Below are 137,955 nucleotides of genomic sequence, written 5' to 3' on the forward strand. Positions count from 1 at the left end.
GGAGAGTAACCCCAGACCCCCTACAACAAGCATGACTCACCGGGGGCTCTTTGGGAGCTCCTCAGCCCAAGAAGAGACAAGCCTTGTTCTCCATGAGCTTCCATTGCGATGGGGGAGGGGGGCCCTCAGGATCCCTGGGGGGAGATGTTGGGGGGGATGCTTCCCAGGCTCAGCCCACAAGGGGAGGGACGCGAGGTGGAACGAGCTCTCAGCAGTTCAGAGCCAGGGCCACAAGGGGGGCAGGAAAGCTGTGACCACAGGACAGCCCACCCCCACGCCCACCCAAACCCTCTTGTATGCAGCCACTTCCCACCAGGCTACCAGGCCTGCCTGTGTCTCCTTCTAAAATAGACCTGCATTTCAGAATGGAAAGCCCCTGTAAGCCTTGGGACTGGTTTGCCTTTTAAGGCTGGGCCCACTCACTTCCTCCCGCCGCCCTCTCCCCCCTTCCTCTTTTCCCCTTCCCCCTGCATCCCTATGTGCAAGGCTCTTCAGTCTGTCGGCCCCCGCCCTGGGAGGAGCACCCTGGTCAGAGCCGGGGTGGGGGTCTCATTATGGAGAGATGAGTGCCTGGGGAAGGAAAATAGGCCTACTACACGCCGGGCACTGGGCTAAGCGGGTTACAAATACCATCTCAATGACCCTCATGACAACCCTAGGAGGCAAATAGGGTGAAGGGACTTGCTGGGCTCGCCCAGCTAGGAAGTGTGAGGCTGGATTTGAACTCAAGTCTTCCTGGCTCCAGGCCCAGCTGCTTCAGCTGTTTGTACTCTCTCCCCTTAAATAAGGCATCTCTCCCTGGGAGGGCCAGAGGTATCCGTGGCAGGGTGCCAGCGATTGACTAGAAGCAGATAAGGCTGAGGCTCAGAGCCAGGCCCGGCCCCTAGCCCGCTGCTCCTCCCCACCCCCCATCCACGCCCCCCAGGGCAGGGCTGGAGGGAGGGAGTCAGAAGCCATCTCTTCCTTCCTCCTCCTGGTGCAAGATAAAGGTGACCCAGCCTGCCCTGTCCCTCCCCTGGACTGCCAGCAAGCCCCTTGGCCCCTCCCCTGGGCTTCCATCCCACAAGGGCTGCATCGGATAAAGGCACCAGACTGGTGGGTAAGTCTTGGATCCTTTGATAGCCATTCACTATGTTGGGTAATGGGATCCGTCTTCTTTATCTTGTCATTGGGGAAACTGAGGCCAGGATGTTATAAAAGTCAGGGGGAGCCCTTGGGTTGGAGTTCTACTTGTCTGGGCTATCTGGAGGGCACTCTGGACCAGCTGCCCGGTAGGTTCCCCACCCCCAAGTCCGGCCCTTCCCTGGCCAGGCCCCAGAGTCAGGGTGCACCTGGAGGCTCAGGCCCCCACCCCCAGCTCCTGGGAGGACTGCTCAGAGGCAGAGAGTTGGCCCATTCCAGGCAACAAGGGGCTTCCTGGGCAGCCCCAGGGAGCGTGTGCATTTCCCCTGCCTGTGGATTTCTGCTCTGTCCCTCTGGGCCTGGACTTGCTCCCTCCAATCTCAGGGGTGAGCAGAGCTGTCTCAGCCCACATCTCCCTGGCCCAACAGCTCGGGGTGGGGGGGCCTGGGCCAGCTGCCCATCACAGGCCCTCACAGTGACTGCCTGCCACTGGTCCCCAGAGCCTGCCCTGTTTGCAGACCTCTCATCCCAGGAGAAATGGTGCCCATGAGGCTGGGCAGCCAGGGGGCCTAGTAGATGGAGAGATGGACTCGGAGTCAAGAAGACCGGTGTTCAGATCTTCCTATTGGGACTCTGCCTCAGTTTCTTCAACTGCAAAATGGGGATTTAGCACAGCATACAGGAGATGCTTCATAAATGCTTTTTCCCCTCCTGCCAGGGTCCCCACTCTGGCCAGCCCAGATGGGGTCCCTCTTCTGGGCCCCAGGAGCCAGCAGGCAACAGCTGCCCTCCGTGCTGATAGCCTCTCTTCCTGCAGGAAGGCTCGGCCTAGGCAGACGCTGCACCATTTGGTGTTTGATTGGCAGCCCCTGGGGAGGGGATCAGAGCTTGGTGACTAATTGATCTGGGAGAAAGGGAGAAGAAATGTAATCAATCCATCCATCCATCAGTCAATCAGCAAACATTCCTTAGGGCAATAAGACAGCCCTGCCCTCCAGGAGCCACTCTAATGGGGAGGCAAATGCGTCGAAAACTAGGGGTTAAATAGGACATAATTAACCTAGAGGAGCCAAAGGATTAAGAGGGGGTAGAGAAGACTTATAGGATTTCTGCTGCCCTTTTTTTTTTTTTTTGGTGGGGCAGTGGGCATTAAGTGACTTGCCCAGGGTCACACAGCTAGTAAGTGTCAAATGTTTGAGGCCGGATTTGAACTCAGGTCCTCCTGAATCCAGAGCCAGTGTTTTATCCACTGCACCCCCTAGCCGCCCCTCTTCTGCTGCCATTTCCTGGGAGGGAGCAGAAGAGGGGGGGCCTTCCAGGCATGGGGAATGGCCTAAGAAGGTGCCTAGAACCCAGAGATGGAGTGTTGGGGAGGGCACTTGGGGGCCAGAAGCCCCATGCAGCCCTGGTCCAGTGAGGGGGAACCATGAGGGTGGGCCAGGCCACAGAGGGCCTGGAATGCCAGATAGAATTTGGATTTGATTCGCTGTGTCACCTTAGACAAGAAGTCATCTATCTCTGGACCCCAGAGGGATCCCTGAGGCTTCTGAGCCTTTGGGGAAGATGGGCCAGAGAGGAACTGACTGGGTCAGAATGAGGCAGGGCACGTGGCCCCCGGTGTGGGCGCTGGGACCAGCTGGGCCTCCCAAGAGCCTTTTTCACTCAGAAAAGGAAATGTTGCATTTTCACTTGAAACCACTGGTGGGGGAAGGAGGCTTGCCTGCAAAGCCTCAGAATTTCCCCTGGGCCCGAAATGTCAATTTGTCTGACTCCAGCTGGGTCCCAGGACACAGTTGCCTGGGCCCTCAAAGCTGTAGGCAGGCCCAGCAAGCAGCCCCCAGGGCCCTGACCTTGACTTCCCGAGGCTCGCTGGGCCTGTCCTGGTGCCCCAGCTCCCCCATCCTGCCTGAGAGCTGACTCAGTCTCTGCCTCTGCCCCAAACACCAGTTAGTCAATCAACAAACACTGACGATGCACTCTCCTAGGGCTGGACATAGAGGCAGAAATCAAACAGTCCTGACCTCCAGGAGGTCACACTCTAGGAGAAACCACATGTTTGTGTATATGTATGTATATATGTATACATGTATACGTAACCGGCACAAAACAGATAGCAGGGAGCCCTGATGAGGTGGGCAGCAAGGGGCGGGGCAGGGACCAGGAAAGGCTCCCGAACACCTGGCCCTTGAAGCTGAGGAGGTGAGGAGGGAGGCCTGGGCACCCCAGGGGCAGGGGCCCTGATGGGGGAGAGGCTGCACAGGGGCCTGGCTCTGCCATCGTGGACCTGTGTCATCTCCTCCAGGTTACCTGAGCCCTTAGAGCATAAACTCTTGGAATGTGAGGATTGGGTCCTCAAGCTGGCTCTCTGTGGGTGTTGGCATTAGCCATCCATCAGTTATCTATCAGTGATAGATTAACCTCCCTTCCCCTTGGCTGTCTCCTCTGTGAAAGAAGGAGGTTGGGCCAGGAGGCCCCTCCCAGCTCTGGGGGACCAGGCTCTGAAGAGCAAACAGTGGATGGGGTCTCTGGGTCAGGGCTGTTTTCCCCAGTTGTTGTTGTCGTCGTGTCTGACTCTTTGTGACCCGGTGGACCTCTCTCTGTGGGGCTTTCTTGGCCCACTGCACCACCCACTGTACCACCCAGCTGTCTCCTTTTTCCTTGATCTTAACTCAATCACCTGGCATTCATTATGTGCTTACCAGGTGCCAAGCACTATGAGAAGCTCAGGGGATGTGACACACAGAAAGGCACAAAACAGTCCCTGTTCTCAGGGAGCTCAGACTAATAGGGAACCAACATGCAAACCATGTGCCTACAGGAGACACAGCATAAGTATTAAGGGAATTCAGAACCATCTTTTTGTAAAAGACAGGACTTGAACTGAGACCAGAAGGAAGCCACTAAGGGGAAGGGAACAAGCATTTACAGAGCCCCTGCTGTATACCAGGAGCAGTGTTGAGCCCTTTGCAAATATGGTCTCTTGGATCTGTATAACAAGCTTGCGAAGTAGGTGCTGTTATGAGCTCCATTTTACAGTTGAGGAAACTGAGGCAGACACGGCTGATAAATGTCTGAAGCTGACTTTGAACTCAGATCTTCTTGACTCTGGACCCAGTGCTCTACCCACTATGGCACCAAGCTGCCTCAGGAAGCAGAGCATTCAAGCTCTGGGTGACAAACAGCCGGAGAAAATGCCTGGAGCAGGGGGAGGAGCCTTAGATGGGAGGTCATAGAGCGCCAAGACTAGAGAGGGCGGAAGGGGTCCGGGAGGCCATAGGGAGCCACTGGAGTTTACTGAGTTGGGGAGTGCCGTGGGGACCCCTGCGCTTTAGGCTGAGTGGAGAATGGGCTGGAGTGGGCAGAGCCTGGAGGCAGGCAGATCCCCTCCCCCCAACAGCTCTTGCCACAGTCCCGGTGTGAGGTAACCAGGGTGGGGCAGTGCCAGAGGAGGAAGCAACAGGTCATGGCACCATATTGGATTGAGGGGTGAGAGTGAGGAGTCCAGGGTGACTCCCAAGTTGGGAGGGTAGGTGAGGGTTGGGGGAAGTCGATAAGATGTCTGTGTCGAGCAGGATCTGTCTGGGCAGAAACTTGAATTGTGTGTCCCCAGAGCTGCCCCTTTTCCTTCTGTGGCCCTTCCTGCCTCTTACTTGGTCGTGAACCTTCCCCTCTCCATAAATTCTTCCGCGAGCCTCTGGTTTGTCCGTGCTGTCCCTATGAGTGTCCGTGTGGTGGGAGATGTCGAGACCCCGTTTCTGCCAGGCTGCTCTCCCCACAGCTGGTCTTATCCAAGCCGGGTGCCGTGTTCGTGTACTTCTTCTTACCCAGGCCCGCGCGGTCTGGATGATGACAGCTTTGTCATTGAGTTTAAGATCCAGTGCTGGCCAACCCCTTCCTCCCCACTGCGTTGCCCACAATTCCCTAGGAGCTCCTGACCTTTTACTCCACTAGATGCAGACTTTTATCCCTTTTTTGGCTCTCGAGGGCAAGCTGGTTGGTAGCCCAGGATAAGTCAGTTGCTTTGGACGCTTTGGCTCTGCCCTCCTGCCCCCTGACCCTGGGGCTGTCCTCTCAAGGTAGCTTCTCCCTGGCCTCCCGCCCAATGCTCTTGCGTAAGCTTTGGGTGATGAGACTGAGGGGGAGCGGAGGGGGGCAGTTCCCGTTTTTGGTCAAGTCTTCTCGCCCAAGCCGGAGTGCAGGCTCCCTGTCAACATCACCCCCAGGTCGGGGCCCAGCGGAGTTCTGTAAAATGACAGTGATGTGGAAAGCAGGAAGGAGAAGTGGGCCCAGCCCCGAGTGCAGGCCAAGCTCTCGACCTTCCCAAGAGGTCATGGGAAGAGGGAGGGCCCAGGCCTATAGGCAAGGTCACTCCCTTTCTCCCAGGACCTGGAAGGGAGCCAGGCATCTGCCCTTAGTGGTGGGCACAGGGGAGAGGGGTGCTGGGAAGGAGGGCGTCTGAGGAGGAAATTCCCCAGGTCAAAAAAAAGCCAAGCGCTTCCAGCAGGCCTGCGCCTTGGGTGTGCCTGCCCGGCCCCCACCTCGCCTGCTTGGACGTGCAGGAGCTGAGGCCATGCACGGAGCTCGGAACTGGCTCTTGGCCCGGTGGCCGGGCCCTTCCCAGGGCCTGGGTCTAGGGGATCCCAAGGGCTTCAGACAAGTCAGGCCTGGCCGGCTGAGTGTGCGTGCCAGTCCTGCTTGCCTTTTGTGGAGAGCCTCAGCCCCTTGGTACTTACGGAGTTAAAGGTTTTATGCAGCTAAAAAGAAGGAGTCCAGGGAAGAAAGAGATGCAGGCCTGGCATGCCCGAGGCACTCCTGTCTGCTGGGCAGCCTGGCTTTCTCCAGGTTCAGTGCCACAGACATTGACTCGGCTCCCACTGGGTGCTGGGTGCTGCGCCCAAGGGCATGGGAAGATGCTAAGGGGGTCAGGCACTCACTACCTGAAGAAACCCTGGGAAACCATGTAGACTCATTCATATGGGGAACTCTCCTCTGGCAGAACACCTGTGGGGGCTGCACCTGGGCAAGGGCCCACCTGGGCTTCCTAGGGAAGTTGGGCAAGAGAATGTAGCAAAGCAGTGTGGTAGAAAGCCTGTGTGAAAGCTACCAGGACAGAGAAGGTCTGGGTGAAACAAAGAATGGCCCAGCAGTCAGAAATGGGTACTCACTGCTAGCAGGCCATCTCCAGAGCTTCTCCCCACACCTAATTTATCGCCATGGTGACAAGGGGGCGCATTGCCTGTGATGAGCAAACGTGAAGGCCAAGGGACACCCCCCAAAAGGAAGTTGTTACCCCTCTGAGACTTTCCCAATCCTGTCACTCCTCCCCCTACATTACTTTGTCTTGTTTGAGGAACGGTTCTAGGGCTAGACTGGACACTCCTGGAGGGTCGTGGTTACTGGTTGACTGGAAGGAGATCTGCACACTTTCACACACAGTCCAGTGGAAGCCATAGACAGAGGAATAGAGGAAAGATGGGGTGACCGCCTGAGAATGGGAAGTTCCCTTTGGCATGGGGAGGGGAAGCCTAGGTGCTTGTCACGTTCCTGAGAGGCCAGGGGGATTTTTTTTTTCAATGATGGTCCTGAGGGCAGCTAGGTGGCACAGTGGATAAAGCACCAGCCTTGGAGTCAGGAGGACCTGAGTTCAAATCCAGCCTCAGACACTTAACACTTATTAGCTGTGTGACCCTGGGCAAGTCACTTAACCCCAATTGCCTCACAAAAACCCCCCCAAAAAAAACAAACAATGATGGTCCTGACCTTGGGGGTTGTCTCTGTCTCCTTGCTCCAGTCAGGGAGAAGCTGCTCCTGACTGACTTTCCGGCTAAAGATTTTTCTCTTTCCTACAGCATGTCTGTCCTGAGGTCTAGTCGGTCGGTCCTGTCAGCCTGGCACCTTTGGTTTTGCTTCTCACAGGAGAATCTGCTGCTGATTTCTCCTAAGCCCCGTGATGCCACCCGGTATCACGGGGAAGGAGAGGTGGGCGGCTTGTTGTGTGATGGTCGCAGGAAGCTCAGAGGGCTGTGAGTGACCCCATCTGACAGGCGGGCACCAGAGAGGCCTCATTCCCCTTTGCTCTGGTCGTGAGCACGACACACAAAGGTGCTGTTTGATGGCCAGGGTGTTTCTGAGCTGGTTCTGCAGCAGCTACTGGTCTGTGCTGAGTGTTTGGTCAGCAGGGGGCCCTTCTGGCCTTGGGCTGGGCTCAAGGACCACCTCCACATGAAGGGCCCCCTGAGCTTCACACACACCCCCCATCCCCAGCTGTTCCTGCCCTCCCTGCCCCATCCCCAGCTGTTCCTGCCCTCCCTGTCTCACCCCCAGCCATTCAAACTCTCTCTCAGGCCCCAAAATCCCATGGATTCATTCCAGCATGCTCGGCTGAGCCCCACTTGTGTACAGGTTGTCTCTGCCTTGCCTGGAATGTAAGCTGCTTGAAGCTGGGAGCTTGATCTTTGCACCCCAGAGTCTTGTTCAAGGCCTAGCGCATAGTAGGTGATTGTTGGCTGGCTGACCAAACAAAATGGAGTTGAGCAGAGACATACAGAGTCTCACAGGGGGTTCAAAAGCTCTTTCCCAAGGCCACGCCCCGGGGGGGGGGGGGGCGGCGGCCTGGCCAGCCTCAGTTCACCTGGTGGCAGCTTCTCTGGGAGGATTCCCATAAAGCCAGGGCTCTGAAGGTGTGATGGACCCCTGAAGGGTAGGGGCCAGGACAGCCTCTCACTAATGGACAGCCTTGGCTGGGTCACCACGCCCAGCGAGCCTGCAGCCCTCCTTGGGGACCAGCCTGGGGGAGCAGCCAGGTCTTAGCTAGAGTCTGGGGGGCCCCAGGAGAGGCCCCCATCAGACACTCTGGGGGGGGGCAGACCCACTTTCCTTGAGTTCCCTTGTTCAGCAGGAGCCCCAGGCAGGCACTGGAGGAGGTGCCCTCCTTGTCCAGGGGCCAGGCATGGGGGGAGAGCCCTGTCTGTGTGCGGCATTCCCCTGCTGGGCCCCTGCATCGCAGAGGGTTGCCTTGTTTAACCAGGCTGAGTCCCCTAAAAGGGTTAGCAGGCCCAGCTAGGCGGGCGCTGGGCTGGACCTGAAGTTACAAAATCAATTATTTGTTTTGGGCTTTGAGTCTCTGGCCTTGGACTGGTGGGCTAAGCCCCAGGCATACAGGGAGCGAGAAGGTCAGGGGGGGACCCTGACAGGCCAGCTGTCCAAGGAGCTTGGCCTTGCCCTTTGGGCCTGGGAGGGCAGAATCAGAGCAGCTGGAGGGGCTCCCTGAGGTTTGAGAACGAGAAAACCTTGGCTGCTCCCTGCACGATCTCAAGGGCTCCACCTTGGGAGGGCTGCTACCAGCCCTTAAGCAGAGGCTGGGCCACACCTTGGCAGGGCATCCCAGGGAGCCAAGTTCCAGCGTGGTGGTGGTCATTAGGCCCCTGAGGGGCTGGGACCTGGTCAGCTTTTGGCAACTCTGCCAAGTGTTCTTCTGTCTTAGGAGAAATGCCCCTGGCAGAATTTGGAGAAGGGGCCAGGGACAGAGGCAGCCCTGTGTGAGTGCGCCTGCATACGTATGTCTATGGGAGGGAGGCCGAGGGCTGGGTGCCAAGCTGGACCCTTGGCAGGACTTTGATGCTGGGAAAGAGGCACGTCCTGGCTCCCCAGGACCCCCTGCTCCCCTGGATGTTGGGCTGGGCACAGGACTAGAATGCGGGTGCCAGGCTTTGGGCGCTGGTCAGGGCACTGGGTGAGCCTCCTCAGCCCCAGGCACAGCCACCGTCCATCCGGCCCTGCTTCAGAGCCTCTGCTCCAGTTTGCGGGAGAGGGTTTCCATCCATGCTCCCCACCCCCATCCCTCCAGATCAGACCTGGGGGAGCACAGCCTCTATTCTGAGCCAGGCTGGGCCCCAGACAGCCCACACATCTACCTCCAGACTCGTGCCCCACCCCCAGCAAGACCTTCAAGAACACAGCAGGGTCCCCCTTCCTGCCCCCTGACAAGTAAGGGACAAAAGGGGACTCAGTGCCCAGTATCAACAACTTTCCACAATTCGTTCTTCAGACAGACTGGCTGCATGGGTGGGAGACAGAGCTGGCCAAATGCAGAATGGACTGCCTTGGAAGATAGTGAGCTCCCCATCAATGAGGTATTCAAGCAGTTATTCTACCTGTAGTAGAGGAGCTCGGTGCCCCAGAGGTCTAGTCCAGCTCAGTCTTGGCAGTCCTCAGTGGGGGCAGGAACGAGGGGCTCCTGGGGCCTGCGACATGCCTGTCCTCCCCCTGCCTCTCCCAACGCTGGGGGGAGGGGTGCAGCTTCCTCTTCCCTCCCCCGCCCACACTACTTTCTGGGCTCCACTTCCTCTGTGTTTGGGTGATACCAAGCCAGCCCTCTGCAGAGGGCCGAAGCACAGTCCTGCCTCTGGCTAGAGTCTGTCTAAAGCAGGCCCCCTCCAAGCCGGGAGCTTGGCTGGCTGCGAGCTGGGAAGAGAGGAGCCACTCAGGTAAGACTGGGGGGGCCAGGGGTGATGGGGGGAGCCCCAGTCCCCAGAGGGGCTGCCCCAGGGAGGGGGGGCCGGTGGATGGGTGCCCTGCCACAGGCAACATGGTAGAGGTGCCAGCCAGTGCCCACCTTGGCCTGCCCCAAAAGAGGCGAATCCTCCCCGGGGGAGGCAGGGGGATGGCTGCTCCCAGGGCCTGTGAAGAATCCTGCTCTGGGTGGTCAGCGGGCCCTCCAGCCTCACCCTGGGACGCCAAAATGTGAGATTCAGCCTCTGCCCAGGCAGTCATCCTGCTGGCTTCTCCCCGGCTGCTTCCCCTCGAATTGGGCTGGGGGGTGGGGGGCAATAGGAGATGGCACCAGCAGCCTTGAGGCCAGAGGGAGGGGGTGGTACCCAGGACCTTCAGCCTATCACTTGTGGAAGTATCTTGGGTCTGCCTCAGAGACCTGCCAGGAGAGGCTGAATCTCAAAAGAGCCCTCACCTTATCATAGGTGTGATCAAGGCCAACGCCTTGTTTTTACATGTAGGGAAACTGAGGCCACCCAGAGTGGAAGCCCAGGTGGCAGGGAGGGGCGTCGACCAAAGTCACCCCCAAGATGTGAGCAGTGGGGAGGGGGATGCACAGCCAGAGGTGCCCAGTGGCCCTGGCCTGGGCCTTGGAACAGGCCCCCCTCCATGGCTTCCCTAATGGATGAGACTGACTCGGGGAAGCGTGGGCCTCTGCATGTGCTCCCTTGGGGAGATCCACACTGGTCAGCGCCTGCTGTGGCCATGGGGCCCTGCACTAGGCCCCACCCTGTGGTGGGCAGTTCCTGCCACAACAAGACTGCCTCTCCTTGGCTGCCAACTCCTGGTCTCCCCAGCCTCTGCTCTAGGCTCCCAGGTCCCCAGTGTCTCAGTCGCCAACAAGTTGCGCCCTGGCGCGGGTGGCCCAGGAAGGCCTCATCTTACAGAGGAGGAAGCAGGCATCTGGCTGAGAACCAGCATCCACACATCCCCAGGTCCTCTCCAGACAGCCCATGCTGCCTCCAGGGCTGGGCAGTCCAGAGCTCCTGCCTTCAAGTGATTTCTCAAGCCTCAGTCACTTCCTCTTGGGACCAGCAGAGAGGGCAGCAGAAAACAACTAGGGGCCAGGCCTGAGACCCAGCCTGGGGGGGCAGAGTTGGCCCCATGTGTCTGGAGCTGGGGGTGAAACTTGTTTCATGCTCTGAATCCCTCTGGAGAAAGGCAGAAGTCTGACACTGGTGCTTGGCACACAGTAGGCCCACTTTAGTTCTTTAAGGGCAGAAGGCCCCTGGGTGTTCCTGGGGCTGAGCCCCATGGAGGACGAGGAGAGTTGGGAATTCTCAAGGCCTTATTCACCAGCAGCCCCCCCACCCCTACCCCCTCCAAAGTTTGCTGACACCCTGGGAGGTACCCACTGCAGGGGTCCTGAACTCCCAGACAGCGCTTTCAGTCCAACCTTCACTGGCTCCCACGGCCAACAGGCTCAAGCCCAACATCTGATGCTGGCCATCATAGCTTATCCTCCCTTTCACTCCAAACCCTGGGACTTAGCCAGACGGGTCCAGGCAATGCCAAACACGGTTACCAGGGATGCCACCTACATTCCTGCCTCGGAGCCTTTGCTTAAGTCATTGCCCCTCTCCAAACACAGCCCCTCTTCCTCCTCTCCCTTCCAGGCCAAGGTCAGGGCCCCGTTCTCTGGAAAGGCTTCCGGGAGAGCCTGCAGAGGTGGCAGGGCAGCCTGTGGGGAGGATGCCCGAGGAGCCCAGAGCTGAGAAGACTCTGGCTGTGGGCCAGGACGTGGGGAAGCCTGAGGACAGAACCAGGAAGCACTCGACAGCAGGAAAGAGAGGGGGCTGCCCGGGAAGGGGGGGAGCCGCTTGTCGCTCGAGGTCTCCAAGCAGAGGGCCTCTGGAGCTGTCTCACCCCCTCCACGGCCCTTAGCACCAGGTGTTCAGCCTCCTTTGAAGCCTCCTTTCTCGGGAATCACAGAGGCTCAAGCAGCCCCACCTGGGAAGCTGGGGAGGAGGCAGGAAGACCCCGAGGCCCAGCACTCGAATCAGGGGACTGGTCCAAGCTCACACAGCAGTGTGACAGCACTGGCCCTGAGAACCTTCCCAGGCCCTTCATAAAGGGCATGCCCCTCCCCCTCACTCAACTCTCTCCAGCCCCAGGTGCAGCCACTGGTGGCTGCAGTGACCCTCAGGTGCTCCCTCAGAGGAGCTTGAGCCTCAGGAGTGTCGGCCACCTCAGGTCCACCGACCATGGAGACCTGTCTGTCTGTCTGACAAAGGAGGAGGGTGCTCTGGAGGCCAGAGGCCCAACATCCTCCGGGTTCTCCAGCCCTGCATGGCAGAAGGGTGGGCACAAGACTCCTGGCCCTCCTGAGGCCTACAGGCTGAACACCTGGTGCTAAGGGCCATGGAGGGGGTGAGACAGCTCCAGAGGCCCTCTGCTTGGAGACCTCGAGCGACAAGCGGCTCCCCCCCTTCCCGGGCAGCCCCCTCTCTTTCCTGCTGTCGAGTGCTTCCTGGTTCTGTCCTCAGGCTTCCCCACGTCCTGGCCCACAGCCAGAGTCTTCTCAGCTCTGGGCTCCTCGGGCATCCTCCCCACAGGCTGCCCTGCCACCTCTGCAGGCTCTCCCGGAAGCCTTTCCAGAGAACGGGGCCCTGACCTTGGCCTGGAAGGGAGAGGAGGAAGAGGGGCTGTGTTTGGAGAGGGGCAATGACTTAAGCAAAGGCTCCGAGGCAGGAATGTAGGTGGCATCCCTGGTAACCGTGTTTGGCATTGCCTGGACCCGTCTGGCTAAGTCCCAGGGTTTGGAGTGAAAGGGAGGATAAGCTATGATGGCCAGCATCAGATGTTGGGCTTGAGCCTGTTGGCCGTGGGAGCCAGTGAAGGTTGGACTGAAAGCGCTGTCTGGGAGTTCAGGACCCCTGCAGTGGGTACCTCCCAGGGTGTCAGCAAACTTTGGAGGGGGTAGGGGTGGGGGGGCTGCTGGTGAATAAGGCCTTGAGAATTCCCAACTCTCCTCGTCCTCCATGGGGCTCAGCCCCAGGAACACCCAGGGGCCTTCTGCCCTTAAAGAACTAAAGTGGGCCTACTGTGTGCCAAGCACCAGTGTCAGACTTCTGCCTTTCTCCAGAGGGATTCAGGGGCTGGCCACGGGCCTGGGGCTCCATGCAGGAGGAAAGGGAGGAGGAGGAGGAAGGGGAGGGGGAGCACCCCTGGATCAGTGCTCAGGAAAGACTTGCATAGGGATGGAAGGGATGGGACAAGATGTGGACAGTGTGTAGCCATTGATGGTGTGGAGGGGGAGCAGAGCCCCTGTTGGAGGCCATGTCACAGACCCCAAGGGCTCAGCTGCAAACCCCCTCATAATACAGAAGAGGAAGCAGACCCAGAGAGAAGGAAGTGACTTGCCCAAGTCACAGGGTTAGTCTGTAGCAGAGGTGAGATTTGAACACAGACCCTATAGCACCGAGTCCCACCCTCTTCCTGTTTTCTGCCATGCTGCTGCTCAGGCCCTGACCTCTCTCACACTTATTCAGAGATTGCTTATCTGACCACAATAGTTCCCCAGAGCACAGCCTCGACCCACCCAGGAAGTGAGCAAGAAGCAGGCCCAGCCACTGCCTCCCCCTCCCCCCCCATTAATTAATTAGCTCCTGCCTTCAGTCGGTGCCTTGCAAACTGGCTCCTGGACTTAGGGCCTATTGACTCTTCATTTAAACGCTAACAAGTGAGATGGCTGGCTTCCCTACTCATGTTCCCATGGCAACAGTGAATTAGAAGGGGGTGAGGTGGACTGGATCCTGGAGGCCCAGAGACATCAACGACAGACAAAAGCAAAGGACCAAACAGATCCGTCTGTCTGTCTGTCTGTCTGTCTATCATCTCTCCCTCTCCCTCTCCCTACCCCCCAGCAAAAGTGGGCAGGGGAACTTGAAGAGGACTTGGCCTGAGGCCCCAACCCAGGTCCAGCTGGGCATCTGCGAGGCCAGGGGGTGCCACGTCCAGCATCCCTTGCTGACCACAGCTCAGCGAGTTAAAAGAAAAGCCTGGGCCCCTGTGGGTGTTGGTGCCTTGGGTTCTACTCCTTCCCACCTGGGTGACCTTGGACAAGTCACTTTTCTTCCTGGGCCTCAGTTCCCTTATCTGTAAAATGAGGGTTAGGTTCCATGTCCCCTGAGGTCCCTCCTAGTGCCAGGCCTTCTATGACTTAACTTCTTGCAAGTTCCTTCACTGATATCAATTGCCACTCACCCTATGACTGGGAATAAGTCACCGAATCCCAAACCCAATGTGGCCTTCCATGGGGCAAGGCCATGGTGGTTCGCTGGCTGTGGAGTCAGGAAGGCCTGAATTCAAATCCAGGTTCAGGCACTTCATAGGTGTGTGACCCAGGGCAAGCCACTTCTCTGCTCTCTGCCTCAGTTTCCTCAGAGTAAATGAGGGATAACAACGCCCCTCTCACGAGGTGGATGTGGAGAGAACAGCACGGTGCCTGCCACCTGTTCCCTCTCTCCCCAAGCCCAGAGTCCCTGAGGCTGCTCAGACAGCAGGGGTCTGCCCCTGACCCCACACTGGCCTCTCAGCCAGGTGCTCCTGCCCCCGAGACTCCCGTCTTTAGGCAGCACTAGGGCAGGCTGGATGGTGCTAACCCCCTTTGGTCTCCCCTGGCGAGAAGGATGGCTCAGCACAGAGATAAGGCAGGCAGGTCTGTTCCTTGTGACTTGGTGTCCAGCCACAGGCCTGGGAAAACGGGAAAACAAGCAGCTGTCTGCTCAGCCAATGCCTCTGTTAGCCAGCATGAAACCCAGGGCATCAGGGAGGAGAAGCCGCCCCAGAAACCCCACTCCTGCCCAAGCAAGGCTGGACAAGGCCAGTGTGGGGCTAGGAGGGGGGCGCTGGCCAGGTCATTCAGGAGCGTTGGCACTGTCCGTCCTCAGGGCACTGGCCAGGTCATTCAGGAGCGTTGGCCCTGCGTGTTGGCCAGGTCATTTGGGAGTGTTGGCACTGTTTGGCCTCAGGGCACTGGCCAGGTCACTCAGGAGCATTGGCACCATTCATCCTCAAGGCACTGGCCAGGTCACTCAGGAGCGTTGGCCCCGTCCATCTGCGTAGCCCTGCGTGTTGGCCAGGTCACTCGGGAGCATTGGCACCGTCCGGCCTCAGGGCACTGGCCAGGTCATTCAGGAGTGTTGGCCCCGTCCGTCCGCGTAGCCCTGCGTGTTGGCCAGGTCACTCAGGAGCGTTGGCACTGTCCGTCCTCAGGGCACTGGCCAGGTCACTTGGGAGCATTGGCCCCGTCCGTCCACGTAGCCCTGTGTGTTGACCAAAGGTGTCCAGAGTCCCTGGGAGTTTGCTCTGTTCCTGCATTGGCTCAAGGGAGGCGGTGGCCCATCCTCTCCTGTGCGTGCACCATCATCCTTCACATATCCTCGCGTTTCTCATCCTATTTGGAGGATCCCAGTTGTCTTCCTCCAGGCTTATTCCTGGCCAAGGTAAGATGGCTTCCAAGGTCACAGCTGCTCTGGGTCTTGAGGAGTCTCAGAGTCCATTGGGGGCCCCCCTGTTCCCCAGATGAAGGTCTCCTTTGTCGTCCCCTCCCCACTGCACAGACACAAACCCGGGCACTTGAGTGTCTTGTCTGTCTCTGCCCCCTCACCATTCTGACCACACAGGCAGAGATGGTCTCTGCTGGGCAGACGTGGTCATCCTTGAGTCTGCAGCTGAGGTTTGGCATTCGTGGGACTAGAAGTGAATCCACCTCCCATTTGTGGTAAGGTGTCCTGGTGAGAGATCCTGGTAAGAGATGCCACTGCCCCAACCAGATCCAATTTACGGATGGGAAAACTGAGGTGGGAAGAGGCTGGCTGTCTCTGCCCTGGGTCACGCAGTGAGTGAGAACGAGTGTGGCTCATACCCTCCATGTCGGAAGCACAAACAGGCTAGAAGCCAGTGTATTCATTGCTATCAGTCTGTATCCAAGCCTTTCTTCTAGGAGGGAGATTCCAAGTGATGTGTTTAGTCCCCAGGGTGCGAGCAGGATGGGAGTCTGTGTGCCGGGGCCTCTGCCCTCCTGCTCCCCTCCCTGGCTGGCCCCCACGTCTGGGCACGGTGGGGTGTTGACCAGCTGCGGGCAGGATAGCCGTCCTCGGCTGTTCAGCACTGCCACACACAGGATGAGTGGACTTGCTCTGCCTGGCCTCAGAGGCAGGAGGAGGGTGAGAAGCGGGCAGGAAAGCAGACTCAGCCCAACCCAAGGCCATGAGCCATCAAAGAGTGGGAGGCTCCCCTTGGCAGGAGGGCATGGTTGGTCAGGTCCTCAATGCTGGGCACATGGGGGGAGTGTGTGTGGGCAGGGATGAGCCCTCTCTGGTTCAGTGTTTGTGATCGGGTAGAAAGGCCGGGGGCCGGGGGCCTCACTTGGAGGGCCCTTGGTAAAGAAAGGCCCTGAAAGCTTGCTCGAAGGCAGAGGGAGAGTGTCCGCTCCCTGGCCTGGTGTCTGTGCCTCAGGCTGCTCAGACTAGCAGCCGCTTCTGGCCACTTCTCCAGCACTGGCCCTGCTCATCTTTGATCTCTCTAGCAGCTGGCTGGGTGTGAGAAGGATCCTCAGGATGTCCCATATTAGTGGTGAGGAGCCTCCTTTCATGGGGCTGCCTTCTTCTCTTGAGGCCTGGGGGCCAGTGACCTTTGAAAAGAGAGAATCTGGGATAAAATTGTAATGGCTTCATCAAGATGAAGTGCAGGCTTCACATGGTTGGCCAATTGTGGCAGGCAGCACAGTGTGCTGGGAAGGGCCCTGAATGTATGGATGGGAGCGAGCTGGATTCAAATCCTGCCTCTGACAGAAACTAGCTGTGCCTCAGGACATTTGTCCTGTCAAATGTCAGTGATCCCTGTAGTATCCGCCCCACAGGGATTTGGTCAGGCTGCAGTGAGATTGGCCCTCAGAGGCCATCAAGTTGACCCATTTTGTAGACGAGGAAACTAAGGCACAGTTGTCCTGGTAGTAAAGGTGTGAGAAGGGTCTTCCTGACGCCAAGTTTAGTGGTCTGTGCATGGTGCCATGCTGCCTACCATCTTTGCTGGGACATCGGCCCACGTGGTCGTGTGTGCGCGCATGTGTGTGTGTGTGTGTGTGTGTGTGTGTGTGTGTGTGTGTGTGTGTGTGTGTGTGTGCGTGCATCACAAGAGATCTGTGTTTGCCTGTGTGGTCACCTGCCCCCAGCTTGGTGCTGAGCTGGGGCATCTCCCCAAGAATCCGGGGTTGGCATTCTTGAGCCCAGAACAGCCATGCCTGCCTGCCAGGCTGGGCTGTGCCCCCTGGACACAGATGGCATTAGGTTACCTGTTGGGCTAAGAGGGGACCAAGAGGGACAAGTCCACTTCCTCAGTCTCCTCATCTGGGACCAAGCAAGCAGGAAGCCTTCATTAAGTGCCTGGTGTGTGCTCAGCACAGGGACAGGGACGTGTCAGTGACGCAAGGGAGGGGCCTCTGAGCTGTAGGGAGCATCCCTGTGGGTGTGGGGAAAACCACCTCTACATCAACACATTAGAAGCCTATGGGAACAATGTTTTCATCTGGTGTGGGCGCTGTGAGGGCGTCGTGTGGCTGTTGTGTAGGTGCTGTGAGGGCGTCGTGTGGCTGTTGTGTAGGTGCTGTGAGGGCGTCGTGTGGCTGTTGTGTAGGTGCTGTGAGGGCGTCATGTGGCTATTGTCGGCCTTCCACTTTGAGCTAGATGGTCTCCTAAGTGGCAGAGGGACCTGGCCTGTATGGTAGGGGCCCCAGGGCCCAGAGGGGAAGCCCTTGTAAGAGCCCTGAGGGTCGGAGGTTATGGGCAGGAACGGAGTCAGCTTTGTTCCACTCTGTGACTCCTAGGCCTAAGCCCAGACAGCCCAGCCCAGGTACAAGTTCTGGCCAAAAGGGAGAGCAGAACAGCCGTGTGAATGGCTCTCACATCAGATAACACAGCCTCTAAGGCCTGGGGCCCCAGCCTAGTGCCAGGAAGTAGCTGCTTGCAGCCACAAGGTAGACTGTGGGGAGAGCTGAGGAACAGAACCAGGGAAGCCAGAGTGAGTAGCTTCCTGGTGCCAGTCCCACCTAAGCAGCAGTGTCCGAGGCCCATCTTCCTATGGAGCTTAGGGGCCAGGATCAGGACCTCCTGAAGTCTTAGAACAGCTTCTGTGGACGGTGAGACGAGGGCCCAGGAAGGAAGGACTAGCAGAATGGCCTGGGGCTGGTGAAGGCCCAATGAACCGTATTCAAGCCCCCTTCCCAGCCACCTTGGGCTCCTCTCCCAGCCGCCCACAGCCAGTTAGTTGTCATTGCTCTCTCCTTCTCTGACCTCCCTGGGAAGAGGGCAGGGGCTCTCTCACTAACACCCACATTTAGAGCCACCCCTGCCCTTTGCTGGCTGGGTGGCCCTGGGTGAGTCTCTTCCCTCTCTTAACCTTGGGTTTCTCCTTTGTGTTCCTGTCTCCTGAGGTTGTAGGAGAATGCAGGGGGGTGAGTCAAGTGTTGAGATGGAAGCTCTCTCCCCCTCCCCTCTTCCTCCCTCCCTTTCTCCCCTACAGCTGGGTAGGGGGGCAGTGCCAGCCAGCCTGGGACCTGTGCCTTCCTGTCCCTTCACTGGCTCCCCCTGGATCATGTTCACCTTGGTCTGTGCCTGCACCCCTAGGAGGCCATCTTCCCTTGGGTGGCTTCTCTGTCCTGCATCTCAGTGGCAGGTCAAGCGTGTCAGGCTTGACTGCCTTCTGTCTCCTCCACAGTCCCAAGAGGCAACAGCTCTGGTCAGCCCAGGGAGTGAGCACTAGCCAAAAGAGTGGCTGCAGTCAGTCTTCTCCACCCGCTCCTCCCTCTACCTCCCTGGACCTCATGTCCAGCTTGAGGACAGGCCTCCATGCCAAGGGTGGCCCAGGAGAGAAGAATTTGGGAGCAAAGCCAAGAATCATCTCCAACAAAATGGCAAATTCAAGGAACTCAAGTGCCCCCCTCAGCCCCCTCTCTCCTCTTTAGTGACTCTGCCCTTGGATCCCCCCCCCACTCTCTTTTTCCTGTGTTCTCTCAGGTGGACGTCAGGCAGTCCAGTAATGGGCACTGAGGTGAGGGCAAGTGACAAGCTCAGGGATGGGAACACCCTTTCCAGGACTACTGAGATTTGTTTTTGTTTTTGTTTTTATGGTGGGGCAATAAGGGTTAAGAGACTTGCCCAGGGTCACACAGCCAGTAAGTGTCAAATGTCTGAGGTCAGATTTGAACTCGGGTCCTCCTGAATCCAGGGCCTGTGCTTTATCCATTGCGCCACCTAGCTGCCCCCAACTACTGGGATTTTGAAGAGGAATCTTGAAGATGGAGAACTCTGGTGGAAAGATGAGTGGTGAGGTCTAATTAAGGGCCCACTTTGGGTTAAAGAAAACTGGGCCTTCCTGGCTCCTGCCCCAGCCTAACCCTTTGTTAGCCCCCAAGAGTGTTCCCCTGGGGCAGCCCTCACCATACTGGTACCAAGCAGGCAGCTGCCTTAAACCACAGCGGCTTCTGGGTGGTATTGGGGGCAACCTTGTGGGCAGTGCTTCTGTGCAGCCTTCCTAACCCCAGGTCATGGCAGACTTGATGCGGCCTGGAGCATCTGTTCTGAGCCCTTCCCTCCGTCCTGTCCCAGCAGGTCCCCACCCACTGGGAAGCCTCTTGGCTTCTTTGGGTATCATTTGGAAACTTGGGGGAGACCACTTGATGCCGCAAGTTCTCAAGAAACCTGAGTTTGGTCTCTCTCCTATCAGTGGGACATCCCTTACTGTTCCCAAGGAGTTCTCTGTCTCTCAGCTGCCACCCCTTCTCCCTACACGTACATCACTTGGGTTGGGCTGTGTCACCAGCTCTGATAATTCAAAGCTACATATAAAGTATGTGATGGGAAGTTACTCTCTTGGCCCAGCCAGCGTGGCATTCTGTAATAACACCTGTCTTTCAGACTGAGGAAAAGAATATTCAGTGCCAGGGAAATGTTTATACCTGAGGTTATTGTAAGGGGAGAGCACTGTCATGATTTTCATGTACAAAGAGTAGACATAAGTGTTTTATTATTTTCCAGTTACCTGTAAGGATAGTTTTCAACATTTGTTTTCACAGGATTTTTAGTTCCAAATTTTTCTCCCACCCTCCCTTCCCTCCCTCCTCCCCAAGACGGAAAGCAGTCTGACATAGGTTGTATATGTACAATCACATTAAACGTATTTCTGCATTAGTCGTCTTGTGAAAGAAGAATCAGAGCACAAGGGAAAACCTCAAAAAAGAAGGGGAAAAAACCCAGTCCAAAAGCAGAAACAGTCTGGTTCAGTCTGCATTCGTAATTCACAGTTCTTTTTTCTGGATGTTGAGAACATTTTCTATCATGAGATCTTTGAGACTGTTTTGGATCTCAGGGCCAGGCTTCCTAACATTGCCTCATTTTCACCTCTTGCAGGGAGGCCTGGTGTGGGCAGTGATGCTTTTTCCCTGATCATTCTGCCATCTTGACAATCAGTGCCTTCGGGGCTTCTCGTCCATCCAGTTTGGCCTTCCCATGTGGACCACATGTCCCCCTGGCCAGATCTCTTCCCTACTTCCCTTTTCTAGTGGCATTTCTGGTTCCTCACACCCCAAACCTGGGGTGCTGTGTGTCCCCAAGGCCTGGGTCTTCTGTCTTTGTAGAGATGCCAGCAGATCTGTTTCCTGTCCACTTTGCAGGATCTTGATTTCATCTCTCAGTGCCCTTGGGCTGAATCACATGCCCCTCATTGTGGTGTTTCTGTGAGGAAGTACGAGTTGTCCCCTTCTCTTCTGGGGGGCCTGGGCACGCCGTTTCCCTACCAGCGGCTCCCCCACCTTCGCCGCTTAGCCAGTCTTGCCAAAAGCTGCACGGGGCCGGGATTCCCACTCTGAGCCACTCTGAGCCGCTCTTCTCCTCCTGTTCCAGGCGATGCCTCGTTGTAGCTTCCTGGTCCTATACCTGGTGGGGTCGCTGGTTCCACCATCAGGTAAGTTCCTACCAGATGTTCTTTGGTCTTGTGGTTTCCACTGGGAAGAAGCTCAGTGCCCCAGCGGGGGTAGAATGACCGTCACAGAACCAGGCCAGGGTAGCCCAGCAGAGGAGAGCTTAGAAATCGGTGGGTTTACCCCGTCATGGTACAGGCTGGGAAGGTGAGGCCCAGCGGGGTGCCACTGAGCCCAACACCCATCCATTTGATTTCATTGTTTTTAATGGGTAAACGTCTCTTTTCCTCCCCCCTCTCCCCACTGAAAAGAGAAACAAAACCCTTGTAACAACAAACACACGGGGCTCCACAAAGCAAACTCCCAGACTGACCATGTCGCAGAAACTGGCACCTAGTAGCAGGCCCCTGCTCCTCCCAGGGAGAAACTCCTTCTCTGGGGCCAAGGTGAAGACCCAGGCCCAGACTCAGACCCAGGCTCTTGGGCTCTGGGCTTCGGGGGTTGGGTTGGGACAGTACCAGCAATGGGCCCGTGAGCTGCTGGCAAATTGTTCCCCGGCTCATTTGGCCCTTGAGCCGATGCTGGCCCAGCCCCTCCTGGGGTCGGGGGGTGGGGACAGGAGAGGCTGAGGGCAGAGGGACAAGTCGAGCCTTCAGCCTTGTTCTCCTCTCTTCCAGTCTTTACCCAGGAATGTCCCAAATACAAAGTCAACACCTGCCAAGAATGCATTAAGTCCGGGCCAGGCTGTGCCTGGTGTAAGAAGCTGGTAAGATGTGTCTTCCGGCAGCACTGAACGGGACAAGAAGGGCAAGGGGAGGGAGAGTTCTCCTCCCCGCTGCCAGGGGTTGGGAAGAGCTGCAGAGGCCTCTTGAAGGCTGCGTCCTCGTCCTAAGGGCCAGAGACTCTCGCTGGGGACAGTGAGAGAGATTCCAAATCAGCGACTTAGTGCTAGGGGGTGAGGCTGAAAAAGCTGCCCTCTGCAGGGGAGCCATTTCCCAAGGAGGCTGGGCTGGGATTCCTTGAGACCACCTGGCAGAACCCCAGCTAGGGGTGGCGTTGGCCAGCAAAGGAAACTGAAGTGAAAGGGAAGGCTCGGTTTCCAAGTTGGAGATAAATGTAAAAGAAAATCACCCCAATGTTCAGGCCAGTGGGCACTCTCCTTTCGGCTATTCATGAAGAGCTGGTAAGGAACCAGAAGAGAGCCTGGACCCAGATCCAGCGGGCCAGCCTTGGGCACAGAGGGGCCAGCCTTGGGCACAGGGCAAGCTTCAGATACCTTAGTCTGACCCCCTGCTTCAGGCTTTGGGCCGACTGTGGGCCCTTCTCTCACCCCAGACCCAGGCTCCTAGGCTCCAGGTTTTGTTTGGTGGGTTTGGGCACAGTTAACAGCAAAAGCCCCCACTGCCTGGTGCCAGTCATTGGTGATGCATGGATGATACTGGGCTACCAGAGGGGAGGAAGAACTCTGTCCCGCTGGTAGCCTAGTATCATCCATGCATCTCCCCCTTCTCATCTCTCTGATCTGTCCCTTGGTTTCTTTTCCCAGAATTTTGCTGAAAGAGGAGAGCCCGATTCCATTCGTTGTGACACCAGACAGCAGCTCCTACAACGTGGCTGCCAGGAGAGTGACATCGTGAATCCCCACAGCGTGGTCAGCCCCAAACCTGATCTGCCTGGCAGCAAGACATCCCAGCTGACACCCCAGAACATACAGCTCCGACTGCGGCCAGGTGAGGCCTGGGCTGCTCGGGAACCAGCTGGGGCTCTGGGGGGCTTTCAGCAGATGCCCCCAGGGCCATGGTTCAGGGCTTAGGCACCTCCCTGAGCAGGCTGGGCCTTCGGGTGGGGTGTCCAGGTTTCAGGGAAGGAGAGCAGAGATGGAGCTATAGACAGGGACCGTGTCCTAGCCAAACACTGAATCTCCCCCAGCTCCGGCGCTCAGTAGGTGCTGAAGAAAGGTCCGGGGATCAGGGAGTAGTCAGGGCTTCAGAAGCCACCCAGGCCAGCCCTTCATTTTACAAACCTGGAAAGTGTCCCAGAGAAGGGAAAGGACAGGCCCAAGGTCACCCAGCAGTAACATCAGAGGCATTTTTGACCTCCAAATCCAAGGTGCTCAGGGAGGGAGGGAGGGAGTCAGCTCAGTGCTTGGCACATAGTGCTTGGCGTGTAATAGGGCTTGGTGCATGGTAAGTGCTTAATAAAGAGTCCTTGCCAGACAGACTCTTGGAACCCAGTGGACAGCACTGGGCCATTAGGACTGGACTTCTTCTATTTTTTAATTTATTTTTTTTGCGGGGCAATGGGGGTTGTGACTTGCCCAGGGTCACACAGCTAGTAAGTGTCAAGTGTCTGAGGCTGGATTTGAACTCAGAACTCCTGAATCCAGGGCTGGTGCTCTATCCACTGTGCCACCTAGCTGCCCCCAGGACTGGACTTCTAATAGAAGGTGGTTCACTCTTCTATGGCTGCCGTCTAGACCATGGCTTGGAAGGCAGGGTCCTCTGTTGGAATGTGGGGTCCCACACTCCTGTCCCTGCGCGATGCAGGCCCAGCTGCTGGCAACCCAATGCAGGCCCAGAAAACGGGGGGGTGCCAGTGTGTGATAAGCTGGTCCAAGGAAGCTGAGGGCAGGCCCTGAGGGAGGACCCTTTCCCAGGTGCCCTCAGCAAAGCCTCCGAGCTGATTGTTAGAGGAGAGCCCACAGTGTTGGGAGCTGTGGGGAGAAGCAGCTGCCAGGCCTCAGAACAGTTAATGGGGCGGCCTTGGCTCGGGGATGACCGTCCTCCGAGGAGGCCTGGCACGATCAATCCCCTGCTCACCTTCCCTGGTAGGTCAGACTGCAGCGTTCAACCTCACCTTCAGGCGGGCCAAGGGCTACCCCATCGACTTGTACTACCTCATGGATCTTTCCTATTCCATGAATGACGACCTGACCAACGTGAAGAAGCTGGGAGACGACCTGCTGAGGGCGCTCAATGAGATCACCGAGTCTGGCCGCATAGGTGCCCGTCTGCCCGGGGGGGGGGGGGGGGCCCGTCCTGAGGGGCTGCACCCGCACCTCCCCCTTCTGCTGCCCACCGTGGCCCCAGGGTGCCAGGACTCTAAGGGCTCAAGGATAGTAGAGGAGACCAGGTCCGTCCCCCTCCTTTTATAGATGAGGGACCATGACTTGCCCAAGGTCATGTAGCTAATGAGTCTCTGAGGTGGGCCATCCACTGCTCTACCCCACCTCTGGAGGTGCTGGCTGGCTCCGATTCTCCTCCTCTCAGTGGTTTTGTGCCGCCCCTCTGGGCATCTCCCAGTTAGTTTTCCAGGCTCAGGCCGGGCCCCACGGGACCACAGACAAGACCGAGCTCCTGGCCAGACTCCGGGCCACTGAGGACAGGGAGGACTGAGGGCCTTTGTTTTTCTGCTCTTCCTGTCCCTGGTCAGCCCCCTGTAAATGGCACCCTGAACAGGAGCCTCCAGATCCCTGGACAAGAAAGACTGGCGAAGTCACAGTGTTGGGGGGGCTCTTTGGGAAGGGGTGGAGAGCTTTTGGTGGGGCCTCCTCATCCGTGCGTGCAGAGCTCGCTGACTCCACAGACTCCTCAGTGAGGACCCCCCTTCACGGGTGCTGGCAGCGGCTCATCCACACTTGTTGATCCCATCCCTCACATGTCTGTGCTCCTTTCCACCCGGGTCCCCACCCCATGGGCCTGAGAGCCTTTCTCTAGAGCCAGGTCCATGAACCTGGACTTTGGTTGGTTTTAAAAGTCAGCTCTCAGTTCAGCTGTTGGCAGTGCCATGCGTCCTCTTTTCTGCCTTCCAGCCCAACCCCCAGGGGCCCCAGCACCCCTGAAAGGCCTAGTCCCTGCTCCTGGTCTGGAGCTTGCCTCCAGTGTCCCACCTCTGCCCGCACCTGCAGCCTTAGAATCGAGAGCTCCCTTGGAGGCTCAGTCCTGCACCTCCTCCTGCATGAAGCCTTTCCTGATGCCCCTCAGATTATTCTGTGTGCATGTTGTGTTTGTCTGGGCAGTTGGGGGCTTCTTGAGGGCAGGGACTGTCTTGTTGGTTGTCTTTGAGCTTCGGGGCCTCAGGGCCTGGCCTATCCTGCTCTAGTGTGGCCTTGGCTCAGGGTGTCCCTCCTGGGCCCCCCCCCCTCCGTGATTGGGTTGGGGGCTGGGCAGCCTCACTCCCTGCTTCCCCTCCCCTCTGCCTCCCCTGCAGGATTTGGCTCCTTTGTGGACAAGACGGTGCTGCCCTTTGTCAATACCCACCCTGAGAAGCTGAAGCACCCCTGCCCTACCAAGGACACCCAGTGCCAGCCCCCCTTTGCCTTCAAGCACGTACTAAAGCTCACCGATAACTCCAACAAGTTTCAGAGTGAGGTCGGGAAGCAGCTCATCTCTGGGAACCTGGACGCCCCCGAGGGGGGTCTGGACGCCATGATGCAGGTGGCTGTTTGCCAGGTAGGCCTGGCCAGGTCCTAGCTCGCCTAGACCGGCCCTCCCTGTGTGCCGGGGCTCCCATTGGCAGGTGCTGAGCATTTGCCCGGGGAACGCTGCTGCCCCTCTCGGGCTGCCCACCCAGGAGGAGGGGCAGGCGAAAGGTTGGGGAGAATGAGTGGGGAGAGGATGGAGGAGGCCCGTGAAGACCAGGACCTCCTAAAGGCCCAAGGCTCCCCTATCCCCTCACATGCCCGGGCACAGGCACTGGCTTTTGTACAAGGGAAAGAACGCCAGGCTGTACTGGGCCTTGGGCAGTGGTGGAGGTCTGGGGCCCAAGCTGGGGCTCAGTGCCCGGCTAGGAGCCCCCCACCCCCACCAGGGCCCGAGTGAGGTATGGGGGAGCAGGGCAGTGAGACCAGCCAGTTCCCAGCCCCATCATGAGGAGGGTTGGCCCCCCAGGAGGGACGCCCTGGCTCAGCCTCTCCCGAAGGAGGCCCAGGTCGCACATCCAGGGTCACACAAGCTTCCAGCCCAAGTCCTTTGCCCTCTTTCCTGTCTGCTCTGGGGGATGGTGCCCCCAGGACCCCACAGGCTCCCTCATCTCCAACACTCTGTGCCCACAGGCCACACCCGGCCCCAAGTTAAGAAGGAACGTGCTCTCTGCCGTGCCCGCCATCAGCCCACAAATGGGCACCGATGAATCCATCAGCGGGCCGCCCTCCCTCCCACCAGGCAGCCACCCTTCCCACATGCCCGTCCACCCCCAGGCCTAACGGCCCAGCTTTACTTCTGGCTTGCTGCCCCTCCCCCTCTTCTCACTGCCAACCTACCTGTTCCTGTGAGCGTGAGCACCCATCCATGCGGGCCTCTGCTCTGCGCTTGCTGGGGGGCCTCTGGGCAAGGCTGCGGCGACCCAGTGCTTGAGCCCCACATCAAATCCCCTTCCCACCCGCAGTTTCCATCAGTCAGTAAGCATTTCGAAGCACCTACTATGTGCCAGGCAATGAACTAAACACCACGGATACAAAAAGAGGCAAAAGACAGTCTCTGGCCCTGAGGGGCCCTCACTCTAAGGACAGGAGCAATAGCGGCCTTAGCCCCAAGGGAGCAGAAAAGCCCCTCCACACTGCTCGTCCCCCTCCCACCAGGGAGCGCCTGCTCCCGGAGGCTGGCTCCGGGGGAGCCTCCATCAGCCCAGGAGTCCTGGCCTTGTGTTCTCAGGATGCAATTGGTTGGCGCAACGTGACTCGGTTGCTGGTGTATGCCACGGACGACGGCTTCCACTTCGCGGGAGATGGGAAGCTGGGTGCCATCCTCACGCCCAACGATGGGCGCTGCCACCTGCAGAACAACCTCTATGAGGACAGCAACAAGTTCGTAAGTAGCACCGCCTCCTGCCCCTCCCCCAAGACTGGGAGCCGACCTTAGAGCAGAGGCAAGGACGAGTCTAGAACAGATCCGGGTTCTGGAGCTCTGGCTGACCTAGAGCCTGCTAATGAAAGTCTGGGCACATGACACTGAGTTCAAGTCTTGCCTATGATTCTCCTGGGCAGCTCGGGTCACTTTCAGTGTCCCCAGCAGCTCCCAAAGGTGGCAACGTGCCCTAGCGCAGGGTAGTGCCTCACCGGGAGGGCAACTAGGGAGGGAGGGCAAGAGAGCCTGGAATGGGAGGATTCCAGGGGAGAGGCCAGTGAGATGTCTGCGCAGATGTGGCCACCAAGCATTTGTTTCTGCAGCAAGGCTGTGGTCACAGTCGCCATAGTCCAGCGTTCCCCAGGAGAAAGCTGATGCCCACTGTGCCCATGAGGCTCTGAGCAGGTGGCCCCAGGGCTGGGGCTGCCTCCATCAAGCTCCTTACTTACTGCCTGCCCTCTCCCCTCTCCCTCCCCTCTTCCCCTCCCCCCTCCCTCCTCTCCCTCCTGTTCCCCCTCCCCCTCTCTCTAGGACTACCCCTCCGTGGGCCAGCTGGCACAGAAACTGGCCGAGAACAACATCCAGCCCATCTTTGCCGTGACCAAAAAGATGGTATCCACGTATGAAGTAAGTGCTGGGGTCGGCAAGGGGCTGGTACCATGAGGTGGAGGGGCTGACTCTGGACTCTGCCCTAGCCCCCCCAGGGACAGCCCTTGTCTCTGGGGCTGGACCTCGAGGCAGGAAGGCCCAACCCCGAATCCTGACCGTGGGTGTGTCATTTGGCCCCTGTTTGCCTCGGTTTCTCCATCTTTACAATGGGATGTTGTGAGGACCCCATGCTTTATGAGGCTGAAATCACAAGGGCCCCGTTCCGTTAGCACCCCTTCCGGCAGGCCTTCCCCACACCCCTGGGTCCTGTGGCACCTTTGGTGCTCTCTCCCGCCTACCTTTGCTCTTTCAACCCAACAAGGACTGGAAGCAGCCCAGGGTCCCAGCTGGGTCTGAGCCGAGTGGCTTGTGTCTGAGAGAGGATGTGGCGGGGTGCGGGGAGGGGGTGCGAGAGGAGGGGCTGCCGGGGGAGGCGCTGCCAGCCACTGACCCTACAGTTTGGTTTCCTGTTTCTCTGGCACTCTGGCTGCTCTCTACCACCCCCACCCCCCCACCCCCGGAGCCCCGAAATAGCAGAGGGTCAGAGTGCCTTTGCACGGTAGCCAACAGGGTTCAGAGTGCTGGGGTCCTCAGGGACCAGAGAGTCGGTGGGTCATGGACTGAATCTCACAGATGAGGAAACTGAGGCAGGATTTGAATTCGGGTCTTCTTGCCGTCAAGCCCAGGGCATCATCCAGGGCCTCTCAGCCCATCCCCATACTGTACAGATGAGGAAACCTTGCTAGAGATGACTGACCCAGCCAAGACGGGCTCTCGGTATCCAGGAGTGAGGCTGCCCCTCAGGCTGGGGATGTCCAAGTGTCCAGTTGGCCTGGACGGTGGCCCCCATGATGCCAGCTGGGGCAGGGGAGGGGCCCTTAGGGTGGCCCTTCCAGGAGACGAGTTCAAAAACAGACAGGCCCTGGGCGGGGCAGTGGCATTATGGGGTGGGGCGCTATGGGAAGAAGGAGACTGAGCCCCAGTGCCGGGGGACAGACTTGCCCAAGGGCACAGGGGTGGGCAGGGTACAGGAAGCCAGTAGGGAGCAGCTGGCCCCAGCAGCCAGAGAGCCCTGGAGCCAGGTCCCCCAGTCAGTATCTCTGAAGCGCCTGCTGCCTGCTGGGAGGCCGCAGTCGGGCTGCAGGATCCCTGCCTGGCCTTAGGGAAGTTGCCCAACCAGACGCCCAGGGGATGCCCCCCGGCCAGCCCCTCTCACCCCCAGAAGTCTCTGCAGCTGCCAAGGCCCAGGGCGGGGGGGGGGAGGCAGAGGCCTGGTGCTCCCCAACCCCATCGGGCGACACCCTTGTTTCCTTGCTTGGCAGAAGCTCACCGAGATCATCCCAAAGTCGGCTGTTGGCGAGCTGTCTGATGACTCGAGTAATGTGGTCCAGCTTATTAAGAATGCCTACAATGTGAGTCTGCCTGAATGGGTACGCGGGCAAGTGTGCAAGCCGGCAGACGGAGCCCCAGGGGATGGGCACGCTGGCCCCACAGAGCTGGACCGTTTGCTACCAGGGGACCCTGCTGTGAGCCCCCCGACCGAGCCTGAGCCCAGGGGATCCTGGGCTGGTGCCCGGTGGGACCACCATGGGGAGGCCCCATCCCACAGTGCCCAGGGCATGTCCAAGGAGGTTGTTGCTGCCGTCTCTGCTGACGGTGCCTTCTCTGCCCCCAGAAACTGTCCTCGAGGGTCTTCGTGGATCACAGTATCATCCCAGACACTCTGAAGGTCACGTACGACTCCTACTGCAGCAATGGCCAGTCGAGTGTGGACCAGTCCCGAGGAGACTGTGATGGGGTCCAGATCAATGTGCCGGTAAGAGCCCCCCACTTGTGACCCTCCTGCGCTTCTAGAGCATCCGGCTCCAGGACAGACTCAGGGGAAAGGCCCCACCATCCTTGGGCCTGATTGAGGAGGAAGAGGAGACACAGCAAGAGACTGAGGCCCAGAGACACAGCCAGGGCAGAACAGGGGAGCAAGGGGTCCCCTGGCTCCTGGTGGCTCAGCCAGTCTGGTCCTCCAGGAAACAACTTGTGTCCTGTTGACACATCTCCCAGACTCCCAAGACCTCGGCAATAACGATGACTTAGTGATCTCCAACATTTGTGGGGCGCTGTTGTGTAGTTTAGGAGACTGAGGCAGAGATAGGCCAAGGCCTCACCAACGTTAGGTCTGCCTTGCCCCGACCCAGCTCTGGGCCCTCCTGATACTCCCAGGACCCACAGCTGCCTGGTCACCAGCCACGGCTTGAAGGCCTCTGAGGAGGGGACCTCCCTCCACACTGTGGACACCTCAAAACCTAGGGCACTTGTCCTGATCTCAGCCCAGATCAGAATCTACCTTCCCCTGGTGCCTCCTTGCTGGTCCTGCCTTCTGGGCCCAAGCAGGACAAACCCAACCCCCATCCATCTTTTAAAATTTTTGTTCTGAGCTTCAGTCCCCCAAAGAGCTAACCCCCAAGAAGGGGCAGCTAAGCAGCACAGTGGATAGAGCACTGGCCCTGGAGTCAGGAGGACCTGAGTTCAAATCTCACCTCAGACACTTACTAGCTGTGTGACCCTGGGCAAGTCACTTCACCCCAGTTGCCTTAATCATCTGGGGCCATCTCCCATCGTCCTGCTTGCCACTGAACCCATCTGGCTTCCAAGGAGAGAGTAAGGCTGGTGACTTTGCACCAGCCCTCCCTCACTACTGTGAGATTTAAAATTGGATATTAGATCATAAATCTCCCCTACTTAACCTTTCCCTTAATTTATCTCCCAAACTAGTAAATGGAAGCAGGTTTTAATTTTCTAGATAGACCTTTTTATTTATATTTATGATAGTCACAAGGTGATGTTGGTTAGAAGGATAGAAAAGTAGAAACACAATACAAATCGTCTTAAGTCTAAGCTTAGTCTATATTCATTATAAAAACTCACCAATCCGACAAGGCCACCTTTGGAGAGAGAGTCTGTGCCGCGCCGTCAGGAGTCCCGCCAAGCAGGCAAAAAGAAAGCTACTCCTACTCCCTCCCAAGCTGTTTTTGGAAGCTTATTTATAGATCTGGAACAGAGGCGGTCCTTACACACTGCTTCAAGGTGATTGGTTGGCATCATCCAAATCCATTGTCTTTGAAGGTGTTCTCAAGTTGAGTTCACAGTCTAGTTTCTGAGAATTACACCTTCTTAAGGGATAACCAGGTATGATCACAATCCAATTAACTTGAAGTAGGCTTAATCAGCAGTCAATCACTCTCACTTGATTTAATCAGTCTTGATTAATCTCCAGGTGGGTCTTTGAGTATCTGCTAAATCCCATTATTTTATCACACTTCAATCCAGTTCCCTGCAAGTCATGACATCAACCCCCAAGTTGACTTTCTGGGAGAAGCCCTCCATCCTTCCTCTCTCTGGGCGCTGAACCCCCAAGGTTCTGGCCCATCATGTTGGGAAGGGGACTCCTCTGCCCTCTGCTGGCTTCCCACAGTCATCTTGCTGAGTTCTGAGCAGTTCTGGGATGTAAGAAGTCACTTCTTGTGGTTTGGGGTCTGGTCCCAACTTCGGATGTTTGCTGGTGTGGGTAAGGGGCAGGGGGTGGTCCCCCTCCAGGCAGGTGTGGGACATCCTTCCCCCCCTGCAGGTCGGTACCCCCAGTTCTCCCCCTCAGGTCTGACTACTCTAGCCCAACTGAACATCAGAAGCAGCCTCTAGGGGTTGTTGCCTGCGGTTAGAGAGGGAGGAGTGCCCTTCCCTCTGCCACCTGCCACTGGGCAGTTTACTTACTAGGGTTGGGTTTTTCTTTCCCCCAGGAGGACGGGCAAGGTAGAAGAAAGAGAAACTCGATGCTTGCTCATTTCTTTTTAATTTACAAAAATGAACAAGCAAAAAATGAATAATTATAAAAAAATAAAAGAATTAAGAAAATAAAAGAAAACAGAAATGAACAAGCAAACTTGATGCTGGGGAGGGGGGGCTCTGCTCCTCAGGTTGGCAGACGGTGTATCCCTCAGCCTCCCAGGGGGTGCTCTGGTGGCTGCAGGGACCCCCAGGGTGGCTCAGACCTCAGAGCAGGATGGAAGCAGGGGCCCAGCCTGTGTAGCTGGGAACCCCAGGGAGTTGAGCCCTCACAGCGCCTTCCCCCCCCCCCCCGCCCCGTGTACCTCTGGGCTCCCCAGGCCTGACCCTCTGCTGTCTCTGGGCTCGGGGCTACCTTCTCTCAGATCACCTTCCGCGTGAAAGTGACCGCCAGTGAGTGCATCAAGGAGCAATCCTTCACGATCCGGCCCCTGGGCTTCACAGACATGGTCACCGTGCAGGTGCTGCCCCTCTGTGAGTGCGACTGTGAAGGCAAGAAACTCAATAGGCAGCATTGCGACGACAAGGGCTATGTGGAGTGCGGTATCTGCAGGTGAGGGCTGGCCACCAGCACACGGGCTCTGCAAATCCCCTTCCCGTCATACACACATGCACACGACACATGTGTAATGGTACCCACATGCACACATCCACACATCCACAACACGCACTGTCCATACATGTACATACCTCTCCACATACAGTCCCACAAACACACCTATGTATACTGTGCCATGCATACACATGTGTACATGTGCATGCACATGTACATGCACACAGAACATGCCTGTAGTGCACCCACACGCTTGCTTGTGTTCATGCACACATATACGTGTACATACACACACCCTCCCATGACAGAAAGGGTGTCCTGAGGCTGGAATTCACACCTTCTTGTATCCTGTTGATAACAGACAACAGGGGAAGACTATCTGTTCTGCAAGAGGCTTCTAGGGCCAATCCAGCCTCCCAGAGTCTGCTGTTCTGTAGCTTCTGTGGGCATCATTGCAGTGACAGGAACCTCATTACCATCCAACCAGCCCATTCAATCATCATGCAGCTTGGAATGTTCTTGCATGGGGGCCCATGTGCACCCAGCATCACCCATATTTAAGTTTGGGAGTCAGAAGGCTCCCATCCCAGGCCTGGTCATTACCGGCTGTGGGGCCTCAGGCCTCAGCTCCCTCCCTGATAAGACGAGGAGGGAAACTGATGGCCCCCAGGCCCATCCCACCTCTGAGTCTCAGTGACTCTGCTGGGCTCCAGGCACAGAAAAGCTTAACCATGGTGTGGTCACTGACCTGAGCTCCCAGTCTGACCTCAGGTGGTCAGCAGCTAAGTCCTGATGCTGGGCAGAGTGTGACAGAGGAGACAGGCAGGCAGAGGGACAGACAGACAAGCAGACACAGATACAGACGAGCTGACAGGCAGAAGACAGAGACAGGCAGGCAGAGGGACAGACAGACAAGCAGACACAGATACAGACGAGCTGACAGGCAGAAGACAGGGACAGGCAAACAGAGGGAAAGACAGACAAGCAGACAGAGACAAACGGATCCAGACAAGCTGTCAGGCAGACGCAGAGACGGGCAGACAGACGCAGAGGCGGGCAGACAGACGCAGAGGCAGGTAGACGCAGAGACGGGCAGAGGCAGGCAGACACAGAGACAGGCAGACGCACGAAGAGACGGGCAGAGACAGGCAGACACACGAAGAGACAGGCAGAGACAGGCAGACGCACGAAGAGACAGGCAGAGACAGGCAGACGCACGAAGAGACAGGCAGAGACAGGCAGAGACAGGCAGACAGACACAGAGACAGGCAGACGCACGAAGAGACAGGCAGAGACAGGCAGACAGACGCAGAGGCGGGCAGGGAGACCTGCAGACAGAGGGGAGATGAGGGAAAGGGCAGACAGTACTAGAGAGAAGATGTAAAAGCCTCCTGGCCACAGGGGAGGAGCACGTGGTGGCCTCTTCTTGGGGAGGACTCCCTAACATCTCAATTCTGGCCTGAACAAAGGGAAATGGCCAGGGTGGTCACAGTGTGGCAGTGACAAGATTGCTGCTGGTGGATGCCCAGCCCCCTGGCCAACCTTGGCCTCTCACTGCAGACAGCCTGAGAGAGAAGGCCCATTGCCAGGCCATGCTGGGGGCGGGGGGGCAGCCTGAGGACAGCTGCTGAGCAGGAGAGTCCTCATAGGGGGAATGGGAATATGAGGTAAAAGGCACGAGGCCGGAGAAGGTGTGGGGAACAGCAAGAAGGGGAGGTCAGACAAAGGGCTCAGGAACACACGGGAGGGGCTTAGGCCGTGTGTGTGGCTGCAGGGCTCCTGGGAAGGGCCCTTCCTTGTGGGCTCACCTTGTCACAGACTGACAGGTCAGGGAGCATCCAGCTGGGGCTGGAGGATGGGGACTGAGCTGCCGGCCCTCGCCCTGGCCCTGGCTCCCTCGGTGACCCAGCATGAGACCCTGCCAGGGAAGGGGCCAGACATGGTGACCCTTGGCCCTTACCCAGCCAACCTTAAGCTGTGCCTCTCCCCTCCCCTAGATGTGACCCAGGGCACATTGGCAAGACTTGTGAGTGCCAGACGCAGGGCAAGAGCAGCCAGGAGCTGGAGGTGAGCTGCCGGAAGGACAACAGCTCAGTCCTGTGCTCCGGGCTGGGCGACTGCGTCTGTGGCTTATGCACCTGCCACATCAGCGACATCCCCAAGAAGCAGATCTATGGGAAGTTCTGCGAGTGTGACAATGTCAACTGTGAGCGCTACGAAGGCCAAGTCTGTGGGGGTGAAGGTGAGGTCCCAGGTGCCTGCCGGTACATGTTTGGTAGACTTGATGCTGCTGTCTTTGGGGATGGAAAAGGGAACCAAGTTCTAACAAAGTTCGAAGAGTGCTCTCCATGTGTTCATGGCAGGTTCTGAGCTGTCCCCGACACATGTAACTTGACCTTATGTGCCAAGAAGCAAAAAAATTCCCAGGAGTTAAGATATATTCACTTGTTAGAGGCAGCTAGGTGGTGCAGTTGGTAGAGCGCTGGGCCTAGACTAAAGTAGTTCTGAATTCAAATCCATCCTCAGACAGGTACTAGCTGTATGATCCCAGTCATTCAACCTGTTTTTCTCAGTTTCCTTATCTGTAAAATGCTAATAACAGCACCCAGGTGGGTGTAAGGATCCAATGAGATAAGGATTGTAAAGAGCTTAGCCCGTGCCTAGCACTTAGAAGGTGCTTTGTAAAAATGCTGGCTCCTTCCCTCCCTCCCTCCTTCCTGCTAAAAGAGGCACTAAAAGGGGGCTGTAGAGTAAGGAGCCACCTACCTTGCCACACCCTGCTTTCAGCTCGGGCAAAACTGAGAGCTGATGAATTGTGAGAAGGTCTTTTGCACACAGTAAGTGCTACATAAATGCTTATTTCTGCCTCTCCCCTTGACCGGCAGGAGAGGGGGCTATTCCTGAGCCCCTGGCCAGGGACACTAACCAGGTGGGTTGTGGGTCTTGGCTCTCAGAACGAGGCTTCTGCGACTGTGGCAAATGCAAGTGTTCGGGAGAGTTTGAAGGGACCGCGTGCCAGTGCAGGAAATCCACCCAGGGCTGCCTGAACATGCGCAACTCCGAGTGCAGCGGCCGGGGCAGGTGTGAGTGCAACGTGTGCAAGTGTGACCCAGGCTACCAGCGGCCATTGTGCGAGGAGTGCCCAGGCTGCCCATCCCCCTGCAGCCGCTACATGTGAGTGAGTGCATGAGTACCTGTGTGCATGAATGTGTGCCTCACCTGCCACACTCTCCTGCCAGCCGTGGAGCCCCATGTGGTGGGCCAGATGCTGAGACCGGGTGGGTGAGGGCTGGTGAGGGCTGGCGGTGCAGCGCATGAGGTTCAGATGACTTCTGGGTCACTTCCAGGTGAGTGACTGGTCCTCAGCCTAAGGATTGGCCTTGGCTGGACTCTTCTCACTGTCTCCTGGCCAAGGAAGCTCCCTCCAGGTATGGGCAGGCTCTCCTGGAATGCTCGAGGTGGCTTGTCCACAGTCGCTCCCAGCCTAGGCTCATGACCTCCCCAGACTCCTGAGGCCCCAGGGCCAAAGAAGAGGCATTCCTCCCTAGGCCTGTCTCTGGCTCTGGGTGAAGGGGATCCAGCTGGCGGGACATCCCCGGCCACATCCTGGCCAGACCAGGTCGCGGCCTCCAACGCCTGTGCGCTTCTCTCTAGCTCCTGTGCTGAGTGCATAAATTTCCAGACGGGCCCCTTTGCCAAGAACTGCAGTGCTGCGTGTCCTGGCGTGAGTCAGTCTCTGAATCCCATCCGAGGGAGGCAATGTAAGGAACGGGACTCGGACGGCTGCTGGGTGACCTACACCATGAACCAGCTGGACGGGCATGAGAAATACCAGATCTATGTGGAGGAGGAAAGAGGCAAGGGCTGGGGCTGCCCGCGGTGCCCGTCCCCACCCCCGTCCCCACCCGCTCTGGGGCCCTGAAGAAGCCCCCATCTCAGGGACCGGAGGCTCTGGGTTCCAAGGCTGGAAGGGCATCTTTCCAAAGCCCAGAGCTTAGGGATGCTTTTATCCTGAGAAAGTGCTGGCCCCAGAGCTCAGAGGGACAGAGCCAGGGATCCCCAAGAGAGGTCCCCCAGGGAGAAGGTGGGCGCCCAAAAGGGAGAGCCCTGGCATGGGAGGTGGCAGAGGAGGGGATGCTGGCCTGGGGCCTCACCCCCGGCACTTCTGATCCACAGAATGCGTGGCCGGACCCAACCTCCCAGCCATCGTGGGGGGCACTGTGGCTGGCATTGTGCTCATCGGTGTGCTGCTGCTGGCCATCTGGAAGGTTCTGACACACTTCAGCGACCTCCGGGAATACAGGCGCTTTGAGAAGGAGAAGCTCAAGTCGCAGTGGAACAATGTGAGTGGTCTATGGCCATGGTCCACCTTGGCTTGATGCTGCACAGTCCCAGTGGGCGGGCGGGGGGCAGGTAGCTCAGCCAGACTCTTTGCAGGAGCCTCGAAGGCTGGATTTCCACAGGCAGCTCTTTAAGCACCTACTATGTGCCAGAGGGGCTGACGGGCTGCTGGGTGCCCCCCCCCCCAATCACAGGAACAGAATCCCGGGTCAGAGAAGTGCACGGGGCTCCATGTTGGCCAGGCTGAGTCTGAGGTTCCCAGAAGGAGCCTTTTCCACCAAGGGTTTAAGAAGTGAGGGCAGGAGAGGGTGACTGGATGGGGGGCATCGATGAGTTTGGGTTTTGTTCCTAAGCTAAAATCTGCCTTCTTGCTCTCCCTCACTGGGAAGGAAAGAAAATCAAAACTTTGTAACAGTCTCAGTTCAGCCAAACATGCCCCCTGGCAGACATGCCCACAAAGGGTCTGTGTCTCCTTGTGTCCAGGAGGTGGGCAGCACACCCCATCCCAGGAGCTGAGGAGAGTCCAGGCAGAGCCAATATATCATAGCAGGGCCTGGAGATGGGTGATGAGCCAGTAAAGGAACCAAGAAGTGGACAGAGGCAGCCATCACTGGGGGAGGGTTGTGGGCTGGAGACAGGGAGTAGTCATCGGTGCCAGATGCAGCAGGGGGTAGAGGACAAGAAGCGGGCATTGAGATGGGCAGACCCTCAGTCACCCTCATTCCAGGGCCGGAAGCCAGAGCGTAGGAAGGGGATAAGAAGTGAGTGGGACGTGAGGAGCTCTTGGAAGCCGGAGCTGACCACAGGCCTTTGCCTGTCAAGGCAGGCGAGAGAGAGGTTGGGGTTCAGGTTAATGGTCGGGCATCCCACCAAGGCTTTCTCAGGGCTAGGCAAAACCTGGGCATGTTGGTGGGCAGCAGGAGAGATCAAAGGTGCCCTCCCTGAGCCCTGCCCCTCCAGCCCCAAACATCTCTTCTGGTAGCCATGGAACAACCAATTCTGTTTTCTGAGCAGTTTGCCCTGTACTGACCAACCCCACGTTCGTGCTCTCTTCCCAGGATAATCCCCTTTTCAAGAGCGCAACAACAACTGTTATGAACCCCAAGTTTGCAGAGAACTAGGTGGCTGCCATCACTGCAAAGAGACCCGATCACCTTCTGAAACGCCCAAGTCCATCAAGGACAGTCAACGATGTCCCTGCTGTGCAAGGAGCCTGGACTAGACCCGGAAGCCCCTCTCACAGCAGCCACTGATGCCACTTGAACTACAGCCCAATCATTCTGACCCTCGGGAGATTGGGGCCTGCCTTGAGAACCTGCCCAGTGTCTCTAGTAGGTCCTGCTCTTGTCAGAATTCTTCCCACCTTCCCTAGGACTTCAGCACTGAACTAGACAATTCAGAAGCCAGAGAAAAACACACCAAGTGTTCTGGTCAGGCCTTGCCCATGACTCCTGTGTCCCCACTTTACCAACCAGGGGAGCCTGTAGAGACAGCACACGTGTCTGATGAATGTTCACACTCCTCCTTTCAGCACCTGTGGGGCCTCTCTGCCCAACCTTCTGGTTCTATGCTGAACCTCAGCAAAACGGAGGCAGGAGAAGGGGGCATCCACCTAGATATTCTGCTCGGTGCCTAATGACCTCGACTTTATAGGATGTTGGTGCTGAAAATGGGTGGACAGGTGGGTAGAAGGACAGATGGACGAGTGTGGAGGACGGATGGATAGCAGGCCCTGTACTCTGAAATCTATAGGAGCTGAAACAGGCCTGTTGATGATGTCCCAGTATTACAGAGCTCTGTGGAGGTGGGGTACACTCTTCCACAGTCTCATCGCTGCATTGTCAGACCCCTGTGATGTATCTCCATTTGGCATCTGGCATCTGTGAGGAGCTAGAAATTACCCAAATCTTCTTAGGCTCCAAGTGGTCTGGTAGCAAATGCTTACTGGCAGGGTCTCCCCTCTCCCCACAAAGCATGGACCAGAGCAAATACAAGTATACCCTGGATAGAATTGTGCTTCTGGTTTTTTAAACTTTTATTAAAATGTCAGTAGATTGATTGGTCTCTAATTTCTTCTTTTTAATTTTTTTTCATTTATTTAGAATTTTATTTTTCCCCATTTACATGTAAAAACAATCTTTAACTTCCCCCTCCCCCCCCTCCTTAAGAACACAAGCAATTCAACACAAGTTAGACATGTAATCATGCACAACATTTCCATATTAGTCGGGTTATGAAAGAAAACAGACCAAAAAAACTAAAAAAAAATCATGCTTCAATCTGTAGTCAGACACCATCAGTTCTTTCTCTGGAGATGGATGGCATTTTTCATCATAAATCATATCTTTTGATCATTTATCAGTTGGGGAATGGCTCTTATTTTAATAAATTTTACTCAGTTCTGTATTTCCCTCCATCCTATTCCCTCCCCATGTCATTTACTCTATTTGCTATCTCCTTTCACCCCGTGTCTCAAGTGTTTTGCTTCTGACTGCTCCCTCCCCCAACCTGCCCTCCCTGCTTTAACCTCGGGCCTCCCCCCCCCCCTTCCCCATCTACTTTCCTACAGGGTAAGATAGATTACTACACCCAATTGAGCCAATTCTGATGAGAGTTTGATTCGCTCACTCCCCCCATCTTCCCCTCCACTGTATAAGCTTTTTCATGCTTCTTTTATGAAATACTTTACCCCATTCCACCTCTCCCTTTCCCTTTCTCTCAATGCATTCCTTTCACCCCTTAATTTTATTTTTTAAAGATATCCCTTCATATTCAACTCACACCAGCTGCCCTAATAATGAGAAAGTTCTTGTGAGTTATAAGCATCATCTTTCCATGTAGGAATGTAAATGATTTAACCTTTTAATATGCTTTATTATTTCTTTTTCCTGTTTACCTTTCTATGCTTCTGTAGTTTTGTATGTGAAAGTCATTTGTTAAAAAAAACACATAATAAACATTTTTATTTATAGTTTTGGGTTCCAATTTTTATCTCTCCTTCCCTCCCTCCCCTCCTCCCTCCCTGAGGCAGCAAGCAATCAGATATGGGTTATACATGTATGTGTAAAACATTACCATATTTGTCATTTTGTGTAAGAAAACTTGAATAAAAGAAAAAACATGAAAGAAAGTGAAAAATAGCATGCTTTAGTCTGTGTTCCATCAATCTCACTTCTTTCTTTGGAGGTGGATAGTATGCTTCATCAATAGTCCTTTGGGATTGTCTTGGATTGTTGTATTATTGAGAATAGTTAAGTCATTCACAGTTCTTCATCCAATAATATTGCTGTCTCTATGCACAGTATTCTCTTGGTTCTGCTCATTTCACTGTACATCAATTCATACATGTCTTTCCAGGCCTTTCTGAAGTCATCCTGCTTGTCATTTCTTATAGCACAATAATATTCCATCACCATCATATACCAGTTTGTTTAGCCATTCCCCAATTAATGGGCATTCCTTTGATTTTCCACTTCTTAGCCACCACAGAAAGAGCTGCTATATTTTTGTACAAATAGGTCTTTTTCTCTTTTGGGGGATGTGAAAGTCAAATTTTCTATTCAGCTCAGGTCTTCATCAGGAATGAGTGAAAGTCCTCTCTTTTGTTGGATTCCCATTTTTTCTCCCTTGAAGGATTATACATGCTCAGTTTTGCTGTGTAGTTGATTCTTGGTTATGTAATCCCAGTTCCTTTGCCCTCAAGAATATCATATTCCAAGCCCTCCAATCCTTTAATGTAGAAACTGCTAAATCTTGTGTTATCCTGACTGTGGCTCCACAATACTTGAATTGTTTCTTTCTGGCTGCTTGCAATATTTTCTCCCTGCCCTGGGAACTCTGGAATTTGGCTATGATATTCCTGGCAATTTTCCTTTTGGGATCTCTTTCAGGAGGTGATTGTTGGATTCTTTCAATGTTTATTTTACCTTCTGGTTCTAGAATATCAGGGCAATTTTCCCTGACAATTACTTGGAAGATGACTAGGCTCTTTTTTTGATCATGGCTTTCAGGTAGTCCAATAATGTTCAAATTATTTCTCCTGGATCTGTTTTCTAAGTTAGTTGATTTTTTTTCCAATGCGATCTTACATTTTCATTCTTTTGGTTTTGCTTTATTGTTTCTTGATTTCTCATAAAGTCATTAGCTTCCATTTGCTCAATCCTAATTTTTTTTTTTAAAGTTTGTTTTAGGTATATATTTTTTTTTTTAGTGAGGCAATTGGGGTTAAGTGACTTGCCCAGGGTCACACAGCTAGTAAGTGTTAAGTGTCTGAGGCCGAATTTGAACTCAGGTACTCCTGACTCCAGGGCCGGTGCTTTATCCACTGCGCCACCTAGCCGCCCCTCAATCCTAATTTTTAAGGAGTCATTTTCTCCAGAGAGCTTTTGTATTTCCTTTTCCATTTGGCCAATTTGGCTTTTCAAGGCATTCTTTTCATCATTGGCTTTTTGTACCTCTATTACCATTTGGCTTAGCCTTTTTTTTAAGGTGTTATTTTCTTCAGTGTTTTTTTTAATATCTCCTTTACCAAGCTGTTGACTTTTATTTCATGGTTTTCTTGCATCACTCTCATTTCCTTTTCTATTTTTTCTTCTACCTTTCCTACTTTGTTTTCAAAATCCTTTTTGAGTGCTTCTATGGCCTCAGACCAATTCATATTTTTCTTGGAAGCTTTGGATGTACCAGCTTTGATTTTATCTTTTTCTGAGGGTGTATTTTGATTTTCCTTGTCACCATAGAAACTTTCTATGGTCAGCATTTTTTTTTGTTTGCTCATTTTCCCAGCCTTTTTCTTGACTTAATTCTTTGTTAAAGTGGGGCACTTTTTCCAGGGTGGTAGGCACACTGTCTGAAGCTTCAGGGGGTTTGTGCAACTGTTTTCAGATACTTCTAGGCATTTGTAAGTCCATAGCTCTTTCAAGGTGCTATGATTTAAGGAGAGTTATGTTTACTACTCTGCTGGCCTGTGCGCTCATCTGCAAGCAACTGTGCTTTTCTGCCCTGGAACTATGAACAGAATCCTACTCCACTATAGCTGCAAACTCTTGTGGGCTTGTGCTCCTCCCTGACCTGGGACCACCATCCAAGACTGTGACCTGGATCTGAGTAAGGGCAAAACAAGAGTCCAGCCTCAGTGCTGGCAAAGAGATCCCTGTAATCTCCTTCTGGCCAATTGTTCGAGCCCCTTACTGTCTGTGGACTGAGTTGCAGATACAGTTGCTCCCACTGCTGACTTCTCTAATTTCTTCTCACAGACAAAATCATATACCGTTGAGAGCAAAGTTGAAAGAAATACAAACTTCACCCCCACACACTATTATTAAAGTTAAAGCCCACCTAAAGTTTCCTGGAGAAGACACTTTTCTCTTTCTGGTGCTTGCAGGAGCCCCTGGTCTTAGGCCACCCACAGGTTCTTGGAAGCTGATCCCATCATCCTTTGCCCTTGAGAGTGGGGCTCAGTTTGCCAAAGGCATCAGCTGCCTGCCCACTCCCCGTTTGTAAGAGGAGAGTGGGTCTCTTCCCCAGGGCCTCCCTCTGGCTGGGATATCTAGCCAGCACTAGAACTGTATAAGAAACTTGGTAGGATGGGGCTGGTCCTGATCCATGAGTCAACCAAGAGCCTCTCAAGTCCATCAAAGGTGCCACACTGGAGTCAGGGTCAGAACAGATGGACATTCGAGTTACTCCTTGGCTCCCTGGGGGTCTGGCTCGGCATGAACCATCCATCACGTGATGCTGGGTTGTCTCCCCCCCCCCCCCCCCCCCCCCCGCCCAGGGCTCAGGGGCCAGCTGCTCCCACTGATCTGTTCCCCCTCTGACCCTGCTCAGGACAAGTTCGAGGCTCGGGAAAAAACCGGGGCCTTCTGCAAGCCCGGCAGCCCTCTCTAGCGAGGGCCTGGGCGCAGAGGGGGGCTTTCCCCTCCAGCCCGGGGTCCCGGAAGGGGGCTGGGGCCACGCCTCGGTCCTGAAGACCCTCTTCCCGAAATCGGCGACATTCCTCTCCAGGCAGCTCCGCTCCCTTGTGCTTCCTGCCCAGTCCACGGCCCCTCGTGAAGCTGGTCCCCGCCTCAGTCTCCCCCTCCAAAAAATGAGGTCCCTCCCTTGGCCCTCCTCCCTCCCTCTCCAGGAGGCTTGGCGCCTGCGCGGTGACACCCGGGCTGGCCCCGCCCCCAGCCCCGCCCCACGCCTGCCCAGTCGCGAGCTGGGACGGAAAGCTGAGGCCGCGTCTTTGTCCGGTCTGGGAGCGGCGCGAGCGCCTGCTTATGGAGCCCCGGGGCCCGGCGCGCGCCGCGCGGCTCGGGCCGCTGCTGCTGCTACTGCTGCCGCTGCTGTCGCCTCTGTCCGGGCCGGCCGTGTCCGCCCAGAGCGAGGCCGCCGGTGAGACGGCGCTCGGAGCGGGGGGGGGGGCGGCGGGGAGGGCGGGGGCGGGGCGGGAGGCGAGCCCAGTGCGCCTGCGCGGGGGAGGGCGCCGAGGGAGCGGGCCGCAGGCAGGCCCGCCGCGCCTGCGCAGAGTGGCGAGGGGGCGGGCCCCGAAGCCAAGCTTCCCTACCCTCCTCTGCCGGGTTTTACGTCACCCCCTCCTTCCCCGAAGTGGCCCCGACTTTGGGGGGGTGTCGGAGTGGGGGTTATACACGGAGACTGGGGATGCGAGCGAGGACCCGAGGGAGGAGTGGGCGGGCACGCGGGTGCTTCTGGGGGTTCTCGGCCCCTCCTGCCGGGAGCTTTTGGGGGCTCTTGTTCTCCCCCCCACACCTGACAGGCACTTCTCAGGGTCCACCCCCACACACACTTGGCAGGCACTTCTGGGGGGTCCTTGGCCCCCTCCCAAGTGCTTCTGGGCGGCCTTGGCCCCTCCCGCTGGGAGCTTTTGGGGGCTCTTGTTCTCTCCACCTGACAAGCACTTCCGGGGGTCCTTGGCCCCCCACCTGACATGCTTGGGGGGGCTCCTCATCCTCCCTCCCTGGGCCTTTGGTTGTCTTTGGGTGTTGCTCCTTTCGTGCCTGGGGCTGGAGCCAAAGAGGCGGCTCATGCCAGTTCTGAGTTATTCTTAGGCCCTTCCAAATCCATGAGCCAGCATTTATTGGCGCTGACAAAAGCGAGCCAGTCCCTGCCCTCAGAGAGCTTGCTTCCCTCTATGACCCAAACCCCGCCTGCAAACACCAGTGGACTGAAGACGCCCTGATTGGTGGGGGGTGTCTCAGGCCTCTGATGCCCCAGGGGTCCCAGGTCACCTCACCGCCCTGATTTAAAGAGGAGGGAATCTCCCGGAGCTCCCAAGTCTCTGAAGGGGATATAGGAGCCCAGCTCTTCCTTCTCCACATCTAGAGCTTTCCGCTCTAGCACCCTGCCTCATTCTGTGGGCCCCACAGATTGCAAACGCTTGGAGGCTTTGGGGCTGCAGGCTGTTGGGTTGGCCAAAGGCTTTGTGATCTTAGGCTCGGGCTCCAGGAGCCCCAGGAGGGTCAGGACCTGGGGTGGCTGTCCTGCTGTCCTGCTGTCCTCTGCCCTGATCTGAGAGAAAGCTTGTGGAAGAGACTCCGCCTGGGAGGACAGGGAAGAGGCCCAGGGGCCGCCTAGATTACATGCTGAGGGGAAGGTCCTTTACATTCCCAACCACCCAGAAGTGGGGGTGAGGAACCAGTCAGATCTGGGCTGACAAGGGAGCAGGTTCCTCCTGACCAAGGCCCTGGCATGGAGGCAGAAGGGTTTAGATGGGGCCGCCGGGACCTTGGTTTTGCTTGACTTGACACATTTGTTACAAGAGTTTTGCTTTTCTCTTTCTCCCATTGGTGGGGGCACTGGGATAGATTTTTGTTCACAGAGGAAAATAAGCCACTGAGATGCTTGTGGAGCCGGGGCGGGGAGGTCTTCCCCCAGACTGTGGGTGGGAGGGAGCCCTGGACAAAGTTCTTCCCCTCTCTGGGCCTTAGTTTCCCGATCTGTAAAAGTCTAGGGTTCTGGGTGTGACTAGTTGAGTGAGTCTCTTCTTGTGCGTACAGGTCATTGGTGGGAGGAAATCTAGTGTTGATTGAAATGCAGGTCATGTTGTTCCTTGGGTTCCTGAGGGTTGTTGATGGATGGTTGTTTTTTTCCTCCAGCTTGCTCCCAGAGCAACAATCGATCCTGTACTGAGTGCTTGAAGAATGTCTCGGTAAGTTGTGAGGGTGTGTCTTTAGGGCCCCTCTGACTGAGGGTGGCTTTGGGGGCCCTTGGCCCACCATCCTCTGAGCCTCCCAGGGCTCAAGCTACTGACTTCTCCCTCACCCTGCAAATTCTTTCCTGGGTAGGTAGACTCTCACCCTGCTCCAGCCTCCATCATCCTCAGAGCCAACCTCCCATCTCCTTCCCCCAACACACACACACACACACACACACACACACACACACACACACACACACACACACACACACACACAGGCCCGCACGTGCACACGCTGGCTCTCCTGGCTAGACTGCGAGCACCTCTTTGGCACAAGGAAGGCCTTTGAAAAGCACTTGTTGGTTGGTGGCTGGACGGTCAGTCACTGTTGCCTTTTTTCTTAGCAAAGGTGTGTTTTCTGTGGGATCAGGCTCTCGGGAGCACTCCAAGGAACTCCTGGCTTTTGAAGCTCTAGGTCTTTTCAAGCAGGGACCTAAAGGACGAGAGAAAGGACCTTGCCCGTGCTCCCCTGGGCAGCAAATAAGACCATTACAGGAGACACAGTTTAGGGTAAATTATAATCCATTGTATCCATATCAGTCATAGCGTCACCAACTGTGTATTTTGTGGTGACCAAATTGTGTTATATAAATGATGAATTGGGGGCCAGACTGGGTTTTCTAAAATACTACTCCGCTCTCGCACCCATTTTGGACAGTGAACATTTATTGTTATCCCATGTTATTAAAGTATTGACTTCGTGTCTCCCTAACCCCCCCCCCCCCCCCCCCCCCCAGTCCCAGGTTTACAGGCCTAAACAATCACATAGCCAGCGTGTTGAGCCAATGAGGCCAGGAGAGGGCACATGGAGAGTAAAAGAGTCCAGGGTTAGGGTTAGAAGAAGAGAGCAAGGCCCTAGTGGTCCAGGCTTTTTTCTTTTTTCCATAGAGGTGGCTCCTTACACACTCACCAAAGCTAATTGGCTAGCATCATCCAATTCCATTGGTTGGCATGACTTGAGGGTGGTTCACATTAAAATGACTTGGGGTCTGATGGGACCCTGAGGGGCAAAGGTTCATTCAGAGAGGTGTGGTTTAATCCCCTCAATTCAATGAACTAGACAAAGAGTCTATTCTCCACCTCTATTGGACCCTTAGGCTGGTCCCAAAAAGAGATTAGCTGAAGTTCCTCCACTGAACCTTCCCCAGTTAGGGTGAAGAGAAAGGGACCCCTGGAAAATCCCTTGTTAATAATGACTCTCTCAGTTGACCAAGTGGCTCCTTAACCTCTTGGTAGTCCAGAGAGATCACGTGCATGGATGCTCTCGTAGGACCAGAAGTGTCCATTAAGCAGTGATCACACTGACTTGGTTAGGAACCAGGGAAAATAGCTCTATGGAAGAAGGTAGACCCCACCCAGGCTGAGCTGAACACTGTAGCTTCCTCCTGGGTGTGGTCTGGCCCCGGAAAGCCGGTCCAGATCTCTGTGTAACAAAGGTAAAGACTAAAAACTACAGCATTCCTTTAAAAGGGGCTGTGGGGGGTGGGTCTTGAATCTGCCCCACGGTTTTGGGAATTAATGAGGTTTTTTCACACCCAGCTGGGCAGGGCCAAAGGCAGGTCCCCAACACCCAGGCCAGCTCTGTCCCCTGTACCAGCTGGCTTCTTCTTTTGGCAGATTTCCATCTGGGTGATGAGACCAAGCACAGGCAATCCCTAATAGATAACACGTCTGGGAGGTATGAGCAAGGGAAGGACAGCTCAATCTCATTCTTCTGGGTGGGGTGGGGCAGTGCTCCCCAGGCACTCCCAGACATCAGGGCCATCTAGCTCCCAGGGCCAGTCCTGCCAGTCTGGTTCTGCTGAACCCAGACCAGATGTCTGGGCCCAACTGTGCCCCCAGGACACTCCAGACCTCCCCAGTCAGACCAAAACCTCTGAGATTTAAGAAGGGGCGATTGTTTCCAGGCCAAGAGGGGATGATTGTAAAAGTAAGCCCATTGATGCCATCTTGCCGTGTGCCCCAAACAGACATCTCCCAAGTCCCATGATCCAGCTCGGTCTGAGCAGTTCACCCCTAAAACTGTTGCCCTCAGGCCTCTGTTGCTACACAGCTGATTCGGTCTGCCCCTAATTAATTGTTCTGCTTGGACCCTGATTTCCTGATTGAGGGGGGTGCTTCCTTCCCTTCTTTAGATGAATGGGTTTCAGCCACCCTCTGCCTGGGGTTAGTCAGCAGCAGAGAGAGGCCAGTCAACCCCCTCTTGTGGTCCTGGGGCCAGGCCTGATGTTCACCCTCTGCTCTGTGGCATTGCTGACCACTCTTCCTCCTCTCCCCCAAGAGGCATCCTTCAAATCTTGGGTCCTCCTGCTTGACCAGAAGGAGCCTTTAGGATGGTGTCCAGTCCCTGGTTCTCTGATCCCTAGTGCAGTGCTTGTCTTCTTATTGATTCTCTCTCCCTCTCACCACAGTGGCTGAGAAAGCCCAGAGCCCCTCTCCCCTTCTTGTCCTCTCTTGACCTCCCCCCAATAAGATGAGAGGCTGCAGTGCTAAGAGTTAGTCAGATGAGAGCTTGATTCCAGGAGAAGGAACAAGGATGGAGAGGACCGCCTGAGCAGGGGCGGCCCCCTCCTGGGGGGCCCCTTGTTGATGACATCAGGGCGGGGATTCCTTTGGTGGGTCTCTGTGCTGGTCCTCCCAGCCTCAGTTTACGTCTTCTCCAGTCGAACCAATTGGCATTTATTAAGTATTAAGGGCTCCCCTTTCCTCTGTAATGGGGGGGTGATGAGAAAGAGCCTCCTACAGAAGTGGGCAGCCCAAGTTATGAGGAAGGGGAGGGCATTTGGGGCCTGGGCTGCCAGGTCATCCAAGGGACCCCGGGTGAAGATGAGGCCTAAGACTAATTTGGATCCAAGACAGCTGGGAGGGGTGGGTGAGGTGATGGGGTGGGGAAAGGCTCCATGGGATCCTGGGGGTCACTGGCTGAACCACGACCAGAAAGCCTTGTGGGGGCTGGCCATAAGGTGAGATGGAGGGTGGTCCTGGGACACGGAAAGGGGACAGGCCTGGTTGGTGGGTGCTTGGGGCTATCCCTCACAGGCCATGGGGAGTGACACTGAGTCTCTGCCCTCCTTGTCTCTGTCCTAGTGCTTCTGGTGCTATACCAATAACGCCTGCCTGGACTATCCCGTCAGGAAGATCCTGCCGCCCAGCTCGCTGTGCCCGCTGAGTTCTGCCCGTTGGGGCGTGTGCTGGGGTAAGTCTTCCCCTTGCTGCTGCACTTGGATGGCCATGCTTTCACGGTGGTGGCCCCCTTTCATGGACGAGGAAACTGAGGCTGAGAGGGGGAGCCACTTGATTTGGGGGAGCCAGAGCTTGGTTCCAAAGTACCTTTGTGGGGCAGAGTCATGGCTCACACGTTGAGGAAGCTGAGGTCAGGAAACATTTATGAGGTACCTACTGTGTGCGAGGCCCTGCCCTCAGGGATCTTACAGCCTAATAGGAGAGAGACCGTGTGCAAAACAAGCTCTAGACAGGATAAAGAGAAAACAGTGAACAAGGAGAAGGACCTGGAATTTAGAGGGGTTAGGGAAGGCTTCCTGGAAGAAGTGGCCTTTTGATTGGGACTTAAAGGAAGCCAGGAAGTTCAGTGGTTAGAGCGGAGGGAGGGCATCCGAGGCCTGGGGGAGGATCTTGTTCATGTGTGTGAGAAGCCTGGGTGGGGGCAGCTTAGGAAGGGCTTTGGAGGCCTCTCAGCTTTCTTGAGGAGGGAGTGACGGGGTTGGACTGAAGGGGGAGAGACTTGGGTCAGGCAGACCCCACCCCTGCACCCCCAGCAGCCACTGCTGTAGTCCTGGTGAGAGGGGGTGGAGCCTGCACCCAGGGCCCAGAGAAGGGGAGAATGTGAGGACATTGGCAGGCCTTATTGCATCTGGGGGTGAGAGGTCGTGGCAAGTCCAGTAAGACTCCCAGGTTAGGAGCCTGAGGGGTGGACACGAGGCTATTGTTGGGCTCCATTTTGGACACACTGACTAACGTCTACTGGACATGCGGTTCAGGATGTCTGAAAGGCAGGTGGAGAGGAAACTGGAGCTGGGCTGAGCATTGGGGGCAGGAAAGGGAGAGCTGAGAATTGTCTGCATAGACGGTCCTTCAATCCACGGGGGCTGATGAGGTCATGGGGTGAAGCAGGACAGAGCCTGGGGGACCCCTGTGGTCAGAGGGTGTGGCCTAGAAGAGGATCCAGCAAAGAGCGGACAGACAGGGAGGCAGAGAAAGAGTCCCACAACCCCAGAGGGGCGAGAATATCCAGGAGAGGAGAGCGACTCCCAGTATCCGAGGCTGCAGAGAGGTCAAGGAGAACGAGGACCGAGGAAAGGCCACTGGACTTGGCCACCAAGCGATCCCCAGTCACTGCAGAGGGCGGTCTGCAGGGAATGACGGGCCCGGAGCCAGACCGTAAGGGGTTAAGGAGAGAGCACTGGTGTAGACGGGCTTTTTGAGGAGCTTCACACAGGACAGCAGAGATTGTGGGGCCAAAGTTAGCAGGGACGGGAGGGTCAAGTGAGGGATTTTCCAGGCCGGAGGAGACAGGGGCCTGTTTGTAGGCAGGAGGGAGGGAGCCCAAGGACAGGGAGACATTGGGGGGATGACCGGGGCAATCTGTTGGCAGAGACGGGATGGAATAGGATCACCTGGTCAGGTGGAGGCCCCTTCATCACGGGAGATGAGGCTGAAGGAGGAGGAGAAGAGGGAGCTTGCCATGAGTGGGGCGGTTTGTGGAGGGGGGAGGGGGCCCCCTTGTGGTCTTGTAACAGTTGGAGCCTCAGACGTGAATGTCCGGTGACCCAGGGAGAGATGTCCTTCTGGCTCCTCTTCCCTGACTCCCGGAATGGAAGCTCTCGGGTCTCACCCGGGCTTCTTTCCCGCCCTGGTGCCAGTCCAACATTGCTGGGCACACAGTCTGGGGGTGGGGTTCAGGAGCCTGAGGCTTATCTCATCTGGGGGCCCAGGCAGCAGATGCCTTTGTCAAGCCCTTCCCCTGCCAGGTAGATCATCTGTGCCCTCGGGACCTTGAAGCCTCCCGACACACGATGTGTATGTAGCCCTCCACACACCAGGGGGCAGGTCCCCATCTTACACAGGAGGCACCCAGAGAGGATGAGGAGGCAGTTGGGGTCAGGGTGGGGGTGAGGCATTTGCACAGGCCTACTGCCTCCCCCCACATGAGGCCCTGGACCCTGCTGACAGGAAGCTGTCAGGAAGACTCAAGAAAGCAGAGGGGAGGGGGCCGGGCTGTGGTACCCAGCCGACCATGACTCTGGGCAGATGAGAGGCCTGGCACGTGCTGTCCGTGCCACAAAGTAGCAGATCTACTGTTTCCTTTCCTGAAAGGGAGCATGGGAGAAAGGGGAGAGGAAGGGGGCTGCCTTTGGTCCACAGGGAAAAGCTGCTGGGGTGTGGGTGGTCACTGAGTCAGGGGGAGGCTGGTGAGTCATTGGCCTCAGGATAACGTGATTTTGGGGTTGTGGCAGGAAGGGCAAGTTTGGATGGAGGAAGGGAAGGAAAATACAGAGTAACCTTGGTAGAAAACCCCCAGCCATGGAGTAAGGGATGGGTCCCCCTGGAGATGACCCGTCGCCTTGTGCGCGTTCTCTTTACTCTCCTTTGGAAGAAGGGGGGGGGTGCTCTGAGGGAAAGAGGCCAGGCGTGGCTACCCCCACAGCCCAGGCCTTGTGTAGGGTGATGGGCCTGCTGTGCCTAGACCTGGGGCTGTGAGGAGTTTCTTCCTTGATTCCCTGGTCAGAGCCCAAGGAAGGGGCTTGGGATGATGCTGACTCTGGCCTGCGGGGATGCCTGGGTGGTGAAAAGATGGAAGCCAAGGGCCAGTCCTGGAGAAGGAATCCAGAAGTGGGGCCCAGGCCCAGAGGAGCACAGACCAGAGGCCAGAATGGCATGGGCTGAAGGCCGGCAGCAGGCACTGGGCACCATGTCCTCTGTCTCTCTGAGGAAAGAGCAGTGTCAGAGCAGATGGACCAAGGGCCAAGCATCTCTTAGCTTCCTTCTGGTTTCCCTGCCAAGAGCAATCCTTCATGGTTATTGACCCAGCTGAAGTGAGCAGCTCTTCATGAGGGGAGGAGCCTTTATGAAGGGCCTACTATGCGCTGGGCCTTGGGGATAGCTTCTGCCCTCCCCTGACTGAATGTTTATGGCACAAAACGAAGCTGCCCCGACTTACAGCTATGCGTTACTGCCCCCAGCTCTTCCTAAACCGTCATGACTTGCCCGCTTCGTTCTGTCAGTGCCCACACAAATCAGTGTGGTTATCCTCAGGTGGAACTCGGTGTGGGGGGCCTGCTCAGGCTCGTCCCATGGTACTTAAAAGTTTGATTTTGGAACTAATGGAGTCACTTAGATTTGGACAGTGAGCCACAAGGGATGGACTTCACCACACCATGAGGAGTGAGCTCTCTAGAGCTGATTCAGCAAGCAAAGGTCACTGCCTCAGTTGTCCATTACGGTCTATGGCCAGGCCTCAGGGTCACCCGTAGCTTCTCATGACATGCACAGCCTAAGCTAACTTAGTCTCAAGGACAGTTTCTAAATCTTTTTTTTTTTTTTTTGGTGGGGCAATAAGGGTTAAGTGACTTGCCCAGGGTCACACGGCTAGTAAGTGTCAAGTGTCTGAGGCTGGATTTGAACTCAGGCCCTCCTAAATCCAGGGCCAGTGCTTTATCTACTATGCCACCTAGCTGCCCCAGTTTTCAAATCTTTTAAGGACAAACTAGCCCACCTTGCAAGGAGCATCCCCTGGGGGCAGGCCTGTCCATTGTAGTGCCTCAGCCTGGTCAGCCTCATCTTTGTCTGGGGAAGGAGTGGGGCTGCCTGACCTCTCCTGCCCCGAGGCTGGGTGGGACAGGGCAGAACCAAGTAGGGAGAGGAGCAGGTGGCGGGCCATAGTCTGTGCCCAGGCCAAGGCCGTCTCTTCTCCAATTCAACCGGCCTGTTGTATAATTCTGCCTCTGAAGTTGCCAGCAAGCAGGCCTCACCACGGCTTCTCCCGGGGTCCATCTGCTCTGGTTCTTGACTGAGCAGCCTGCCTTCCCTTGCTGTGGCAACGCTCAGGATCTCTGCAGTGATCATCGTAGAGCAGTAGCGGCAGGGATTGGCAGAAGGAAAAGCAGCTAAGATGGCGTTGGCCGGGCAGTGCTTGGGAGAGGCTTCTAGGTGGTGCAGTGGGTAAAGCACTGGGCATGGAGTCTGAAAGACGTCACAAGCTGCTTAACCATCAGCAAGTCACTTAACCAACTCTGTCTGCTTCGGGTCCCTGAAACTTAAAACCGGGGCGATAATAGCAGCCACCTCCCCAGGTGGTTGTGAGGATCCAGTGCCTGGCACTTCTCGGTAGGCACTTGATAAATGCCTGTTGTTCCTTTCCTTTATGAGATGGTCAAGGGAGGGCGTGAAGCCTGGCTGGAGTCCAGCTCCAAGATGGCCAGCACTGCGCTGCCCCCTTTCTGAGATGGAGCCCTCCTGGGAATTACCCCAAGCTCCAAAGGGAAGAAGGACATGGATTGATGAGCAGCCCTCCCCTCCTGGAGACTGGGCCGGATGGGTTCTTGTGGTGGGGAGGTTATGTTCCCTTGTTCAGCAGGCTGGCTAGACTTCTTATTCTTCAGAAAGGGAGCCAGAAAACATCTACTTTTTAAAAATTCTTGGGGGCAGCTAGGTGGTGCAGTGGATAAAGCACTGGCCCTGGAATAAGGAGGACCTGAGTTCAAATCCAGCCTCAGACACTTGACACTAGCTGTGTGACTCTGGGCAAGTCACTTAACCCCCATTGCCCCGCAAAAAAAAAAATCTTTAAACCCAACCATCCTCTTCCCCTTTTCCATGACAATCTGGGTCACTGCTGTTAGTCTCTCAGTCTCCTACCAGCTCCATCCCTGTCCTTCTGCTAACCCATCCAGTGCCACCTCTGAACCACTCGCCCAGAATCCCCCTCCTACCCTCGGGGGTGCATCACCTGCCTTTCTCTCGCTGTGAGATTCCCGTCATGTCTAGTACAGTGCTGTCTTCACAGGGAAGTCTCAGTCTGTGCTTGTTGAGTGAAGGACGGGTGGGTGGGTGGGTGGGCAGAAGGAATCAGGGCGTCAGTGGGTGAATACCCTCCTCGCTTCAGTGCCGTTTGAAATTGGATCTTGATTCCCAGCCCTGAGACTTGCCTGTCTTTACCACCTAACACTGTGGGCTGGCAAGTATTTCATGAGCAAAACAGATTAAACTATTGACTCTCCCAGTGGTTCCTCCAATGGCGCCTTCCCAGAAGGCATCCTTGCCCTGAGTGGCAGCAAAAGGCTCAACGTGGAGGCACCTGGGGTCAAACTGAGTGACCCATGAATATTCCAGGGAGTGTGCTGATCCTTTGGGGGGGGGGGGGAGAGCAGGTGTCACAGATGGTGCCCGTAGGTGGTGAAGTAGATTAGAGAACAGAATATTCATTTAGCCTATTAGGTCGTGCCTGACATGTTTGGCTCTTCTTTGCCCAGTCAGAGAGCTCCAACTCAGGCCCAGACCCCTTGGGGCCTGTGGCCAGCTCCACGGCCTTGTCCTGTTTCCTCATTTGTAAAGTAAGGGCCAGGGGTTGGAGTCGCTGGCCCCTTAGGTTCCTTCAGGCGCCAAATCTTACCAGTTTCTTTAGTGAACCCGGTTTTCTCTTGTATTTCAGAGCCGACAGGCTTGTGGAACACATTCTTTCCACGCGTGTTTTAGTCTTCAGAGTTTTGTGAAACTTCACGCAAGCTGCTGAGCTATTTAGCTGTGGAACTTAAAAAGGATAATTCAGCCTCTTTTCAGGTGGTGGTGGTGTGGTTAGAGAAGTTTGATAAGTGGGTACAGAGCAGTCTTTCCAGGAGATGAGGCCTGTGCCGAACACAAAGGTTATGGCTCTTAATGGGGATGATGCTTGTGGGTGGAGGGTGCAGGCATCTCACTCACGCGAGCGTGTGCGCACACACGCATGTGCATATTCATGTGTGAGCCTGAATTGGGCAGGCAGGGAAGAAGGATTCTCAGCAGTGCTCACACCCACCTGGAGCAGAAACCCCACACATTTGGGTGCATCTGTGATGAGGAAGGGTCTGCACTTGGCCACCTGGGGTGCCCTCGCCCTCCACATCTTGAGTTCTGCTGCTCTGAAGGGAGAGAAGAGAATGAGTCCTGGCAGCTGCTTCCTCTCTTGTCCTGATCACTGCCTTTTGCTCAGATCTGGCCACCGCATGAGCCCACTGGGGAGCCCTTGATTGATTTCCCCTTCAGGGACTCGGCTCCTATCTCTGCTGTGCCTCCCTTCCCCCTCTGTCCATGGGAGCCACAGGAGCAACCTGTGGTCAAGGCCATGAACCAAAGGCTTGGGGGCAAATAGGATCCCAGTGACAAATCTGGGTCTCTCAGGAGACATGGCTTCTTGATCTGATGAGAGCCCTGAAGGAGGTCTGTCTGGAGCTATGTCAGTGTTATCTAAGCTTCTGACCTGGAGGTAGCCAGGGATGCTCCGAAGGGATGCATGGAGTCCAGAGGCAGGCAACGACCTTTGACCAGCAGCCCATTTCACTGGTGTTCTCCACCCAAGCTCTCATTCTTTTTCTTTTTTAATCATAAAAGTATTTTATTATTTTCTATGATCTTTTGGGGATACAGATCTTGGCATTTTTTTAAAGGAAGGATAGTTGTTGTCACCTGTTGGAGCCAGATTTATATAGGGAGAGTTAATTGAGTGGCTCACTGTAATATTGTGTCCCGGAAATAATGAGGAACCTCTAGGTTCAAAGCTCCCTCCCCTCTGAACTGCCCTTTTAGATATTTCTCCCAGGCCAATAAGAAAGGAGCCTGGGGGCAGCTAGATGGCGCAGTGGTTAAAGCACCGGCCCTGAATTCAGGAGTACCTGAGTTCAAATCCGGCCTCAGACACTTGACACTTACTAGCTGTGTGACCCTGGGCAAGTCACTTAACCCCCATTGCCTGCAAAAAACAAAACAAAACAAAACAAAAACAAAACCAAAAAAAAAAAAAGAAAGGAGCCTAACAGCCTCTTTTCCACAAACGAATCAGGTTTTATTAATGGGAATAAAATAAACAGCAAAGGTGAAATTAATAAAATCAAAGACAAGGGAATAGGGAAAAAGAAATTTGGATAATCCCCCTAACTCTAACCTATAATCTATACAATCCCCAAACTCACTTCCAGCTCAGCTAATTCAAAAGAGCAGGGCTCGGGGCAGCTAGGTGGCCCAGTTGATAGAGCACCGACCCTAGATTCAGGAGGACCTGAGTTCAAATCCAGCCTCACACACTTAACACTTACTAGCTGGGCAAGTCACTTAACCCCAATTGCCTCATCAAAAAAAAAAAAAGCAGGGCTCGTATGTTAACTCACCACCTGGGGTCTGTAGCTTCAGTGGGAAAACAGCTTTGCAGTCAGGGCCCACAGGACAAACTATCAGGAAAAACCTCGTCAGCTCCTGCCAGCTCACCCGACTGGGAAGAAAGTGACTTCAGAAAGAGCCTGAACCCCCCTCAGTGAGCATTTACTTTCCCTCTCCCAAAAGGGGAGGTCCTTCAGACTGCCTGTGGAGAGTGGTTCCTCTGTTGACATCAGCAGCAAACGTCACTCAGGCCAGGCCAGGTGTGGCCTATCCCAGTCAGTCTGCCAAATTCCATTATTTTACCACACACTTAACCAGCATGGGGTTCCTAAGAGGCTGCTTCCTACAGCGCTTGAGTTCTCCTGGGGGATCCATTTGGGGAACACCACAATCTCAGCTTTCCTTAAGGCCCCAGACCTTTACTGTTCCCACCTTCTAGCCCTGCCCCCTCATGGATGGACCTGGGCCTCTTCCATTAATTAACATCCAAAGGATGCAGGATCTGGGGCCATACTTTAGACATGTACAAAGGTCTAGACTTTCAAAGCAAATCGTTTAGAAACCAGCAAGCTGCCAAAGGCATTTAAAAAATGATTGCTGAAAAGTCTCACTTCTCCGGACTGCTTATTATTGGGTGACAGAAGAGATCCAGGAGATCAGCTTTTCAGGGGTAGGTAGATTCCAGTGATGTAAGTAAAATGTTAAAATAATTTTATTATAAAATGAGTAGCCATCAACAATAAGAAACGGAACATAAACATAATAAGCTCTGTGCCATGGCATGTTAGCAGCTTGGGGGCGCCCCAGTGCACAGAGCCCTAGCCTGAAGGCAGGAAGACCTGAGTTCAAATGCAGCCACTTTCTAGCTGTGACCCTGGGTAAGTCACTTAATTTGTCTGCCTCCATTTCCTCATCTGTCTATAAGGGCTAAAATTCTAGCTATACTGTCTAAAATATGTAATGAGTGGTCACCAATAAATTATAAGCTTTAGCAAGAGTTAGGCTTTTAAGCATTTTTTTTTTTTTTTGCGGGGCAGTGGGGGTTAAGTGACTTGCCCAGGGTCACACAGCTAGTAAGTATCAAGTGTCTGAGGCTGGATCTGAACTCAGGTACTCCTGAATCCAGGGCCAGTGCTTTATCCACTGCGCCACTGAGCCGCCCCCCTTTTAAGCATTTATTAAGGAGAATAAGAATTTGGTAAAGAGAGTGAGAAAGGCCTAGATTCATCTATCTATTAAAGGGAGAGAACATTCCTAGCTTCGCTCTCTGTCAGAGTCCCCAGGAAAGAGAGTGAGCCAGCACGCCAGCCTCCCCCTTCACTTCCTGACGCCAAAGAAAAGATGCATGGTCCTGCCCTCGGAGGCCCTCTCCTCATGTTGGAACTTTCCTACAGTAAGTCTCCAGCAGGTGGTGTCATTCCAATTGTTACATGTGAAATGGGGATAATAACAGCACCTCCCTCCCAGACCTTTTATGAGGTTCAAATGAGGTATCTTTGCAAAGGGCTTAGCACAGAGCTGTCATCATTCATACTCTCCTTTTCACTCCCCCCTCACAGTGTAGACTAGCAGTGGCCGTGGTCCCAGCAGGACTCACCTCTTCACCCTCTCAGTCTCTGTGGGTCTACAGATACTGTCGCTCCCATTTTGCAAATAGAAAACTTGGGTTCAGGGGACTTGGGGCTTGCCTGTGGTCACACAGCAGACCCCAGATTTGAGCCCTGGTGCTTTGTCTCCAAACTGCCTCTTTTAGAGTATCACTTGGCACCACCCAGGAACTGGCCTTGGCATGAAGGGGGCATCCTTGTGGGTAAATGGGAAGATGATGGCGGCTTTGGACAAGGAGATGCTACCCTATCCCTATGATGCAGTGACCCTGGTGGACGGACTCAGAAAGGGACTTTGCTGATATGATTTATTTAAAGGAAAACATTGAAGGGGGCAGTTCTGTGGCGCAGTGGATAAAGCACTGGCCCTGGATTCAGGAGGACCCGAGTTCAAATCCAGCCTCAGACACTTACTAGCTGTGTGACCCTGGGCAAGCCACTTAACCCTCATTGCCTCTGAAAAAAAATAAGGAAAACATTGTTTCCTTCTTGGGCCCTCCAGGGAAGAATTTTCCTTCTCTAGTTTATGGAGTTGTCAGAAATGGGGTGGCCTGAGCTGACCAGCAAGGGATCTTCCTCTTCCAACTGCTAGATCCCCAGAGTTGGGTCAGATTCTGTGTCCCTTGAGCCCCTCCCTGGGATCCCCAGGAGCTCTCTCTCTGGACTCAGCCTTGCACATGCTCTGAAATCAGCCAAGAGGAATGGGTGGGAGCAGGTAGGGAGGGCTTTAAGTGGCCCAGAGCTTTAGCTTTCATCCTGGAGACCAGAGGGCCCTTTCCCCCCACCCTGGGGGGTGGCTTGGGCAGAGCCTTGGGAGAGGGGAACTGAGGGACTCTTTAGGCAGCAGAGCTCAGTAGGGGGGCAGCCACATGTGGAGAGGACCTTGTGGGGATCATTTGGGGAATCAGGGCTGTGACCTTCAACCCAAAGACACATCGAAAGAACGGTGGGTTTCCAGAGGAAGTAATGGTACATTTGGGATGCCCATGTGACCTCCCGGTGGAAATGACTTCCAAGAGAGAAGGCGGCTGGCCGTCGTCTGTGTGGGGAGGATGCTTCAGCCCCTGGAAGCTTAGGAGGTCGCCAGGCAGCACTGCAGAGCATGGGCCCAGGTCCGAGTTCTTGGGCATGCCCACAGGCCAGGGTTGTGATATCCCCATGTTAGGCAAAGGAGACTCAGAAGGACTAGCGGGGGTGGGGGGCGGGGGTCTTGGGTGGATGCTGGGAAAAGCCTATTGCTACCTTTGGGGAGAGCTGTGTTGGCCCGGGGCTGAGAAGTGACGGCTCACTCCCGAGTCTGAATGTGTTCAGGGGTGAGATGACACGCCTTTGTTGGCAGCGGCTGGAGCCCTGGGGTCTGCTCCTGCGTGCGGGCTGCTTGGGCCCATGGAGAGGAGGCGCCCCGGGCAGTGTGAGATTTAAAATTGGATATTAGATCATAAATCTCCCCTACTTAACCCTTCCCTTAACTCATCTCCCAGACTAGTAAATGGAAGAAGCTTCTGGTTTTCTAGATAGAGCCTTTATTGTATATAAGGTGTTGTTGATTAGAAGGATAGGAAAACAGAAATACAGTACAAATCGTCTTAAATCTAGGCTTAGTCTATATTCCTTATAAAAACTCACCAAACCGATTTAGGCCACCTTTGGAGTGAGTCAGACCGTCTGTGCCGCGCCGCCCTTCCCGCCAAGCCGGCAAAAAAGGCTACTCCCCTTCTCTCCACCCCAGAAGTCAAAAAACCCGGCAGGCAGTCTGACATGCGCCCCTACTTAACCCTTCCCTTAACTCATCTCCCAGACTAGTAAATGGAAGAAGCTTCTGGTTTTCTAGATAGAGCCTTTATTGTATATAAGGTGTTGTTGATTAGAAGGATAGGAAAACAGAAATACAGTACAAATCGTCTTAAATCTAGGCTTAGTCTATATTCCTTATAAAAACTCACCAAACCGATTTAGGCCACCTTTGGAGTGAGTCAGACCGTCTGTGCCGCGCCGCCCTTCCCGCCAAGCCGGCAAAAAAGGCTACTCCCCTTCTCTCCACCCCAGAAGTCAAAAAACCCGGCAGGCAGTCTGACATGCGCAGCAGGTGGACTGTACCCGGCAGGCAGTCTGACATGCGCAGCAGGCGGACTGTTCATCTCCTCCCCAAAAGGGTGGTCCTTGAAAAACTGGCGTCTTTCAGTTATCCTAGCCGACTGTTAAAAACTTTCATATTTTACCACAGCAGGGAGGGCCTGGCTCCCCTGGGCCACTTTCACTTTGCCTGTTCTTGTGTCCACAGTTAACTTCCAAGCCCTGATCATCGCCATGTCAGTCGTGGGGGGAGCCCTCCTCCTGGCCATCACGGTCTGCTGCTGCTGCTGCTGTAGGAAAAGGAAGAACCAAAGGCAAGTGGGGGGGGATGCCTGGGGCAGGGGACTCTGGGCTGCGTGCCCCAGGGCCTGGCGGACCAGTGATTGCTCTCTTGGTTTTGGCAGGTCAGACAAAGAGGAAGAGCGTGCTGTTAGAGAGAGAGAAGAGAGGAAAGTCCGGCAGGAGGAAAGGTGAGGGGGCTGACTGAGGCCCAGGGTCCCCCTGGGCTGGGTGCCAGCGGCTCACATTCTGACCTTGGCCTCTGTGCCAGAATGCATACTGGGTCCTTGTCATTCGGTTTTCTTTAGTCTACAGTATTCGGAAGGGCCTGTGGCGAGATTCCCACTGGAGTCCAAGCTGAAAGGTGGCACTGGTCAGCTGTCAGGTCTCCTGGACCGTGGCCTGAGGGGCATGGGGCTAGGCTGGGGGACCGGAGAGGCTTGCCAGAGGGAGTGTCGTAGGAAATGAGCCTCTAAGGAAGGCCTGTGCCCAAGGCCGGGCAGTGCTGTCGCATCTGGGGAAAGAGAAGTCAGGAGGGCCCAGAAAGGGAGGTGTTGGCGTTAGCCACCTAGATGAAGGGCAGGGGCACCAAGGCTGGGAGACAGTCTCCAGACCAGAAGAGGCACCCTCAGTACTGGGTTTGCCCGGCCCCATCCCCTCATTGGTTTGACAAGAGAATCCAGAGAAGGGACTATTCTCTCTTCCTCCCTCAACTGCAGGCCTGGCCCTCTGCTCCCCCGTCACTGTCCCCTTCAGGCCGAGCCAGGCTTAGGCCTCCTCTGAGGCTCATCTGGGGCCCCCATTCCTCATCCTCTCCCAGAGCAACACAGCTGGTGTCCACTTCTGGCCACTAGTAGCCCGCTGGACCCATCCCGCCCCCCAGTCCCTCTATCGAGGGTCCTACCAGCGTTCCCCAGGGAGTCCTCCCTTCTCTCCCTCACCAGCCAACCTCAGCCTCCAGCGCCTCTTCTGCATGTCCCTTTCCTAAGCCTCCTAAAGGATTGCAGGACTTCCGGCCTGGCTGGTCTCTGCCCTCACCCAGCCGCCAGAGTCGCCTTCTTCCGGCACAGCTCTGACTGTGCCAGGGGCTGATACCGGGCCCCTCTGCCATGTAGCTTCTCCAGTGACAGCTCCTCCTCGCCTGGTGCACGACCAGCATTTGTTGAATGGATGGACTTGCTCCTTGGTGGCCAAGACTGGAGCCTGAGCCCCATGAGCCTAGAGCCCAGAGCCCAGAGCCCGTCCGGGCAGCTCCCTCCGCAAGGAGGGTGCAGTGACTGTACCCTCAGAAGCCAAAGACTTAGGGCTCTGGGTGAAATGAAGACCTGTTGGTAAGGGGTGCGAGGTGGCAGGCAGGCAGGTGTCCACTAAGGCCTTGGGATCAGAGCCTTCTGGCCACTCGGGCCTAGTTAGGGAGACCGAAGGCCTGCCAGTGAGAAGGGGACAGTCACGCCCTCTCCTGTCCCCCAGCTTGGGCAGGTTTGTGCTTCATGGGGTTTCTTTTCTTTTGCAGGAGAGCCGAGATGAAGTCCAGACATGAAGAAATAAGGAAAAAATACGGTGAGGCCCCCTCGAAGTGTCTCCGTTGTGCACTGAGTCACACACATGTCCTTTGAAGCCACGCCATCAGTGTCTTATGCCTGAATATGGTGAACTTTCTGTGGAGTGCTCCTGGGGCCAGGGGACGTCTCCCCAACCGGGCCCCATCTGGGCTGGGAGACATCTCCCCAGTTGGGCCTTGTCTGGGCATCTCTAGCCTCTGACTTAGGCAGGATCAGGCCCCTGGTTCCCATTCCCCAATCCATCTATCCTTGGGCAGCTCTCAGACATCCCCCATCAGCTTCTTGGTGGCATCCCTTTATGCCTTTCTCTGTGGAGCTTTGTGACAGCACCAGGTCCTTGTCCCTCTTGCCCTTGCTAGCCCTAACCCTGCTCCTTCTCTTCTCTTCTCTTCTCTTCTCTTCTCTTCTCTTCTCTTCTCTTCTCTTCTCTTCTCTTCTCTTCTCTTCTCTTCTCTTCTCTTCTCTTCTCTTCTCTTCTCTTCTCTTCTCTTCTCTTCTCTTCTCTTCTCTTCTCTTCTCTTCTCTTCCCCTCCCTCCCTTCCCTCTGTTTTATAAAGGTCCCACTTAGAGGTCACAGTAGTTGGCTCAAGCCTCAGAAGGGTCATCCCACTGACCTCTCCCCTCCCCCCTTCTCTTAAGATCCAAGTGACTCAATTTTTCCAGACTTTCCTCTCATTGACGCCATCTTGTGTACGTTTGGGAGCCTTCACCCCTTCCTGATCTTGCTCATTCTCTTTCCACCATTTTCTCCCAAGGGCCACGTTTCCTGGTGTGTGTGCATGCTGAATGCATGGTGGTGGTATCTTCCTAACCTTGCTCCTGGTCGAGTATAGACCTGTGCGTGCTGATTCAGCTGGACCAAAGGTTCTGATGGAGTTGGCGACGTGCTGGTGCTTGAGCGTGTCTTATTTCATGGCATCATGTGGCTCTGTTGCTAAATTTAAGCAGGGGTCAAGAAACACAGCAGAAAAAGCCCCGTTGTCCAACCAGCAGAGATAGCTCATGGTCTGCCCGAAGTGGGCCAGACAGCTGTCGAGGCCAGGGCCCCGGACTTGTTTGGCCTCCCCCAGTGCCCAGAACCACATGTGGCCCCTTTGGGCCATGGAATCAGTGTCCATTAAGTCCTGGTTGTTCACGCTGCTCGTTGATAGGAAGCAGAGCCATGCTCCCACCTTCCCTAAGGAGGGATGCTGGGCACCCTGGGCAGGGCAGGGCAGGGGAGACACAGGAGGGACTTGGACAAAAGTGATCCAGTTAATGATGAGAGAAATGCCCCCCGGAGGGCGAGAGGTGGCCTTGGTGACTTGGGAAATGGCTCCCCTGTGAACTTGTGTTTTCCCTTCTATGTGCATCAGATTCTGAGCCCAGGAGCCAGATTTCAGGGACTTCCTAAATCTGGGGAGGGGCTTGTTCACTCCAGGGCCATGTTTGTCCGCTTGCTCGGGCCCGTTGGATCTGCGGAAGGTCCTACATCTAGGCACAGAGTTAGGCCAAACTCACACTTTGCCTTAACTTTCCAAAAAAGACGTGTTGTACAAATGGGACCAACCAGGGTTTCTTGGGATCATTTGGCTCGTGGCCTTGAGGAGATCCTGTGTCTCCAGGAGTTCCTTCCCTTGCACTTTTCCCACTTGACGAATGGATTGTAATTGTCATCTGTTTTGTTTTCAGGGCTGTTTAAAGAACAGAACCCTTACGCCCGATTTGAGAACAACTAGCCTCGCCAGGGAGCTCCCTGCTGGCCTCCTCCGAGGGGACGTAGGATAGCACCTGACCAGAAGCCACGTGCACATCTTCCATTAATCTGATGCTTTCAGTAAAGAGCCTTATGTGCAAATGAGACCCTCTTTAATCCCTGATGAATTTTTCTGGCCCCTCTCCTTGGACAGATGAATGCTTCTCCATCCCTAGCAGTGTTCCAGAGGGCAGAGGTTGGAAGCCGTCCTTCCCCTTTGTCCTTTCTGATCAGCCAAAGCCACAGGAAGGCAGAGGTGGTCACCTTGCCCGCTGCTGCAGCGGTCTTCTCTGCCCAGGAGACACTGCTGCTCTTGGCTGGCCTTTCTTGCCCCCTCCCAAGTCATCTTCTGCTCGACATCCTGAGCATTGCTTTTTATTTCAAACAGAGGCCTTGGTTTTGGTTGAAATGTAGTCACCCTTTCCATTTAATTCTCCATGATCAGACACCCATTGAAACATGCACCATTCTTGAGGGCACTCTGGGAAGTTGTAGTTCACCCCCAAAAGAAGCCACCATCTGAGGGCTTGAGTTCTTCACTCTTTGGAAGTACAATGGAAAAGTGGCATTGGAAAAGGCAACCAGAATTACAGAAGTTTTTTAGGTTTTTTTGTTTTTTTATAGGATCCTTCTGTTTTTAATAAATGCAGTTAAATTTCTTTGGCTCTGGGAGCAGGACCTGAGAACAGCATCCTGCTTCCTTCGCAGCCCAGGTGACAAAGGGCAGTGCCTCTGTCTGGGCTTACAAAGTGCTGCCTTCAAAACTCTCTCCAGAGGCCTGAGCTCTGCTGCTGGGGTGTGGGCCCAGGCCACCATTTCCTGCCTGGGGAGCAGAGCTGACCAGGGCCTCAGAGAGGAGAGCAGACCTTTTTCAGCAGGTGAGCAGGGGTTCCCAAGGCCACCAGGCCATCCCACTACGAGGGCTGGCTTCCAGACCTCTGACTGTGGCGTGTGGGCGGCCGGCGGTCTGAGAAGGAGTATGCCGGCCTTGCTCCTGACTATGCTGTTCTCTTCTGGCAGCCTTGAATCGGCTTCATCAAGGCTTGATTGGGCCCGGGAAGGTCGGCAGTGAGAATTCCACGGGTGCATTCCCATTCTGCTGGGGAGTAGGCCGAGAAGGCTTCCCCCCAGAGCTAGCGTGCAGTGTAACCGGCTTTTCATCTTCAGCAATGTCGAACGTTATTCTTGCACTCTTTTTAAAGAAACACTTTTTTGATGATGTAATGGCCTTACTGTGAATTAACCTCTCTACACTGAAAATCTTGCCCACTAAGAAGCCATCTTTGGCTTGAATCTTTCTTCCATAAATAACCCTCATGCCCTCCCCCCCAAGTGAGGAGCTTCCAGAACAATGTTGTGATGAGCTAGCTGCTCAGTGGCCTGTTAGTGACACGGCTGGTCAGAAGTAGTGGCAAGAGGAACTGACTTTAGAGGACCTACCAAGTATGACTAATTACTGGCATGCATTTAATCCTTTCTTACCTAGAGGAGCCCAGATTTTTTAAGTGTATCTGCTATATTTCTATTTTATACCAAGACCAGCCTGTAGCCACAGGCTAATATCCTCACACTTGTGAGCACCTTAAATTTTAAGAATTTCAAATAAAAAGATTTATTGTAATTTTGTGTTACCTGTGATGGGTTATATATTGTGTGCGTGTGTGCCTGTAACTGGTCCTTGGGCAGTGAGGATAACTCCACACACATGAGCTGGGAAAGCACTAAGTCCAGACTGAACAAATGTCTGCTCTAGAATGCTGGGGCCCTGTCTGGTGTGGAGATGACCCCAGGCCACTGCAGGCTCCCAAAGCCCTGACCAGGACAAGCCAGGCTTCGGAACGTGCTTAGCACTCGGGAGACAAAGAAAGGCTTGGACAACTAATTGGATGTGGGGTGAGTTGCCAAAGAAGGACTGCATCAAGGTGGTGAGCCTAGGGGACGTGGGTCGTCATCTGGGAGCACAGTGGTGCCCTCAACAGTAATGGGCATGCTCCATTTGTTATTTATTTTTAAACATTTCTTAAAATTTCAGTTCCAAAATCTTGCCCTCCCCACAATTCCCCCATCCACTGAGAAGGGAAGCACTGTGATTATTCCTATGAAATCATACCAAACGTTTCCCTATTAGCCCTATTACCAAAAAAAAAGCGAGAAAATTATGCTTCCACTTGCATTTAGTTCATCAGTTTTCTCTTCGGAGGTTGCTAGCATTTTTTCATCTTGGAATTGTCTTGGATCATTGTATTGATCAAAATAGCCAAGTCTTTCACAGTTGATCATCATATAATATTGTTATTGATGTTCATTATGATCTCCTGGTTCTGCTCACTTCATTTTGCCCAATTCATATAATTCCCAGGTTTTTTTCCTGAAATGATCCTACTCATTTCTTATGCCTCAGTGGTATTGCATTATAATCATATTCCACAGCTTGTTCAGCCATTCCCCAATTGATAAGCATCTCCTCGATTTCTAGTTCTTTGCCACCACAAAAAGATCTGCTATAAATATTCTTGTCCATATAGGTCCTTTTTCTTTGATCTCTTTGGGATACAGACTTAGTAGTGATATTGCTTGATCAAAGGGTATGCCCAGTATTATAGCCCTTTGGGCCTCCTTCCAAATTATCCTCCACAATGGTTGGATTAGGTCACAACCCCACCAACAGTTTATTAGTGTACTTATTTTTCCTTATCTCCAGCATTTGTCATTGGTACGTATGAGTTGGTACCTCAGAGTTGTTTTAATTTGCATTTCTCCAATCAATAGTGATATAGAGTATTTTTTCATATGACTATAAAAATCTAATTATCTGTTTTAGTTAGGTCTGGTTTTGCTTTTGCTTTGTCTGAGATCATAATTACTACCCCTGATTTTGTTTTGTTTTTTTGTTTTTTTTACTTCATCTGAAGTGTAATAGATTCTGTTCCAGCCCTTTATTTTAACTCTGTGTGTGTCTTTCTGTTTCAAGTGTTTCTCTTATAAATAATACATTGCACGGGGCAGCTAGGTGGTGCAGTGGATAGAGCACCGGCCCTGGAGTCAGGAGGACCTGAGTTCAAATCCGGCCTCAGACACTTAACACTTACTAGCTGTGTGACCCTGGGCAAGTCACTTAACCCCAATTGCTTCACTAAAAAAACAAACAAACAAACAAAATAATACATTGCTGACTTCTGGTTTCTCACCCATTCTATCTACTTCTGTTTTATGGGTAGGCTCATCCCATTCACTTTCAGAGTTATGATTACTAACTGTGTATTTAACTCCATCTCATTTTCTTCTCTTACTTCTCTCTTTATCCTGTCCCTCTTCAAAAGTCTGTCTTTCTTCTGACTACTGCCTCCCTTAATCTGCCCTCCCCTTCGTCATCTCCCTCCTATCTTTTATCCACTTTCCCTCATTTCTCTATCAGGTAAGATAGATTTCTATACCAACTGAGTGTGTGTATTTATTCTTCCCTCTCAGAACCAATTCTAGTGACAGTGAAGTCCAAGCATGACCTGCCACCACACCCCTGCCCTTTTCCCCCTCCACGGTGAGAGGGACACACCTTGTACACACTTCTTTTATGTGAAAAAATTATCCTGTATTCTAGGACTCCCTCTTTCTCCCAATGCATCCATCTTACCCCGTTCTTTTTTTTTTTTAATAATTTTTTTTTGGGGGGAGGGTGCAGGACAATGAGGGTTAAGTGATTTGCCCAGAGTCACACAGCTAGTAAGTGTCAAGTGTCTGAGGCCAAATTTGAACTCAGGTCCTCCTGAATCCAGGGCTGGTGCTTTATCCAACTGCACCACCTAGCTGCCCCTTACCCCATTCTTTTTAGATCTTCCTAACATAATTGACACACACTCATGCCCTCTGTCTATGTAGACTCCTAATTGCCCTAATACTGATAAAGTTCTTAGGAATTACATGTATCATTTTCACATATAGTATAGTTTCACTTTGAGTTTTAAATAGTTTTAACTTTGAGTCTCTTATGATTCCTCTTTCATGTTTAACTTTTTATACTTCTCTTGAGTCTTGTGTTTTCAAATATTCTATTCAGCTCTGGTCTTTTTATCAGGAATGCTTGAAAGTCACCTATTTCATTAAATATCCACTTTTTCCCCCGAAGGATTACATTCAGTTTTGTTGGGTAGATGATTCTTGGTTGAAATCCTAGCTCTTTTGCCCTCTGGAATATATTCAACGCCTTCTGCTTCTTTAACATGGAAGCTGCTAAAACTTGTGTGACCTTAACTGGCTCCATGATATTTGAATTGTTTCTTTCTAGCTAGCTACCTGCAATATTTTCTTGGCTGGGGAGCTCTGGAATTCAGGTATAATATTCCTGGGAGTTTTCATTTGGGGATCTCTTTCGAGAGGTGACCAGTGGATTCTTTCCATTTCTATTTTACCCTTTGGTTCTAGGATATTGGAATAATTTTCCTTGATGATTTCTTGAAATATGATGACTAGGCTCTTTTTGATCATGGCTTTCAGGTTAAATTATCTTTACTCAATCCATTTTCCAGATTAGTTTTTCTGATGAGCTATTTCACATTTTTTATGTTTTTTTTTTCATTTTTAAACTTTGTTTTATTGTTTCTTGATATCTCATGAAGTCACTAGCTTCCACTAACCCAATTCTACTTTCAGGGTTTTTTTTTTCCTTTTTTTTTTTTTTTGTGGGGCAATGAGGGTTGTGACTTGCCCAGGGTCACACAGCTAGTAAGTGTCAAGTGTCTGAAGCTGGATTTGAACTCAGGTCCTCCTGAATCCAGGGCCAGTGCTCTATCCACTGTGCCACCTAGCTGCCCCCCCCTCCCCGCTCCCCGCTTCCACTTTTTAAGGAGGTTTTCTCTTCAGTGAATTTTTGTGCCTCTTTTACAATTTGGCCAATTCTAGTTTTGAAAGTTTTCTTATTTTTTATCTCTTTTACCAAGCTATTAATTTCCTTTTCATCATTTTCTTGAATCTCTCCTTTCTTTTGCGACTGACATTTAGCTAGAAGTCTTCTCTCTGAAGTTCCTAAGTTCTCTTCACATCTCTCTCTTCATCTTCACCCCAGGTTCACTTCAGGTCTCAGGTTAGGGTCCACCTTCCAAGTGACCATCTGTTGCTGGTGCTCCCCTCCCCCAATTGCTCCTGGATTTATTTGGCATATATTTTGTATGCATGTTTACATGTGTGCACACACCTCCCTGTTTCCTCCCATAGACAGTAAGCAGCAGCATCTGCCTCTTTTTTGTTTCTGCATGCTCAGTAACAGGCCCGGTGCCTGGTGTACTTAAGAAGTGGTGTTTGATGGGTGAATTTAATTCTCACTAACAGCCCTGTGAAGTGGGTGCCACTTGTAATTCGGGCCACTGAGGCCCTAAGAAGTCATGTGATTTGCCAAGGTCACTTGCTCTGCTGGGGTCAGGGAAGGCCGTGAGCCCATCTCTTCTGAACCCAAATCTAGCTGGCTCTCCGCTCCACATACTGCCTCTCCTAGGAAAAGTTGACTTACACTATTCCTCTCGTTTTTCTAGGGGTCCATCCAAGTAAGTCACGTGCCTCAGGATGCCCACCATTCTTTATGAAGAAGAGTATTGATTGGATATTGAGTTTTTTTCCTTGTTTAGTTTTAAGTGATTCCTTGACACTTCTTTAGTATCCTCGCCCCACACACACTCGCTCACCAAAAGCCCTTTGTAAGAACAAAGTTTAGTCACAAAAACTATACCAAATGTCTGGGTCTGGAAATGTCTGCTTCCTTCTGCACCTCCAGCAGCCATCCCCTCTGCCCAGAGGTCGGAGGCCCACTCCCTCCTCAGGGTTGGCGGGGCATGGCAAATCTTCCAGTGTTCACCCCTCAGGACATTTCTAAAATGACTGCCCAGGCTACCAAGTGTGTAGCAGAGGACTTCTCCCCTTCTCTTTTCTCGGCCTCTTGTGGCCAAGAGCTGTTTGCAACTAGGTCCTTGCCTAGGAAGTTTCAGCTACGGATGGAGTCACTGGTGCTGGCTAGAAGGCCCCTCACCAGCGAGAAGCACCTGCGCACTCTTCCTCCGGGCCATCTGAGCACCCATGGAAAAGACATCCCCATAGACCCACCAGGCCCAGGCACGTGGAGCTGGACTCACCGAGCGTGTGCGAGTTAGGAAACCTTTCTCGGAAGAGATGCCTGCTCCAAGGTTCCCCAAACTAGCCCATGTAGCACCGGTGCTTGTTTGTCCTTCATTCTCCAAGAGGAGCATGACATCAGGGTGATGTCATGACTTGCAGTGAATTGGATTGAAGTGAGGGAGGGCTGTGCGAGGTCACCGGCCTCACTCTCTTCTCCAGAGCCATCTGGGTCCAGTGGCAAGATAGGCATCAGGATGACTAGAGATGGCCCCAGACATTTGAGACAATTGGGGTTAAATGACTCGCTCAGGGTAACTAGTAACTGTCAAGTGTCTGAGGTCGGATTTGAACTCTGATCCTCCTGACTATGGGGCCAGTGCTCTATCCACTGCACCACCCAGCTGCCCCAGCAGTACACTTCTGTGTGGAATAATGAGGCGAATGCTTTGTTTGAAGGCAACCCTCCTGCACAGGGGAAGCGAGCACTTGTGGGGCTCTGTGGATGAATGAAGTGCTCCCCTCCAAGAAAAAACTCTCTCAGAAGTGGGTTAGGGTAATGAGGTCTGGGGCATGTTAGCTTGCTAACGCCAGCCAACGTCTAGGAAGCACCTACTAGACGCAGGCACCATGCTAAGTGCTTTGCAATGATTATCTCAATTGTTATGCTAAGAGGTGCTGCCTCTGGGGGCGTCCTTCGGTAAGTGGTTCCCAAATGCTTCTTGCCATTGCCTGCATTGATACAGCTGTGTCATCTGCTGGGAAGTGAGGTGGCTCGCTTATAGCATCTCTTGTGGGAAGGCCGGAGGCCTTGGGCCTCTTCCCACTTCTGAGGTTCTAGGGCCCCCCAACGAATGGGGCGTTTGTGACCTTTTCATTTGTTGTTTTCTGTTGTAGGTGAAAAGAGCGGATTCCTTCGGCCATTTCAAAAGCCAGCATGGAACAGGGAGGGTCGGGAACAAGGCCAGGTTTCACAACCAGACCAGCACAAACTGAGGGATGGTCCGAGGAGCCCAGAGGGAGGTGAAGAAGTGAGTCCAGCCCAGAAGGACACATCAGGGAGCAAGGCTGCGTTTGGACAGGAGCATGGCCAGACCTAGGCTATGGAGAAAGTGAGTGAGCTGAATGTGGGGTCTCATTCCTTGGGAGCCTGGGGGGGAATTAGCCCTGGAAGACATTGGAGGAAAGGTTTGGCCGCTCGTTCATGCCAAATCTTTGAACTCGATATCCCTTTTTTGTCATCGCTGGCCCCCTAGCAAATGGGGAGGACATAGCTGGTGGTAGATGCTCTAGCAGTGTCAGAAGAAAGAAACACCCCCAGTTCTTAGGTCCCTGGAGAGCTCTGTGGGGGAGAAGGAGCAGCCTCTCCCTGAGAGGGGCCAGAGTGTTCCCAGCACACTCTGCATAGGAACTCCCAGCCAGCACTCAGGGCAGATGTCCTGGGCAGTCCTCTCAAGTCGGTGAGTGGGAACTAGCACTAAGAATGACTATGTGTGGGGCAGCTAGGTGGCGCAGTGGATAGAGCACCGGCCCTGGAGTCAGGAGGACCTGAGTTCAAATCCGGCCTCAGACACTTTACACTTACTAGCTGTGTGACCCTGGGCAAGTCACTTAACCCCAATTGCCTCACTAAAAACAAAACAAAAAAAAGAAAGACTATGTGTGTACACACACACACACACACACACACACACACACACACAGAGTATTTATTAAATATGCTACTAATAATACTAAATAATGATATAAAATTAATCTTAATATTAAATTAATTTTGAATTAAATTAAATTAAATTGGTATTGAATTAATTTAATGTTAAATAATATTGAATTAATAATAACATTAAAATATAAATATTATATATACATACATATATATTTCCAATTACAAGTAAAATCAATTTTTTAACATTCCTTTTTTAAAATTTGGAGGTGCAGGGCAGGTAGGTGACTCAGTGGATAAAGCACTGGCCCTAGATTCAGGACCTGAGTTCAAATCTGGCCTCAGACACTTGACACTTACTAGCTGTGTGACCTTGGGCAAGTCACTTAACCCTCATTGCCCTGAAAAAACAATTTGGAGGTACAAATTCTCTCCCTCTTCTCTCCCCTCATTGAGAAGGCAGGCTGTGTAATGTAGGTTATACAAGTGTGGTCATTCAAAACGTCTTTCCATATCAGTCATGTTGTGAAAGAAAGCAAAGACCAAATGATCCCCAAAAACAAGAAGAAGGAAAAAAAAGTTCACAAAGTGTGTTTTGATCTGTACTCAGACAATATCAGTTCTCTCTCAAGGCAGAGAGCAGTGTTCATCATGATCCCTTCAGAATCGTATTGCTGAGAACAAAGTCATTCACAGTTGATCATTGTACAGTGTTGCTCTTGCTGTATACAACGTCTTCTTGGTTCTCATTTCATTTTACATCAGTTCATGTAAGTCTTTCCAGATTTTTCTGAAAATATCCTCCTCATTTCTTAAAGGGCAGCTAAGTGACACAGTAGATAGAGTGCCAGGCCTAGAGTCAGGAGGACCTGAGTTAAAATTGAACCTCAGGGGGCAGCTAAGTGGCGCAGTGGATAAAGCACTGGCCCTGGATTTAGGACCTGAGTTCAAATCTGGCCTCCTACACTTGACACTTACTAGCTGTGTGACCTTGGGCAAGTCACTTAACCCTCATGACCCTACCAAAAAAAAGATTAAAACTGAACCTCAGACACTTACTAACTGTGTGACCCTAGGCAAGTCATTTAACTTTGTTTGCCTCAGTTTCCTCATCTGTAAAATGAGCTGAAGAAGGAAATGGCAAACCACTCCAGTATCTTTGCCAAGAAAACCCCAACTGGGGTCATTGAAGAGTTTAACATGACTGAAACTACTAAACAACATCAATAACAAAATTCCATCACATTCCTATACCAGAAGTTGTTCAGCCATTCCCCAATTGATGAGCATCCCCTCAATTTTCCAATTCTTTGTCACCACAGAAGGAGCTGTTATAACTATTTTTGTATATATAGGTCCTTTCCTTTTATCTGTTTGGGATACAGAACTAATAGTAGTATTCCTGGATTAAAGCACACAGTTTAATAGCCCTTTAGGCATAGTTCCAAAGTGCTCTCCATAATGGTTGGATCAATTCACAACTCCACCAATAATGCATTAGTGTCCCAGTTTTCCCACATCCCCTCCAACATTTGTCATTTTTCTTTTCGGTTATATTAGACAATTTGATAGCTATGGGGTGGTACCTCAAAGTTGTTTTTAATTTACATTTCTCTAATCAGTAATGGTTTTAAAATGTTTTCATTTGAATATAGATAGCTTTGATTTCTTCTTCTGAAAGCTACCTGTTCTTATCCTTTGACTGTTTATCAATTGGGAAATGACCAGTATTCTTCTAAATTTTTCTCAGTTCTCTATACATTTGAGAAATGAGACTTTTTTCAAAGAAATATACTGTAAAAATTTCCCCCATTTTTCTGCTTTCCTTCTAATCCTGGATGCATTGGTTATGTTTGTATAAAATCTTTTCAATTTAATGTAATCAAAATTGTCCATTTAAGGTCTAATAATGCTCTCTATCTCTTATTTGGTCATAAATTCTTCCCATATCTATAAATATGACAAACTATTCCATGCTCCCCTAACTTGCTTGTGGCATCACCCTTTATGTCTAAATCATCTACCCATTTTGACCTTATCTTGGTATATGGTGTAAGATGTTGGTTTATGCCTCATTTCTGCTAAACTGCTTTCCAGTTTTCCCAGCAGTTTTTGTCCTGTTTTCCTCATTTATCCTTCTCTCTCTCTCCTTTCACCCAGTCCCTCCTAAAAAAGTGTTCTGCTTTTGACCACTGCCTCCCCCAATTTGCCATCCCTTCTATCACATCTCCTCCTTTTATCCTCCTTCCCTCCTAATTCCCTGTAGGGTAAGATATATATCACACTGACTGTGTATGTTATTCCCTCTTTGAGCCAATTCCAGTGAGAGTAAGATTCAAACATTGCCTGCCACTACCCTCTATCTTCCCCTCCATTGTCAAAGCTCTTTTGTGCCCCTTTTATGTGAGATAATTTACCCCATTCTATTTCTCCCTCTTGCCTTCTCCCAGTGCATTCCTCTTTCTCACCTCTTCGTTTTATTTTTTTGGATATCATTACATCCTAGTCAACTCACATCTGTGTCCTCTGCAGTCCTAATTGCCCTAATAATAAGTACATTCTTGGGAGTTACAAGTAGCATCTTCCCCTGTAGGAATGTAAAAAGTTTAACCTTATTGAATCCCATATGATTTTTCTTTCATGTTTACCTTTTTGTACTTCTCTTGAGTCTTGTATTTGAAAGTCGAATTTTCTATTCAGCACTAGTCTTTTCATCAGTAGTGCTTGAAAGTCCTCTCTTTCATTGACTATACATACCCCACCCCCCTGCCCTGCCTTGAAGGATTATACTCAGTTTTGCTGGGTAAATGATGATTCTTGGTTGTAATCCTAGCTCCTTTGCCCTCTGGAATATCATTTTCCGGGCCCTCTGATCCTTTAATGTAGAAGCTGCTAAATCTTATGTTATCCTACTTGTGGCTCTATGTTGTTTGAATTATTTCTAGCTGCTTGACCTCAGAGCTCTGGAATTTGGGCACAGTATTCCTGGGGGTTTTCATTTGAGGATCTTTTTCAAGACATGATTAGTGTATTTTTCCATTTTTATTTTACCCTCTAATTTTAAGATATAAGGGCTTGACAATTTCTTGCAATATGGTGTTAAGGTTCTTTTTTTGGTCATGGTTTTCAGCTAGTCCAGCAATTCTTTTTTTTTTTTTTTTTTTGCAGGGCAATGGGGTTTAAGTAACTTGCCCAGGGTCACACAGCTAGTAAGTGTCTGAGGCTGGGTTTGAACTCAGGTCCTCCTGAATCCAAGGCTAGTGCCTTATCCATTGCGCCACCTAGCTGCCCCCAAGTCCAGTAATTCTGAAATTATCTCTCCTCAATCTATTTTCCAGGTCAGTTTTTTCCCCAATGAGATATTTCACATTTTCTTCTATTTTTTCATTTTTAAAAAACTTTGTTTTACTGTTTCTTGATGTCTCATGGTATCATTAGCTTCCATGTACCCAGTTCTAATTTTCAAGGAATCATTTTCTTCACTGAGCTTTTGTATATCCTTTTCCATTTGGCCAATTCTGCTTTTTAAGAGAACTCTCTTCAGTGGATTTTTGTGCCTCTTTTACCATTTGACCTATTTAGTTTTTTAAAGTGTTATTTTCTTCAGTATTTTTTGTGCTTTTTAAAAAAATCAAGCCGTTGACTCTCTTTTCATGATTTTCTTGCATCACTCTCATTTCTTTTCCCAAATTCTTTTTACTACCTCTCTTATTTTCTTTTTGAGCTCTTCCAGGAATTCTTTTTGGGCCTGAGACCAGTTCATAGTTCTCTTTGAGGCTTTGGGTGTAACTGTTTTGACTGTGTTTTCTTCTTCTGAGTTTGTGTTTTTATGTTCCCTGTCCCCATAGTAACTTTCTATGGTCAGTTACTTTTGCTGTTGTTGTTGCCCATTTTTTTCAGCTTATTTCTTGACTTTTAACTTTATGTTAAAGGTGGGCTCTGTTCCCAGGGTGGAGAGGATACCGTCCAAGCTTCAGTTTTTTCATGCTTCTGTTTTCAGAGCTAGTTCAGCATACTAAGGACCACTGGGCCTTCCATCTGCCCTACAACTGTGCCCTCCTCTAGAAAATGTCTTCCCCAGCAGGACATGAGCTCTTGTGTGTATTTCCAGTGCTTAGCATAGGGCAAGATATGCTTTTACTCATTCATTCATTGATTCAGACTCTCTGGGGATGTGGCCTTCCCTTAGATAAAGCCTTCACTCCTCCCACAGAGTGTGTAGATGGGCCTTGGAATTTAACATGAGGGATAATAAGAGAGTAGGAGTGGAACAGCCACCTGCCTCAATTGGACCTCAGACAGCTAGCTCTTCCTTATCCAGCTTTTTTTGTCTTGACCTTGATACTTAGCTTGTTCCTGGACAAGGAGAATCCATAAGATTCCAGAGAGAGGATATTTCCATCTTCCCCTTGCTTTGGGGAAGTAACACTAATGGTCATCAATAAACTCTCATTGCCTTGTTTCAGCCCTCAGCTAGGAAAACTTTAACTACTGTTCTTAGAGAAGAAAAGTGTCCCTGTACTCTGGGCTTGGAGGGGAAACTGACCCTGATCCTCCTCCTCACTTTGTGCTGTCCTTGCCTACACCAAGTACAAGTAGACCACTCATGCTTTAGGCAAGTCGCGGTTTTTTCTTAACATCAGTAAGCAAAGATTAGGTGAATGGCAATTTAAAAATATAAACTTTTTAAAGAAACAAAGATAAGCTTTGAGACAGATACACCCCTATCACCCCCCATGCAGGGGAAAGAGACAGAGACCCAGAGGGAGGGAGGGAGGGAGGAAAAGAGAGAGAAATAGAGGGAAAGATGGAGAAACAGAGACTGAGGGAGAGACTGAGAAAGAAACAAAGAGAAAGAAAGGGAGGGAGGAAGAGAGAAAAATAGTGGGAGAGAAAAAAAGGTAGGGAAGGAGAGAAGCAAAGGAGAGAGAGAAGGGAGGGAGAGAAAGAGAAAGTAAGAGAGAGGGGGAGGGGGAGGGAGGAAGGGAAAGAGACAGAAGGAGAATGGGGAAGAGAGAGGGAGGAGGGAGAAGGGGAGGGGAAAAGAGGAGGGATGGGGAAGAATCTCCGTGATGCTTCCTAGCCAGCAAACACAGCTGTGGTCTGTGTGGTTGGTATCCATGGCTGAGCCCCAAGATGGCGGCAGCAGGAGTGGTGGCAGTCCTGATCCCCCGGAGCTTCCCTCCTGCCCCGCTTATGTTGTCACATCCTCCCAAGCACCTTGCTCCCTTCTCTCCCTAACTTTTCATACTTGGGCACAGCCACTGGTTCCCAGGGGTCAGGTGTGTGTATGCCCACTGGGGAGGGGGGTCTTTTGGAACCCTGGCCTGATGGCTGGCATTGTCTCCAGTGTGTCTGCTGCTATGGCATGCTAAGAGGGGTCTGCCTTTGAGTGAAGCTGAGAGGGTGAGATGGGAGCTGGCAGCAGCCTCCTCCTTCTTCACCCCCCTCTTCTGACAGGTCTGACCAGCTCATCCAGAACACTCCCTTTCATCCCGCAAGCAGGTCGCAGAAGATGGGGAGAAGCCGCCCAGGAGAAAGTGGGGGTAGCACAGTCAGTCAGTCCCTCTGGGTGACTCCAGGGAAGAGTCTGGGACGTCTTGGGCTTAGCTCCCAGGGCTGCCTTTCCCACCTCACGCTACATATCGGATACCATCCTTCATCTCAATGTCTGTAACAACCCTGTCACCATGGCAACAGGCTGCAGGATGCCAGCAGATATTGACAGGAGACTGGCAAGGACACCTGGGCAGTAATGAATAGAGAGCCACTAATTCTCGCTCCTGAAAGAAAGGAGAGCACTCCAGGAGTTGTATAGTCACTGGTGTGAGTGGGGACACGCCATCTGTGATCCCCTCACCGGCAGTGACAAGGCCCCTTGTCGAGCTCCGATGAGCTCCTCCCTGATGCTATTCCAATTGTCCGATGCCCAGAATAGGCTTTCTTGGACTTTGTTTCCTGATAAATGTTTATGTGACCCTGGGCACACAAGGATATAAAACAGGCATACACGACCGTCACAACCTGCACAGTTTAAGCAGCTTTCCCTAGAGAACCCTCAAAGCTCAAGTTCCTTGTCAAGTTAAGTCCCTTGGGGCCGATGCCCTGGGGTCTGGGAGGGGGGCAGGGGCCCTGGAGATGGACTCCTCACACCCAGAGATCTTTGTGCCAGTCCTGATGCTCTCCTACCTTCTACGTGAGTTGTCAAAAATGCCTCCGCTCGTGCCCCTGGGAGATTTCCCTTATTTTGTGTGTATATCCCCCTTAGCGTTGTCTTCATCACGAACATCATGGTTTGGTGACTGAGTTTCAAATCACACCCCGAATGCTTACTCTCTGTGTGACCTTAGTCAAGTCGCTCCCCTCCCTGAGGCGCCTCCTCTGCCTCGGTTTTTTCATCTGTAAAATGGAGCTGGAGCCATTCTGGCTCTGACCCCCAGACTGGAGTTCCTAAGCCCTCTGATGGGAGGGCTGGAGGGGGGGGACCAACCTCTTTCCCTTCCCTTCCTCAGCCCCCCAAACCCTCCCCACTCTGCATGTGCTTCTCTGCCTGCCCTCAGGAATCTTCTAGTGTCCCAGCACTCTCACCCTTTCCTTTCCTGCCTGCTTTTGTGGGTATCTCCCCCTGTAGACTGTAAGCTCTTTGTGCTGAGAGCAGTGCCTGACACATAGTAGGTCCTTAATAAATGTTGATTGCATGGCATTGGTTTCTCGTGGGGGCCTCATCTGTGACATTCAGGAGGACCTATAGGTCATCCAGGGCACCATGCGGCCAGTAGGCGTGCGGCTCCCACTTGTGACTGCTGTCTTCTAAGCCGTTTTGGCTGTTCACGACGGATTCTGGCACTGGCTCTGTGGGTGGGTTGGGGTGAGTTGATGAGGGACGTGGGGGCCTAAGGGACTGCAGCATTGTTTCCTTCAAGTTCAGGCTGTAATCTGACAGCATCATTCTGGGACGTGTGGCTGCCAGGGAGGCGAGGTCATTTGGGGAGCCCTTGGAAGGGTGGTGTCCGAAGGGCCTCATGTTCCGTGGAGAATTCACTGGATCTCAGCTGCTTGTGTTCTGCAGTGACCAGCCACAGGTCCCTGAGCCAGGTGCTCCAGGTGCCACGATCTGTGTGGAGGACTGCGGATTGGGGGGCACCCATCACATGTGGAGATGAAGATATAATCCCAAGTCTGGAGCAAGAGGATCCCAGAGTCTATCCAGTCCAGTCCTCTTTGGGGTTTTTCTTCTAAATGGACTTTTTTTTTCCCAATTAGCAAGCATTTATTTTCTCTTCCCCCAGGGGCACACCCCTCTTGGTCAGGAGGGGTGACTCTTATTTTATTTTATTTTTTTGTGGGATAATGAGGGTTAAGTGACTTGCCCAGGGTCACACAGCTAGCAAGTGGCAAGTGTCTGAGGCTGGATTTGAACTCAGGTCCTCCTGAATCCAGGGCCGGTGCTTTATCCATTGTGCCACCTAACTGCCCTGTGAATCTTATTTTAGGGGACGAAACTGAGGTCTAGAGAGACCCAGTGACTCAGAGGCAGGGTGTGAACCCAGGACTCCTTCCACTGGATCACATTGGATCACACTGCCTCAAACAACATCCTATGGGGGCACTGGGCAGAGATGGAGAAAAGCTGAGGGAGTCCTGGCTGCACAGATCCCCAAAGAGACCACTGGGAAGGGGGTGCCCAGACATCACTTAGGAAAGAATGAATTGAAGAGGCTGCCAAAGGCGTACACAGGCTCAGAGGCTGGGGCCTGACCAGTGCCACCCAAGTCAATGAGCCTTTGTGAAGTGATCACTCTGGAAGAGACTTGGGTGGTCCTGGGTGTACAAAGTCAAAACAGAGAATAGCCCCTTTGTTTCCCCAGGGCAATGAGGGTTAAGTGACTTGCCCATTGTCACACAGCTAGTAAAGTGTTAAGTATCTGAGGCTGGATTTGAACTCAGATCCTCCTGACTCCAGGGCTGGTGATTAACCTACTATGCCACCTCGCTGTCCCCAAGATTCCATTCTAAAATAAGAACCCAGGGGCAGCTAGGTGGCCCAGTGGATAGAGCCCTGGAGTCAGGAGGACCTGAGTTCAAATTCGGCCTCAGACACTTGACACTAGCTGTGCGACCCTGGGCAAGTCACTTAACCCTAATTGCCTCACCAAAAAAAAAAAGAAAGAGAGAGAGAGAACCCAACCATCCCCAGATAGGCAAGTGGTCATGTAAGGAGGGAGAGAACACAACAACTACAGGAGACAAAACCTTGAAGGATTCCAGGCCTTCTGAGAGAGACAGGAGGAAGCCATGCTTTCCATGCCTGAGCCCCAGCCTGTGCAAAGATTCAGATGGGTGTGGGAGATGTAGCCTTGTATACTACAAGGAGAGGATCATTGGAACCCAGAGTGCTTGGAAAACCAGCCAACGAGCCAGGTGGCAGCCGGCAGAGAAGGTTTGGGGGGCCAGGGTGAAAGGGGGCCAGGAGGACTACTTTGGGAGGCAACTTTGTGACACAGGGGGTAAAGCACCGGCCCTGGATTCAGGAGGACCCGAGCTCAAATGTGGCTTCAGACACTTGACACTTACTAGCTGTGTGACCCTGGGCAAGTCACTTAATCTTCATTGCCAACCCTCCACTAAAAAAAAAGAGACTACTTTGGTTTGGAGCATGGATTGGAGAAGAGACCGGAGGCAGGAAGGGCCCTGGTGGAAGGTGATGAGTTGAGAGCTAGGGCTTCAAGGGTGAAGGGGGTGGGGGGACCGAATCGGGGTGTCCTGGAGAGGGAATGTATGAGACTTGGCTTATGCATGAGGGGAGGAAGGGAGAGGTGTGGGGAGGAGGGTCCTGGAGGGGAGGGAGAGATGGGGGGGGCAGATCAGGGAGGGGAAGGACAGATTGGGGGTCCGGGAGGGGAGGGAGAGGTGGGGGAGGGGTCCAAGAGGTGGGGGACAGATGGGGGGTCCGGGAGGCGGGGGGAGAGGGAGGAATGACAGGAGCTGTGAACATGCCACCATCTGCCACCTGGCAGGTTTGTACACGTTTAGCCGGAGGCGCACTTGGAAAACTTGGTGGCCTCAGCGCATGACCAGGTGTGGAAAAGTGAGGTGCAGAAGCAGGGAGGGGGGAGGAGGGGGGAGTTGGCTTGTTTCCCCCAAGGAACTCAGGTGGCCGGTGCTGCACGTGACCGCCCCAAATAGCGTCACCGAACCAAGACGGGAACATTTCACTGGGGGGGGGCAGGGCGGGAGGGGGAGTGGGGGGGGGGGGTCGGGGAGGGTGGGGGGGGGGTCGGGGACGGGGAGCAGCAGGCCCTGGGCTAAGGCTTGGGGCCGGAAGCTGCAAAGGGGGCAGACGAAGCTCTGGGGACAAAGGGAATAAGCGGGGGCGGGGGGGGGGGGGCGTTGGAGCCGAGGTCGCCCAGGGGCGGAGCCAGGCTGGCCCGGGCGGAGCTGGCAGGGGAGGGGCCGAGAAGTGCACGCAGAGAGCCCGAAGCGCGCCAGGCGGGGAGCCCGAAGCGCGCCAGGCGGGGAGCCCGAAGCGCGCCAGGCGGGGAGCCCGAAGCGCGCCAGGCGGGGAGCCCGAAGCGCGCCAGGCGGGGAGCCCGAAGCGCGCCAGGCGGGGAGCCCGAAGCGCGCCAGGCGGGGAGCCCGAAGCGCGCCAGGCGGGGAGCCCGAAGCGCGCCAGGCGGGGAGCCCGAAGCGCGCCAGGCGGGGAGCCCGAAGCGCGCCAGGCGGGGAGCCCGAAGCGCGCCAGGCGGGGAGCCCGAAGCGCGCCAGGCGGGCAGCCTGCGAGCTTGCCTGGGGCCGAAGCGGGGGAGGGGGGGGACGCGCCCACAGCGCGCGCGGCTGCTCCTCCTCCTCTGGGGGGATCGCCCGAAGTTCACGGGACGCCAGAGGCGAGGGGCATTGACAAGGACACGCGTCGAGCTGGGATTCCAGTCAACAGCAACAGAGACAGAAGAGGAGACGCGAGAGGGAATTGTGGGCGGCGGCTCGGGGAAAACCTTTACACTCACCTGTTTACTCACCCCCTCCTCTGGCCCTGGGGGGAGAGACCAGAGACAGGGAAGGGCAAGGACACCCAGGGACAGAGGAGACCAGATGGCGTCAGAGCCACGGGAGACCGAGGTAGCCCGGCTGAGGAAGAGTCTACACAGCTCGAAGGGGTCCGAACATGTGTCCCATGTGGCTGCACCCCGCGGAACCGAGGGGCAAAGTTGCAGGATGCGGGTGGGGTCTGCATCCCCACCACAATTTTCTGTGAGCTTCCTGCCTTTGGAAAATTGTGTTTTATTGCCTCGGAGGCTGCTGCCCCAACCTCCCACTCCTGCCGCCTTTCTTTTTTCAGGGTTCTGGGAGTGACTCTGAGGGCTGGGGGTGATTTTCTAGTTCGATAGCTCATGAGCCCCCATTGGTGTGCTTCCCCCACTAGTGACCAGCAGGCTTCATGAGTTTTTACTGAGGTGGTCTAGTAAGAATGGTGGGTTATAATAAAACCAAACTGAACGTACTCTCCCTGACACAGAGAGTCCAGGACAAAGTAGGGTCAAGGTTAGAGAGCCCCTGTCATTCTCTGCTCTTGGTGGCTACAAGTCTTGTGTGGGAGGTACTTGGAGTTCTGGGGATGGTGTCATTTTCTGCCTGAAACTGCATCTTCTTTGTTCTTGGTTTCTGGCAACACCGTCTTCAGCCGCCCTGACACAGAGACACAGGGGGACAAGGCGGGACGATGACAAGTCCAGATCTCTTCCAAACTCATCCTCCAGTGAAAGGGCAGGGGAAGAGACAGGCTTTCCTCCTTTCCCTCCATGAGATAACCTTTTCTCAGAGGCTTGGCTAGAATTGCTTCTACCCCGGACACTGTGGGCACCCCACCTCTCTCTCCTGCTTGTCCTCCTCCCTCTCTGACCGCTCTGTCTCTGCCTCCTTTGCTGGATCCTCCTCCAGAGTACACCCTCTAACCACAGGTGTGCCTCAGAGCTCTGTTCTGGGCCTCTTCTCCCTCTAGCCTGCTTCACTTGGGAATCTCCTCAGATCTGCTTAGCCTGCCCAATCTCTCTGCTGACCTCCAATCTCACATCTGCAAACACCTTTCAGCCATCTCAGACTCGACATCCATTGTGCAGGCTCCTGGACTCCTCACGCTCTCATCTTCCCTCCCCTGTGTCCAATCTGTCCCAAGGCCTGTCAATTTTACCTTTGCACCATTTCTTGAATACACCCCCTTCTCTCCTCTGATGCCAAAACCATCATGGTGCAGGCTCTCGCCAGCCTTCTGGCTGTGCCCATTACTGGACTCTGGGCAGTCTTTCTGGCTGTCCTGCCTCAAACACTGACCTCCCTGGCTTCCTTGAAGTGCCATCTGAAATCCCACCATCTACAGGAAGCTTTCCCTAACCCCTCTTAATTCTAGCACCTTCCTTCTATTAATGATTTCCTATTTCTCCTGTGTGGGGTGTGCAGGGAGGGCTAGCACCTCTTGTGGGAGGGCTGGCAAGCCCTTTTCAGGGCTGATCATCCGCCTTTGGTGTCCACCTTTGCCCAATTCTCACCACTGGCCTCAAGAAGCTGTGGTAAGTGCACCCCCCCAAGCATCTCAGCAGATTGGCTAAACCAGGTTGAGAGCAATTGAGGGGTCTTAAACCCTTCAGTGAGTTGGGGGGGTGTCTACTCCAAGCCCATGAAGACTTCCCCCCAGGAACGGATGGATGAGAACAATCTTTTTTCTCCAAAGGCCGTGAAGGCCAAAGAAGCAGGTGCTGTGGAGTGCTTAGAGCTTGGTCAGACGTTGGGGACACCATGGGCATCCCCTATACCCTGGGCCATCTCCAGTTGTTCTGCTTTTGTTCTGCTCCTGGATGTGATGACCGTGGAGAAGAAAGTGAAGCGGATGACTTTGTCACTTAAATCCAGTTCAGGTCAAGAATCACCCTGTGATGTCACTGGTCCTCTTTGAAAAGAAAGGAATAACAATTTAGCTCGTCTAGAGCTTTTTTGTACCTTTTTTGGTTCCTTGTCTCCCCCATGAGATTGTGAGCCCCTTGAGGGCAGGCAGGAAATGCCTTTTTGTTTCTCTTTGTATCCTCAGCGCTTGGTGCTGAAGTGCCTAGAACGTAGGCACTTCATAGATGTTTATTAGCGGATTGATTTTTTAATTTATTTTTGTGGATTGATTTGAGTACAGCTTTACAGAATATCTGGCCCAGTTCATAGCTCCATTGATGGTGTATTGGCCTGCCTGTTTCCCTGTAACCTCTGTTATGGGGAAAGCACGTGGGTCCTTAGGATTCTGCTGTAAAGAATTACACTCTGGCAAAAGCCCTAGCTAGGAATAAAAGGACAGGTTTGTTGGATACAAGAGAAACTGGCCAGGAGGAAGGCTTAAAACTCTTTCCTCCCCGACTAGACTGGGGAGCGACCTTTTATAGGGCCAAGATGTTGTGGGTGAAATGTCCCTTATTGGGTGGTGGGTTGGGGCTAGTCTGGTGATGGGTGGTTACTCTGTCCTGGTGGGTTGCAAGCAGTGTCCTGCTGGTCGGTTGCTCTGTCCCCTCCTGGTGCAGCCACGCCTAACAGCATTACCTCATCGAGGGGGTGAGGAGGACTGGAATGAAGTGTGGTGGTCCTGGAGCTAGATCAGTCCAATCAGGTGCTGCTTATCTCTCTGGTTGTGTCTGCCCTTTGGTTTAGTTTCAAGGAGAAGGTTCCTTGATCTCAAGGGAAAACTCCTGGGGTTTCAAGGAAAGAATTCCTTGATCTCTCCAGACAACTTCTGGGGTAACTGGGGCCCATAATATTCCCGTAACACCTCTTTTGTATTGTCACTTGCTCTTTTGCCAATTTTGCCAATCTGATGGGCATGAGGTGGAACTCCAAAGTTGTTTCAATTTGCATTTTTTAATGATCAGTGATTTGGAGCATTTTTTCATATGGCTTGAATTTTTTCCTCTGAAAGTTGTTTATCTATATCCTTTGACCATTCATCAGTTGGGGAATGAAAAGCTTGTCTTTTAACTTATTTGACAACTTTACCCCAACTAATGGTTTGTTCATTGTCATCCCAATTAAATTACAAAAAAAATTTACTGAGCTAAAAAAAATCAGCATTTATTTAGAAGAACAAAAGTCAAGAATATCAAAGGAATTAATGAAAAAAGCATAGGGGCAGCTAGGTGGCTCAGTGGATAAAGCACTGGCCCTAGATTCAAGACGACCTGAGTTCAAATCCAGCCTCAGACACTTGATACTTACTAGCTGTGTGACCCTGGGCAAGTCACTTAACCCTCATTGCCCTGCAAAAAAACCCCCAAAACAAAACATTATTTAAAAAGCATAAAGGAAGGAGGTTTAGCAGTAACAGATCTTAAACTACATCATAAGGCAGTAATTGTCAAAACCATCTGATGCTGGCTAAGAAATAGAAAGGTGGATCATGGGAACAGAGTAGACATACAATATACAGGAGCAAATGATTGTAGTAACCTTGCATTTGACAAATGTAAAGACAAGCTTTTGAGATAAGACTTCAGTTTGGTAAAAATTGTTGGGAAAGTTGGGAAGCAGTTTGGCAGAAATTGGGCATAAACCACTATCTTACGCCATTTACCAAGATAAGGTTAAAATAAATACACAAGCTAGATATAAAGGGAGATATTATAAGAAAATGCAACATATTACCTATGTTAGACTTATGGATAGGAGAACAATTTATGAATAAAGAAGAGACAGAGAGCATTGTGAGGTATAAAATGACTAATTTTGATTCCATTGAATTAAAAGGGTTTTGCACAAATAAAACTAATGTGGCCAGGTGTAAGAGCCAAATTTAATATGGGGAGAGTTAATTGGGTGGCTTGCTATAATATTGGGGTTCAGAAAATAATGAGGGACCTCTCCTCTGAACTGCCTTTTTAGTTATTTCTCCCAGGCCAATAGGAAAGGAGCTTAACAGCCTCTTTTCCACAAACAAATAAGGTTTTATTTAATGGGAATAAAATACACAGCAAAGGTGAAATTAATAAACTCAAGGACAAGGGAATAGTGAAAAAGGAAAATGGATAATCTCCCTGGCTCTAGCAAGGGTTGTCTCAAACCCAAACTCGCTTTCAGCTCAGCTAATTCAAAGGGCTGGATTTAACTCAGCACCGGGGGTCTGTAATTTCTATGGGAGTCAGCTGTTCACCCTGTAGTCCACTCCGAATGCTCCTCCAAGGCCAGAGAGAGACTGAGAGTGTGTGCTACTTCCTGTTGGGGTCCCTTTTTCTATCTTTTTCTCCCTCCCTGAAAGGGGAGGTCTTTCAAGTAGTGGGGCTGAGACTGGTTCCCTGTTGATGACATAGTCCACAGCCTCTGAGGACACTTCTTCTTAGGGTTGGCCAAGTTTAAACTAGGTGGCTAAAAATCTAATCGTTTTAAGTTGGTACTTAGTAGTTTCTCATTCACACCCAATTCAAACACTACTAAATCAATCAGGTTGAACCCCTGGGTGTCTGCCAAGTTCCATTATTTTACCACACAGGATTAGAAGGAAAACAAAATTGTTAGAATATTTTTATAGTCAGTTTCTCAGATAAAGGACTTGTATCTCAAATATGTAAAGAACTTTGTCAAATTGGTAAGAATATGAGTCATTCCTCAATTGATAAATGGTCAAAGGATTTGAACAGGCAGTTTTTTGATTAAAAAAAAATCAAGATTACACATAGTCATGTGAAAAAATGCTCTAAATCATCATTATTGACTAAATGCAAATGAAAACAGCCTTGAGGGGATGGCTAGGTGGTGCAGTGGATAAAGCACTGGCCCTAGATTCAGGAGGACCTGAGTTCAAATCTGGCCTCAGACACTTAACACTTACTAGCTGTGTGACCCTGGACAAGTCACTTAACCCCAATTGCCTCGCCAAAAAAAAAAACCCCAAACCAAAAATAATACAGCTTTGAGATATCATCTTATGCCTATCAGATTGGGTAAAATGATAGAAGGGGAAAGTGACCAATTTTGGAGGGGACATGGAAAAATTGGGACACTAATTCATCATTGGTGGACTTGTGAACTGATCCAACCATTTTGGAGAGCAAGCTGGAATTATGTTCAGTTATAAAACTTTGACCCAGTAATGCCACTATTAGATCTGTTTCCCAAGGTGATCAAGAAAAAAAGGAAAAGACATATGTTCTAAAATATTTATAGCAGCTCTCTTTGTGGTAGCAAAGAACTGGAAATTGAAGGGATGCCCAATGATGAGCTGGTTGATTTTAGAAAAACATGGAAAGACTTGCATGAAATAAGAAAGAGTGAAATGAACAGATCAAGAGGAATCCATACACCGTAACAGCAATGTTGTTCTGTTTTTAAATTTAATTTTATTATTTTCCAGTTACATATTACACATAAGGCTAGTTTTCAACATTTGTTTTCACTGGATTTTTAGTTCCAAATTTTTCTTTTCTCCACTCCTCCCTTCCTTCCCTCCTCCCCAAGATGAAAAGTAGTCTGATATGTACAATCACATCACATCAAACCTATTTCTACATTAGTCATCTTGTGAAAGAAGAATCAGAGCATAAAGGAAAAACCTCAAACAAGAAGAAAAAAAAAACAGTCCAAAGGTAGAAACAGTCTGATTCAATCTGTATTCATAATCCACAGTTCTTTTTTTCTGGATGTTGAGAACATTTTCCATCACCAGTTCGTTGAAACTGTTTTGGATCGTTGCACTGCTAAGAAGAGTCAAGTCTGTCCCCATTGTTCATCACACAGTGTTGCTGTTACTGTGTGCAGTGTTCTTCTGGTTCTGCTCCTCTCAGTCAGCATCAGTTCATGTAAGTCCTTCCAGGTTTCTCTGAACTCCTCCTGCTCATTGTTTCTTATAGCACAATAGTATTCCATTACATTCATATACCACAACTTGTTTAGCCATTCCCCTATTGATGGACATTTCTTTGATTTCCAATTCTTTGCAACCACAAAGAGAGCTGCTATAAATATTTTTGTACCTGTGGGTCCTTTTCCCTTTTCTATGGTCTTTTCGGGATACAGACCTAACACTGGGTCCAAGGGTATGAACAGTCCCATAGCCCTTTGGGCATAGTTTCAAATTGCTCTCCAGAATGGTTGGATCAGTTCACAGCTCCACCAACAATGCATTAGTGTTCTATTTTTTCCACAGCTTCTCCAACATTTATTATTGTCCTTTTTTGCCATATTAGTCAATCTGATAGGTGTGAGGTGGTACCTCAAAGTTGTTTTAATTCGCATCTCTCTAATCAATAGTGATTTAGAGTATTTTTTCATATGGCAATAGATAGCTTTGATTTCTTTGAGAAAACTGCCTGTTCATATCCTTTGACCATTTCTCAATTGGGGAATGACTTGGATTCTTATAAATTTGATTTAGTTCCTGATATATTTTAGAAATGAGGCCAGCAATGTTGTTCTAAGAGCAACTTTGAATGACTAAGTCATTTTTGGTATTAGAAATACTCAAATCAAATACAAAGGACTCATGAAGGAAAATGTTATCTTCTTTCCAAGAAATGACAAATAGAAGTAGGGCCAGTATGGTTTTACGTATATATATGTTTGTGGCCTTCTCTAGGGCTGGGTGGGAAGGGAGGGAGAAAAAACCACAACGTGCTCAGCAGAGAACAAAAGAAAACTTAGAAGGAAGCACAGAAAAGCAGGGCAGCTTTGACAATGATGCACAATGTGAAATGGAAACACACGGTTTTGTGTTGAATCTTCTTTTTATGTATGTGATTTTTCTTTGATCTCTTTTTATTGATGTTCAAAATGAATCACAATTTTAAAGAAATGATTATCTGCTGCAGGTGCTGTGTGTTGGGGAGGCATGGGTCTTAAGGGACAGCAGAGAGTAGGTATATGGAGGGCAGAGTGGAATTGTAAAAGGGGCCACGGTGGTAGAGAAGTGTTGGGCCAGGACAAAAGATGGACAGCACCCGATTGAGAGCCCAGGCTGACCCCAGGGACCATACGATGGGCAGAGAGCTGGAAGAAAACCTCGGCATGGGGTGGGGAGGAGGAAAAGGACACCCCTGGGAAGGGCTCACCTGAAGACGGGACCGAAGCAGCTGTGGGGGATGGGCTGCCACGTGCCTCATGGGAAGAAGCAGTCCCCCCCCCCCAAGATGTAGCTCTGTGGGTGCCTAAGTACAGCCTGAAGCTTTTGCATTGGCTGCTGCAAGCAGCTCTCAGCAGCCTTCAAGGCTCCGAGGATCTGCTGGCCATCTACCCATCAAGGGTAGTTGTCTTCCTGAGCGTTAGCTGGGCACACAATGGCCGAGGCTGAGGCCAGGGATTGGAGGGTAAGCCCAGAACCTCAGAATTCTGGGAGCTCCATGAACCGGGCCAGTGCAGCTCAGGGGTGAGTGGGTGAGGGCTAGGTGGGGGCCACAGGGAGGAGGCTCATGACTGCATCCTTAGTAGTTTTTTTTTTAAGTGAGGCAATTGGGGTTAAGTGACTTGCCCAGGGTCACACAGCTAGTAAGTGTTAAGTGTCTGAGGCTGGATTTGAACTCAGGTACTCCTGACTCCAGGGCCACCTATCCACTGCGCCACCTAGCTGCCCCTGCATCCTTAGTTTTAAAGCCAGAATCATAGCAGAGGGGGTGCAGTAGATGGCCTGGCCCTTGGGGGGACCTGGGGGAGAAGGGGGGGACTCATGTGGAGGGAGCTGTCGTGCCAGAACCAGCTCACAGCGCAAAGAGGCTATTGTCTGAACCCCGAATTTTCCCCTCTACCAGCAGGGGGATTTCCCTGGGCCCTGGTCATTTCTCCATTAGTACCTCTAGGAGGGTGCACATTTTGTGCATGATGACTGACAGTGTTAGTATTGGCCACTTTTTCTTCCCTGTGTCCATTCACTTGTTGTGTCTTAAAGACTGCCATTGGATTGGCAGCTTTAGCATGGTCTACAGTAAGGGTTCAAGCCCTATTTGCATAATTAGACTTGGCCAAAACACCTCCCTGTGTTCGACCCAGTTGGCTGGGGTTTCCCGTGGTTATTTGTGGGTGACCACCCCCTGGCAACTGTAAGCTTCCTGAGGGCAGGGACACTTCCAAGTCACTCGCTGACCCCAGCATTCCCTCCCCTAGGGGGGGGGTGGTTCCCAGGGCATAGGAAGACCATCTTGGTCGGGGACTTGGGGAATTCTATGGAGGGGGGAGGGCTGTTTTGGGGAGGCCTTGGGAGAGAAGATGCCTTTGGGTGGGGTCATATGATGATATAAAAGACTGTGCATGTGTGGATGTTGAGGGAGCATGGGGGGTGGGCTTCTCCTGGATGAGGGGCAGCTAGATGGTACAGACATCTACTAGCTGTGTGACCCTGGGCAAGTCATTTACCCTAGCCTGCCTCAGTTTCCCCATATGTAGAATAAGCTAGAGAAAGAAAATTCCCCCAGTATCTTTGCCAAGAAAATCACAGATGGGGTCACGAAGAGTTGGCAGGACTGAACACGGCTTTCAGTTCTCTGCTCTCCCCCCTCCTCTGGGTGGCTAGCTGACAAAGCGGAAAAAACCCTGGCCCTGGACATGAGTTCAAATTCGCTCTGACACATGATGTGTACTAGCTGTGTGACCCCGATTGCCTCAAAGATCCGGATGGCTCCGGAGTAGAGAGTGAGGCTGGTGACTTGGCACAACCCGCCCTCACTTAAATCGAATTCATTTCAGGTCATGATCTTCGAGAACGAAGGACAAAACAAAAACAACTCTCTCCTCTCCATAGAAATCGCTGTTCCTGCGCTTCAGAAGCTTCCGTAGCTCCCCACTGCTGTCTCCAGGTTCCAATAGAACGGCCTTAGGGCTGCAGGGCTGCTTCGGGGAGGGAAGCCAGGGGCGGCTCGGCTTTGGCCCAACCTGGGGGCCGCCAGACCCGCCTTTCCTCCTCCTCCTCTCTGTGTCCTGAATCTGGGCCTGGACCGGGGCAGGTCCCTGTGGCCAGGGGCGCGCACACATGCACACCTATACAGAGCACACATTTTGTACACGCACAGGAATACACGCTCACAAACACGCGCACGCGCTCTGTAGCTCTCTCTGTAGGCGCAACCTCATCCCTGCCCACGGCGGGAGGTGGGGTGGGGGAGGGGTGTCGGACTCGTGCGCCCCTCCCCCCTCGGGCTGCCTCGGCTACCCTGTATCTGTTAGGGAGTGAGGGCGGCCTGTGCGCCTGCGCAGTGTGTGCCCCATGGCCAGACCGGCAGCTCCGGCCTCACCGCCCCGTTGGGTCACGTGGGAGCAGAAGGCGGGGCGCGGGGCCGCGCGCGCGCACAAACGCCTCCGCGCGGGGATGGGGAGGGACGGGGCCTGGTCACGTGCGGTGCCGTGACGCATCTCCCTCCAACGGCCTCGCGGCCCCGGGACAGGAGGCGCGCGCCCGAGGGGCAGCGGCGGGCGGGCGCGCGCATCGGGAGCGCGCTATGGCACGTGACACTCTCTTCGGCCAATGGGAAGCGCGGGGTTCGCGGGGGGAAGCGCGTCCCCGAGCGGCGGCGGGAGCGGGAGCGACGGGAGCGGAGGGAGCGGAGGGAGCGAGAGAGCGCCGTCCGAGCAGCCCCTAACCCCGAGCGAGTGAGGGAGTGAGATCCCCGGCCCCGGCGAGCCATGTCCGAGGAGAAGCCCAAGGTGCGAGGGGGGATGGGCGCGGGGGGCCGGGGCGGGCCCGGAGGCCCCCCGGGCCTGAGGCCTGCCTGCCCGCCGCCTGCCCGCCTCCGCTGCCTGCAGGCCCCGGGGCCTCCTCCTCTGCTGCCCCTCCTCCCCATCCCTCCCCTGCTCCTCCTTCCCTCCCCCTCCTCCCCATCCCTCCTCTGCTCCTCCTCCCCTCCCCCTCCTCCCCATCCCTCCCTGCTCCTCCTCCTCTGCTGCCCCTCCTCCCCATCCCTCCCCTGCTCCTCCTCCCCTCCCCCTCTTCCCCATCCATCCTCTGCTCCCCCTCCCTCCCCCACATCTCCCCTCCCCCACATCTCCCCCTCCCCCTCCTCCCCCTCCTCCCCCTCCCTCCCCCACATCTCCTCCTTCTCTCCTCCCCATCCCCTCCCCCCCTCCCCATCCCCTCCCTCCCCCACCTTCATCCCCTCCCTCTCTCCTGCCCCTCCCCCTCTTTTCCTCCTATCTTGTCCCTCCTCCTGCCCCTCCCCCCTCATCTCCATCTTCCTCCCTCCCTCCCCTCTGCTTGCTCCTCCTCTGTGCTCCTGGTGCTCCTCTTGGGGACATCCCTCTTCTTCCTTCCTTCCAGCCCCTTCTCCTTCTCCTTGCTTCCCTCCCTGTTGGCTGGAGAGTCCTCCTATTCTTTGGGCCAGCCTCCTTACCCCTTCCTTTTTACTTGCTTCCCTCTCTATCTCTTTCCTTCTCTCTATCTCTTTCCTTCCCTCTCCCTCCCATCCTTCTTCTTCCTTCCTCCCTTCCTTCCTCCTTCCCTCCCTCCTCCCCTCCCTTTTTCTGCTCCCTCCCCCTTTCTCTTCTCCCTCCCCTCTCCCCCTCCTTCTTCCTTCCCCTCCTCCTCTCCCTCTCCTCCCTCCTCCCCCACCCTCCTCCTCTTCTCTCCTCCCTCCTTCCCTTCCTTCCTCCTTCATCCCCTCCCTCTTTCTGCTCCCTCCTCTCCCTTTCTCTCCTTCCCCTCCCTCTTCCTTCCCCTCCTCCTCTCCCTCCCTCCTCCTCTCCCTCTTTCTGTTCCCTCCTCTCCCTCCCCCTCCCTCTTTCTTCCCCTCCTCCCTTTTCTTCTCTCCTCCCTCCTTCCTCCTCCCCCTCCCTCTTCCTTCCCCTCCTCCCTCTCCCTCTCTCCTCCCTCCTTCCCCTCCTCTGCCTCCTCCCTCCCCATCCCTTTTTCCTCTCCCTCCCCCCTCCCTCTTCCTTCCCCTCCTCCCTCTCTCCTCTCTCCTCCCCCTCCCTCTTCCTTCCCCCCTCCTTTCCTTCTCTCCTGTCCCTCTCCTCCCTCCTCCCCTCCCCCCTCCCCTCCCTTTCTCCTCTCCCTCCTCCTCCCTCTTCCTTCCTCTCCTCCCTCTCCTCTCCCTCCTCCCACCTCTTTCTTTCCCCCCTTTCCTTCTCTCCTCCTCCCCTTCAGTGATGAGTAGGGCCTGGCCCTCTGGCTCCATCTTCCCTCCCTTGCACATGAGGGGCAGGGGGGAAGGCAGGGTGTTGCCAGGAGCCCCATCTCTTGTTCTTCTCTCCACCACCCCAGCCTGTCTGGAGGCAGGAACCTGCAGAAAGGGGCAGTCTCGGGAAGAGCTGCCCTGCCCCGGGCTCCTTGAGCTCTGTGCCTCCCTCCTTGGTGCCCATGGGCTGGGGGCCGACTCTGGTGCCCCCTCTGGCCCATCTGAGTCTGATGTCTTGGAGCCCCATGATTCCCACCTGGAGGGTACCGTTCAGGAGCATTACTGGGGTTTGTTGGTCAGCTCTTGCCCTTCGAGGGTCACCTCCCAAGGGCCAAAGGCCTCACTCCAGGGGCCTGGCAATCGGCATCTGTGGCCCCCTTGGTTTTCTAGGAAGCCTCTAGCCAGGCCTCTCTCTGGGCAGCCGCTGCCCCCCTGGGACCCCTGGCCCGAAGCCTGCCCGCCCCCTTCTCCTCGTTAGCAGAGGTGGGTCATTAAGGAGAGGCCAGGCCTTCCCTGGGCTTGCCCCGTCACCTTCCAGGATGCTTTTGCTGACAGCCTTCTGGGTGAAAAGGGCCAAGGCCCTGTGCTGCTCCTTGGAGCTCTCTGTGGTTTTTCCCTGGTCACCTTTGCTTTAGTCGGGGCCCTCAGCTCTCTGTAGGGCTCTCATCTGTAGGGGCCTTGTTGGTCCCATGCCCCACGGTCGAGGGTCTGTGGGTGCAAGGATTTTTCCCCATCCACAGCTTCTGGCCATCTTTCCGGCCATCCTTCCTCATGCCCACCTTGGAACGGAAGGCCTCAAGGGGAGAGGTGGAGGCCTTGCTTTGGGGAGCCCTCGTGCAGCTCTTCGTGGAAGCGCTGTGGGCTCCATGGAGGCCCCGGAAGCACATTTGTGGTAGTCCTTAGCCCCCATGAGGATCCAGCGGAGAGTCAGTGTCTCTGTGCCTTAGTCCTCGCAGGGGGATCTTTGAAGTTAACGCTTGTAGGTGGCGGCCTGTCCTTGACTCTCCCTTTTCACACGTGGTTTGGCTCTTGGCTGGGCCCAGCTGGTGGGGCAGGAAAGCCTTTCCCTTGGACAGGTGGCTACCATTATTATTATTTGAAAGCCTCCTGCCTTAGGCCAACATCACGTGCTCCTGAGAGCTTGGAGCAGAGGCGCTGGTTTGTGGAGGGTCTTGTGGGTCTGATGAACGTGTGCGCTCTGTTCCTCAAGGGATTCCCCACTTGCCTGCCCCCTGGCTTGGGCCCCCGAGAGTGGCCAGCCCTTCTCAGGGGATTGGCGGTGCAAGACCAGCTTGCCCGCAGACGCTCATCGTAGGGGCGTGGGGGCCGGTGCTTTGTGTCAGTTTTCCTCCTCCGTGGCCTGGGTATTGGCTCAACCAGGGCTGGAATGAATGGGGAGGGGAATGCCATCCACTGAGCCCTTCTTCCTTGCTGTGGTGGACTGTGGCAGGTTGGCTCCTTGCCTGAAGGCTCAGCCTCTTCTGGAGGTTGTTGTTCATGGCCCGCCTTGTTGGGGTGCCTGTCCAAAGAGCTTTATCCTGGACGCCGCTCTGTCTCTGCACTCCCCTCCTCAGGGTGTCTGCATCCCCTGTCCCGTGAGGGCCCTTCTGCACACAGTCACCACCAGGTGGGTGCGATAGTGGCCTTCACGCTGGCTCAGCCATTGCTGGCAATGGGACCCTAGCGTTTGTGCCCCCTCCTGCTCAGTGGTCTTCAGGAAGCTCCCAGGGACCTTTTGGCTAGAAGACAAGTCTCTTAGCCTAGCATCTATTTATTTATTTATCCATCCACTCATTTATTTATTTATTTATTTATTTATTTATTTACTTACCCACTCATTCATTCATTCATTTATTTATTTTTTACTTTTTATTTATTTATTTATTTATTTTTGCGGGGCAATGGGGGTTAAGTGACTTGCCCAGGGTCACACAGCTAGTAAGTGTCAAGTGTCTGAGGCCGGATGTGAACTCAGGTCCTCCTGAATCTAGGGCCCGTGCTTCATCCACTGTGCCACCTAGCCGCCCCTTAGCCTAGCATTTATGCTGCCAAGACTGGCTCTGGCCCAGCTCTGTAGCCAACTCCGCCTCCATCTTGGTCCTTCTCTGTGCCTCCTCTGGGAGCCTTCACTTTACTGGCCTTCCCGGCAGACTTCTCCAAGGCAAAAGATGTTCGAGCGTTTGTCTTTGTGCTTAGTTGATACTTGGCCAGTCTGGACCCTCGAACAAGAGGAACTGAGGGATCAGAATGCCACCTGTGACCACGCCGGCTGGGTGACTGCTTGACAGGGGCAGGCCAAGGCAGGCTGAGAGCTTGCCTGGCTGAGCAGGGGAGTGGGGGGCCCTTGTGGGGGTGAGCGTGTCCTCAGGACTGACCTGTGCATTTTCTGCTGAAGAATCAGGGGTGGAGAAATATGGAAGTATCCATTTAAAAGCAGGGTCCTGATGGGGTCATCTGGGGTTCCCTGCGAGCCTGGTGGCACTGGAGAGAGGCCCCAGGCCTCGACCATGTGTGGAGACACTGAAGGCCAGAACCCAGAGGGCCGCTCCCTCGGGCGTCCGGCCCCCTCAGCAGAAAGGCTGCCTTGGCTCCCTGGAGGCTTCTTGGTCTTTTCTGTGGTGCCCCATAGCTCTTCATGGACAGCAGGAAAGTGTTGGCATGCCACTTGTCAGCAGGCTTGGTTTCTGCCCAGCTGCACAACTGGGCTGCAGTATGGGTTGGGGGTGGAGGGTAGGAAGACCCCGGTTCAATTCCTGCCCCCAGATCTTAGCCTTGGGACAGCTTGGGACAAGTCATTCCTTCCCTCAGTTGCACAGCAGTGAGGGTTGGTCAGATGGGCTCAGTTCCTCAGGTCCCATAGGTCCTTGTAGTAGGCAGAGAGGAGACGAGGTTTCCTCTTTGTTTTGTTTTTGGTCAGGCGGTCCTTTTTGGCTTCTCCTCGAGCAGCCCGGTGTTTGGGGGCTGGTGATGGCTCAGTGGCTTAGTGCCAGCCCAGGGGCTTGGCCCCTTAAGGTTGCTTTACTTGGCATTTTTCTGACTCTTGGGGAGCTTGGCTATCTTTTCCTGGGACAATAAATGGTCTTCATTTCTCCCCTTCTCGATGGGCTTCGGGTCCTCAGAGAATCGAGGGCCACAGAGATGTTTCCAATTGATTTCTTTTTGTTTCATTTCAGAGAGATTAGTTTTGTCTTTGTTTCTGCTGTTTGATTGGATGTGCTGGCTCCTCTGGGGAGCTGAGTCAAACCTGCAGGGTCGGAGGTTTCCTGAGTCAGGAAGTTGCCTTGGGGGGTGATGTGGGAGTCTTGGGGCCTGTGCAACCCCTTGCTTTTCTGAGCAGTTTTTGTGAAAGCATGGATTGATCCATGGGGGGGCCTTGGGCTCTGTCTTCTGGTCCATCAGTCTGCTTTTTGCCTCCTCCAGTGGGAGAAATTGTTGGGAGTCATTGCTGGTGAGTTCTAGGGGCCTTCTCTAGTACTGGGAAGGGGGTGGGGGGCTGGGTTTGGGGGGTCTCAGTGCTGCCTCCTACTTCTTTTTGAAAAGGACCTAAAAGTGGTCAAATGGAAGCACATTATTCTCTGTGTGTCTTGGGAAAGCCAGAGGCTTTCAGGCTGTGCTTGCCCATCCTGGATACAAGGGTGAACCTCTCCGCCTTCAGGCCAGGGGCTCTCACCCTGTGGCTCAGCCTTTGTCCTGATTTATTGGGCACAATCCAGATTTGAAGAATGTGACTTGGGCCCTCTGATTGGCTCAGCTCTCTGTGTGCATGCAGGGTGTGTGTGTGTGTGCGTGCTTGTGTGTGTGTGTACACGCACGCTTGCTTGCATGCCTGCCATAGGGACCACCAGCAGGCTTCAAGCCGAGTCCAGAGAGAGGCAGGAAGAGGGAAGTGAAGAGAGGGAGGAATGGAAAAGAGGGGGCTGGGCCCTCACCCTCAGGACAACTTTCCTGACCTTGGAAGATGGTGGTGGAGAAGAAGCAAATTCACTTTGGGGTCCCCTTTTGCCCCCCAGTTCAGCAGGGCTCCCTGTGGCCTCCCTCTGACTGTGAGCAAGCACTTTGCCCTGTGAGGAGGAGCTGCTTATGCACGTTTTAAAGATGAGCCTGTGACTGAGGGCAGAGGCGTCATTTGAACCCTCTGCCGCCTGCCTTCCTAAGCGTAGGGCCCTCCTTCCACCAATGGCCTGGGCCTTTGCAAAGTCCCCCATGGCTGGGAGGTGGAGCTGGCTGGCCACAGGATCTCTGGGGCAGCCGGGAGAGCCCGTCCCCTTCCAGGGCAGCCTCAGTGCTCTCAGTGGCAGGAGGGTTTGCCTGAATTGGCCCCTTGGCAGTTTCTCCCGTCACTCCTGGTTCTTGCCAATAGAGTACTTGGCCTGGAGAGTCAGGAAGGCTTGAGTTCAAATTTGGCCTTAGACACTTAATAGCTGTAGGATTCTGAGCAAATCACTGAGTCTCTGTCTGCCTGTAACCCTGCCTACCTCCCAGGGGGGTTGTGAGGATCCTGGGAGATTGTTTGTAAAGTGCGGGGGCTTCCAAAAAGACCAAAGCCTTAGAGGAGACGTAAGGAGTAAGTCTGAAGGTGCCCTGGGAGGGGGCGCCCCACCAGACGGGGGTGGGGGGGATCAGAGAGAGGAGGGTTCTGACAGGAGATGGGGCCTGGGTTGTCTTTTACCAGAGCAGGTGGGAGGGCATCCCAGGCCTGGGTCACAGCCAGGGCAAAGGCATGAAGGTGGGAGCTGGAGGAATAGAACCTAGAAAGGCTGGGTGGGGCTGGTAGAACGCCCCCGCCTTCCTCGAGTTGGGGAGGAGGCTTTGGGAAGGCCTTTGGGCCCCAAGAGGTCTCTCTTTGTGGGTGGCGGCAGCTCTTGTGCCTCAGGAGGCATGTGGGGAGTTCTGGGAGACATTCCATTTCCTCTCTCTCTTCACAGGAAGGAGTGAAAACGGAGAATGATCACATCAACCTGAAGGTAGCCGGGCAGGATGGGTCAGTGGTCCAGTTCAAAATTAAGCGGCACACACCTCTGAACAAATTAATGAAGGCCTATTGTGAGAGACAGGTACGGGGATGGAGGGCCTTCTGCTGAGAGTAACACTGGCCATCTGCCTGTCATGGGGAGGCTGCTGACCCCTCCACATGGCTGCGGTCCCCCTTTGCAGCAGGCCCAGAGCACACCCAGGGCCTCAGGCGGTCAACAGCTTCGTGCTCAGAGGTGATTGGCCACCCCTGGCAAGGGTCTAGGAGTGAGCTTTAGAAACTTCACAAACAAGTGTGATGTGTGTGGTCACTTGTGTGGCATCAGCTACACAAAGCCACCCCATTCAGTCCTTTGGCCATAGACCATCCACAGGGCACTGAACAGAGCAGTGCTTAAGGGAGGGAGTGGGAAGGGGGTGAGGGGGACGCTGCTTCTCTGGGGAGAACCTGGTCTGCATTAGAGTGGGAGCGAGGCCCGCTGCTCGGCCCTCAGCCTGCTTTTTGGCCAGAGCCCAAACGAAACTCCCAGTGAGTACTCACTTCCCATTTCTTCAAGGAAGACTTCCGCCCCGCTTGAAAACTTCCAGGAAATTTCCTCTTGGGTTTCCTTTAAAGAGAAAGGGAGGTCAAGTCCTGAGCCCAGGTCCCCCTGCTGGCCAGTAATCCCCAGGGAGCCAAGAAGAGCTGTCGCCGGTTGGGGTCGGCAGCAGGCTCCATCTAACAGGGAGCCGGGGAGGGAAGGCTTGGAGGCTTCTCTCTCAGGACGAATGAGCCGGGCAGCTCTGCCCCCCACCTCCGCTGCCTCTGATTTTGGTGGGGTGAGGGCTCATTTGAGTTGCCTCTCTCTAAGTGGGGACCTGGATGAGAGGGGAGGATGCACGTGGCTCTTGGGCACCGCAGACCCCAGGGCTGCCCCTGTTCGGAGGCCCTCCTGGCTTGGGGCCTCCTGGGCTGGCGCCGAATCCTTTGGCTTCATGTCTCAGGGCTTCTGAAGAATCATCTTTTTTTTTTTTTAAGTGAGACAATTGGGGTTAAGCGACTTGCCCAGGGTCACACAGCTAGTAAGTGCTAAGTGTTTGAGGCTGGATTTGAACTCAGGTCCTCTTGACTCCAGGACCGGTGCTCTATCCACTGCACCACCTAGCGGCCCCCTGAAGCATCATCTTAATGCATCTCGAAGCCTGCTTTCCTTAGGCTTCTATGCTTGGCCCAGCCCCCTTCACTTGGCCAGTGCAGGCAGGTGGGCACTGTCCCTTGATGGTGTTGGAGGCGGACCCCCCCCCACCTTTGACGAGACATACCTAGAGTCTTCCTCCCCCTCCTCTCTCCTCCCTTCCCCACCCACGACTAAAGAAATCAGGACGAAGCACCCACCTTTTTTCAGCCGTGAATGGAGGAAGAACTTCAGAGGTCACGGTCTCTTGCCTTTTTGCCCAGGGTGGTCAGTGCTGGTGTTCTGGGGCACACGCCTCTCTGACCCATTTACCAAACGCTTCCAGACTCACCGAGTTGTGGCGAGAAGTGTTAGATAACGTGGCTTTCACAGGAATAGTTTGCAACTCAGGAGGTAACAGCCCGTCCTGATGGGTGTTTTTTAAATTTCAGGGCTTGTCAATGAGACAGATTCGATTCAGGTTTGATGGACAACCGATTAATGAGACGGATACCCCCGCACAGGTAGGAGCCAGGGCCGAGTGCCCAGAGCCGCCTCTGGACAGACCCTGAAGCCGACCTTCCCATTTGGGATTGGCGGGGTGGGAAATGGGGAGCCCTGTGCTTGTGGGGGCACTGACGTGGCCACCACCATGGAGGTCTGTGGGGGGGCCCAGGAGCTGAGCTTCCTGCTGGGTGAGGGGAAGCCTCACCTCTGACCTTAGTCGTCTCGTGTCACCATCCCTCTCTTACCCTGTCCAGAGGGGATGGGCAGAGTGCCCTCCCTCTGGGGGGCAGCGCCATAAGGGAGCCCCACGGGAACCCAGGCCGTGGGGGGGGGTGCCTCTGCCCACTGGGTGCCCCAGCCATCCTCAGAGCCCAGCTGCTAACGAGCCCATGTTTCTTTTCTTCCCCTCTGGTCCCTCCTGGGGCCCGAGCAGCTGGAGATGGAAGATGAAGACACGATCGATGTGTTCCAGCAGCAGACGGGGGGAGTGTGTTAGGCCTGCGGGCCGGAGCCCCCGGTGTCTTCCTCGGTCTTGGGATTGGCTGGTAGATAGGGAATGGTGGGATTCTTCCGCCCCTCTAGAGGACGCGGGTGCAAACTCTTTTCCTCTCTCTGCCTCACCGGCCGGAGTCTGTGCAACTGCCAACCATCCCAGCGGGAACGACGCCACACCTCGAATTGGGCCAATGTGGAATGTTCTCTTTGCTGAAGTAAAAGATTCTTGCTTGTTTGTCCTCACTTTCCTTCCTTCTCTCTCCCCCTTTGCTTTGGGGGCCAGACGTGCTGGCCCCCCGCGCTTGGGATGCTTCTGATCATGTAAATACTCCGGTCTAGTCACAGCAGCGGGGGGGAGGGGGAGCGGGTGGGTGCCTGCCTTGTCATCAGCTTAATCAGGATCCTACGCTGATCGATGTGCCGGGCTCCTGGAGGGAGGCGGGAGCGGGCTGCAGGGTGGGGTGGGGGTGGGGGGGTCGGAGGACCTGTTTGGATGGACAGGTGGGGTATAGCCCCAAAGCTCCAGCAGATGCCCCTCCCCCCTGCCCTCATGGGGGGGGGAGGGGACAGTTGGTCTGTGGGACAGAGATGGGCCTGGTGCTTTGTGTCCTCTGAGTCCTGTCGGGTGATCCATGGGGGGGGTCTATCCCCCTCCCCCCAGCGGCGCTTCCGCTCGTGTGAACCTGCCTGCTGAAGGTGGGTGGCTCTTTTCCTTTGGCCTTCCGTGTCTGTGGGCTCGGCTTGTCTCTTCTCGATTTGTACGTCTTCTGTTGTCCTTTACTACTGTATACAGTAAATATAGTTTGGTACTCTGGCTCTTGGCTTGTGTTCCGCCCTCCCGCCGCCGCCCCCCTGCCCTCCAGCTCCCCCCATCCGACAGATGGAGAAACTGAGGCCCAGAGAGGGACTCCTGGCTACTTCCTGTGAATCGGGCCTTGGGGGATTTGGACATCGCCCTTCAGAGACCAAGAAACAAGGCAGGGTCTGCCCTCCCAGAGCTTCCATTCAGGGGGAGGGACACACCACACTGGGCAGCTCATTCAGTACAGAACCATTGGGTAGTGAAGGGTGAAGGGAGGGGGATGGCCTGGCCAAAGGCCTGGAGATGGGAGATGGAGGAGCCCATGCAAGTCCTGTAGCCTCTGGGCTTCATGGTGGAGACCCTGAACCAGATCCATTGCATTGAATTTTACCAGGGGCTCCCCTTAGGGACTGATCTCAGCCCCACCCTGCCAAGAGGGGGAAGGGAGGGCTTGGCCAGTCTGAGGCCCCTGCCCAGGCCCTGGGGATCCTTCTGATGCCATGGCCAAGGCATTTTGGAAATGACTGGGCCGCTTGGGCAAGCTTGGATGCCCTGGCCTCATTTGCCAGGACCAAGGGCATGCAGTGGGCGGGGAGGCTCGTGCCCCCTCTCTGGGAGCCCCCCATAAGCCTGCAGCCCTCTGGGCTGGGTCCCTGCCCTCCCCCTCCCCCAGCCGACTAGTGGGTGCCTGGGCAGCCTTCCCTGGGGCTCCCAGACCCTGCGGGTTTAACCCGTGCTTTCCTCCCCATGGCAGGTCGGTTAGCCCCAACCTGCGGGCACAGCCCAGTGGGGGGGCCCCCCGAGTCTGGCCCCCAGGGACCCTGCACAAGGCCCCAAGCAGTTTCCCTGGCCCTCCCCTGGAGACGTCGTGCCACGTGGCCACTGAGCCCATGGCCGGCGCTCTCCGGTGCAGCTGCTGCGGGGGGCCTCTAGGGGGCGCCTCTCGTTTAAGCGGCCCCGTCTCAGTGACCCACCGCCACGCCCTAGTTCTGCCGGTCCCTTCCCCGTCCTCCCGTCCTCCCCCCCCCATAGCAATGGCGCCCTCCTGCCTGATCGCCGCGCACGCGCAAGTCCGCTGGCTGGGCGGGAGGCGGCGGGGACGTGCGCGCCCACGTGAGCCTGACGCAATGACGCAAACCCGGAAGAGGTTGGGGCGGGGCCGCGTCGACTCGGAAGCGGTCGGCGGCAGGGGGGGGTGGGGCGGACCGGCCGGGCCGGCGCAGGAAGAGGCTGCGGAGGAGGAGGAGGAGGAGGAGGAGGAAGAGGCGGCCGCGGGGACGGGATGGCCGGGACGGCGCTCAAGCGGCTCATGGCCGAGTACAAGCGTGAGTGCGGCCGGGCTGGCGGGGCGGGGGCAGTGCGCCTGCGCGGGCGGCGTCACGGCACCTGTGCGCCTGCGCGGGCGGCACGGCCTGGGCAAGGGCGCGGAGGCTGGCGATGGGCTGGGAGGCCGGGCCTCGGGGCGGGGCGGGGCGGGCCCTTTTTATAGAGCTGAGGCCCCGGGCAGGGACTTGCCTGGGACCAGGGTGGGAAACCTTTGGCGCCCCCCCCCCCCGACTTGGGAGGGGCCGGGGGACATCCGGGGGTGCGGTCCCCGGGACTCGTGGTTGGGGAACCCGACTCTTGGTTCGGTAGAGCTAACAGCGGCTCCAGGCCGAAGGGGAAGCGCCTGGGGGGGCGGGGCTGCTGCTGCTGGGCCCAGGTCCACACCGGCGTCCGCACTGGCATCCACACCGGCGTCCGCACTGGCATCCGCACCGGGTCTGCTTGCTCCCCTCCCCCTTCTCTCCTGGTGTGACGAGCTCTTGGATCCCCAGAAGGACACATGCTCTCCTGGGCTACCCCGAAAGGCCAAGCCTGCCCCCGCCCTGGGGCCGACGGGAGGGCTGCGGGAGTGGGGGGGTTCCTGGAGGCCCTTCCCCCCACTGGGCCCCTCCCAGCATCGGCCTCCCTGGGGAGACTCCTGAGCCACTGCTAGAGAAAGGTTCAGGCAGGATTAGCACCTGGAGCCCAGCCTGTGGGACAAACCCCGTGTCCCCCAGCCTGCAGGCTGCTGGGGGGTAGGGAGGGAGAGGCTGAGCCTCTGGGGGGCCGAGGCCTCCCCTCCCACTCTGTTGTCTTTCCTCTGGGGCTTGGGGGGGAAAGGGGAGCCCCCCCAGATAAACTCGCTGGGTGGCCTCACCCCATAGCTTTCCTGCTGGAGGCCCTGGAGACTGTGATGGGGGGGGGGGACAATGCCCCGAAAGCAGGGCACTGCAGCAGGGTCTGGCCCTTGGGACAGCTGGAGGTCTTGGGGCTCATGGGCAGGACGATGTGGGGGTTCCTCTTCCCCCTCCCTTCCCCCAAGCTTTATAGAGACTGCAAGAGAAAGGTGCTTTGCCCACTTTCTAAAGCCTGAAACTGCTGGGAAGATGTGAGGGCAAATTTGTGTGGCGAGGCTCCTCTGGAAGGGAGGGGTCATCCCCGGGGGGATCCACTGAGTCAGGGATCCACCCAGGGGGTCACCAGGCCTGGGATCTGGCTCTCATTCCTCAAGGCCCCCTTTCAGCCCTTGGCACAGAGCAGCAGATTCCATCTCACCTTCAGCTGCTTGAAGATAAACCAGACCCATCCTTCAGTGGGCGTTTGACCTAGCTGCCCTCGGGTGCCCTTCTGCCTAGTCTGCATCAGACCTTGGCATGTAGTGCCTGGTCATTCTAGAGGCAGGAAATGCCATCCGACTTTGGGGGAGCTGAGAGTTTCAGTGAGTCAGGCCTTCCCTGCTCTGGGAGAGGTCTGACACTCATACGCTCCCCACGTAGTTCAGGGCGCTGTCTACAACAGAAAGGACCTTAGTTTCAGGTTGGGAAGGGCCCCTGCAGAAGATGCCCGCTCCCGATAGCCAGCCTCAGCTGGACTCTGACGCTTTTGAACCTGCCCTCTGGGAAGCTTCCCCGGCACAGGGTCAAGCACACAGTAGGTGCTTCATAAAGACTCGGGTCCAGCTACTCTGTCTCTTCTCAGAGTTCCCCTTGTTGAAGTTCTTGGCCTGGTACCAGCTCTTCATCACCTTTGGTGGTGTCTGAAACCAGAGCGATCACTCCATCTGTGGTCTGGTCAAACAGAAGACAAGACAGAAGGATGGCCACCTCCCCTTGTGAGACCACCATCCCTGATCTCTGCCCATACTCACAAGATCTCCTTACTTGATTTAGGCCCATTAGGACCCCAAGATTGTCTTTAGAACAATTCCTGCCCAGCCAGAATTTCTCATCTTATGCTTGGGAAAATGTGTCTTGGTTTGTCATTTTTGGACCAGCCCTGTGCTTTGGTGAGTGCGGGCAACGTGCTCCTGCCCACTACTAGTTAGACGGACGCTGAGATTTTAGTGACCTGGCCCTGGGCCAACCTGCTGGTTGGGGCAGGGCCCCTCTAGCCACTCTCTTAATTTCTTTCTTTTGTTAAATTAAAAATGGACAGTTTTAATTTTAATTAGCTCAAAAGCATTTATTGAATTAGCAAAGTAGGGAAAGTAGCCACAAAGCATGTGCCCCATACACCTGGGGCACACCCTCCTGTAAAGACGCACTAGGTCACTGCGGACACAAAAATGGACAATTTTAATGTTCCAAAGTTCATCTGTTCAAATCCGACCTCACAAAAAAAAAGTTCATCTGCAGAGTTTTTTGAACAACTCAAATGAAAATTTTAAATCTCAGCAGAGGCCCACGTGGTGTGACCCACGAGAACCTCCTTGGAATTCTAAGCGCCATGGCGGAAAGGCCAAAGCACAGACCAGGAGATGCCGACAAGAAGTGCTTGCACGTCCTGTTGAAACCCTCCTTCTTCCCAAGGACAGAATGTTCCTCCTGCTGAGGAGTGACCTGTCGTGCCCCGGGGGTGTCCTCACTTTCCTTGGGAAAGCCTCTGCAACCTAGGGGTGACTGGAGGTCACTCTCTTTGGCCTTTTCCCATGAAGTCGTGGGTGAGGTGGTGCTGCCAGACCCTTGGGTCACCCGGGATGGATTCTGCTTGGCACCCTCTGAGGACATGTGGGCACAGCTTGGCCCACGATGCCAGGGTACCTCTACCCAACACTGGGGCCAGAGCCGCTGTCTGCTCTCCCCCAGTGTTCATCAGAGAGGACGTCTACACCAGCCCGCCACATCCTTCTTTCTCTTTCAAGTCAAAGGTGATCGTTTTTTGTGGCAAGTCTTGTTTAGAGTGTCCTGGGAGTCCTGAGGGCCCGCACCTGCCTTGGTCTCCCCTTCTGGGCTCTCTCTGGTAGAATTTGCAGATGGCTTCCGGTCCTTGATGACTGGAGCAGGACTCTGGTACATCCGCTTAGCTTCTATGGGCAAGGTGCCCTCCCCTGCCTCCGATGCCAGGCGCCTACAGTGAAACAGCACCTGCCCCTGGGAAGCTTCCAGGGGGTCAGTCCTGTACGTCTACAAGCCGACAGTGAATGGGCCATAAATACAAGGTAGTTCAGAAGGGAAGTTTGGGCTGATGGGGGGGGAGGGAGCGGTTGGGCACAGGTGGCTTAGGGGAGGGCGATGCCCGCAGAAGCCAGGCCAGGCCCCTCCCAGCCTGGTAGGCCGGTCCTCGGTCATGGAGGAGTTTGGGTGCTGGTTTTCTTTCCCAAAAAGAACCCTGCCCACCCCCACCTGCCCTCTGAGCCAGGTGGAGCCGCCCAGTGTCCTCTGGGGCTTGGGATTGCCTTGTTCCATGCCAAAGGGCTAAAGGCCAACCCCAGATGGCCCTTTTTAGAAATGCCCCAGGGGCCCTCCTCCCTAGGTCTGGGAATCAATTGCTGATCCTCCCAGGAGTCCTCCAGGCTCATTGGTTTTCATTGGCTCTGCCTGCTGAGCTGTGCCTGACCAGCAGGTGGTGCTGTTGGATCAATCATGGCCCCTACTCCTGGCTTCCCTGATCCAAGCCTAAGGCCTCAGGCCCCCAGCTGGGCAGGCACGTGCTGGTGACGATAGCCCCTCCCAGGCACCCCATCTCTGCGGGAACGTCCAAGGGGAGCTGTGCCCCCAGCTCAGCCAGGGCGGCCGCCCTCCCTCTGGCTCCCCGTCCATGCCGGGCCTTCTCTTCTCCCCGTGCCCTTTCTGTGGACCACCAGAGGGGCAGAGACTGGGCGTGTTTTACTGTGGCCCAGGAAGGAGACTCAGTGAGCCGGGGCCTTTCCCCCTTCCTCCTCTCTCTGATGTCCTCACGTGCATAGACATGAGCTGACCTCCCAGGCTGCTCCGTAGCGCCTCTGGCTGGCTCATCTGCACTCAGCTCCATCTTCATGGAGAGCCCCCTGACCTTTGGAGGCCAAGGCTGGGCAGTGCCCGAGCTGCACTGCCCCACGCCCACGGGGGCTTCCTGCCCTGCCTCGGCCCCTTTCTGGTGAGGTGCCCACCTTCGGTGCCTTCTGCTGGGTCTAGGCAGGGGAAACGCTCCCGGGCCAATCCCTGGTAGAAATAAGGCCGGGAATAACAGCTGCCCAAGTCCCACTTTGGAAGGAGTCCTGCAGGTTGGCAAACCCAGCAGAGGAGCAGAATGGGCACAGCGTGTCTGTGTGTCCCCTAGAACATGTGTGTGATTATCAGGGGCTCAGAGTGTGCCGTGGATGCACCACAGAAAGGAAGGAGAAGTTGTCTCAGTTTGAGCCTTGTTTAAATGGGTGAAGGGCAGCAGAGAGAAGGAGGGGAGCCAGGCCGCTTGGCAGTATCAGGGAACCTTATTGTGAGTGAGAAAGCAGAGAGTACCCTGTGGCCCAGGGTACTCACAGAGGTTCTCCTTGTGGGGACCAATTTTTAATTGGGGAATGTTAGCTAAGCGGCTCGCCGCAATATTGGGGCAAGGAAGGAGACCAGCAGCCTCCCTCAAAACAGCAGGATTTCTTTAACAAGAACGAACTTCAAAACAAAACAAAACAGGATCAGTCGGATCCAGGGAAAGGAAATAAAATGGGGAAAGGGAAATTATCCAACCTGAATAACCCCACCACCCAGGAATCAGCTGAGAATGTCCTGTCGCCTTCCAGCTTCCAGCTAGAATGGTGACTCTCCCTCCTTCTTCCCAGCAGACCCCAGACAGCCCCCAGCCAATTGGCTGGCCGCTCTGACAGTCATATGACTGTCCTCAATGGGCTTCCAATCATTATCATTTTGCCAGGCCCATGTAGGTGTTGGTGAGTGGTGATGATATGAGGTGCTAGCACCATGGCGATGGCTACAACCAGTGGGTGGAGCACCGTGTGGTTTTCGGAGCCCCAGAGGCCAGTGTGCCCTGTGGTTTGTTTTTTTTTTTTTTAATTCTAGCCAAAAGATGAGGTCATAAAAACCTCAAATAACAATTCTTCACATTTTCCCTAAGGAAGCCTCCATCCTGGGTGAGGGCACAGCCCTTCTCTTGAGCTCTTGGGAAAGGGTCAGGGTGACGAGTCCGTTGGATTGTTGTGGGCAGCTGTGCCCGCTCTTTTGGGATCCTGACCAGAGCAATGAAGGCCCCATCAGTTACGTGGAGGGGATGAGGCATTAAACCTGGACAGATGCCCACTTCACCTGCCTTTAGGGATGAATGTGGACAAAGGCTCAGACCTGGCCCCACAGGGCAGCCCTTCTCAGTGAATCGAGGCTGGCTGTGAAGAAGCCTTCCTAACAAGGAGAGGACAGAGGAGTGCCTTTGTGGGTTGTGGGCAAGGTGTGTGTGTATGTGTTCATGTGGGGTGTGCGCTTGTGTGTGTGTACACGTGTGAGTGTGGTGTGTGTGGTAGGTGTGCATGTGCACTGTGCATGCATGTGCATGTGAAGGTGTGTGTGTACCTGAGTGTGGTGTGTGTGCTCTATTTTAAGAGTTTAAGCCAGGGCTGGGTGACCACTGGCCAGCTTGTTGGTTTTCTTTGGATATAGTTTGCACTGGCCTCCTTGACCTCGGGGTAACTGTGTAGTGTGAGAGTCAGAGTGCTACCAACCTGCTGAGAAAAACATTGCATGTGATTTAGCCTCCGGAAGTGACCTTTTCTGGGGTTTCGAAGGTCACGTCATCAGGAGGTGATGTCTGCCACCCTTGAGTCCTGTCAATCAGTGTTACCAGCCCATTAGCTTGGAGCCGTGTGTGTGTGTGTGTGTGTGTGTGTGTGTGTGTGTGTGTGTGGACAGTCCTGCTTCTGGTTTGACAGGGGGCTTCTGGGAGAAGCCCCAGGAAGCGAGGCCCTTTTCAGTTCTGGACTTTGGCGTGGAGGGGGACTTCACGTGGGCTGCTCGGAAAGGAAGGCTTTTCTCTGGCTATATCGAATAGATCTAGACTAGGATTTTCCATGCTATAAGGAATCTGTTTTCCTCTCCCGCTCTTCACGGACTTCTAATACACTTTAATAAATACTTAAAGACTAAACTCTTGCTAAAGCTTCTAATTTAAGGTGACCACTCACTAGATTTTAGACATCCCAACTAGACTTTTAGTCCTTACAGCTGCCAGATTTGTGGGGGCCCCTCTCTCCCCTCCCCCCCAGTCATTCCTTGGCCTGCAGGCCTGCAGTTTTTTCTGAGTCTGACACCACTGTTGTGGCTGATGCCGGAGACCTCTGACAGGACAGCATGTTATTACTTGAAGAGGATGGTGGGCTGGGCTGGGGGAGGCAGGGGTGCTTCCCCGGTCTGACTCGTGCTGCCATTCCTTCTTGCCAAAAGACAGAGAGCCGTCACTTCCTTAACTTGGCTCCCTCATTACAGTCTCTCTAAAAGACAGAAGAGCCGGTGAGGCCCACAGCTCTTCCAGCCCAGATTCTGACCAAAAGGACAAACAAATTGCTCCAGTGCCAATCTGTGGGACGGGGTTTGGGGTGGGGCGCCCAGTCCTCCATCTTGGGGAGCAGATCTGGGGCCCACAGCCTTCCTTCCCCTGCTGGGGCTGGGGCCTGGCTCCCAAGACCCAGAGGGGAAAGTCCATGCCCGCCGAGTCCTAGGCCCTGGCCTTTGGTTCAGCATTAGAAGCTGCAGCTTCCTCTTTTGTTAGTGGGGATGGCATGAGAGAAGAGGCCTGGCCACCTGCTTTGCTGCTGCCCCTGAGGCCCCTCACCCACCAGAATGGGGCCCCTGCAGGGCAGGGACGGGCTGGCCTGGCATACAGGAAGCCGTTAATAAGGGCTTGTTGACCTGACTTTAAAAATAGAAAGATCAACCTGTGGAACATATTAAGCGCACGTGTCTTTTGGTCATTTTTCTACTCAGTTCCCATGTACACACATCCACATGCATATGGGAAGAGAGGAAGAAAGGGAGACGTTTATCAGAAAAAAATGTGGCAAAAATGTCTTTTCCCTAGTTTCCCCAGTTGTCCTTTGTAATTTCAGCTTCACTGGCTCTGTTTGTGAGCCTGCCACTTGTGAGCTCTTCTCATGCAGAGAGATCAGAAAAGTCATTCTTGTTCTAATTTGCTTATGCCTTCACATACATACATGTGCACGCCAATTTGCTTTTCTCTCTCCCATATTTGGAGGTGATCTTGGTGTACGATGTTGGGGGTAACCCTAATTTCTGCCAGGGTGCCACCCAGTTTTTATCCACTAGTGAATTCTCACCCCAGTAACTAAGGTCTTAGGGTTCGGCTGACACGAAGTTGCTGTGTTTGTCACCAGTTGACTGAAGGAACGGGCAAGGTGGTATGTCTGCACCTGAGTGCCCAGGCCCTTTCCTGTGAAAGCCCTAGTGTCTTAGGGATCCGAGAGGGGGTGGGGGTCCCCAGCTACGGAACAGGGCACTGTGGCCTGACCTTCTCAGTGGTTGGGATGCTTTTTTTTTTGGGGGGGGGGCCGGAGAGTGAGGGTTAAGTGACTTGCCCAAGGTCACACAGCTAGTGTAAAGTGTCTGAGGCTGGATTTGAACTCAGGACCTCCTGAATCCAGGGCTGGTGCTCTATTCACTGTACCACCTAGCTGCTCCTGGGATGCTTTTTTTTTTTTTTTTAATTGTACAAAAATATTCCTAGCAGCTCTTTTTGTGATGTCTAAGAATTGGAAATCCAAGGGATGCCCATCCATTGGGGAATGGCTAAACGAGCTGTGGTCCATGATAGTGATGGGACATTATTGTGCTCTAAGAAATGACAAGCAGGACAATTTCAGAAAGGCCTCGAAAGACTTGTATGAACTGATGCACAGTGAAGTGAGCAGAACCAGGAGAACCTTGTACAGTGACAGCCATATCGTTGGATGAAGAGCTGTGAATGACTTTACTATTCTCAGCAATGCAATGATCCAAGACAATCCCCAAGGACCGATGATGAAGCAGACTGTCCACCGCCAGAGAAAGAGCTGACGTTGGTAGAGCACAGACTGAAGCAGGCTGTTTGTCACTTTCTTTCATATTTTTTTTAATCAAGTTTCCTTGTGCAAAATGACAAATGTGGTCATGTTTTGCTTAATCATAAAAAAAGAAAGAAAATAATGCTGATTTTAAAAAAGCATCTCTGTTAGAAGGCTCTGAGGCAAAGGGAAGGAGATAGTAAAACCAAGATGATGGTAAATGTCTTTTTAAAAGGGAAGAAAGGAAAGCAGGAGTGGCCATTTGTAGGATGGGGAGGCTGGGGGAGGCTGGCAGCCATGGTGTGAGGTGATAGAGATGAGGGCAGGGCTGGACGGAGTGGCCTGGGCCATCAGGGCTGGACGATCCATGGTCACTTGTGGATGGCAGAGTATGGTTGGAGCCTGGAAGAGAGAAGGTTCGGGAAATGGTATCCTGCTGGGCCTGCTCATCACAAGCAGAGGTGCACATCCCGCACAGCCATGTTAGACTCGCTCTCTGCCCTACCAGATGAGAGGCCTCCTCATTCTCCTTCCTGGGGGCATCGGACCCCCTGCACCCCGCTGGCTGTCTCCTGGAGATGCTCTCCTTGGGCTTTTCACCTTTTGCTTGGGTGATTAACCTTCCTCTGTAGCCTTCACTGGGGATCTTGGCACTTCCACGGATTCAGTTACCATCTCCAGGCTCCGGATTCTCAGAGCTGCCTTTCCTGCCCTGGACTCTGCCCTGTCCAGTCTCCCGTCTCCCATCTCCCATCTCCCATCTCCAGCTGCTTTTCCGTTGTCTCCATTGGGATGTCCAGTAGACAGCTGAAGCTCGACGCATCCCAGATAGAACTCGTGATCTTTTCCCCTGAACCCTTCTATCCCCACTCCCCACTATACCATCTGCGGGCAGCCCCATCCTTTCAGTCCTGCAGGCTTCCGGCCTGGGAGTCATCCTGGACTCGGCGCTCTTTCTCACCCCCCAGATCCAATATGGTGCCAGCGCCTGTTGCCAGGACGGGCCATCAGCTTTGCCTCTGCAGCATCTTTCGAATACGTCCTCTTCCTCACTCTGGCCCTGCCCTCCCTCATCCTGGTGCCGGCCTTCATCACCTTGCGCCTGGACGGTGGTCTAGTGGCCGTGGTCTGGGGTGGGCGAATGGCGCAGCTGTCTGCCTGCCTTCAGGCTCTCCCCCTACTGTCTGTCCTCCACTCACCCACTGAAGTGCAGGCCCCTTCTCAGCAATCTCCAGGAGCGACTCCCAGGCGCTCTGACGTTCAGAGCCGTTGTCAGCAGCCCCCTCCTCCCTCACTTGCCAGCACTCCTGGGTCCCATGACAAAGCAGACCCTCCACCTACAGGAGCCTCCCCTAAGGCCTGTTTTTCTTACACGGCTTCTCTGTAAACACGTTTTTGCTCGTTGTCCCCCGTGTAAGCTCCTTGAAGGCAGGCACACAGGGCCTGGCCCGGGTCTGGACCTGGGCTCTCTTCTATGAGTGCTTTTTTTTTTTTTTGTGGGACAGTGAGGGTTAAGTGACTTAGCCAGGGTCACATAGCTAGTAAGTGTCAAGTGTCTGAGGCCTGATTTGAACTTGGATCCTGAATCCAGGGTTGGTGCTTTATTCACTGTGCCACCTAGCTGCCCTCATGAACGCTCTTATTGTTCCCACAGTTTAGTGACCATCTCTGCCGGTGACTCTCAGACCATCCAGCCTCAGCTGATGGTCCTGCATCAACAGTTGTATGTTGGAAAGAGCATTTATTAAGTGCCCTCTGTTTGCCAGGCTCTATGCTAAGCATCAGGGCTGCAAAGATCAGGGCTGGCAGAGGGAAGTGCCTGTTTTCAGAGTGGGTAACAGTATAAAGAGTGGAGCTGTTCTCTCTCCTCCCCCCCCCCCCCCGCCCCCGGGTCTCCCCAGTGGGTCAGCTCATCATCTTCTCCTTGGCTTCTCCTCCCTCAGATCTCGCCCTTTCTGCCCAGACACCATTGGTCTTATTGGTCCACCCCCTGCCTCATCCTTAGCCTCTCTGCCTCCAGTCCCTCCCACCACCAACGTGACCTTCCTTCCTCAAGACCTCCAGAATAGACTGAAGCTCCTCTCTTGGGCTTTGTGAAACGCCCTTCATAGCCCGCCATACTGGCTGACTGGACTCCCTCCTGGTATCGTGCATTTTCTACTTAGGCCTCCTGGGTGGAAGCTTGGCCATTGGAATGGAAGCTTTTGGGAGCCTGTGCTCTGTACTTGCTGATTGATTGATTTGCCCCCACCCTGCACCCCCCAGGCCCCCAGCTAGGAACTGGGGTAGGGGAGCAGCCCTGTACTTAAGGCAGGATCTGGTTGGGTGGGGATCTCCCCTTACTTTCTCAGGCTCCAAAGACTGGAAGAATCACAGCCTCGTTCTTCTCTGTTTCAGAAGTTTCCACCAGGGTGGGCGATGAAAGCCCTTGCTGTGTGTGTGTGGGGGGGGGCGGGGCGGACAGAGATCCTCTTTGCCTGTCTCCCTGAAATGAGAATCCTGCTTCAGACACTTAGTGGGCAGCCAGCCTCAGTTTCCTTATCTTTAAAATGGGGATGATGAGAATACCTAGTCACAAAGTTGTTGTGGGACTGAGGTGAATGAACCTCCAAGAGCCGTACCAGCGCTGCTCATTACGATTTTGGGAAGTTTTGTGATAGGAACCCCCTCAGGTGGTCTGTAGGAGTCCTTCATGGGGGGGGGCTTATAGTCGATCAAGTCAGCTTGGAGTAGCTGATAGAAGATTGTGCTTGGAGTCGTGAAGCCCTCTGCCCGTGTGACATTGGGCCTCAGTTTCTTCCTCTGTAAGATGAGGCTGTTGGAGTTGGTGGCCCCAGTCTAGAAACCAAAGGAAGCTCGGACACTTCCTTTGTTAACATCCTGAGAAGTCACCTGGGGGTCGTGTAATTCGATTTTTACCCGACTTAGCATCTCTTCTTTTTAGTGACCATATTTTAATTCTTCATTTTGTAGAGCTGACGCTGAATCCGCCTGAGGGAATCGTGGCAGGTAAGGCCCCCACATCTTTTCTCTATCACATTGATTCTGCTTCTGTGTGGCTGGAGAACTCACCTGGGCCTGGGTCTCCTTTCCTTGCAGGCCCGATGAATGAAGAGAACTTTTTTGAATGGGAAGCCTTGATCATGTGAGTGTCACGCATCTCCTCATTTTGATGCCTTTTTCATTTCTTTTTTGGGGGGGGGGTGGGCAAGGCAGTGAGGGTTAAGTGACTTGCCAAAGGTCACACAACTAGTAAGTGTCAAGTGTCTGAGGCCTGATTTGAACTCAGGTCCTCCTGAATCCAGGGGTGGTGCTCTATCCACCGCGCCACCTAGCTGCCCCCTTTGACGCCTTCTCGTAAGGGAGCAAATGTGAAATGTACCAAGGGTCTGAGCTGTGGGAACGTGTCACTGGAGGGGAGTATCTCCCAGCATCCCTGGAGAAACATCATCACATGTGAGCTTTCAAAATGGGCAGCACCGCTGGTGGCCCCAGGGCTGGACATTCCCCTGCCCTGGCCTTCCACCCCACCGCTTTTTCTCTCCCTTTCATCCTTGGCCCTGCTCGCCATGGCCTCTGTCCACCGTCCCTTTCCTGGGGCCTCGAGGAGATCCCCAAACTGGGCCCTTTCCTTGGCCTCTTCCATTGCCATCCCACTCTCCCCATTGGCTGTTCCTCACCATCTTGCCTCTCCTTGGACTTCCCACGGCATCCCTCCTCCCCACCTCACCTTATCCCAAACTCTAAAGACCAAGTCATTCGCTGAAAGGTGCTCCTCCCCCTCTCCCTCCTCTCTTCTGTCCCCCTCCCCCATTACTCAGACATCTTCCCCTTGTCCTTGCCAAGACAGACCCATAGAGGTGAGCATGCACCCTTGTCCCCTCTTCCTGTCCTTCCCCCTCCCCCCAGCCTTTTCCAGATGTGTCTCTAAATCTTCAGGCTCTCCCTCTCTCCCAGCTCCTCTCTTTCTCAGCAGAACCCCTTAGGAGGCTGTCTGCTCCTGGTGCCTCCTCCTCGCCCCCATATCACCTCTCCCATGGCCCCTCGACTCTCACCCGAGCCTCCTGCCACAGTGATGTTTCTGAAGGGGGGGGGGAAGTGTCCGCCACCCTGGCCCGATGCCCCCCTGCTCCCCCTTGGGGAGCCCCGGTGGCCCCCTGTCCCCTCCAGGGCTCAAGGGAACCTTATCTGGGCTAGCCTGGCTCCTTCCGACCTTTCTAGGATCTAGCCATACTGGCCCTCTGCCATCTGTGCCCTGGGCACCGAGGGCAGACATCGTATCTTTGCTTCTGGTGGCTCCGAATTGTAGGCACTTCAGTTTCCTAAACTGACAGTCTGGCTTGTTGGCCGGTAAGGCCCCTTCAAGCTCAGAATCCATTGACAGTCTGACAGGAGCCTCTGAACGGCTTTGAAAATGGTTGTTTTACAGATGCGAAATTCTTTTTTGCTCACAAGAGGATTATTGATAACCTAACAGTGATTGCTGTGCATAGTAAAATGCCACTGCTGAGTGGTTGCTGTGGTTTTCGTGTCGGTGGCACGTGATTCACTGGGCGTCCTTGGTTTGGGGAAGCTTGTCTGACAGCCTGCAGGACAGCCAGGGTCTTGTAAAGGTTCTCCCCCCACAGGTTGGCGTGTCCTGACCTGGGCAGTCAGGGGGGTTCCAAGCGCACGGAGACTTTGCATCTGGAGACTCTTTAGAGGCCGATGCACTACCCAGAGAGGAGTGGGGAGGGAGGCTGCAGAGAGGGGGTGGGGGGCTCAGAAAAGACCCTCCAGTCTGACAGTTCTGAAGGGCAGTAGGGAAAAGCAGTGGTAACCTTCACATGGCTGCCAGGCGGGCACTTGGGAAGCATTGAGATCTGCCAAGGGCTGCCCTCAACAACCTTCCTTTGGAGGGAACACTAATCCTTTCCCCATCCCCTCAGTCGCATTGATCGTGCTGAGCCCAGGAAGCTGGTGAGCCCCACTTCTGAGACGTCACCTTCCGACTATGGTGCATGTAGTTAAGCTCCAGTTTTTCTAGTTGTCAGATCTTGTGGTTTCTGTCTCTGCGCCATCCTCTTGGTTCACAAAGCCACCCTCTTAGGCCCTCAATCACTCTCACTTAGTTCTTTTATTCGGGAGGTGATCACACACAGGATAGAAAGGTGTACGTGAAGCTGTTAGGCTCCATTTCGTGCTGGTTGTTTTAGGGGGAAAAGTGTCTGATAAATTCTCCACGGAACTTTCCAAGCTGCCCTCCTTGTCAGCGCTCCCCTCAGAACTGCGCTCAGATCTCTTCTGTGCCTGTCCTTTGGGGGCATCACTGTTGCTAACTCCCCATCCCTCTGCCCCCAATTAAATAAAATACCCTTTGCAACAAGTAAGTGAGAAGAATCGCCACGGTGACCACGTACCAAAACAGAGGTGCCTCCCTGCCTTGCACCTGGCATCTCTGCCAAGAACTGGGCGGCGTATTTCCTCACGGGCCCTCTGGAAACATGCTTGGTCACCTCGTCCATCGGCGTTTTTAGGTCTTTTATCATTGTTTGGCCTCTTTCTGCTCTTGGTTTGTCTGCCACCACTGTGGTTTTCTTTTTTTCTGATTAAATAATACTTGGCTTTTTCCCAATTCCAATTTGTAACGTTTATTCGAAATGTCTTTTTGAATTCCACACTCTCCCCTTTCCCTGCCTGCTCCCTAGGACACCAAGCAGTTCAGCATAGGTTCTGTCTGTGCAGTTGTGTAGAACATGTTTCAGTGTTCATCATGTTATGAAAAAAGAGGCAGACCCGAAGAACAAAAGTCACCCGCAAAGACAGTGAAAAGTCGTCCGCTTCAGCCTAGTTCTTTGTCTGCAGGTGGGCGACGTTTCTCGTCATGAGGCCTTTGACGCTGTCTCGGATTGTTGCTGTCATTCCCAGTCCCCACAGTGATCGTCCTGTCTGTGTCCCCTTACTCAGTGAACTCCAGGCCTCCTCTCAGCCCAGGAGTGAGTTGGCCTGCACAGGCCATGAGCCGCCACACCGGCCACAGAGCTCTTCCTGTTCCTCCGTGGCTTTGCATCAGCTCAGCGCCATGCCTGGAATGCTCGCTCCTCACCTCCGATTGCTTCAAGTCCCAGCGGAGGGGCCCAAGGCTTTTTCCTCTTTCCTCCCAGGGGCTACCTGCCATCCTTCCTAGATTCCCTTGTATCTGTTTCTTCTTTGCACAAAGCCCAGTTATCGGCAGCATAGCTTAGAGTTACGGAACAATTTTTAAAAATTCATTTCTTTTCCCAGTCATCCTAGTTATTCTCAGCATCCCTTCCCAAGACCTTGGGTCTTCTTTCCTTGGACCCTCATAAGCGCCTAAACTCCTTAGAGGCCTTTGTCTTTAAAACCCAGCACTCAGTGCAGTGCCCAGCATATCATCAGCACTTCATAATTGCTTGTTAATTAATGCCTGCCATTTTCTTGGGTGGGGGAGCTGGTAAAACGGCGTGTGTAACTAACCCATTTTGTCACTGCCTACCTTTCACAAAAATGGCTGCTGTTCCTTGAGTTCTTAATGTGGCCAGAAGACGTTAAACCTCCGTGCTATGAATGGGATTTTTCTTTGTCTCAAGCCCCGTTCACACGCAGTGAGAGCTATATGGGAAGTATAATTGCCTTGGAAATTCAGACTGTTTGTGTGTCATTTCCCTTCTGATTTTTGTGAAAGTTACACCCTTGAGGTTGTGATGCCAACAGAGCCTGCAGTTCAGTGATGACTGAGAGGGGTAAGATCAGGGACTGAGGGATGACAGGGCAGATGTGAGGCTGTGCCAGGCCTCCTGGCTCACTTCCAGGGTCGCCTCCACATTGGTTTATCCACATCCCAAGCCGGATGAGGGGAAGAGAGGAACACAGCCCCTAGGATGCATCTGTCACGGTTCTGCAAGGGTCAGGAGGACTGGTGTTAGGGAATAGGACCCCACCCAGCCAGTGTTTCACAAACTTGCCTTGAAAAGCAATTCGCTCTCTTTAGGGCAGAGCACTTTGATGTTTGAGGGTGACTTTGTGAGTGTGGAATTCCCCTTCTTGGAGACCTGGTGAGTTTGTGGGTTTTGGTCCAATTCCAGGTCCTTGCACAAATAAGGAGCCATTTACAAATGCACTTAAAACAACTATTATGGAATTAACCGTCCTTGCATTGATTTCGTTTGGCAGACAGACACCTGGGTTCTTCTCAGCCCCTCTCTTTGTCTTCTCATCTGTCCTCTGCTCTTGCCCTTCCTTTCTCTCTTCCTCTGATGAATTCCAGATTCTGTAGGGCTTTTCCTGATGCATCCCAAGTGTCTAAAGCCCACAAAGACAGGGTTTCAGTGACTGTTTGGATCATAGAATGGGCAGCAGCAGACCATGTGGCCTGTGCTACCTCCCCCTCTGAGGAAAGCCTTTTTTCAGATCATTAGTAGTGGGGGATTCCCCCCTTTAGCAGATAATGACTGAGCGCCTGTCTGGGGGATCTGAAGCACTCTGTGCTCACGAGCCTCAGAGTTCAGCTACAGATCTAAGAGGATCTTAGGGAGTGGCAAATTACTGGGCGAAAGCCACCATTTCAGCCGACAGAACTGGGCTGGCTTTGGGAAGGTGCTGGGACCTCTGAAGGTCGTTGTGTCAAGGGTGGAATACGTTGGGGACAGACTGGAAGCAGGAGGACGATTCAGGGTCTTTTCTGTTCATCTGGATGAGAGGCTCTTGGACCTCCACAAAAATGGTGGCTATGGGAGTGAAGAGGGCTCGATCCATCCATGGGGGACGGCGGTGACTTCGCCAGCTTAGAAGAATCACTTCTTCCCTAGGTGTTTCCCAAGGGATGTCAGAATACTAAGCACTGCTGCTTCATAGAAGGAGAAAAGGAGCCTGGGTCAGAACCAGCCCCACGAGACTGTTCTGGGCCCTTTGTAGAAGAATTGCCAGGGGGGTGGGGGTGGGCGGGAAGGGAGGTGACCTCATGTTTCTGATCCTTGATGGTGGCAGCTCCCCAGCCCCACTTCCCCATGGCATCCCTCTGTCCTTCACGTGCTCTTTGAAGAAGGGTGGCGGCGGCCGCAGCAACAGGCACATTTGCTTCAGGATGGTCAGCAGAGGTCTTTGGAGACCAGCCCATTCTGAGGGCCCCGAGCCCCACAACTGAGGCAGCGTAGGGGGGTTGGGCCCGAGGCGTTAAGTGACACAAGGCTTAGGTCACACAGTGAAGCTTGGGTCAGAGCCCTTTGGAGACCGGTCACTACAGAGACACACGGGACAGCAAAACCCAGACAACGCTCAGAGAAGTTGGACACTGATTCTTCAGGCTTGGAGGGAAGGAAATCTTCTAAGTATAAGGTTCCCTTGGGCACTCGGTAGATGATGCTGGGGTTTCTGTGTTCTGCATCACCTTTTCGGAACCCCCGTGTGGGCTAAACCAGGGCAGGGAGACCCTTTCCCAGATGCCACGGTCTCTGCATCCACGTGGTCATGCGCCAGCTCTCTGGGCCGGCCCGGGAAGCTGCTGGAGAACGAAGTGAAATGATGAGCAGCAGTCTGTCAAACCCACAGGCTCACGGGCCCCCTTAGCCTCCACTTCCTCTCCTCAGTCTGCCCCGTATTTTAAAGACACTTTGGAAAACCGGAGCCACCGTGGTCTCCTGGGGAAGCAGTGAGGCTCAGACTGGCAAAGGGCAGGGCCTGAGTGGATCCCTAACAAGCATGTCCTCTTTTGGGGGAGTCAGACTCTGGCGATGACCATCCCGCCTGCTCTTAGGAGATCTGTCACTGCCGTCAGTCTGAGCTCTCTGCTGGCTGCAGGAATTAGGGGCTTTATCCATCCAGGTGTGACAAACAGGGAAGAAAAAGACAGCAACAGAAATACCCGTGGGCCCCTCTCTCCACCCCTGACCAGCTGTGCCTTGTCTTGGGACACTGGTAGTGACAGATCTGGAGACCACGGAGTAGGCTTGGCCCAAAATGTGCCATCTGTGGCCATCCTGTTTGCCTCAACCAGCCCCCCCCATCATCTGGCTCCTGCCCCCTCCTCCCCAATCATCATCTGGCTCCTTCCTGTCTTTCTGGCCTTTGCTCACTTTGTTCTTCCTTGCAGACAGACGCATGACCTCTCATCTCCCATCCCCAAGCCTTTGTACAGACTGTGCCCCGTCCCTGGAAAACCCTTCCTTCTCATTCTCACCATCCTTAGTGTGAGTCAAGGTCTAGCCTGAGCGCCCCCTCTCCTCCGGCTCTTCGCTGAGGCTCCCACTTAGCAGGGGCTCCCCCTTCACATTCCCTGGAATGTGTCTTGTGTTTTCTTGGGGTACAGGCTTGTTTTGTTGGAGAAGGCTCTGGATCTTTAGCCAGGGCCCAGGGCCTCTGCCCGGCTCTGTCCCCTTCTGCTGTGACCTTGGACAAGTCTTTTCCCTTCTGGGGCCTGAGCTCCCGATTTGTGAAGTGGAGGGGACCTTTCCATGCATCCCCAAGTCATGACCCTCTTTGTTCTGGTCTGTGGAGCCTCAGCCCTCTCAGGAGGGATTCTTGGGCCAGCATACTTGCCGCAGGCTTGGGCCTGGGCGGGTGGGGAGTCTTGACGGGCCCGGCTGGCTTGGGTCAGCCCATGGAAGGTTGGTCGTTCTGTTGCTGAGTCAGCACTTGCTGTGCTCTGGGCTGCCTGTTGTCTCCTCGTGGCCAGCACAGGTGATCACCTTGTTTGGGCTCGGGGGAGCTGAATGGGGGGCTGCGGGCCGGCTCCTCAGGACATTACGGGTTCCCTTGGAGCTGTCCTTTGAGGCCGCCTCGTCATCTTTTCTGACTCTGAAGGCTGGGACAAGTTCTCTTTGAGGGAGAGAGATGCGTGCCCGGAGTGCAGCACATCTGCGGGCACGCTTCCCGGACGCCTCCTTTGGGCACCAGCGCCTTTGGGCAGGCCCGCAGAGCAGTAGCATGCCAACATTTTTCTGTGGGTAGGGTAGAAGAGTGCGGGCGGTGTCTGATGGTCCTCTGGAGCTGGTGTTGGGGAAAAAAGAAACTACTGTTTGGAAACACAAAAGCCTGTTAGGAAAGCAGCAGGCACCTCCACCACCCTGTCCTTATGATGGGGGTGGGTGGCTGGGTGTGGGTGTGGATCCAGGAGGTCCTCCGGAGCCCTCCCAGAATGCCTCTCCCAGGGCCGTGCGGCCCAAGGGCACGGGCAGGGGTGTCCCCTCTGTGCCTAGCACTGTGCTGAACACCACACGAGGCTTATCTGGTTGAGAGTCCATTTTACAGTTGAGCACTTGGGTACTCTGGGTCCCTGGTGCCCCCTTCCTGCTGCCCGCTAACCTGAGCCATGTGCCCAGATTTCACCCAGGATCCGGCCTGGCCGGTGTCCTGGATGGTGTTGGATGCTGCTGGAGGCAGGGCCCAGGGAGGAAAGTTCTTTATTAAAGAGGTCCACAGCTTGTGGGGAGCCTGGCAGCGGGAGGAGAGGGTCCTGATGACCCCCTGGGCTGTGTTCTGCCAAGGCCCGGTTACGTGGGCCCCCCGCCTAGGGGTCCTCAGCCAGTTACCTGACTCCCCTTCCACCCTGCCCAAGAGTGCTCCTGCCCCCATCCACCCTTCTCCTGACTCGTTTTCCCTTCCTGTTCCTGCTTCTCTGAATCTGACGCTCTCCCCGGCCATGAGACCTCTGCCCCCATGTTGGACCTCTTCCCCCCCCCACCCCCCCAGAACCTTCCCTTCTGACCTTGACCAAAGGGAACCATTCCAGTTCGACGTTACCTTCTGCCCCTACTTGTGCGCTAATGACAGAGTTGGGGGAGTGGGGTCATCATGGGGGCCAGTTCGTCTTGCTCCTCTGCCCCCTTGGTCCTCATCCCACTCCCCCTAGTGGTCATTCCAAGCCTCCCACATGTCTTCCTATGCCTCCCACTTGGTGGCAGGACCTGGCTTCTTCCTTTTCTGAGAAAATAATTTGTGGTGATTCTTGACCCTTGTCTGCCTCTCCAGGTTCCTCACACAGGCTCTGACAACGAGGTGACCCTTCCCTCCCACCTGTCTGTGGCCCTCTGCCCTCCTGTGTCCTTTGGCACGGTCCCCCTCCCCTAGTCTTTCAGCCCCTGCGGATTCTTCGCTGACCCTGCCATGCCCCCACTTCTGAAACTGCTCTCTCCAAAGCTGCCAGTGATTTCTTAACTTCTTCCAGCCTTGGTCAGTGGGGCAGTCGGGCTACAAACATCCATTAAACACCTGCTGTATGTCAGGCACTGGGCAGAGAAAGTTCAGACAAACAGACCCAGGCCGTGCCCTTGAGCCTGCAGTCTCTGGGGCAGACAGGGCACGGTTGGAGGCCTCTGGCCAGGGCGGGGCTTGCACCATTCCTCTTGGCTTGTGCTCTTCTGCATGCTCTTCCTCACTGGGGCTTGGGGCCTGCGCTCCGTTTGTCCTGCCAGTCTGTCCTTGGCTTCCTTTGCTGGCTTGTACCCGTCATGGCCCTGGACTCTGACCTGGGCCCTCTGCTTTTTCCTCTTGACATTTGGTCAATTCCAATATTATGCAAATTATTTGGGAAAATAGGTGAAGAAGGAGTCCTACCAAATTCGTTTTATGACACTAATATGGTGTTGATACCAAAACCAGGCAGAGCCAAAACAGAGCAAGAAAATTACAGACCAATTTCCCTAATGAATATTGATGCTAAAGTCTTAAATAAGATATTAGCAAGGAGATTGCAGCAAGCGATCACCAGGACAATACACTATGAGCAGGTGGGATTTATACCAGGAGTGCAGGGCTGGCTCAACATGAGGAAAACTATCAACATGATCAACCACATCAATAAGAAAACCAACCCAAATCATATGATTATCTCAATAGATGCAGAGAAAACTTTTGACAAAGGACAGCACCCATTCCTAATAACACTAGAGAGCTTAGGAATGGTGGTACTTTCCTTAAAATAGTAAGGAGTATCTACCTAAAACCATCAGCAAGCATTATATGTAATGGAGAGAAGTTTGAGGCCTTCCCAATAAGATCAGGGGTGAAACAGGGATGTCCATTATCACCTCTATTATTTAATATAGTACTAGAATTGTTAGCTTTAAAAATTAGAGAAGAAAAAGGAATTAATGGAATTAGAATAGGCAAGGAGGAAACAAAACTATCACCCTTTGCAGATGACATGTTGGTATACGTAAAGAATCCTAGAGAATCAACTCAAAAATTACTGGAAACAATTACCAACTTTAGCAAAGTAGCAGGATATAAAATAAATCCACATAAATCGTCAGTATTTCTATACATGACCAACAAAGTCCAGCAGCAAGAGATAGAAAGAGAAATTCCATTTAAACTAACGGTAGATAATATAAAATACTTGGGAGTCTACTTGCCAAGACAAACCCAGGAACTCTATGAACACAATTACCAGACACTTTTCACACAAATCAAATCAGATCTAAAATATTGGAAAGATATCAATTGCTCATGGATAGGCAGAGCTAATAGAATAAAAATGACAATTCTACCTAAATTAATGTACTTATTCAGTGCCATACCAATCAGACTACCTAAAAATGATTTTATAGAGCTAGAAAAAATAATAACAAAATTCATCTGGAAAAACAAAAAGTCTAGAATATCAAGGGAAATAATGACAAAAATGCACAGGAAGGCGGGTTAGCTGTACCAAATCTGGAGCTCTACTATAAAGCGGCAGTCATCAAAACAATCTGGTACTAGCTAAGAAATAGAGTGGAGGATCAATGGAGTAGGCTAGGCACAGGAGACACAGTAGCAAATGACATTAGTAATGTACTGTGGTCAGCACTTCTCTCTCCTGTGTCCCTGTCCATTTTCCTTCCAGGCTGTTCTCTTTCCATTGAGGCGCCACCATCCTTCCCATCCCCCTGGTTCATAACCTTGGCATTATCCAGTGCCTCCTCCCTGGGTTCAGGCCCTCATCTCTTTATTTGCTGTTCCTGCTTCCCTTGTTAAGATAAAAGCCCTTGGAATACGCCATCATACAAAACAGATTCCTCCCATTGCCTAGTGGGTTCAGAAATCCATGGCTCATCTGGGTCTTCCCAGGATTCCCCCAAAGCCACCCCCTTCATGGCTCTCAGAGCCCAGCGGCACCCTCCCTTCCCCTCGTCGAATGGTCAGTAAGCATTGTATTAAGCACCTACTAAGTGCTGGGAATACACAGCAAGGCAGAAGCAGCCCCTGTTCACAGAGGGCTCCTGGTTCTTTTACCTGGAATAAGCTGCCACACCTGTTTTTGTCCAAGCGGGTCCTTTTCCTTAGGCATGGTTACTGCCCTGTCACAAGCCGAGTCCAGTGGAGGGAGAGGGTGGCCCAAGCAATCCCATGTGGAAGAGACCCCATGGGTCACCCGAGAGCCAGCCTGCCATCTTGGAAGGACTATCAGGGAAGATATTCCACTGTTCTCTGGGGTCCCAGGGGCCAGGGCTGGGAAGTTTGGCTTGATGTGGCAGGTGTAGGGAGACTCTCTGACAGGGAGGGCCTCAGGCAGAGGCCCAAGGGCCGCTCGCCTGGCATCTTGTATCCAGTGAAGTCCCTTTCCACCAACTAAGGGGTCAGGGAGGGCTTCCTGGAGAGGACGGCCTGAAGCCAAGATGGCATATTTTGGCCTACTGAGCACCTGTTGATTTTTCAGGAGGATGAGGTGAGAAGGGCTGAAGACCAGCCTGGGCAAGGACACAGAAGCAGGAGAGACTGAGTTTGGTGTGAAGGCAGGCTGTGGCCCATGCCACCTTTGGCATTTGTATTTTATCTTGGAGGCCGTGAGGAGCTCTGGGGGTCCTTGTGCTTTAGGGTGGTAGAACCTGGACTGGACCGGGGAGATTAGCTGCTCCGAGGCCAGCTCATGAAATAGAACCAAGGAGAAAAGAGGAGGGTGGTGGCCGTGATGTCAGGGACGAGGGTATGAGCGTGTAACAGTGACGCCCCAGACTGGGACGGGCATCCAGGTGGGTAGAAGGAGGGTCTGATCACTGGGGACCGATGGGCGTCTGCCCAGGGATGACTGTGAGGCTGTGGCAGAAGTTGGGAAGGTTTGTTGGGTGGGGGCTGAGGGGAAGAAGAGTGTGGGCTGGCCTGGCAGGAGAGCCCTCTTCCCACCTGTGCCCCAGCGCAGTTCTCCCAGAGCCCCGCTGGACTCTCTTGTGTCTGTTTGCAGAATGTGTGTTTCCCTTTGGAACATGTCAGGTGTGGGGCCGTGGCGGGGGCGGGGGGGGGTGGGGTCGGGACAGAGTACTGCTTGGAAGAACTATCCTTTGCTAGGGGTGAGGGAGGGGCCCACACGTGGGCTCAGCCAAATCCCTTTTCTGCAGGGGCCCAGAAGACACCTGCTTTGAGTTTGGTGTCTTTCCTGCCATTCTAAGCTTCCCCCTGGACTACCCGCTCAGCCCCCCGAAGATGAGGTTCACCTGTGAGATGTTCCACCCAAACAGTAAGTGATCGGGCCGTTGGCATGGGCAGGGGAGGAGGAGCTGCCTCAGAAGTGTGGGTCATGCTGGGGCCAGAGCCTCAGACCACAGAGAACGTTCAGATTCCTGCCATGCTGGAACCACTCTTTGTGGGAACAGGCGATCCCTGGGCCAGTTTACCAGAAGACAGGTGGGGAACAGCCCTCCCCCCAAAACAAGCCGCCTTGATCTTTAGCGCCATTTAGTACCAGATGCTCTCTCCCTCCATCCTCTCCCTCGCTCCCTCCCTGAAAAGACAAGTAATAGATTGTGTGTACATGTGAGATCATGCAAAACACGGTCCCACGCGGTCCTGCCGCACAGAGAATTCAAAATCAGGAAACAAAGAAATGTAAGTGAAGGTCAGCTTGGGTCTGCATTCAGCCGGCCTGGCTTCTCTGTCTGGAGGTGGAGAGCGTGCTTCTTCATGCATCCCTTAGGGATCATCTTGGGGCCTCGTATTGCCCAGAAGAGCCGGGTCACTCTCAGCCGCTCTCCTGGTTCTGCTCACTCGGCTCTGCCTCAGTTCATCTAAGTCCTCCCAGGTGTTTCTGACGGCGCCCTGCCCAGTATTTCCCATGGCCCACTAGTGTTCCATCTCCATCATAGGCTTGGGCAGCCATTCCCCAGCGGATGGGCGTCCCCTCCCTTTCCAGTTAGATGCCACCCCCCACGTTTTTGTATCTCTTTGGGATATAGAACCAGTAGCGGTATTGCCGGGCACCCTTTGAGAGCCCTTTGGGCCTAGTTCCAAATTGTTTTGCCGGGTTGGTTGGACCAGTTCACAACCACCAACAGTGCCCCGAGGCCAGTTTTCATGGCAGCCTTAGGATTTGAATTTGAATTCCTCCTTCATTGCTCCTCCACATGGTGTGAAGCCCCAGTCCACAGGGGAGGACATTCTCAGAGGGCAGAGGGGAAGATGCCAGCCTCCAGCGCTGAGGAGCCATCCGCCCACTAGGCGGGGCCACATTGTCTCCGGCCAGCCAGCCGCTCTTCATGTTTGAACACGGCTCTTCCTCAGAGCCTTGGATGGTCACAAGTTAAGAGCAGAGGATGCTGGCACATTGTATTGACTTTTGTGCTGTTTCTCAGCAGCTTCGCTAGGCTCTCTGGAGCTTCCTGGGCAGAAGTTTAGTGCCCAGGATGGGTCTTTTCTTTGAAACCTGCTTCTTAGAAATCTGGGCCGTAGGCTCCCCTCTCCCTCAGTCACAAGCCCTAGGGTGGAGCAGCTGGGACAAAGCAACACACTGAGGAGCTGCTAGAGCCTGCCAGCGCTGTCCAGTGTCCTGAACCCCTGGTCAGCCCCAGAGTTCCTCTGGTGAGGGTCACCTGGTGACTTCCTGCCTTTGGTGCCTGCGTTTCTTCACGGGAATGTCCCTCCCTCCTTTCATCCCTCCTCCCTCCCTCCCTCCTCCCTCCTTCCTTCTTTCCTTCCTTCCTCCCTCCCTCCCTTCCTCCCTCCCTCCCTCCCTCCCTCCCTCCCTCCCTCCCTCCCTCCCTTCCTTCCTTCCTTCCTTCCTTCCTTCCTTCCTTCCTTCCTTCCTTCCCTCCCTCCCTCCCTCCCTGGGGCAATGAAGGTTCAGTGACTTGCCCAGGGTCACACAGCCAGTAAGTGTTGTGTCCAAAGCCGAATTTGAACTCAGGTTCCCCTGAATCCAAGGCCGGTTCTTTATCCCCTGCACCCCCTGAATATACCTTCTTTCATCAACAGCACCCCCCAGTTTCTATTTCTAATACAGCAAATATTCAACAGGTGCTTTTTGGGGGGTCCCCAAGGGCTGCCGTGGGGAGCCCTAGAGGAAGGAATGGCCTTCTTAGCTCCTAGTTCCAGTGTGTGCTGTCTGATGACAGTCGTGGCCCTGGCACTGATAACTGGTGTTCATACAGTGCTTCAAAGACTCCTGGGTTCTTGGTGACATCAGTCCCATTTTACAGAATAGGAAGTTGAGGTCCCAGGGTAGGTGGGGGATGTGTGACCAGGCCAGAATCACATGGGCAATGAGAATCAGAGACGAGATTTGAATCCAGGCCCCCCCCCCCTGCCACCGGCCCTCCTGCTGCACTGCTTCTTCAGGATTGGGGGCATGAGTGGGCACTACTGTCATCTTTGCCAAACCTCCCCGAGTGAGATACTCCAGGCCTGTGATCCGGCATTCTTGGTGCTCTTGGGGGTTTTGTGGAAGAGGGAGCTGAATCTCTGAGCCACTTCCATAAAGACAAAAGAGAGACTTTGGACCATCCATCTCTCCGTCCCGTGCCCCCCTTCCCCCAAGGTCTCGGGCAGCCGTGGCAGGCTGGTCCCAAGGGCCCTAGCTCATTGTGCTCGTGCGGACGTCATCGTTTCTGGCTCCGGTTCCCTCCGTAAGTCAGGGCAGAGTCGCGGGCCTGGGCCTGCGCCTGCACCAGCCCCCCCCCTCCCCCGGCCGCCTCTTGGCCAGAGCGTGACTCTGGGGACATGCCTGGAGTCGGCCACAGCTGTGCAAACAGCAGCAGTTTCTGCCCCCGGGCGCTCGCTCTCTGCTCCTGTAATCTGATCTTCCCTGTGTCACACTGGCTGTGTTTGGGTCCGTTCCTAGTTTACCCTGACGGAAGGGTTTGCATCTCCATTCTGCACGCTCCAGGAGACGACCCCATGGGCTACGAGAGCAGCGCCGAGCGCTGGAGCCCGGTGCAGAGCGTGGAGAAGATCCTGCTCTCGGTAGTGAGTATGTTGGCAGGTAAGCAGGAGCCACCAGCCATGGGGAAGCCCCTTCCCGGGGACACACCACCTCGCTCGGGCCAGGTATCGTGCAAGTGAAGGAGCAGGGCCCCAGAGGCCCAGGAGGGAACAGTATTCGCCACATGGAAGTTCTGTATCAGACCTCCCCTGGCGAGTGGGCGTGATGGTGTTGGGTCCTGAGAGGATGGCGCAGGGATGGCGCGGGTGGGCCTTGGAGGCCAGTGGGAGGCACCTCCTGGCCTTGGTCCTTCTCCCTCCATGACCTCATCCCAGCTGGGCTCCTTTACCAAGAAGCCCGCCTCTTCCCTTAAGAAAACAGACAGAGACAATGGAGCACCTCCTCTGGGGAGCAGAACCCCAGGGCTTTGGCTCAGGCATCCTGATGCTCTGCAGGGGGTGGGTGAAGGCTCTGGGTGAGAGCCCAGCTTAGAGCTGGCTGCTTTGCACCAAGGCTCAAGGTGGTACGTTGGCTTGGAAGGGCCTACTGTGTGCAGGTACTATGCAAATGCAAACACAGGCAGACAGATGAGACACAGAGAGGATCCAAATTGAGGGGGTGGGCAGGGCTTCTTCTGGCAGACTTCGAGGGAGCTGGTAAGCTCTTTTCACTGGGCTTACAGGAGGAGCGGCGGGGATGCTTCCCACCTAGGGCCAGTCATGAGGGGGACCTGCTGCCCTCCTTTGGGGGGGGTCTCTAACAAAGGCCTGCCCCTTGGGCTACACGTGAACCCCAGGGAGACCAGGGCCGGCTTCGTGTCCAGGTGTCTCTGGAGGACAGACGTGCCCCCCTGCAAGAGGAGAGAAGCCTCACATACCAGCCTGCAGAGGGGAGGACTTTCTTTTTTGTTAAAAAGGCGAGGATTTCACAAGGTGCCTCTCCCTAACAGATGTTCGATTGATTGTGCGGAGAATAAGCGTCCTTCTTTGTTTTGCTGGTATTGACGGCCGGATTTGGTCCTGCTTCGATGTGGGCTGAGCCTGTGCAGGGGGTGCCCGGGGCTGGCAGAGTCTCGGGGACTCCTGACGGGCCCTTTCCACGACTCCATGGAAGGCTGAGACCTTGCCTGGCTTTTCCTTCTCTTTCAGAGCCCAATGATGAGAGCGGTGCTAACGTGGATGCTTCGAAAATGTGGCGGGATGACCGGGAGCAGTTTTACCGCATTGCCAAGCAGATCGTGCAGAAGTCCCTGGGGCTCTAGGACCCCTCCTTCCCTGCCCTGCCCCACCCCATCCCCACCCCTGAGACATAGTCACAGCTGCGAGTCCCCTGCGGTCCCTCCGCTGGGGCGCCTGACGCTCCTTGCATTGGATGGATAGAGGCTTCTGCACTCTGGGAGTGTTCCTCCGACTGGGGCATCCTGGCCGCTGGGCACGGCCCTTCCTCTCTGCAGAGGTGGCTGGGGAGCCAGGCTTTGGGTGGAGCAAAGAACCCGAGGAGAGGCCTGGGTGCGGAAGCCGACTCTGGGTCCATTGACGGGTCTTGACATGTGCCACATGGGAAGCTCATTCTGCAATCACTTTCTGTCCTTACTGTTTGACAAATATATGTTTTTCTTATCACCCAGTCGATGATCGTTTTTTCAGGTGTGCATTACTGTCAGCCCCAGGGTTGTTGGCAGGTGGCCTTTTTTGCAATGTGAGTCAACAGAGAGGGGCCGGGGCGGAGTGGGCTGAAGTGGGAAAATGCTTCATGAACGCATCTTAAAAAGCCCAGAGGTCTTTGGGTCACATCTCTGCTCTGGTCAGCCGTGTCGGCATACTTGGGCCATGAGTTCTGGCAGAGGCTGCCTCTGGGAGAACCAGGCCTTACCCAGGGCCTGCAGACTTGGAAGGGTTTGGGAATTCTTGTCTGCTCTGACCCCTCTCTCCAAGGCAAGGTGGCGGTTAAGCAGGCTAGGAGGGCTTCCCCATTGGAGCCCCGGTGGACACTTGAGTTTGCAGCCCAGCGCCGAGAGCTGAGATTCTAAGCAATAATGAATTCTTTGCCTGCAGAATCAGTGACTTGGGTCTGCTTTTAGCAGGTAAAATTTGAATGGGAATTTCTATTTTTTAAAGACAAGCAATAAAGGGTGTTGTATGAGCTATTCATCCATAGATGGGCATTTACTCTGCCCTAATTCTTCCCTTCAGCTCCATTTTCTAGGGAACTCACTAAAACCCCTCCCCCAGTTTTATGGGATTAGATGCCATTGGAGCTGCCCCCATTCTCTTTTTTCCTGAAGGGGATTTTTTCAGTCTGAAGTAAATGCTGTAGGGTGGAGGGAGGGTTAGGAGCGTGCCCTGAGTAGTTTTTGCAGACGCCCCCAAGCTGGGTGAGGTGTTGAGGGTAGCTGAGCTTCAGAGTTCAGAAGAGAGGGCAGAGGAAGCTGTTGTTCAAGAGGGGCTGAAGAGCTCAGAAGGTACTTTTGAGACTGAAAAGCTTTTTCAACAGCAAAGTGTTTTTATGCATTTGTATTGATTTTCAGTGCCGCCCCCATGCTGGTTCCTTATTTTATGGTGGAATTTAATTGCTTTGTTAAAAATAAAGGTGCCTATTGATCCCTGTGCAGAGGCATGAGTGATGAGTGTCTTCTCTGTTTTAGCCAGCTCAGTAGCTGGGCAGTGGCTGTCTGCGAGGGAGCCCCTCCCTGGGACCTCCGAAGATGGCCTGTGCCTGCTCTACCCAGATCCCTTAACTCTGGGCTCAGCCCCCAGGCAGTATTAGTGAGGCTTCACCAGACATCACAAGCAGAAAGCCCCGCCTTCTGGTGGTGGGCATCTCTGAGCATCAGAAAGATGCTCCTGGCCTGGCTTTGGGCCTTTCCTGGAAGCCCCTCTGGCTTTTCCCCTACCCCCATCACCTCCCAGCAGCCTCAGGGGATTGGGAGCTCTTGGAGGAAGCCCCCAATCAGCCACGTGCCCCAGGGATACGTTCTAGGGGTGGTGGTCTTGTAAACATCTCATCTGGAGCTGCTCTGAGGGTGTACTCACCTTCATCCCATTAGGAGACCACTGGAAGCGCATTCTCCATTGCCTTAAGTGCTTCAGCGGCCAGAGTTCACTAGTGGATTGTGGCTCTGATGCAGATCTTGTGGTCTAGACAGTGGCAGCAGTGTGGGCCCAGTGGTGGGGCAGTTAGTTTGGGTGGCTGGACCTGTGGCCTGGGCACGGGGATCTGGGGGAGTGCCCCAGGAGTCGTCTTAATCAGCGATGTGGGTACGGTCTTGACATTCTAACCAGATGTAGAGATGACACCAAGCTACACTGGTGACACTTGGGATTCAGAACTGCCGCAAGCCCCCCAGGCAGTGCCTCTGCTCGGCCCAGCCCCATGCTCTGGGGAGAGCCCCTCGGGCCAGGCTTCCGAGCCTTGTCTGTGCTGGGAAACTCTAGAAGGGGAGCCCTTCGTGATCGTAAATGCAGGACGGCCGAGAAGCCCACTCTCCCGAAGTAGACAGTCTGCCAGATATTTAAGAAGTGCCCAGGCCTTGAGGGAGGAAGCTCTGTGAGGGAGGAAGCTCTGTAACGGAGGAGGCTGAAGGATGTGTGTTTCCACCAGGTGAGGCCATGCAGGTGACTTGTGAAGGCCTTTGAGCACCGCTGGGTCCCCAGAGGTTGGCCAGGTTCCCGTCTCATTCCCTGTTGGCTCCTCGGCTGGATCTGCTGGGGTCTGGTCCTGGTTCTTGATGAAGTGTCAGCTGTCAAAGGGTTGAAGTTCTCTGGATGTTGGAGGAGATAGAAGTGGCTGGCACAGTGAGGGGGCAGCCTCTGGGGCCCAGCATGAGACCAGCTCTCAGGCTCTGAAGGGGCCTCCTCACAGGGCAGTTTGTGCTTTCACACTGGGGGTAACCCCCCTTGGGTTTCTCTCTTTCCTCTTTGCTGTCCCGTGTCTGCTTTAGGGAGTGTCCCTGGCAGCTAACGGTCCCTAAACATTTCCTGTTTGGGTTATTTTGTTGTCGCTTGCATTTTGCCCTTTTCTTCTCTTTGATCATTTCTCCCTTTTTGAGTTTCTTGCCTTAAAGAAAATACATTTAGGTGCCGTCTCCACAGTGTTTTCTATGATGAACATTGGCACTAAATGCTAGAAATTGAGGTCTGAGAATGCTTTTGATCTCCCTTCACACATTTTAGTGTATTATTCTCACTTCAATATTCCTCTTGCTTTATTTGACCCAGCTGGGTAGTATGCTCTTTTAAAATTTCCATGCAACCTTATGCCCTTTTTTGGGGGGGGAGGTGGCAGGGCAATGAGAGTTAAGTGACTTACCCAGGGTCACACAGCTAGTGTCAAGTGTCTGACGCTGGATTTGAACTCAGGCCCTCCTGAATCCAGGTATGGTGCTTTATCCACTGCTCTACCTAGCTGCCCCCAACCTTATGCCTTTGATTCATATTTTTATTACTTATTTCTAGCTTAATTGTCTTAGGGCCTAGAAGTACCTGACGTTGTGGCATCTCTGTGCCTGTGAAGATGACCTGTTTTGTGAGAGAGCTCGCGTCTGCTTGCCAAGAGGGCCCTTTCTGGGGCAGCTAGGTGGCGCAGTGGATAAAGCACCGGCCCTGAATTCAGGAGTACCTGAGTTCAAATCCGGCCTCAGAAACATAACACTTACTAGCTGTGTGACCCTGGGCAAGTCACTTAACCCCCATTGCCTCACTAAAAAAAAAAAAAAAAAAAAGAGGGCCCTTTCTGGCTTTGCCCGTTGACCCCTGCATATGGCGCTTTTACCTGACATTTCGTGGATCTTTCCCATTTAAATGCTACTTCATGGAAGCCACAGCTCCTTGGGTCCCATGCATGGTGGAGCAGGGTCAAATTTGAGGAGTTTGGCAAAGGCAGAGCAAGCTTGGGAAACCACTAGGAAGCGAGTGTGGTTGGATATGGTACATTCCATGCTGAGGCTGGAAATTGGGTGGGAACCAGACTTGGGAGTTTGTGGGTTTTCCCCCAAGAGTGAGAGAGTTCCATTACCATTTTTTTTTTTTCAGGGCAATGAGGGTTAAGTGACTTGCCCAGGGTCACACAGCTAGTAAGTGTCAAGTGTCTGAGGCTGGATTTGAACTCAGGTCCTCCTTATTCCAGGGCCAGTGCTTTATCCACTGTGCCACCTAGCTGCCCCCACCAATTATTTTTCAGAAAGCTAGGAGGGGCAGCTAGGTGACGCAGTGGATAGAGTACTGGCTCTGGAATCAAGAGGGCCTGAGTTCAAATCCAGCCTCAGACACTTGACACTTACTAGCTGTGTGACCCTGGGCAAGTCACTTAATTCCAATTGCCTCACCAAAACAAAAAAAAGGAAGCTAGGTGGCACAGTGCACAGGATTCCAGGCCTGGAGTCAGGAAGACCTGGGTTCAAATCCAGCCTCAGACACTTAACTATCTGGTAACCCTGGAGAAGTCAGTGAGCTGCTGTTTACCTCAGTTTCCTCATCTGTTAAATGGGGATCCTAACAGCACCTCCCAGAAATGCCAGGGAACATCTATCCCACATGTGGATTGGACTTGCCCATTGTAAGAAAGATAGAGACCAGGCACTGCCCTTCTGGAGAAGGGAGGGAGAGGGACCTGGGGCTGTGGGAGATCTGGGTGGCCCTAGTCTCAAAGAAGGGGGAGATTCGTCCTGGCAAAGGCAGCCAGGTTTCAGGGAGTGCCTGATTTGGCCTCCCACTGGCCTCTGAATACCCCTTGTCTGTGCTGTCTTCCCTCCATGGTGGCCAGCCAGGAGATTCTGTCCAGGGGTGTCCTAGGGACGTGTGGGGGCTCATGGGTTCACTGACTCAGAAAGAGCTGGGTGCAAATCCCTCCACTGACACTTGCTGGCCTGTGTGCACGCCCATGGGAGGGTCACTTTTGCTCTCTGTCTCTTGGTTTTCCCATCTGGAGAATGGGGAAGCTGAAAGCCCAGATGCTTGTTTACAGGAAAGGATATGAGAAAGCTTTGTGTGCCCCTTAGGGCCCTTGCTAAGTGGCAGCCATTTGGGCCAGGGCTGGCGCTGCAGCCGTGCGGAGGCCCCACAGCCAGGCAGGCTGGTGGCTGTGCATCTTGGGCCGTGGTCCAACGCAGGCAGTCCCTCCCCAGCCTTGGATACCCAACAAGTGCCGTTCCTTCCACCAGCCGGGGGAGTGCGTGCGAATAGGCTTTCGGATCTGGTTCCCTAATCCTGCTCTCTCCTGGTGGCTTCTGTTGGCTGCAGGGTTTGGGAAGGGGGGGCCGGCAGGCCCCTTTCAAGTTGGCTTGGGGGGCTGCTTTCTTTCTTTCTTTGGGGTTGGGGTTTTTTTTGTGTGTGTGTGTTTCTGGCAGAGGACCTGAGGTTGGAAGCCATTCAGCTGGAAACAAGCGCTGGGCTGAGTTGTCTTTGGCGAAGACTCTTTGAAATCCTGGATAATACTTGGAGGGACTTGGAAGGACATGAAAGAGGCCTCTGCTCGGGGATTCTCCTCCTTGGCCCAACTCCGACCTGACGGAGGTGCTCCCTGGGCCGGGAGGTGCTCCCTGGGCCGGGAGGTGCTCCCTGGGCCGGGAGGTGCTCCCTGGGCCGGGAGGTGCTCCCTGGGCTGTGATGCTGCAGCAGCGGGAGCAGGGCCCCCGGATTGGTATCACTTGGGAGCACCCCTGCCTGAGGGATCCGCCCTTGTGAAATGGCCACAGGTGCTGGGCGGGGGGGGGGCACACCAAAGCAGCAGCAGCCCTTTTGTGCACCTCCCTCACCCCACTCTGCTCACACTGAGTGACCAGGGACAAAGTTTCTCCCTCTGTAAATGAGGCTCCTGATACTTAGACTTCCTGCCCTCCTAGGGCTGTTGTGAGGAAAGTATGTTCTCAACATCTGCAAAGCACTCTGGGCAGGAAGCCTTCAGGGTGACTTGGAGCAGGCTGCTGACATCCATCAAGGCCACTTCTCCCTGGCATGGTCACAGTCTTCCCCTCCCCCCCAATACCTTGACCTGTGTCTGGGCTCAAAGGAAGGAAGAAAGTGTGTCTGTCTGCCTGTCCTGGACCTCAGTGGATGAGGGCAGGAGAATGCAGACCCCGAGACCTGTTCTGACACAAGCCTGGCCTGAATTACCCAGTGAGCTCTCAGGAAGCTCATGGGGGCTCAGCTCATGCAACGAGGGAAGGAAGCCTGGTCCCACTGCACCTGGTATCGTCCACACCTTGCTTCATTTCCATTCAGCAAGCCTACTGTGGGCTCCGCCCTGTGCAAGGTTGTGGGAATACAAGGACAGAAAGGAGTTGTCCCCTGTTCTCAGAGAGCTTCCTTGCTACTGGGAGCAGGGGGACAGTTGGTACAGTGGAGATACAGGGGAACTCTGGAAAGGTTGGGTAGGAGCCTGGGTGGAGCACTAGATTCCAGGAGGTAGTGGGGAGGGGAGGGAGGGAAAGCACTTCAGGCATCAGGCATGGCCCAGGCAAAAGCATGGAGGTAGGAGACACGTCACGCAGAGGCAACCACAAGGCTGATTTGACTAGAAAAAGGAGTGAGTAGGAGCCTGGAAATAGAGCCTGGGCCCAGGTTACACAGATTTATTAGCACTGCTCCAAGCCAGGAAGACAGACCTTGCCCTCAAGAGGCTTACGTTCTAGCTTTCCGACAGAACACACTTCTGGGCAAAAGGAGCCAGCAGCTCATTTCGGGACTGGCCCAGAAGGGCAGAAGAGGTCTACTTCCCAAGAGAAGGCGTCAGCTCACCCAGCAGAGCCTGCGTGGTTTGGGGGTAACCACTGGGGGGAGGGGCTTGAAATGCCAAAGGAAAGAGTTTGCGCTTTATCCTAGAGCACTGGCTGTTGGGGCTCTGGTGCCCCCTCTCCTCTTACTTTCACTACTTATTTTGTAGATTTAAAAAATATTTTCTTAGGGAGGGGAGGAAAAAAAATTTGGAACTAGAAATTTTGCAAAAATGAATGTTAAAAATTGTCTTTATGTATGATTGGAAAAATACTATTAAAAAAGAAAAACAATATTTTCTTACTGTATGCATGTTGATACCATCTCTTTTTTAAAAATGAAATACACGGGGCAGCTAGGTGGCACAGTGGATAGAGCGCCGGCCCTGGATTCAGGAGTACCTGAGTTCAAATCCGGCCTCAGACACTTAACACTTACTAGCTGTGTGACCCTGGGCAAGTCACTTAACCCCAATTGCCCCGCAAAAAACAAAACAAAACAAAAACAAAACAAAACAAAAAAAATACAAGAGGAAGCTAGGTGGCGCAGTGGATAAAGCGCTGGCCCTGGATTCAGGAGTACCTGAGTTCAAATCCGGCCTCAGACACTTGACACTTACTAGCTGTGTGACCCTGGACAAGTCACTTAACCCTCATTGCCCTGCAAAAAAAAAAATGAAATACCCATTTTATTTGGTGGTTAAGTTCAAAATAAAAAAATGAAGGAACTCTTCAGCTATTGATGAGACTGAGGGCCCTTACAACACTACTGTCCCCCCCCCCCAAACAAAATAATGACAACGTATAAAACATCTGGGAACCCACCTACCAAGATACATTCAGGATTTATATGAAGTCAAGTACACAGCATTCTTTTTTTTTTTTTTTTTTTTTTTTAGTGAGGCAATTGGGGTTAAGTGACTTGCCCAGGGTCACACAGCTAGTAAGTGTTAAGTGTCTGAGGCCAGATTTGAACTCAGGTCCTCCTGACTCCAGGGCCAGTGCTCTATCCACTGTGCCACCTAGCTGCCCCCAAAGACTTTTTTTTTTTCCACAGCATTCTTTATAGAAATACAGGAACATTTAGAAATTGGAATGTTATCAGTTGCTCATGATTAGACCATGCCAATATCATAAAGATAACTATTTCAATAAATTTTCAGATTTAATGCCATACTGATTAAGGGTTATTTTGTGCAACTGGTAAAATATTTTTTAAGATCTCTCTTTTTAAAAATAGTATTTTATTTTATTTTTTCAGTTATAGGTATAGATAGTTTGTAAGATTTTAAGTTCCAGATTTTTTTCTCTTCCTTCCCTCCCCACTGAAGACAGCAGGTAATCTGATAAAGGTTATACATTACAATCATATGTAATGTTAAATATGTTTCCATGTTAGTTATGTTGTTAGAGAAGAATTATAACAAAAGGGAAAAACCACAAGAAAGAAGAAACAAAAGAAGTGAAAATCGTCTGCTTTGAACTGCATTCAGACTCCATAGTTCTTTTTATGGATATGGAGCATTTTCCATCATGAGTCTTTTGGAATTGTTTTGGATCATTGCACCACTGAGAAGAGCCAAGTCTATCACAGTGGATCATCACACAATGTTGCTGTTACTGTGTACAATGTTCTCCTGGTTCTGCTCACTTCACTCAGCATCAGTTCATGTAAGTCTTTCCAGGTTTTTCTGAAATCCATCTGCTTATCATTGCATTCATATATCACAGCTTGTTCAGTCATTCCCCAATTGATGGACATCCCCATAATTTCCAATTCTTTGACACGCACAAAAAAAGAGCTACTATAAATATTTTTGTACATGTGGGTCCTCTTCCCTTTTTTATGATCTCTTTGGGATATAGACCTACTAGTGGTATGGGTATGCACAGCTTTATAGCCCTTTGGGCATAGTTCCAAATTGTTCTCCAGAATGGTTCAGCTCCACCAACAATGCATTACTGTTCCAGTTTTCCCACGTCTCCAACATTTGTCCTTTTCCTTTTTTGTCATATTAGCCAATCTGATAGGTGTGAAGTGCTACCTCAGAGTTGTTTAGATCTGCAGTGATTGAGAACATTTTTGTTGATTCCTCCACTCTGTATTTGTGCCAGAGCACCTGGCATATACTAGGTGCCTAATAAATGCTTAGAGAGTCCAATTGAGTGGCATGACCTGTGCTTCAGGAAAAAGCTTTTTGCTAGCAGTGGGAGACTGGGGGAGGCATCTCTGGTGGGATGGTTTGGAGGTACTGAGTCAACAGAATGGGAGAAAAAACATTTCTGTAGTTACTTGCTGTTTATTACTGTGGCTGCAGATTGCAGCTCATCTGTGCCTTGTCTGACTGTGTAGCTCTTGGTCTGCCATAGTCCCTCCCACAGAGGACAGCCCAGGGTGCTGGAGTCCCCCTTGTGAGTGTGTATATGTCAATGTCTGAGTGTGTGTCTGTGAATGTGTATGTGTGTGAGCCTGTATGAGTGAGTGTGTATGTGTGTGTGTGTGGTTTCAGTGTGTTGCTCAGGGAGTGTGTAACAGGAGCAGCTCCCACTGTTGGCCCTCCCCACATGGGGGCTTGTCCAGTCCTCTGAGCACTGCCACCTGTCTTTTAGGAGGGAAGCCATGAGCTGGAGGGGGTCCAGAGGAGGCTGACCAGGTGGGCATAAGGATTGGTTTAGAGCTGAGGAGAGGAGGTGCTTCATGGAATGTTGGCAGTAGCCCAGCGGTCACACCTGCCCCTTCCTTTAGTTCCCTGGGAAGCCAGGCGGCTTGAATCAGCTGGGCAGCTGGGCACTCTCAATCTATTCAGTCTTTCTCCCCTTACCTTAGACAAGGACTTTATTGGACATTTCTGTTCTGTCTTTCTGAGCAGCCACAGACGGCCTTCTCTCTGGCTGAGAAAACCAAACCAAGAAGAGTGGACTTGCTAGCTGCCTTCCCCTGTTGCCAAGCCCCCTGAGCAGGGGTCCCTTCCCCAATGGCTGATAGCATCCTGGCCCTTTTCTGGTCCTTAGCTTTGCTCCCCAGTCCGGGTCCTTGAGAGCTTTCTTGTTTCAGGTGTTAATTCTGCAGAGCTCTGTGACCTTTCTGCCTCGGGGGCCTGCCTTTGATTCTACTGCTGTAGACGTCCATTCTTGGCTGGATTGGTGACCTACGTCAGGTGGTGGTCCCTCTCTGATGGTAGATTGCAGCCCGTTCATCTCCTTCTCCTATGAGGGTTGGTCCAGGCCCTCTCACAGTCCTCCACAGCTCCTTCTGAGGGCCCAGCTCTTGGTTTCCTGATACTGTGGATTGGGTCAGTTGTCTCCCACTTCCCTGTTAAGAAAATGGATGTTTTTTGGGCTGCTCTGTGAGGTCTGAGCCATCAAAGTGTGTATGAGGAGGCTCTAAACCGGCTGAGTCCACGGAGACAGACTTAGGAGAGACGGACCTGACCCCGGGTGACCAGGGACCCAGGCACAAAGGGAATGGAAAGGTGAGGGCATGAGGAGAACAGGAGGCTTTGAGTTTTGGTTTTTAGGTGGGATCTTTGAAATGTCTTCTGGGGAGAAGGAGATAGAAGGGCAGTGTGGTACAGTGGATAGAGAGCTGGCCTCAGCCAGAAGTCTCTCTGCTCAAAGCTTGCCTCTTCTACTTGGCAGCCGGGTGACTCTGGGCAAGTTGCTGCCCCTCTCTGGGCCCTGGCCAGCTCCTTGACACTGGAGTTTTCGGAGTGGGTGCCAGTCTGCCTTGGTAAAGGGAAATTTCCTTCCTGGAGTTCCCAACCCTAATGAGACAAAAGGAAATAACTGAGCAAGAAGCTGCTCCTCAGAGGGTGGAGAATTGGAGTGGAGTGGAAAGGGAGGACAAGCCCACCACCACCTGCAGAGGCAGCCCCTTCTGCTTCTGTGCTGGGACAGCTCCCCCTAAGGTGGAAAATGTTCCTGCCCACAGGCTTAAGTCTGCCTCCCTATAGCTTCCCTCAGTGCTCCCCCTGCCCACCGTCCGGGCCAAATGGAGCGATTTTAGCCCCCAGTTCCTCGGAGGATGCAGGAATGGTGGGCAAAGCAGGGCTTGTGCACTGGGGGGTGGTGTGGCCCTAGTTCGGTCCTGGGAGGCCAGGACCCTTGCTGATTCTGGATCTATCGCCTTCCCCCACCTCCCTTTCCCAAAACAATGTCAGCTGAGCTGTCTGGCCTTGCCCTGAGTGCCGGGCCCATCACATAGGGACCCACTTCACCCTCAGACACTGGGAGGGGGGATGGGGAGAAGTGCAGCTTCTTGCTCTTTCATGTAGCTTCACAGGGATGATTCAACATGAATGAAGCTAAATTTAGAGTGACGAGCTAAGTAAGCCAGCCTTGTGCAGCCTCCACACATCCTCGATCCCACGGAAGCTTCACCAGGGTCAGGAGAGCTGCCGGGCCTATGGGCCAGGGTCCAACAATGACTTCTCGGTCAGCCCACCAGGGTGCACGGAGGGAGCCTGATCAAGAGTGATTTAAACTATTTTTGCATATGACTATTGATCACTTTGATTTCTTTGTCTGAAAACTGCCTGTTTTTATCCTTTGACCATTTATCAATTGGAGAATGAGGTTCTTACAGATTTGACTCAGTTCTCTATGTATTTGAGAAACGAGATCTTTATCAGATGCTCGCTGTGAATTCCCTGAATGTTTTGTCTGTGCAAACCCCTTTTAAGTTAATGTCATCAAGGTGACCCATTTTATATCCCAAAATGCTATCTCTTTAAGCAAACATTTATTCAGAGTTTACTGTATGTCAGGTACTCTGATAAGTGCTTTACAAGTATTATTTCATGTTTCCTATTATTTTCTTATTTAAATTGTATTCAAACACAGTTATCGACACACTTAAAAATACAAGTCCATGGCCTCTGTGAAGAACCCCTACTCTAAGGGTACATTTGGATGAGGCAGCCTCAGTTTCCCCCTCTGTCTGGCTATTGATTGGGTTACTTGATTCCAAGCAGTAGGGAGAGACCTCTAACCTCTCTGGGAGATTCCTGGGGACATCAGGGAGTCCTAAAGATTCCAGATGGGAGGAGCCAGAGCCAGAGCCTGGGCGTGCCTGGTTCTCAAGGCAGCAGCTGGAGCTGATAGGCCATGATGACTGAGTCAGTGATTCAGGCCTCCTCTTGGGAGAGCAAACAGTGACACAGAGGAAACCAGGGAAAGGCAGCTGAAGGTTTGAGAAAAGGACAGGCCAGGCAGGGCTCCAATGGTCCGCAGGCCCAGGGGGCCAGATCTAGAACTGGCGGGACATCTCATTTTACAGATAGGGAGACTGAGGCCCCAGAGGGGAGGTATTTGTCCAGGGAGTGAGCAGCAGTGCCAGGGCCTCCTGTTCCAAAGCCAGGCTCTCTGCCTCCCCCCCCCACCCCCCCACTTAAGGCGGTTTTCAAGTGGTTTTTTTGTCCTTTGTTTTTGAGTTC

General features: G+C 53.6%; 4 protein-coding genes across 8 annotated transcripts; all 4 read left to right on the forward strand.

Annotated features, from left to right (window-relative positions):
- The first annotated feature begins 943 nt into the window (after window positions 1-943).
- On the forward strand, window positions 944-37,870 carry ITGB2 (integrin subunit beta 2). Of its 4 annotated transcripts, none has more exons than XM_044002945.1 (16): window positions 944-1,099; window positions 20,574-20,634; window positions 21,268-21,356; window positions 22,137-22,320; window positions 23,422-23,592; window positions 24,800-25,041; window positions 26,242-26,397; window positions 26,965-27,060; window positions 28,404-28,493; window positions 28,757-28,897; window positions 31,284-31,471; window positions 33,469-33,713; window positions 34,426-34,645; window positions 35,126-35,328; window positions 35,648-35,814; window positions 36,871-37,870. In XM_044002945.1, the coding sequence occupies exons 2-16, from the start codon at window positions 20,577-20,579 to the stop codon at window positions 36,931-36,933; spliced, it is 2,313 nt and encodes a 770-aa protein (XP_043858880.1). In that variant the 5' UTR covers window positions 944-1,099; window positions 20,574-20,576; the 3' UTR covers window positions 36,934-37,870. The 4 variants fall into 4 exon arrangements, with proteins under 4 accessions (XP_043858880.1, XP_043858883.1, XP_043858881.1 ...); XM_044002948.1 differs by having other exon boundaries at window positions 944-1,095; XM_044002946.1 differs by lacking the exon at window positions 944-1,099 and adding an exon at window positions 9,483-9,608.
- Window positions 37,871-41,995: 4,125 nt separating this feature from the next.
- LOC122753668 (PTTG1 interacting protein) lies at window positions 41,996-63,254 on the forward strand. The gene is made up of 7 exons (XM_044001237.1): window positions 41,996-42,190; window positions 43,912-43,964; window positions 47,100-47,208; window positions 58,266-58,371; window positions 58,462-58,527; window positions 59,850-59,896; window positions 61,570-63,254. The coding sequence occupies exons 1-7, from the start codon at window positions 42,076-42,078 to the stop codon at window positions 61,614-61,616; spliced, it is 543 nt and encodes a 180-aa protein (XP_043857172.1). The 5' UTR covers window positions 41,996-42,075; the 3' UTR covers window positions 61,617-63,254.
- A 25,608-nt stretch (window positions 63,255-88,862) lies between these two features.
- Window positions 88,863-98,437, forward strand: SUMO3 (small ubiquitin like modifier 3). Its single transcript, XM_043963193.1, has 4 exons — window positions 88,863-89,030; window positions 95,422-95,550; window positions 97,074-97,145; window positions 97,562-98,437. Exons 1-4 carry the CDS (start codon window positions 89,010-89,012, stop codon window positions 97,622-97,624), a joined length of 285 nt encoding a protein of 94 aa, XP_043819128.1. The 5' UTR covers window positions 88,863-89,009; the 3' UTR covers window positions 97,625-98,437.
- Window positions 98,438-99,616: 1,179 nt separating this feature from the next.
- Window positions 99,617-127,422, forward strand: UBE2G2 (ubiquitin conjugating enzyme E2 G2). 2 transcript variants are annotated; one of them, XM_044005223.1, is made up of 6 exons: window positions 99,617-99,750; window positions 110,679-110,714; window positions 110,805-110,850; window positions 122,018-122,136; window positions 124,732-124,872; window positions 125,961-127,422. In XM_044005223.1, exons 1-6 carry the CDS (start codon window positions 99,708-99,710, stop codon window positions 126,071-126,073), a joined length of 498 nt encoding a protein of 165 aa, XP_043861158.1. In that variant the 5' UTR covers window positions 99,617-99,707; the 3' UTR covers window positions 126,074-127,422. The 2 variants fall into 2 exon arrangements, with proteins under 2 accessions (XP_043861158.1, XP_043861159.1); XM_044005224.1 differs by lacking the exon at window positions 99,617-99,750 and adding an exon at window positions 102,587-102,887.
- Window positions 127,423-137,955: the final 10,533 nt, after the last annotated feature.

Source organism: Dromiciops gliroides, chromosome 4 (assembly GCF_019393635.1).
Source record: "Dromiciops gliroides isolate mDroGli1 chromosome 4, mDroGli1.pri, whole genome shotgun sequence".
NCBI classification, from domain to species: domain Eukaryota; kingdom Metazoa; phylum Chordata; class Mammalia; order Microbiotheria; family Microbiotheriidae; genus Dromiciops; species Dromiciops gliroides.

Excerpts from the sequence above, each read along its gene's own strand:
- ITGB2 (XM_044002945.1), top strand. The coding sequence starts at position 20,577 with ATGCCTCGTTGTAGCTTCCTGGTCCTATACCTGGTGGGGTCGCTGGTT. Across the intron at positions 26,398-26,964 it reads ATGAGGACAGCAACAAGTTC|GACTACCCCTCCGTGGGCCA; the intron begins GTAAGTAGCACC and ends CCCTCTCTCTAG. Across the intron at positions 28,898-31,283 it reads GGGTCCAGATCAATGTGCCG|ATCACCTTCCGCGTGAAAGT; the intron begins GTAAGAGCCCCC and ends ACCTTCTCTCAG.
- UBE2G2 (XM_044005223.1), top strand. The coding sequence starts at position 99,708 with ATGGCCGGGACGGCGCTCAAGCGGCTCATGGCCGAGTACAAGC. Across the intron at positions 110,851-122,017 it reads GAATGGGAAGCCTTGATCAT|GGGCCCAGAAGACACCTGCT; the intron begins GTGAGTGTCACG and ends CCTTTTCTGCAG. Across the intron at positions 124,873-125,960 it reads GGTAGTGAGTATGTTGGCAG|AGCCCAATGATGAGAGCGGT; the intron begins GTAAGCAGGAGC and ends CTTCTCTTTCAG.
- SUMO3 (XM_043963193.1), top strand. The coding sequence starts at position 89,010 with ATGTCCGAGGAGAAGCCCAAG. Across the intron at positions 95,551-97,073 it reads AGGCCTATTGTGAGAGACAG|GGCTTGTCAATGAGACAGAT; the intron begins GTACGGGGATGG and ends TTTAAATTTCAG. Across the intron at positions 97,146-97,561 it reads AGACGGATACCCCCGCACAG|CTGGAGATGGAAGATGAAGA; the intron begins GTAGGAGCCAGG and ends GGGCCCGAGCAG.
- LOC122753668 (XM_044001237.1), top strand. The coding sequence starts at position 42,076 with ATGGAGCCCCGGGGCCCGGCGCGCGCCGCGCGGCTCGGGCCGCTGCTG. Across the intron at positions 43,965-47,099 it reads AGTGCTTGAAGAATGTCTCG|TGCTTCTGGTGCTATACCAA; the intron begins GTAAGTTGTGAG and ends TCTCTGTCCTAG. Across the intron at positions 58,372-58,461 it reads AGGAAAAGGAAGAACCAAAG|GTCAGACAAAGAGGAAGAGC; the intron begins GCAAGTGGGGGG and ends TGGTTTTGGCAG.